Consider the following 144,179-nt stretch of genomic DNA (forward strand, 5'->3'; position numbering starts at 1 on the left):
GCCTCCTAGGGCACAACAGCAGGGAAGTGGGGCAACTGGATTTACTCAGGTGAGAGAGCACTTCCACTATCTGAGCAAGGCAGCCTGGAGAAGACCAGAGGGGCTTGGGATAATCAACAGCCTCCCGGGGAGAGTGTCTGGCATTTATGATAAAATAATTGAGCAGTTTTCTTACAGACTTTGATGAGATTAAGAGCCCTCATGGGCTGTTAGATTTACTTGAACGGTCTTGTTATAAATCACCCAAATTGCTGACCAGCCCAGCAGGCTTGTGCTGAACAGACAAACCTTTCTTGAACCTAATGTTAACAGCATTATCTAATCACCTTTACTGCGATTGAAAGTTCTATAAAACAGAAATATCTGAACTGGTTTTATTGGATGCCTTGTTCCCCTGCAGCAAGTTTAAAATAAAATTTCATGTGTGCTCATAATGAATTCATACTTGAGAAAGTTGTTTTCACATCAAAAAGAGATTGATTTAACCTAAAGCAGTAGGTTTCAAAGTGTGGGCCCTGGGCCTGCAGCATTAGTATTACCTGAGGACTCATTAAAATTTAAAATTCCCAGCTACACCTCAGGGTTAATGAATCAGAAACATAGCGGGGAGGAAAACAGACGTCTGGGTAGGGCCAAGTGAAATGGTTAGCAAATCTTTTCCCCAGAAAGCAACTATAAAGCTAGATAAAATTGACATGAACAACATTAAGGGCTCTAGAAGTTGAACAAAGAGGTACAATAGTCTGAGGCGTGCTTATGTTTGAAAACTGCTGAACTTTGGGTAAGGCTAGTGGATACCTCGGAGAAGGCAATGGCACCCCACTCCAGTCCTCTTGCCTGGAAAATCCTATCGACAGAGGAGCCTGGAAGGCTGCAGTCCATGGGGTTGCTGAGGGTCAGACACGACTGAGTGACTTCACTTTCACTTTTCACTTTCATGCATTGGAGAAGGAAATGGCAACCCACTCCAGTGTTCTTGCCTGGAGAATCCCAGGGATGGGGGAGCCTGGTGGGCTGCCGTCTATGGGGTCACACAGAGTTGGACATGACTGAAGCGACTTAGCAGTGGATACCTGAGGCATGCCTGCGAGGACTGCTTCCATTTCCTCCAGCCCACTGGGTGTGGAGGCCCTGCCAGTGCTGGCCAGGCCATGAGGACCGGCACGGTGCTGTTATTGAAGGGGACTCAGTTGATCTGGTGTAGTGGGTAATGCCCACGTCCAGAGGCACTGTTAATAGAAGGGATGACAGCCTTTCAAGAAATACTACAGAAACCCCTTCAGATTGAAAGTTAGTGACATCAGATCACAATTTGAACACACAGGAAGAAATGAAAAGTCCTGAAAATGGTAAATGTGTGGGTAAATATAAAAGACTATATATTTTCCTCATTTCTTCTCCTGATGTCTTTAAAAGACATAAAATTGTATAAAGCAAAAATTGTCACACTATATTGCTGGGTTTATACCACATACAAATGTATATTATATATAACTGCAATAACACAAAGGTGAGGGGAGAGAACGGAGCTACCCTGGAGCAAGGTTTCTGTATTTTACCAGAATTAGGTTTGGTTCAGTCACTCAGTTGTGTCCGACTCCTTGCGACCCCATGAATCGCAGCACGCCAGGCCTCCCTGTCCATCACCAACTCCCAGAGTTCACTCAGACTCATGTCCATCGAGTCCGTGATGCCATCCAGCCATCTCATCCTCTGTCGTCCCCTTCACCTCCTGTCCCCAATCCCTCCCAGCATCAGAGTCTTTTCCAATGAGTCAACTCTTCACATGAGGTGGCCAAAGTACTGGAGTTTCAGCTTTAGCATCATTCCTTCCAAAGAAATCCCAGGGCTGATCTCCTTTAGAATGGACTGGTTGGATCTCCTTGCAGTCCAAGGGACTCTCAAGAGTCTTCTCCAACACGATGTTTCAAAAACATCAATTCTTCGGTGCTCAGCTTTCTTCACAGTCCAACTCTCACATCCATACATGACCACTGGGAAAACCATAGCCTTGACTAGACGGACCTTTGTTGGCAAAGTAACATCTCTGCTTTTGAATATGCTATCTAGGTTGGTCATAACTTTCCTTCCAAGGAGTAAGCGTCTTTTAATTTCATGGCTGCAGTCACCATCTGCAGTGATTCTGGAACAGTATTAATCACAACTGGATTTTGGTAAGTTAAGATGTTGCAGTCTACAGAGTAACCACTAATAAAATAAATTATAAAATAGTAAAAAAAAATTAACAGAGGAATTTAAATGCTATACTAAAATTTTTTTTAACACAAAAGAAAGCAGTAAAAGAAGGACAGAGAAACAAAGAAAATAGAAGACACAGAGGAAACAAATGGCAAATGTAAATCCAAACAGATATTAATTACATTAAATGTGAATGGTCTACAATCCAGTCAAAGAGCAGGGATATACAAAAAGACAAGAAAAAAGCAAGAGTCAATTATGTGATGTCTGCAAGAGAACACCTTAGATCCTGAGACATAAATACACTGACACTAAAAAGACCTAGACAGATATGCCACGAAAACAGTACCGTAAGAGAGCTGAAGTAGCTATATGGATAGCAGCTAAAATAGATGTTAAGGCAAAACAATTCCCATAGATAAAGAGAGATGCTCTAAAATGATAAGAGAGTCACTCTAACAGGAAAGCAGAACAGTTATAGATGTACATGCATCTACTACCAGAGCCTCAGAAACTTGAAACAAAAGGGACAGAATTAAAAGGAAAGGTAGACACAAATAATAAATGTGGTGAGGGTGTGAAGAAAAGGGAACCCTCCTGCGCTGTTGGTGGGAATGTAAAATGCTGCAGCCACTACGGAGAAAAGCATGGAGGCTCCTTAAAAAACTAAAAACAGAGTTACTTTATGATCCAACAATCCCACTCCTGGCCTATATCCAGAGAAAACTTCAATTTGAGAAAGATAAATGCACCTCAATGTTCATGGCAGCACTATTTGCAATACCTAAGACATGGAAGCAACCTAAATGCTCATTGACAGATGAACAGTAAAGAAGATGTGATGTGATGTGTGTGTGTGTGTGTGTGTGTGTGTGTGTGTGTGTATCAGTTTAGTTCAGTTGCTTAGTCATGTCCGACTCTTTGCGACCCCATGAACCACAGCACACTAGGCCTCCCTGTCCATCACCAACTCCCAGAGTTCACCCAAACCCATGTCCATTGAGTCGATGATGCCATCCAACCATCTCATCCTCTGTCATCCCCTTCTCCTCCCGCCTTCAATTTTTCCCAGCATCAGGGTCTTTTCAAATGAATCAGCTCTTCGCATGAGGTGGCCAAACTATTGGGGTTTCAGCTTCAACATCAGTCCTTCCGGTGAACACCCAGGAGTGATCTCCTTTAGGATGGACTGGCTGGATCTCCTCATAGTCCAAGAGACTCTTCAAGAGTCTTCTCCAACACCACAGTTCAAAAGCATCTATTTTTCAGTGCTCAGCTTTCTTTATAGTCCAACTGTCACATCCATACATGACCACTGGAAAAACCATAGCCTTGACTAGACGGACCTTATACACACAATGAAATATTACTCAGCCATAAAAAACTGAAATAATGCCATTTGCAGCAACATGGGTGGATCTAGAGATTATCATACTAAGTGAAGTAAGTCAGACAAAGACAAACATCATATGATACAGCTTATATATGGAATCTAAAAAATGACACAAATGAACCTATTTATAAAACAGACACAGATTCACAGCCATAGGAAAAAAACTGACAGCTACCAAAGAGGAAAGGGCAAAGGGCAAGGGTTCGTGGGCAGGGATAAAATAGGACTTTGGGATTAGCAGATATGAAATGCTATATATAAAATAGATAAAACAACAAGGTCCTACTGTACAGCACAAGGAACTGCATTTAATATCTTGTAATAAACTATAAAAGAAATGAATCTGAATCACTTTGCCATATATCAGAAACTAACAGAACACTGCAAATCAACTGTACTTCAATCAGTTATAAAAAGAAACGTAGACAATACAGCAATAGCCGTTGGAGATTTCAATATCCCACTCTCAGTTACTTATAGAAAAACCAGACAGAAAATTAGCAAAGGTACAGAGAACTTAAGAAACACTATCAACCAATGCAACTTAGGGATATATGTAGACTGTTTCACCAAACAACTGCAGAATACACATTCATTTCAATAGCAGATAGAATATTCCCCAGAATAGATCGTATCAGATCATAAAACAAATCTCGATATATTTAAAAGGAATGAAATCATACAAAGTATATTCTTTCAGTTTACTGTGGACTTAAACTAGGGTGCAATAACAGAAGGAAATTTGGGGAACCCTAATATTTGGAAGGCAAGCACTATAAAGTAATGCATGGGTGAAAAAAGAAGTCATGAGAGCAATTAGAGAATATATCAAACTAAATGAAAATAAAAACGTGACATATCATGTCATGGGTGTAGCTAATACAAGGCTTAGAAGGAAATTTATAGTTTTACATATCCACGCTAGAAAAGAACAAAGATCTCAAATCAATAAACAATGCTTTCACCTTCAGAAACTAGACAAAAGAAAAGCAAAATAAACCCAAGGTAAGCAGAAGGACAGACATAATAAAGATTAGATTGGAAATCACTGAGACAGAAAACAGACAAACAATGGAGAAAATCAATGAAAGCAAAAGGCAGTACTTTGGGGAAATTCCCTGGCAGTCCAGTGATTAGGACCCCACCTGGGGTTTGATCCCGATGGACGGGGGAGACTGGTAGGCTGCAGTCCATGGGTCGCTAAGAGTCGGACATGACTGAGCAACTTCACTTTCACTTTTCACTTTCATGCATTAGAGAAGGCAAGGCAACCCACTCCAGTGTTCTTGCCTGGAGAACCCCAGGGATGGGGGAGCCTGGTGGGCTGCTGTCTTTGGGGTCGCACAGAGTCGGACACGACTGAAGCGACTGAGCAGCGGCGGCAGCAGCAGGGGGAACTAAGATCCCCTAAGCCCTGTGATACAGCCAAGAAACAAAACAAAGACAGAAGCTGCTTCTTTCAAAACGAGTTAACAAAACTGACAACTGCTTAGTTAGATTGAAAGAGAAAATTAGAGCGACAAATAAATAGCCAAAATCAGTAATGAAAGAGGGGACACTATTACTGCTGCTAAGTCACTTCAGTCATGTCCGACTCTGTGTGACCCCATAGACAGCAGCCCACCAGGCTCCCCCATCCCTGGGATTCTCCAGGCAAGAACACTGGAGTGGGTTGCCATTTCCTTCTCCAATGCATGAAAGTGAAAAGTGAAAGTGAAGCCACTCAGTCATGTCCGACTCTTAGCGACCCCATGGACGGCAGCCTTCCAGGCTCCTCTGTCCATAGGATTTTCCAGGCAAGAGTACTGGAGTGGGGTGTCATTGCCTTCTCTGGGACACTATTACTAACCCTATAGAAATTTAAAATTTATAAGAAAATATCATGAACAACTCTGTATTAACAAACTACACAATTTAGATGAAGTGGACAAATTCCTTAGAAGACAGAAATGACCAAAACTGAATCAAGAAGAAATAGGAAATCTGATGTGAATTCTAATAAGAACCTGAATTAGCAATTAACAATCTTCCCACAAAGAAAAGCCTAAATCTAGATGATTTATCAATTCATTCAATGATACCAGTATTATCCTGATAGCAAATAAAGACAGCACAAGAAAATAACATTATAGATATTAACAAATCAAATTCAGCAACATATACAAAGGATTATACACTCCGTTCAAATGGAATTTATTACTGGAATACCCAGTCAATTAAACATCTGAAACTCAACGTAATACACTAGGTATATAGAACAAAGGACAAAGACCACATGATCGTGTTAACAGATGCAGAAACACCATCTGACAAAAGCTAACACCCTTCATGTCAACTAACTAGAAACAGATGGGAACTTCCTCAACCTGGATAAAGGGCATCTATGAAAAACCTACAGCTAAGATCCCACCAAAGAGGAAGAGACTGAATTCTTCCCCCAGCTACTGAGAACAACCCAAAGGTCTCCATCCCTTACCACTTCTACAACATTGTCCTGGACGTTCCAAACAGTGTTGCTGCTGCTGCTGCTAAGTCGCTTCAGTCGTGTCCGGCTCTGTGCGACCCCACAGACGGCAGCCCGCCAGGCTCCGCCGTCCCTCGGATTCTCCAGGCAAGAACACTGGAGTGGGTTGCCATTTCCTTCTCCAATGCATGAAAGTGAAAAGGGAAAGTGAAGTCGCTCAGTTGGGTCCGACTCTTAGCGACCCCATGGACTGCAGCCCACCAGGCTCCTCCACCCATGGGATTTCCCAGGCAAGGGTACTGGAGTGGGTTGCCATTGCTTTCTCCCCCAAACAGTGTTATAAGGCCAAAAATGGGAAAAGACTCACAGAGACAATTCATCAAAGAAGATAAACAGCTAATAAGCACATGAAAAGATGCTCAACATCATTAGCTGTTAGGGAAATGCAGGTTAAAACCACAATAAGATACTACATACTCATTGGAATGGCTATAATTAAAAATAAAATAAAATAAACAACAGCAAGAATTGGCAAGGATGTGAAGAAAGTGAAATCTTTGAGTTGTTGATGTAGCCCATTGAAATATTGCCTAGCACTATTTTTGAGCCAAAGTTAAAAAGCAAATCAAAGAGAAATGAAATTGTAAGTCCACACAGATGTGTATACTTAGCAGCAGGTGTATTCTTAGCAGCACTATTTATAACATTCAAAACTCAGAAATAACCTTGTATTGGTTTGCTAGGGCTTCTGTAACAAAGTAGCTTAAATAACAGAAATTGATTGGCTCACAGTTCTGGAGGCCTGAAGTTTGAGATGGAGGGGTCAGCAGGATTGGTTCCTTCGGGGCTTTGAGAGAGAATTTGTCCCATGCCCCTCCCCTAGCTCCTGGCAATGTTGGGTTTCCCTTGGCTTTGTAGAAGCATCATCCTATCTCTGCCTTCATCTTCACGTCGTGTTCTCTCTGCCTGTGTCCAAATTTCCTTTTGATAAGGTTGCTAATTGTATTGGGTAAGGGGTCCACCCTATTCCAGTATGATCTTATATTAACTAATTTAATTTCAAAAATCCAGTTTCCAAACTAGGTGACATTTCATGGGGGTTAGCGACTTAGCAGCAGCAGCAGGACTTCAACATATGTATTTTGGAGGTTCATAATTCAACAACACGTAACAAATCCAAATGCCCACCAATTTGTGACTGGAAAACAATTTATGGTGTTTCCATGCCACGGAATACTCTTTAGACATAAAAAGGAACAAACTACCAACACATGCTACAACCAAGATTAAGCTCTGAAACATTATGCTGATAAGGCAGATGCAAAAGACTACATACTGTTTCCATTTATAAGAAATGTTCAGAAAAAGTAAATTTACAGGGTAAAAAGATTAGTAGTTGCCTAGGGCTTGGAGTGGGAGAAGGGCTTAAGTGAAAACCAGCATGAGGAAACTTGCTGGGCTGATGGAAATGTTCTAAAACTGCATTTTGGAAAGTGTTGCTAATTACAAAAACTTACTAAAAATACTGCTGACGTGTATACTTACAATGGGTGAATTTTTTTATAGTACATGAATTATATAGTAATAAGGCTACTTTGGTTTTTTTTTTTTTTAAGTTAAAAAAAACCCCAACAAACCTCTGCAGGTGGACGGCAATCTGAATTTTAACAAGCCTTCTAGCCAGCTCTAAAGTATACTAACATCTGGGGGACTTCCCTGGCAGTATAGTTGTTAAGACACCATGCTTCCAATGCAGGGGGCACAAGTTCAGCTCTGGTTGTGGAACTAAGATCCCACATGCCATGCGGCACAGCCAAAAACAAAACAAAACAGGATATTAACATTTGAGAATCACTGCTCTAAAGAATTTTTTTTAACCAGATGAACTTGAGAAAATGTCAATGGTTCCTGTGTGTGTACATGTGTGTGTGCTCGCTCCTGTCCAACTCTTTGTGACCCCTAGGGACTGCAGCCTACCAGGCTCCTCTGTCCATGGGATTCTCCAGGCAAGAGTACTGGAGTGGGGTGCCATTGCCTTCTCCGAGCAGACAGACTGAAAACCACAATCACAGAAAACTAACCAATCTAATCACATGGACCACAGCCGTGTCTAACTCAATGAAACTCTGAGCCATGCCGTGTAGGGCCACCCTGAGGTTCACATCTGTGTTCAAAAGGATGCATCCACCTCAGCACTTCCAGGTTGCTCAGACACCAAGATGCACCCTTGTCCTGAATGAAGGTCTTAATCTGGTATCAATAAGTGGCAGCTCTATCCTCTACTCTGGCACCTGAGCCCCACATCTGGGAGCTACCCTTTGCCCTGCCTCTCTTTCACCCTGCAGGTTTGGTCAGGCTCTGAGGCTGAAGGTTCCTTTTTCATTCTCTCTCCCCTATTTTCTAGCAATGGTCTCCTACCAGGACCTTATATCACTACTCCCAAATAGCCTTTCTGCCCTGTTTCACTTCACTCTCTTCTGATCTACCCACTTGAGTATCCCAGGATCCATCTTACTTAGGCACATAATCAAGTCCCTTTCTGATAAAACTCCCCTGGTGGCTTCTTCTCTCTTTCAGTTGGAACTTACTTTGAACTGCATGTAACAGAAGCCTGGTTATGCTTGTTTAACCAAATGTAAGTTTATTTTCCTCGTGGGATAGAAAGTGCAAGGTAAGCAGCCCATTTCCAATGAAGGCCGTTGCCAGTTTCTTATGTAACTTACAGCAATGTCAATGCATCTACCGTTTAAATAAACACAGTCTGAAGATGTGAATGCAATTGGGCTCAAGCACACTGTTTTCAAAAATCTCTTGGGTAGTTAGTTCTAAGGTGCAGCAAGGGTCAACAAGGACTTTTCCTAACCTAGGGGCCTCTGGCTTACAGTTGGGCACTCCTCGTAGCTCAGCTGGTAAAGAATCTGCCTGCAATGCAGGAGGTCCCGGTTCAATTCCTGGGTTGGGAAGATCCCCTGGAGAAGGGATAGGCTACCCACTCCAGTATTCATGGGCTTCCCTGGTGGCTCAGACAGTAAAAGATTTCGCCTGCAATGCGGGAGACTTGGGTTCGATCCCTGGGTTAGGAGGGCCTGGCAACCCACTCCAGTATTCTTGGCTGGAGAATCCCCATGGACAGAGGAGCCTGGCAGGCTGCAGTCCATGGGGTCACAAAGAGGCAGACACACATGAGCGACTAAGCACATACATAAAAACATATTTTTCATCAGCAAAAGTTTTGGTGATAATCCCTTTGTGATGTGTGATGTGAAGCAGATGAAAAGAAAACTACTTACTTACTGAGCACCATGAAGGTGTAAAGGAGGAACTGCCTTGGGATTTCAGGAGAAAAAGAATGATTTTGGGAAAAAGGGAGATGAAATAAAGGAGTGCTGTGCTGTGCTTAGTGGCTCGGTTGTGTCTGACTCTTTGTGACCCCATGGACTGCAGCCCGCCAGGCTCCTCTGACCATGGGGATTCTCCAGGCAAGAATACTGGAGTGGGTTGCCATGCCCTCCTCCAGGGGGTCTTCCCAATCCAGGGATTGAACCCAGGTCTCCTGCATTGCAGGCAGATTCTTTACTGTTGGAGCCAGGAGGGAAGCCCAAAATAAGCGAGAAAAGGGAGGAATGAATCCTAAGAAAGGAAAAGAAGAGGAAAGGGGTGGAAATGCAAGACTGAACAGCTGGTCTACCTTTTCACTTCTTAACCAAACACTGATTTTCATGCTCAGGAATGCCAGAAGGACACACAGTAAACTGCTGAGTCATCTGGACATGAGGCAATCTGGTCCGAGGCACCCAGTCCTCACCATTCCCTACAAAATTCAAGTCTCTCTGGGTCAGCATGCCTCATCCTGACTGTCAGATGCCAGCCACATTCCTGGGCTCAAGACAACCCAACCTCCTTTTGGATTCCCTCGACTTCTTGGAGATAATGACTCTCAATGGGATTTGAACTTTTCAAAACCACCTGAGTTCTCTGATCACACACATGACCTTTGGGACTAGATTAGGGGGCAGGAGCACCCCAAAGCCATAGAATCGTGGAATCTCCAGGTCGAAATGAATAGGCCTGCCCTAACACAGGACAGGGGCAAGGGCATAAAGGGAGGCCTTTGTACCACATGTATCTCCTTCCTACAAAACAAGTTAGGAACGTGTGTCAGACCTTCATCCTTCAGGGACCTGGGAGCTGGGTGACACTGCTTTGTGGCCGGCTTATAGTCTAAATTGCTAGCAGCTCCTCGGTTCAATGGCTAGTCTTTGTTTCTCCATCTTCACGTTTCCTGATCATTAACTCTTTGAAGTCAGTCCAACGTACTGTGTCGGCTTCCCTGGTGGCTCAGTGGTAAAGAATTCATCTGCTAATGCAGGAGATGGGTTCCATCACTGGGTCGGGAAGATTCCCCAGGAAGAAGGCATGGCAACCCACTCCAGTATTCTTGCCTGGAGAATCCCATGGACAGAGGAACCTGGCGGGCTACAGTCCATGGGGTTGCAGAGTTGGACACGACTGAGCGACTAACACACACACAACCTTGTTCTAGAAGGAGGGGTAAGACTCTTGTGGGAGCATCTTCTTAGCTCCACACCTCTCCCCAGGGGAAATACGGCCTAAGGAGGAACAGAACAGGGCCCTCTGAAGAGTGGGACTCCGTGCGTGAGGGTAGTTCTAGGAATGAACCTCAGGGGTCCTCGAGTCCTGCATGACACAGCCCTGGCACTGCCCCAGGCTTTGTCTACCTATCTCGAAAGAGGAGGAACCCGGATCCCAGCACCTTTGCACGTGGGGTAGTTTGTTAGCATGTGAACTGAAATCTGATTCCAACTTCCTGGAAGCCAAAGAAACTTTGGCCTTGGGCAAAGGCCTTTTGGCTGTGATCTGCACATTTATGCAACTTACAGGCTAACTAGAAAATGCTAGTTGAGTACAACAAGCAAAATTACAAATATGTATACTTTCAAGAGGATGATAAAAAAAAAAAGTGAACTGTGCATCTGTGACAGATGACGATTTGAGCCCAAAGGTAGAATTAAATAAGTCATGTGCAGCCAAGATGTGGCTGAAGTAGTTTCTGCTTTGTTTCACTCTGACCTTGAACTATGTCTCACTCAGCACTTCACCATCCCCACAACTGTGTGTGTATGTTAAGTCACTTCAGTGTGTCCGACTCTTTGCTACCCCATGGGCTGTAGCAAGCTTGTATCCCACCAAGTTCCTCGGTCCATGGGATTCTCCAGGCAAGAATACTGGAATGGGTTGCCATATCCTTCTCCAGGAGATCTTCACCACCAAGGGATCTGACCCGGGTCTCTTACATCTCCTGCACTGGCAGGCTTTACCACTAGCACCACAGCTAAATCCTCCCTACATTAGAAGAAAAGGCAGATTGTGTTGGGAGTTCACTGGGAGACCGGAGGATTTCAACAGAAATCCCTAGCAGCCAGAGCTCTCCTCCCTTAGGTGTGTCCCTCATCAGCCCCTGTCTGGGTCTCCTTGACTCCCTGTTTCTTTTCATTATACTTTTCCCATCTCCTCTTTTGAGTCAAGTAGGTCCAGCTCTTGCTCTCAACTTGCCTAGTTCACTGGGCATGAAAAACACCTGTGGGTCAGAATTTCTCAAATTGCCAACATCAGAGCTCCCTGGGAACAAGAGAGGAAGATAAATTCCAGGTTCCCACCACAGACCCACTGGGTCAGAAACACAGTAATCTGCGGTTTAACGAGCCTTCTAGATGAGTCAAAAGCGTGCTTCTAGATTAAATTAAACTCATCTCCGAAAACAGTTCACTCATCTTTGTTACTCAGGCAGCCCGCTGAGGAGGGAAGAGGAAGATTCTTCTCTTGATGCCCCCTGGCAATCCCATGGTTATCAAACAATTTTGCCAAGAAAAGCATGTTTGTGGGGGTGGGGCCAGATGGTGGTGGTGGTGGGGATTCTCCTTCTGAGCCAAACTGTTGCAGACAAATGCACAGTGAAAAGTGAAAGTGTTAGTCACTCAGTCCTGTCCGACTCTTTGCAGACCCCACTGGACTGCAGTTGGCCAGGCTCCTCTCTCCATGGAATTCTCCAGACAAGAATATTGGAGTGGGTAGCCCTTCCCTCCTCCAGGGGATCCTTCTCACCCAGGGAGTGAACCCAGGTCTCCTGCATTGCAGACAGATTTTTTACCATCTGAGCCAGGAGAGAAGCAAATGCATAGTCATTGTAAAAAATATATATATATTTTGAGAGAACATTAGTAAAGTTAAATTTGCATTTCCCAAAGGTACCCACCCACAGTCTCCTGTACATCTTTCTATAGATTTCTGAGCACACAAGTAAACATGTTTATACTTTTAAATAAAACCCCACAGAAGTGGATTGTGCTGTTAGCTAGTTTCAAGAAACGTCTTCCTTGAAGGTTAAGAAATGTATGGAGGTATCATTCACCCATTCTCCCCCTATCCTTGACTGTTGGGGGCAGCAGACAAAACACAGAGGGATATAGAAATCAATCAGTTGGCTTTTTTTTTTTTTTTTTTGCATTTTCAGGTTTGTGGCCTTGCCACACAGGAAATATTCGAAAAGACGTAATTCTGACAACCAAATACGTGAGTCTTATGTGTTTAGGACGAAGAAAATTGCAGAGAAGAAAAGGTGAGACCCGGGACTGAGATCCAGTCTTTACAGACCCTCAGAAAGCCACAACGCAATTTAAAAAAATGGAAATTATCACAAACACCCAGCATGAGAGTCTCAACTTGTGAAACACAAAGGCGACAACGTCAGGACCAAAGTCAGTTATCACTCACTAACATTTGCGGACAAAGGGACTTCATATCTTCAAGGCGTGCCACGTATATACCTCCCTGTCCCACTTTCGTGTACTGCAATCCGCAGATCACGCCCTTTCGAGGAGAAAGGCTGGGGGGAGTTTTTTTTTTTTTTTCCCCACGGATCCAGGTTTTACTGCGCGTTTTCACACAGCCCCAGGGCAGAGGGGGCCGGCAGCGCTTGAGTGACGGGCTCCCCGCACCGCCCCTTGGCTCCGCCCCCCGGTCCGTCAAGGTCCCCCTGAGGCCTCCCCGTTGGGGGGGGAGCGCGCTGAGAGCGCGGTCGGCGATTGGTTGAGGGCCAGGGTGGGCTGGGCGCGGCGGCCCGGCCCTATAAAAGTGTGGCGGCGCGCTCGCCTCGGTTTTGCGTCGGCGTGTGTTCTGCGGCGTCTGCTTCTCTGCTTGGTGGGGGTGTCCCTAGCGGTCCGGCCGGAGAGCCTTTCCCCCGAGTCATGGCGACGAAGGCCGTCTGCGTGCTGAAGGGTGACGGCCCGGTGCAAGGCACCATCCGCTTCGAGGCAAAGGCAAGGGCTGGCGGGGGCGAGGGGGGAGACCAGCGGCGAGGCCGTGCGCGCCAATCTGTGCCCTGGAACGGCAGGCCGGCCCCGCCGGGCCTCGTGCCGCCCTCGCCACGCCTCCCTCCCCCGGCGCGCGGTTCGGCGGGTCCGCGGTCCACTCCCACTGCCGGGCCGCCCCCCGCGCCCCCGTGGCCGTAAAGTGCTGAGTCACCGGGCGAGCCCGGCGGCTGTGCGAGGCGAGGCCTGGGCGGAGGTGCAGGAAGGGAACACCCGGTCGGCCCCTTTGTGTGTGTGGGGGCGGGGAGGCCGACAACCGCGGGCCCGGGAGGGCGGAGAGAAAGCGAGGGAGGAGGAGAACCGGCTGCCACGGCGCCCCTTCGAGGTCCGCAGGCCCCGACGGAGACCTGCCTTGATTTGAGGAGGCGGTGTGGCTATCCCCCGCCCCCGCCACCCCCTTCTCGGCTGCGTCAGTGTCTGGGTCCTGGCATCCTGCGGATTCTTGAGTTGCGCGCCGATTCTTGAATTGCGCAGTCCCGAGGCCTGGCCCGTCCTTGAGATCTCGGGGGTGGCGGGGTGCGGCCGGGCCTTCAGGATTCTCGTGGCATCCGTTATCCCTTTGGGGCTTCCCTTGCAGCTCGAGTGCTCCAGCTCAGGGATCTGCAAACCACGCGCACAGTCCGTGCCGGGGTTGGTGTTTGTATAGCCCTCGAGCTGAGTGGTTTTATCTGTTCAGGTCTTTGTAGTTTTGTTTTGTTTTAATGTTTGTGTTTAAAGGAAAACACGAGTATGCAACAGTGACCCTTTACAGAAAAGTTTGCTGACACACCCTGCTCTGGGTCATGGTCAGGCTCTGTGAGGACAGAGAAGACGGCCCTGGTCAGAGCTCCAAAAAAACCAGAGATCTAACAGACTCCCTTGTTTGGGGGGTTTTCTAGAGAGCGATAATAATCCTGGGTGCACGGCAGACTGATTCACCGCGTGGGTGCAGAGTCGCTTCAGTCGTGTCCGACTCTTTGCGACCCCATGGGCTGTACTCCGTTAGGATCCTCTGTCCATGGGATTCTCCGGGCAAAAGGAACTGGAGTGGGTTGACGTTTCCTCCCCAAGGGGATCTTCCCAGTCCAGGGATCAGTCCAGCTCTCCTGAATTGCAGGCAGACTCTTTAACCCGCTGAGCCATCAGGGAAGCCCCAGAGTCACTGGCTGAGCTTTTTAAAATAGACATTCCAGGGCTCAACTCAGGATCGGTTACGTCAGAACCTGGTGTGGTGCAGTCTGAGATTTGCAGTTTGTAAAGCCTCCAAAGCGGTTCTTAACAGTGCATGGAGGATTGAGAATTCGAGGAGGCCTAGAGTATTTCCTTTGCAGCAAATTGTCATTTCTGTGCTTGGAGCATTCCTGTAAACAAATTTTCAGTCACGTGACTTTGAAATTTCTTTACTGGTAGGCCTGTTACTGAGAGGGTATCGGACAAACCTCTGTACAAATCATGTAAAATAAAGTGTACAGAAACACTCAGTGATCATACTGTGAAGCACAGATGTTGTGAGGAGTGTGAAACATCTTTTCACAGATGTTGTGAAAAGACTGCCCCAGATCTTAGGTTGCCAGTGGGTGGAAGATTGTGTTGGCTTGTTAATAATGAGGGAATATTTAAGGTACCAGTGAGATTTACAGTGGTTTATGGAAACATGAAAGGATATGCAAAGTGTTATATGTGAGATTTATACAAGGAAAACTTAAATATTTGAGCTTAATTTTTTCCTTTTGGTGGTTTCCAAATTTTCCGAAAAGGCTTTTTGACATTAGACTAAATTTTGCTCTTTTCATTTGCCAGACTCTGTTTTGTCTCTCCTCTTGCCTGTCCACTGCTCTGCTGCTGCTAAGTCGCTTCAGTCGTGTTTGACTCTGTGCGACCCCATAGACGGCAGCCCACCAGGCTCCCCTGTCCCTGGGATTCTCCAGGCAAGAATACTGGAGTGGGTTGCCATTTCCTTCTCCAGTGCGTGAAAGTGAAACGTGAATATGAAGTCGCTCAGTCGTGTCCGACTCCTAGCGACCCCATGGACTGCTGCCTACCAGGCTCCTCTGTCCATGGGATTTTCCAGGCAAGAGGACTGGAGTGGGGTGCCATTGCCTTCTCCTGCCTCTCCACTAGAGAACCTCAGAAGCCTCTGAGGAATTCTTTCCCTCCGGCCACTGAGAGCCAGCTCCTGGTGTTACTTAGATTCAGCAGCCAAACTGTGAAACCTGCCGCAGCCTGGGCCCCCTTAGTTTCTGCAGCTTCCCTGAGCAGCTTGTATGGCACCCTCTTCTGGGTTCTGAACCTCCGTTTTGGTGGTGCTCTCTGAACCTGGTAAAAGACCCTTGGGTATGCGGATGTATTAAACTGTCAATAAACTATCAACTGTATTTCTTGGCTTTTTGAGTGTTTAAAATTTTTGGATTAGTTTCCAGTTTTCAAAAATCGGAAATTTTCACCTAAGTCCAAAGTCCTAGCTCGTCTTGAAAATCATCTATCTAGAGAAGGCCCCTACTGAGCCTTCGTTAGCCTAGGGTGACACTGCAGCCTGTTTCCCTTCCTCCTGCTTCCCTGACCTGTTTCACCCATTTGAGATAATAGCCCGGGTCCCGCAGGGTGTACCAGGCCACTTACCCTTGAACTTCTTCTGTTCTGTGCATTACCCGTTGAGTGGGAGTGTGGAAGAGCCTGTGTGTTTGCCTCTCTGTGCTCTTGATAACATGGCGTGTTTGGGGGATAACAGTCACATTTGGTTCTTTCCAGAATTTTCCATTAAATTTCGGGTTTTTCTTTACCTACAGAAATCATAATGTATCTGTCTTCAAAAAGAAATATAGGAGGCAGCAGTCGCCACGCTCCTTTCCAGGAGCAGTGATACCTAGCCAGTGGAAAATCAGATCTTCAAGACCTGACACCTCTTGTAACTGTCGGCCCTGGCTTTTTAAAAAAACAGAAACACCATCTCATATTCCTGTATGGTGTGGTTGCTGTGTTATGTTTTATTTTAGTTGCTAAGATCTCTCTGTAGCTGTGGAAGGAACTTCTTTGATTTGTCCATGTAGTGTGCAGTACCATTGCCCATCGCCTTTGCCGGGATTGCAGTGCGGTTTTCTTTTTCTTCTTCACCTGTTTGGGTGTTTTATTGTCCTTTCTTTTTGATCTCAGGAGTGGAAAGGTTATCTAGGTTCCAGTGCCTGAAAAGCCTCCAGAAAGCAGTACTTCTGGTTAGATTAGGATCAGCTTCCCAGTGGCAGTGAGGAGGATATTTTCTGGGTACAAACCAGAAATATCCGTGTGGGAAACTGATAAAACGTCCCTCTCCTGGGGAGTGGAGAAGAGGGACCGTGGGATAGCACATTGAGTATTTCCAGCGAACCTTTTTTTTTTTTCTTTTTAAGACAAATCTGTGTTTAATAATACAGCAGAGTGTCTGCATGAAGAAAGGAATATGCTGAAAAGTGTATGATGTGCAAACAGTTGGGTTCACAAGTTTGATACGTGCACATATACTTAGCCACGCACAAGCACAACCTATTTGAAGTATTTACATAATAAGCAAGAACTTACTGGCATTACACATGCATGGTTAAGCAGCTACCTAGGGGTTCATTGCTAGAACGTGGTGGGGCCTTTCTAGCCCAAAACCTTGGACACAGGTTTTTCGACTCCTGAGTTGATGTTCTTTTCACTTTTCCTGTGAGTGGTAAAGGTAATTCAGTCGTTTTCTTTGCTCAGAAGCGTTCGCCCTCTCAAACTTCTCTCACTTTTCTTTGACTGAAGGGAGATAAAGTCGTCGTAACTGGATCCATTACAGGGTTGACTGAAGGTTATCATGGATTCCACGTCCATCAGTTTGGAGACAATACACAAGGTGGGTGTGGTCCTGGTGGTGATCGATTCACAGTCACCTCACCTAGTGAGATAAACCTAGTAGTGTGTGGGTGTGTGTTTAGGTGTTCGGTCGTGTCTGACTCTGCAACCCGTGCACTGTAGCCCTCCAGGTGCCTCTGTCCATGGGATTTTTCAGGCAAGAGTACTAGAGCGGTTGCCATTTCCTCCAGGGGATTTTCCCTGCCCAGGGATCGAACCCGCGTCTTCTGTGTCTCCTGCACTGCAGGTGGATTGTCTGCCTGCTGAGCCATCCAGGGAGCCACCTCCACACATTAAAAATTGGCAACAATTTTTTAGAAAGTCGATAGGACTACTCACGTCAGCCTCAGGGATAAAAGTGACTGACTCAATGGAATGGAAGGGGAATTGATGTTTTTATTTTATCTTATTATGGGTTGATTATGTAAGAGTCTCAGACGTTTTTAACAATAGAAAACAATACTGCTGCTTTCTGACCTTCCTGGCCTTTGGTCCTTGTGAGCTGGGGGTTGAGGGTGGGTGTGACAGGCAGGGCGTACATTTATCATTATCCTGGAAGAACAGCTCCACAGCTCCAACACAAGAGCCTTGGTTGGGACGGGGTGGCGGGGGTGGGGGGCAGTGAGAGACAGACTGATGATAGCCTGTGAACTGTTGGTACTGTGGATTGAGTTTGATTTTCTCAATTTGGGATCAGAAGCAAGTTAACAAAATTTATGGGTTAAGTTGCTGTGTTTGAGGAAACTTAGTGTTTCGACCTTCTGTGATGAGAACTTAATTCATTTTGCTGGAACCTGTTTTTAATGACCCATAATTTGGTTCCTTTAAATAGTGATTTAAGGGTCAGATGTGATCCACTTCAACAATATAAAAATTGCTGGGACTAAGAGGTGGTCCAGTGGGTACGTCTCCCCCTAGTTCCCAACGCAGGGGGCCCAGGTTGGATGCCTGGTCAGGGAGAGGAGTCCCCACGTGTAGGCCACCACCCAGCGGCCACATGCTGCTGCGTAAGGACCCTGAGTGCCTCAACTAGAGATCACGTGTGCAGCAGCTGAGACCTGGCGCAGCCAAAGGAAAAACATTCCCGCCTCTGTGGTGGGAGGCGACTGCTCTTTGGCTTCGACTTACTCTGCCACGTCCTGTAACCTGCATGTCGTCTCCCTGAGTGGGGAGGGTGGGGGCTGTTCACAGCCTTCATCCATCCCTGACCCCACCTGACAGCCAGCGAGTGAAGGCCCCTGTAAGAGAGCCGCCTCCACAGTTGTGTTCTATGGGACTGCTCTCCGGTGCTCAGGAGTGCCGTTTTTACAGAGTACAGCCTGAAGGCCCAGAGTCGCGCAGGGCAGCAGCCCTTGGATTAGGATGCTGCTTTATATTCCACAAGCACCAAGACCCAGACAGCAGCTGTCTGGCAGTGTGTTGCTGGGGAGACACGTGTTTTGTCGTGGAGGTATCCTGTTGTCTTAGGAGGTAGGATCATAATCGTGGGATTTTAATAGAAGGACCATTGAAGTGCAAGTCGGGGCAGAAGCAGCCAAGCCGAGAACGGTGGTACCTTGACCAGTGTCGCAATGGTTAGAATTCGTCTCTACTCCCTGCCCTTCGCTGCTGCTGTTACTAGCCCAGAAGTCACTTTGGGGGTCAGTACTTTTCTCCAGTTGAGGCTTTTAGCAATGACCAGTTTCTTTTTTAGAATTTATTTTGGAATTTTGATTCATAATTTAGCTGCTTTTTTTTTTTGGTGGTAAATAGGCTGTACCACTGCAGGTCCGCACTTTAATCCTCTGTCCAAAAAACATGGTGGGCCAAAAGATGAAGAGAGGTAAGTGACCTTAATTCTTTTTGAAATATTAGCGCTGGCTTTGGGCAGGGGTGGTCAGTATGGTTTACTACTTGCAGATTGTATGCTAAGATAATTGCACTTCTGCTCTTGAATTTGTTGCTCCACGTAACCCCTTGCCCCTGAGTACTGGAATGGCATTACTCCCTGGGCTAAGGAATTGACAAATGGGGACACTGCAGACGATCTGGGTTTTGTAGCGTTTATTGAATAAAGAACTAATACAAGTGTCAAAGAGAACTAATACAGGAAGTGTCATGAATAACAGTGCTGTCAACTACTAGCAAAATTAAAACATCATTGTGAAATACTGGAAACTTTGTAGATAAAAATCTGTTGAAAATTCAGTGAGAGTCCCCTTGTATGTGTTCGTTTTCTGAAAGCCTTTCAGGAAAATATTAAATTTTAAGGACAAGGATTAATTTACGTTTATATCAAAGGGCAAGGGGCATAACTGTCTTAGCCGTGCCAAGTATTAATAGGCATAACTCGGTAACTTAGAGTTTATCCTCTAAGTTTACTTCACCTCTGAAGTTAGGGGTGCACCCCAAGTCTTTCCAGAGCGTTGCTTTATAGACTTGAAGCCTTGCTTGAAGAGCTGTGTGTCTGAAACATCTTGTTACTTGTTTTTAAATTAATATGTTTTCAAAGTTTTGTCAGTATGGAAAAGTAGATTCTATTTGATACAGACTGTATTGCTCTCTCAAGCTACCCTTATATATCTGACGCATCCATTTTTAATTTAGCTTATGAACTAAAGTTAGATAGAAATCAGTCCTGATCCCTCTGCTTTTTCAATGTTAGGCATGTTGGAGACCTGGGCAATGTGAAGGCTGACGAAAACGGTGTTGCCATTGTGGATATTGTAGATCCTTTGATCTCACTCTCAGGAGAATATTCCATCATTGGCCGCACGATGGTGGTAAGTTTTCATATAATAAGGATATGCATGAAATTTCTTCTAACACATGATCATGTATGTTTTCATGACTTCACGATTATTAATCCTGGCTTCTAAGCTTCCATATAAATTGTACTTTCTGTTCAGATTAGGGAAAGCATTTATTTTGTTGGACAGTTACAGTGAAGGTGATTTAATGATCAAGGTCAGTTAAGACCAGTTTTGCTAAGATGCAGTAATAAAGCAGATTATCTTTGATCATGTTAATTAGATCTGTGTTATGGAAACAGAAGCTGTCTTTATTTGGTTTTCAAATGGCCAGGCTTTCTGTCACTACTGGGTTTCCCCCTTGCAGTTAACCAGAGCATTTGAAATCTAAAATCTGGGGTGGACCTCGGTACCAATATTCATTCATATCTGCAGGTTGTTTTCACTTGTTCAATGTGTGGGAGGCCGTTGTCCCACACTGCATCTGGTTCCTACGGAATGCCTCCTGAAGGCTCCCTTTTGCCTGCCCCCAGAGGACAGTTAACTTTGAGGAGACACTTCCTATCAGTTCATCTTTTTATCCTTAGAATTTCCTTCTGTAGTAATAAAGCTGAAAAGTCACTTACCAGTATTTGATGTGCTATGCTTAGTCGCTTAGCCGTGTCCGACTCTGCCACCGTTGGACTTGTAGCCTGCCAGGCTCTGTCCATGGGATTCTCCGGGCAAGAATACTGGAGTGGATTGCCATGCCCTCCTCCAGGGGATCCTCCCAACCCAGGGATCGCACCCAAGTGTCCTGCATTGCAGGCAGATTCTTTACCATCTGAGCCACCAAGTGGTGGCTTAATGTTTTATGAGCAAAATTTAAAAGGCTACTGCTTGAATATTCAAGATATTTTTAGGGCCTCCCTCATGGCTTAGTTGGTAAAGAATCTGCCTGCAATGCAGGAGACCTGGGTTTGATTCCAGAATCTGGAAGATCCTTTGGAGAAGGGCATGGCAACCCACTCCAGTATTCTCATTTGAATATTCAAGATATTTTTAGGATTCTCTCTTATTTATGGGTCTGTAGCTAATTAGGCACAGTTTTTATAAGTTTATATATATTTTTTGGTTCACCTTTCCCCCCAAACCAGTTTGTACTATGAAAGAATGTCTACCCTGATATTACTAAAATTTCTCATGGTAGATTTAGCATGTGGATGTTTTGTAACCTAATTCTATGGGTTTCTCATGTTTTTTTGAGATAGTACTGCTAACCTAGTGTTTTATTATGTCTGCATCATCAAGAAAAAGCTCTGAATAGTAGCTTCTACTTTTTACTACTAGATTAAGTATTTGTGTATTTTCCTACTAGTAGGATTATTTTAACATGGTATTTTCTAATATTCAGTGGTTCTTAGGTCTTTTGGGTATTGTTGAGGAGATGGTAATTGCTTGATAGCCTGAGTTAATTTGTTCTTAAATTTTTTTAAAGGTCCATGAAAAACCAGATGACTTGGGCAGAGGTGGAAATGAAGAAAGTACAAAGACTGGGAACGCTGGAAGTCGTTTGGCCTGTGGTGTAATTGGAATTGCCCAGTAAACATTCCCTGGGACATGGTCTGAGTCCTAGTAACTCATGTGTTATCTTGCTAGTTGTAGAAATTTAACTTGATAAGCATTTAACACTGTAAACTTAAAGTGTAATTTGTGTGACTTTTTAAGACTTGCTTTAAGTACATGTAATGAGAACTGACATGATCACTTGAAAGATTTGTATTATTTTATAAAACTCATATGCAATTAAAATGTCTGTTTCATTGGTTTCTATATTTTGCCAGACTTAATCACATGTATATTATTTGTCTGAATTTCTTTGATTCTCTCAAGCTTGCAATAAACATTCTCTGTGGCACTGTATTTTGAGCCTGTTGAAGTATTTAAATTGAAATTCTAAATTAACTTGATATTCATACATAGAGCATGAATGGAAGAGATTTAGTAATACGATGATGGGTATTAACTATCTTAGAACTTTTTTTGAAAGTGTTTTTAAATGAGATCATTAAAATGTTAAAATTTTAGCAACTGGTATATTTAGCTAAGACTAAGCTGAATTTTAATCTCAGACAAATAGGCCATTCTTTGTTAGCTTCAGGAAAGAAGGTGGTAACTTTATTTTAAAAAGTAGCTGTTAGCAATTTAAGAGAGCCCTTTGATAACTTAGTGAAATTGTAAATGGCAAGTTACAGCCTTAGCGAAGAGTAAGATTAATTTACCTACCTGTCAAAATGGCACATACTCCATTTTTATAGACCCATGACCATGAAATTATAGATGCTTTACTCCTTGGAAGAAAAGTTATGACCAACCTAGATAGCATATTCAAAAGCAGAGACATTACTTGGCCGACCAAGGTCCGTCTAGTCAAGGCTGTGGTTTTTCCTGTGGTCATGTATGGATGTGAGAGTTGTACTGTGAAGAAGGCTAAGCGCCTAATTGATGCTTTTGAACTGTGGTGTTGGAGAAGACTCTTGCGAGTCCCTTGGAGTGCAAGGAGATCCAACCAGTCCATTGTGAAGGAGATCAGCCTTGGGATTTCTTTGGAAGGAATGATGCTGAAGCTGAAACTCCAGTACTCTGGCCTCCTGCGAAGAGTTGACTCATTGGAAAAGACTCTGATGCTGGGAGGGATTGGGGGCAGGAGGAGAAGGGGATGACAGAGGATGAGATGGCTGGATGGCATCACAGACTCGATGGACCTGAGTTTGAGTGAACTCCGGGAGTTGGTAATGGACGGGGAGGGCTGGCCTGCTGAGATTCATGGGGTCGCAAAGAGTCGGACGCGACTGAACTGAACTGACGACTTAGTTTTATTTTAATAACAGTAGTTTGGCACAACCTGCTTTCACATATGCCCTTTAAAGAAATACATTATACCCACTGTAAGGTGGAAGCAAAGAACTGACTTGGTTGTGGGTTCTGCCTGTTTAAATACAAGTATTTCTACACCGAGTTAGTAATTCAAGTCTGCTTCTCTAAACACGTATGCCTATAGAAGAATGCTTTAAAACGAAGTGTTGATCTTAACGCAGGTTTGACTGTGGGTTATAGTTTATTAGTTGAAAATTGTAGGATATTTGACAGAGAAGCCAGAAATAAGCAACTGTTTGGTTGGACTTTAGCAAGTGAAGATCACTTGGAGAGGAAAAGCTAATTTAGAAAAATAAATGTGTATTCAAAGTTTTAAGTTGGTGATAACAGTATGCTTACAAATTAGCAGTTAAGATGACCATCAGGTAGGAACTTAAAAACCGACACTAACATTGCACAAGGTACAGTTTGTTACATAAATGGACTTGCTTGTGTCCTTTAAAGCCTCAAATGTAATTACTGCCACTTAATACTTATGGGGTTTTGTCATGAGCAAATACGATGACCTTAATACTTTCGATTGGAAATACTGGACTGTTTCCTTGAAACCCGAACACATCAGATGTGTATTTCCAGAAGCAGTTTCAGCTAGAACTTTTAAACTCAGTGGGCCAACATACACCAGGGTAAGCTTATAACTCAAGTCTACATATGTCAAACAGGATTTTCTCTTGTTTTGCAAAGGTTGCCCTACGTACATTTTCCCCCACCACCCATTAAGGGTCTTGCTGCAGAAAACGCAAAACCAAATAAAGCAGCTTTGCCTCGGGATGAGGGTAAAGAACCTGTTCAGCACACAAACTAGGACAGTTTAGATACATAATTTAAGAAGAAAAGAGCTTCAAGGCCATAAATACTTGGGTTAACGGCTGGTCTTTTCCATGGCACTAGCTCAGCAGCTTTATGTAACCGCTTCTCTGTAGTACTTCAGGTACAGGTTTGATTTCCCCTTGAATGTCTTCATGTAATAGTTCTTGGATAACTCACAACTGTTTTTCCTAGTTAACCCAATTATTTTAAAGAGGAGCGAGTACTTTGCAGGGGTGAAAAGCTCAGTTTACCTCTGCTCAGCACGGGAAGAGAGAGGCAACAGGCAAGGCTTATAGAAACAGTGGGGGCTGCATTTAAGTTCTTAAACAGATGAGGCAAAAAGCTTTTAAAGCTCCAGACACTAACCTTGATTTTCTTTTAACCTTTTTGAAAAATTTAATGGGATGGTAAGAAAAACAACCAGCCTTCTAAAGAAGTAATACCCAGGCAATAATTTATAGTACAACTGGCAATGTTGGGGTCCAATGTTCCCTTAGCAAAGAATTTTTTAATCAATTATTTAGGGCAACATTTACCACAAAGCCAATGGGTAGGGGGTAGGGAGGGGGAGAACACCTTAATTGAATCCCAAAACTCACAAGCTTTTCAGTTAACATTAAAACTACTAACCTTTGCCTTCTGAATGAAATGCTAAGAATCAAAAATATTACAGATGAAGTGTTTGAAAATAACTACTTAAAGATGTCTGTTTCCATCAAATCAACAAGTCTAATTTAGACTAATACAGCATTAACCACTCAAAGTTTGATGAACAGTCCTTTTCCACCTTAATGCAGTGTAGGAAGAATAGCACACATTAAAGTTTGTTACGAAAATAGAGTTTATTAAAAACATCCCTATTGTTTTTTGAGGAGCTTTCACCGTTACCTTGTCTTAAATTAAAAAAAAAAAAATAGAGAGCACTTCTAATTACGATTTGTAAACTTTTTAAAGTCAAAACTTTTAAAAAGTTACAGCAAAAAGGGTAATATTTATTCATATTTCAGTATTTTTTTTGTTGTTATTTTGTGGCTATTTTTAAATAGAAGGGAAGCAATCAAATTGCTTACAGCTCCCACCAACTACTGCGGGGCTGTGACATAGCGGGAGCACGTATAATACAGCATCTGTACACCCCAAGCCCTACCCTCCTGTGTCGCCATCATATCCGACAGATCCCAGTCTCTCTTAACGAGGAGCCTCTGCTGCTGAGCCGGGGTCCTTCTCGGGGTTGACGGATGAGGTAGCCTCAGCAGGTAACTCTTCAGAAGGCTTTGCGACTGCAGGCCCAGGCTCCCCCTTAGGAAGTTCTGAAACAGTGTCTACGCTTCCTGCTTGGCTAATGGGAGGTTCCACGGTCTTGTTACTGCCTGCCCTGTCTGTCACCTCGGGCTTCTCCTTGCCTCGGTTTTCTTCCTTCTCTCTACGAGACTCTCTATCTCTAGAATCTCTCTCTCTGTCTCGATGCCCGCTAGAGCGTCTATTCCTGTCTTCCAAGTCTCTGTGCCTGTCCCGGTCGGGGCTCCTCCTTCCCCACTCTCTCCTCTCACGGTTACTATTCTCTCGATCATCATTACGGTTCCCATACCGTTCCCGGTCATTCTCCACCCTATTTCCAAAGGATCTTCTTCCAAATCTTTCTTGGTCTCTACCTGAATTGAACTGCTGCTGCCTGCTGTCATTTCTGAATGGCTGCGGCGGCTGCTGGGCGGGCGGTGGCTGCTGGGCGGGCGGCGGCTGCTGCGGCGGCGGCTGTGCAGGCTGCTGTTGCTGCTGCTGCTGCTGCTGCTGCTGCTGCGGCGGCGGCGGCTGCCTCCCGTCTCGGTCCTCAGGACCCCCGGGGCCTGGCCCCGGGCCCCCGAGCCCTGGCATCCCACCAGGCCTGACGAAGGGGCCGTGGGGTGGGAATGGGCCTTTCATTCCGTGTGGTGGAGGCATTCCGAAGCCCCCCGGGCCTGGTGGTGGACCTCGGTGCATCATGTGTGGAGGCATGGGCCGAGGTGGCATCAAGGGAAACCGCTGTAAGTGAGGCGGAGGCATTCCTGGCGGGCGCTGGAGTGGGATCATGCCAGGGCGGGCACCAAGGAGACCGGTGGATGGGGCCTGGAGCCCGATGACAGGACCTGGTGCAACTCCTTGGGTACCTGATGAGGCAATAAAAATGCGACTGTAAATAAAGCAACACAGAGATGGCATATTCTATTTTCAGCTGTTTCCTGTGGTGCTTGGAGCAAAATGAAATTCACAATCTTCCAACGTCATACTGTTTGCCAGTCTACCCAGGAGAAACTCAATGTGAAGTCCTAGCAACAATCCACAGCAAGCAGTCCTAAAGATACATTACACAAGTTATGTACACACGCCTACCTAATACAGGCAGAGGTCCAAATATGTCACATAAGGAGACTAATATACCACACTTTGGAAAAAGTATATCAAAATGCCCTTCTGCATAGCCTTGATTAGCGGCTGTTTTATCACTCAAAATACTTGAGAAACACAATGCACTATGTCCTAATGAGATAAGGAAATGAACTAGCTGAGCCAACTGAAACTTATTTCAGGTGTACTCTTAGAAATTTTTTACTCTAAGTCTTACTTTGACTTTCTATTAGGAAAAAAATGGAGTCAATGACCCAGAAAATCCAGTGAAGAGGGAGGTTTCTTTGAGTCTGTGACATTAAAATGCTTTACGTAGTTAATGTGCAGTCACATGCTCAGTTGCTCAGCCGCTTCAGGCTCCTCTTAGAATTTTTCAGCCAATACTGGTGGTGGTTTAGTTGGTAAGTCGTATCCAATTCTTGCGACTCCGTAAACTGTATAGCCTGCCAGGCTCCTTTGTCCATGGGATTTTCCAGTCAAGAATACTGGAGTGGGTTGCCATATCCTTCTCCAGGGGATCTTCCCAACCCACGGATCGAAAACACTAACGCTTGTAAAATAAAGATTAACACAAGAAAGTAGAGTTTGTTTTCACGTCTCTTTTTAAAGCACAGCATAACATGTAAACTGCTATGCCAAAATGACTGCTGAACTATGCTGAGTGCTCAGCCATTCATCTTCTATTCATTTTCCCAAAGATGGCAGGACTGATAAAAAGTTAGTGCTGCTGAAAGTGACAATAACTACTGGTCTTATTTCCTACTTACAGGAGGCATTTTGCTTATGCTTTAGTGGAACAGTCAAATTCAACCCATCATGTATGATACAGAAAAGGAGGAAGGATTTGTTTCACAACTTAATTAAGTAACAGGTATCATCACCTCTCTCATTTCTCTGCAAATATTAACATTACAACAAGCTACTCTAAAAAGGAAAATGGTATGATCAGAAGGTGCCGTCTACTCACACACTGCAGAGATGTCTTTGGCAAGTTGTAGGTTGTGACTCAAGTGGCAATGGTGAGAGAAATGCTTGTGCAAGGCTGACAGAAACTAACCTGAAAGCACACCCACCACTTTCTCATCTCTCCCCCATCCCTAACATCTTGTTCTTTCATGTTTACATATTCAATCCCTTCCTCCCACTCACTTTAGCAAACATTTAAGCAAGTCCTACTAAATCCTCACAACAGATTTTCTGTATACATAATTATTACTAACATGGAAGACAAGAATTTCTAATTCAGTTTTTGCTCCTCCGAACATATGGTCCAATACTACTCTGTCAGACTTAGGAACTAAAAAGAGTGGACTGAAAATGTACGTGTATCAATTACAACTCTTAACATGAAGTTGTAACTCTTATCGCTTTACTTAGAGTACCTTCTTTTAAATGCTTAAAGAGAAACATTTGGTGAAAAAAATCCTCACACAGGAGTGACTCTGGACACATGCCTCAGAAATAGGGATAATAATACCTGCTTTTTGCTGATATGAAATGGGATAAAACACATAAGCATGAGCTCAGAGCTTGGCACATCGCTAAGTGCTGAAGTTATTATTCTATACATCTATTTTGACAGATGGTAAATATCCTAACACTAAGTATTTAACTTTGCAAAAACACCATGTTTTGTATTTCTCATCATTAAGATCTTATTAGCCTCTCCTGGTCCCCCAATATCCACCACAGTTTAGAATCAAGCATTTTGGTAATTGAAAGAAATTAAGCTTCCATGTTATCAGGCCTAAGAAAATATTAATTACCATAATGAAAAGCCACAAATGAACTGGATGAATGAGGCAAAGACCTCAGCCCTTCACAGACTCTTCACACTTATACTCTACCTCAGAATGATATGAAATTCACAGCAAACTTTCTTGATGCCATTTACTGTACATTTACTGAGACTGTACCATATAGTGAGACAACAGCATCTAAGGTATTTCCTTACTCCCACTTTTTAAAGAAATCATACAGTACCAACACTTGTGGACTTAAAACAAGCAACATAAAACATATGTACCCATGTACAGCCTCTTTCAACAGTTTATCATATACAGAAGCACCTAAATAAAAATTTCCTTTCCCACCAGCTTTTACTCAAGGATAAAAATGATAAATGTTTACTCTGTTAAAAGACTTGGTGTGGCACTTTCTAGTAGCAAACTATAAGCTCAAGGGGCCAATAGCAAGTTTTAAATTACACTAGAGACGGGGAAGGGGTTAAAAGTATTTTATTATAACAAAATAATTAAGTTCAGATCAATCTTTAAAAGGAAACAGATCTTTCTAGGACAATGGGAATACTGATGGGTTCCTCAACTACCAATTTGACAGCTGCCAAAGGCCAACCTCAATCTTTGTACAGAGATCAAATGGGCAATGATTCTCTGTAAAATATAAACCTATGTCTAGGAACGCATTTCTAAGTTCTGTGTAACATGCATCTGAGGGTACATATTGATTTAACAGGGTTAACTTTCACAGTACATGCACATATATATATATATTTTAATATTTATTTTGTCAAACTGGATCTTTAGTTGTGGCATGTGGGATCTAGTACCCTGACCAGGGGCTGAACTCCAAGCCCCTGTACTGGGAGAGTGAAGTCTTAGCCACCGGACCACCAGGGAAGTCCCATATAACAAAACCTCCTACAGACACTTTATAAAAAAAAATTTATTTTTAATTTTTGGCCACAACATGAGGCTTTTGGGATCTTAGTTCCCTAACAAGGTATTGAACCAGAGTCCATGGCAGTGAATGCAGAGTCCTAACAACTGGACCACCAGGGAATTCCCCAAAGCATATTTTTATACAGAAAAAAAAAAAAAAAAAAAAGCCTAATTTATCTATCCAACATATGTGGATATTTGTATTTGGGATTTACTTAAAATATTATACAAATACTTTTCCTCTTTCATAAATAAGCTGATTTCCCTTTAACCCTTTATGGGCCAACAAAGTACAGACTCCTCTGACAGTATTTCCATAGTACCAAATGTTGGCCTTCAAAATACACAAGTGGTAGAATTAGATTTCTTTTGCTCATCTGTTGTTTGCAGTGAACAAAAAAGTACTGCTTTTAATTAAAGTTACATTTGATTAAAAAAACATATCAGGTAGTATAAGCCCCTGGTAGGGATAACAGCTGAATTTCATTTTTATTAAGAAAGCTGATGTTATACACATACCAGTGGAATATGCAGTGAGTTACCCAGGTCTAAAGGACATTCAAAGCAATTATTCATTTTATTTCAAAGTCTGATGTGCAATATATCACGGACAAGTTTTCCAGAGTTACAAACTTCAAAAAAAAAAAAAAATTTCACCCGTACGTATGTTGAACATCGAAGTTTTTTTTACATTGTTAACACATTTACTGTGCTGGGGATGTTGTTCTTTAGTCGCTAAGTTGTGTCCCAACCTGTGTCGACCCTGTGGACTGTTGCCTGCCAGGCACCTCTGTCCATGGGATTTCTCAGGCAAGAAAACTGGAGTGGGGTGCCATTTCGTTCTCCAGGGGAACTTCCCGACCCAGGGATCAAACCCGCATTGGCAGGTGGATTCTTTACCACTTGGCCACCAGGGAAGCATGTGCTGGGGATATAAGGACTAAAAATAATAATCTTTTCCTTCAAACAGAATATAGCCTAGTAGAAACAAATGTTAATTGCTACAGGAGATGGCACACACTAGTATGGTGACAAGAGTAAAACTGATAAAAGTCAGTGTGTGTGAAAATGAGCAGAAGTCCCATGAGATGTCTGAATTAGGTGTCAACAGAAGGGAAGAATATTCAGGCCAACATTAGGAAGGAAGGATATTACGATCAAGAGGATGGCGCTTCTGAAAAGGCCTATTAGCAAGCTGCAGCAGTAAAGTGTGCTTTACTGGAGCAGAATGTCTTCTGAATGAAAATCGAGGAGAGAAGGTGAGGTTTATTATTGAAGCAGCTAGAATCTGTACAAATATAAATTGCTATCAATTAAAAATTAGAGAAAGAAAAAAAGATGAGATGTGTGAGGCCGAACAAGGTAGGCCGGGGCAATCCAGGTCTTCGATGTGTAATAAGGAACTTGGACTGATCTAGAATGGTGGGAAAACCACACAGGGATTTTTAGCAGGGATGGTCCTATGTTCATTTTTGAAAGATCCATCTTTCAGGAAAGCAAGAAGGGGGAGGAGGGAGGATACTAGAGAGTAGTGAGGCTCTTATTTCAAGGATCCAGGAGACAGAGGTGAGAGACGACTGAAAAAGGTGCTAGAGAAGGAGGAACACTTAAGTTTTTCAACAGCAGCACGGGCAGAATCGAAGAGCTGGGGGAAAACAGCTCTCTGCTTTGAACGAGAGGATGGAGGCATCTGTGCAATGCAGAAATTTAATAACAGAAGCAATTTTTGGAGACAGATGACAAACTTCACATGGTAACACTGAGGGTTGGAGAGGCCTGGGCTACACCTGATGGAAATGTGCTCAAGAGATTGATTAAATGTATAGAGCTCAGAAGATTAGCAGTCAGGGTGTTAACTTATCCAGAATATGAGGGAAACAAAAAAGGGAGGAATTCGGACCTGGGGAAACAGCACAGTACATAGGAAACTCCAAATTTTCTAATACAGCAAGATTTTAAGGCAGACAAATTATTTAAATTCAAGGAGTAGAAGAAACTCCGTGCGTGTTGTGCTAAGCCACTTCAGTCATGTCGGACTCTTTGCGACCCCATGAATTGTAGCCCGCCAGGCTCCCCTGTCCATGGAATTCTCCAGCCAATAATACTGGAGTGGGTTGCCATACCCTCCTCCAGGGGGTCCTCCTGACCCAGAGATCGAACTCGGGTCTCTGCATTGCAGGTGGATTCTTTACCGTCCAAGCTACTAGGGAAGAAACTCATTGGAGTTTAAATAGCCAAGGCTATTTCCTATGAGTCAAAAAGTCCTCAACTGTTCCACAACTAAAAAACAAATATCAAGATTAGAGAGATGCCACTGCTTTCTATAGCAAAGATGTTGGTAATCATGGGAAATAAGAAACAAGTATGTTAAAAGGCTAAAGGGGTGGTGTGGGAGGGGAAGGTTGATATGGTTGGAGACCAGTGTGGACCTTGAAATCTCATAAGAATAAGGCTTGACTTATTTACTGTGGCAGAGACCAGCTAAATGTGTTACTTGTATCCTTTCACATGACGTAAATTTAAGTTGGAGTTTTTCTTTTTTAAAAAAGCAAGGATTTGCTATGTGAAGAAGGAAATGGGGGAGAGCAAGGGGAGGAAGGGCAGAGGGAACATCTGAAAAGGCCAATCAGCAGAAAGGATGGTTCTTCTGCCTCTTCTCCACCAATCATCTTGTCTTTCATTCTACCACAGCCAACGCCTCTGGGAAGTCCTGGACTTTTCATCAGAAGCAACTTCATTACTTCTGACTTCTCGTTTTCAAGTACCCCAAACAACCGTCAATCCCACTAGGATCATATTCCCCATGCCCCTCACGGCTTTCCTTTCCTCCTTACCTGTCTTGGGAGTCCATGGTTCTCCCTCACCACGCTGCTTGGAAATTGGTTTTAAATGGAACTCTTTTACCTAATCTGCCCCTGAATATGGCTGGGCACCACCCCCAACATGCTGACTGGCCTCATTTTATTTGTAACTACAACCACAAATGCTCCCTTAATCCTGGCCAGCAATTCTAATTTCCGGAGTCAATTCACATTCTTATGCTTCTAGGTATGTTTCAAATGTTCCTGTTTTTCCTTAATTGTCTGCTCTTGCCTGGTTGGTTTTATATAGCTTCTGGGAGGTAAAATTCATATAGCCTACAATTCACCTATGTAAAGGGTGTAGTTCAATGTTTTTTAAAATATATTCAGAGTTGGGCAACCATCAAAATAAATTTTAGAACAATTTTTATCAGCTCAAAAACAAACCCTGTATTCATTAACTACCATTCCCCATTTTCCCCAACCTCCAGGCAACCAACATTCCATCTCCTGTCTCTATGGACTTGGCTATTCTGGACATTTCATTTAAGTGGAATCATAGAATACGTGACCCTTTGTGACTGGATTCTTTCACTTAGCGTTATCTTTTCAAGGCCCATCCATGTTATAGCATGTATAAGTACTTCATTTCATTACCAAGTAATGTTAAATGGAAATATGTTTTATTTATCCTAGTTGGAATAGCATTAAAAAAAAGGCATTTAGAAAGACTTTTTCATCCACCCACCTACCACCAAACCTACCCTTTACCTGCACCTGTATCCGTATTGCTCCTTCAGTCTGTGAACATGTTTGGAACATGTGTTCCAAAGGCTAAATGAAGCCCCACACTCAAACCCCAAATCTAGGCCCCCCTCTCATCTATATAAGAATATCAACCTAGGAAATCTCTCTTCTTTGTTGCATCAAAAATTTCCCCTCTCCTGGGTTTTCATGCTGGAGTTTTGCCCATCTTTTAGAAATTAAAAAAAAAAAACAAACCCTCCCTCACTGTGGATCTCCCTTCAGCTCTCACCACCATTTTAACGTTCCCCCATATGGCACATCTCCTCAGAGTAAAATGTCCAGAATCACTGTACCATTGCCTCATCTCTCATTCTCTCCTCTACATATCCTTATACAGGCTTTTGAACCCATCACTCCAATAAAACCGCATTTTCCAAAGTCACCCAGAAGTTTTCATTTTGCTAAAACCAGTTGGCAAGTCTCGGCGCTCCTCTTTGACCCAACAATGGCCTCTGATGGTTGCTGTCTCCCCTCCTCCGTAGGAACTTTCTTTACTCAGCTTCCAGAGTACCTCCCTCTACTGTTTCCTAGCTCCCTGGCTGTGCCTTTGCTGGATGGAACAGTACAGGACAGTGGCTAAAAACACGGGTGTTGGAACAAGGGTATCTTGAATTCTAGGCACTGCCACATGGAGCTGTGACCTTGGGCAAGTTACTTCATCTCTTTATGCCTCTTATGCCCTATCTACGAAATGGGGATAACTGTGTTGACTTCAAAGGATTGTAAGGCTTAAGTGGTTGATATATACAAACTCTTAGTTCTCTGTACCGTATTTTCAACTGCTAAGTGCTGCAGTATTCCTGGGCTCATCCTCGCACTATATCCCCTCCCTAGGTAATTTCACGACTGGTGGCTGTAAATGTCATTTATATTTGCTGACGCCAGAACTTATCTTTACCAGTTGTTTAGCTGACATCTGCACCTAAATGTCAAAACATCCAACATATTTAACTTGACATCCTCACCCTAAACCCACTCCTCTGAGATTTTCCCATTTCAGGAATGGCAATTACACTACCAAATGCTCAGGTTAAAACAAACAAACAACAAAACGTAGTCATTCTTAGTTCTTCTCTCACGTATGTAAGAGAGTCACTTTGAAGGCTCTATCTTCATCCAAAATAGTCCCCTCATTCCACTCTTATCAACTCTTGCAGTTTGCTTTCTCCAGAATGGCCATATACAATCCTTTGAAAAATGAAAACCAGTTCACAACAGTGTTCAAACCCACACTTGCTGTTGCACTCTCGACTGACGCTTGATAACTGCCTCTGAACTCCTCATGGCTGCTCTTATGTTCACCTTGCTCCAGCCCTACAGCCCTCTGCAGTTTGTTCCCAGTCCAAGCTCCCCTGTCTTCTCTAAATGAGATGCTCTTCCTCTGCATCTACCTGGCTCTTTCCTCTTATTATTTCTCGCTATATTACCTCCTCAGAAGCCTTCTCCAGCCATTTTATTCAGAACAGTACACTGTACACAACATTCCTCCAATCCCGTTCTCTTTACTCTCTTCACAAGAATATCTTCATGTGAAATTATTAGTTTACTTATTATCTAAGTCCCTGCTAGAATGTAAGCTCCAGGAAGATAGGCCTTCTCTTGTCATTCAGGTATCTCTAGTACCCAGAACGGTGCCTGGTCCTCAGTAGGTATTGGGAGTAAACATGTTGAACATATGAATGTATGGTGGTGGCATAAACTGACAAGATAACCTCTCGGGGGGCAAAAACAGTCTCTCCCCAGGGTGGTCTCTTTCCTTACCTATGAAGACCTGAGATTTTTTTTGAGGAAAGCTGCAATGTTCTTTCACAACCTCTTTTTCCGCTCCCAGTCGCAGTTTCACCTTTTTTGATTCCAAAAGAATGCCACTGCGGCACTGTACATGAACCTAATTCGAAATCTGTTCACACAAGGAAAAAGATATACCAGCCACTCTCACCTCTCCCATCAACACTCTGAGAGCCTCTAGGCATACAGATATGTTTGTTGAACCACTGAAAGCTGTCTTTTTTCTTTTAAACTACAGACCTTCAGGAAATTGAAATAATAGTACAACCCAAACATGTTGTACCTTTGCCTAGATTCACCAATTAATAATAATTAGGGCATAATTATTCTGAAGAGACCCCCCAGGTGATTCTTCTAGCAGGTACTGTGTTGGGAGCTGGGGAGAATGAAAAAAATGAGCTAGTTTTCAAAGAATGAGAGAGAAAGCACATGTTAGATTACATTATACATTACTACACCCCCCCCCCAAAAGGAATGGTAGCAAAGACTTAAAAGAAATTTAAGTTTCAATAATATATAGTGTAAGTACACTAAGATGTATATCTATTTTTAGCATGGCATAGGACATGAAAACCCTAATTTTAAATGAAAAAAAACAGAAACCATTATCTCTTAAAAATGACTTCTTGGTGTTTTTTTTTGCAAAACAATCTACAATAAGGTTTGATCAATTTTCCTATAGATCTTTTATAGGTTTTTTTTTAGAATTTCAGTTTGTATACAAAAGTATAACAGGTGTGACTTAAGAGTTAAGAGTTGTACTACTGGACTCAAGAAGTCTGGGATATACTGGTAATCCATCACTGAATGGGATCATCCGTAATTTTCAGTGTTATCTGGAAAAAATCTTACCTGCAATTCTTCACAGCATTATCCTTGTCTATCAAAAATCAATCTAGAGCCCAGAGTTTCTGTCCCTCCTACCTACCTTATGCAGCAAAAGCTGTCAGGTTTAAATTAAAGAGAGACTCTTTAGGCTGGAGTTCTGCAGCCTAGAAGGTGCAGACAGATGGAGACAATGTGATAAGCACCTTTCACATTTTTGTGCAAGACTTTCCCAAGCTTTTGTTTCACGTGCTTCACCTTCTGAGAAAATATAGTATATTCATGTATAAATTCGTACCCAAAGTATTTGTTGTGGATTGATCACTATTAATCATTCAATGAACAATGTTTTTATACAAAGTTGAAAGCAGCACTGTGATGAGTATTTTGGAAGCATTTCTTAAGTATAAAACACTAGTGGAATAATAAAATACAATATTTAGAGTACCAATTCAAATATTTTAAAGCTTTCAAAGAACACTTTTATAGGACAAAGGAACATTTGGTAGACCCCCCTCTAGGTTATAATTTAATATAACCAACATCATAACCAAGTCTACAATAAGAAAAAAATTAAAATGCAAAAAGTGTTTTAAAAATTAGACATTACCATTAAAAAAAATATTGAGAATTTTCTTCAGGATTCCTTTAAATGTTATTCACACTAGTAGATTGGTGCTCTAATGTTCTAATTTAAAATATTAAAAATTACAAAAAATATCAAAATTCTGGGGAGAAAACTCTAAAGCTAAGTGAAATCACAACTCAAAATATTAATTTTAAAGTACAGTTGACCCTTGAAAAACACAGATTTGAACTGTACGGACCCACTTACACAGACTGCTTTCCCAGTAAATACGTACTACAGGGTATGTGGTTGGTTGAATCCACAGATGTGGGACCTCGGTTACTGAGGGCCAACTATAAAATTAAAAGTGGATTTTCAACTGCACAGGAGTTGAAGCCCCTAATCCCAGCACTGTTCAAGAATCAAGTGGAATTACAGAAGTTGACAATAAAATTGTTCATCTTCAAGACAGTATTAAGGTCACAGCTATGGCATAAAAGCAAATATACCTGATTAATTTACAAACCAATTTGGTCTACATAATTCTTGATGTGTTCAAATTTTGGAAAATCAAATGCCAGGCAAGGAAGTGTGAAAAATCAAGCACGAAATACATCATACTACTATCCAGCAATTCAGCTTGTAGGCCACTGATCTGTGACTTGTGCTTTAAATCTTTGGTAACAAATATTATCAATAAGATGGAATCTTACACATACCCAATTCTTACTTATAAAGTTTACCATCAGTTTATATAGCACTGTGACAAAACTGGGGAGAATCTCTGTATAATAATAATTAATGAATGTATGTACCTGACAAGAGAAAAGACTTTAATTTTGCACAATAGGAATGAGTCTGACTCAGCTTAATTTCTTCCTTGAAAAGATATTTTGGATATGCTGGTAACACAATAGATATGTAACACAAACAAACATTTTTTTGTGTATTTTTTTTATTGTTTGGAACACGAAAGTAACCCAAATTTCACATTACAATGAAATTTTAAATAAGAATATGTTGTACATTGTATTAGAGATACATGTTATACATAAGTTTGGAAAAGTAATAAATACATACACTTATACAGTAAAGAGAATGTACTGAATTGCTATTATCTTTAATATTCCTTCTCTTCTAAATGGTCAACAACTGTAAACTATTAACTTTAATGAAATGACCACTGCTCTAGCAAGCTATTTGGGAGTGTGAGGTATTAAGCACAGATTCCTTTAAAATCAAGTAATAAGTTATTATTGTGCATCAAATAGTTTTTATGTTTTCAGATTATCGGTTACTAAAACAATAAAAAATCTCTAGAAGATGGAGGTGGTTCTCTACAAATCTGGTGGTGTGGGCTACCTCAGCCCAATTCCAGAAACAGAGTCATCACTTCTAAACTAACACCTACACTTAAGTCTGATCATTCAGAAAACTCTAAACCAAACCATCCTTAAAGCACCCCACTGCCTCCTGCATAACCAAGGGCCACAACAGAATTTTGGAAGATCTGTTTGTTGAACATTTTACTGGCCCCTCTAGTTTAAAAAATACCATTGCCACCTTTCAGAAATTAAGATCCAAGAACTCAGTTAACTCTCAAGGACATATTTACCTTTCATTGTAAGAAAACAATTTGAGTATCATGAATAGGATAAATACAGATACCATATCATGCCTTTTAAATGAAATGCCACTACTATATAACCAAAACACATTTTATTACTAAGCCATGATGGAACTTCTATATATGTGAACTTACCACCTGGTTTAATATACTGTAAAAATATCTGAGGCAACCATGCCAAGATACATACTTTCCTAAAAAAGCTACTTTTACTGCTGACAATTAGAACAATTTAAAATAAATTATAGCTACAGTAATATAATTTTAGAATTTCCAAGTATAAATACTCTTCTTTATTCTAAATATTGTCTATGATATTTCTTACCTGTAATAAGCACCCACCATTCACTGAGTGCCTACTCTGCGACAGGCCCCATGTCAGGTGTTTATATATGTTTGTTAGTCCAACTAAATCATCCCAACACCCTGGTTTAACATTTTTATTTCTTTTCTCACAGATGAAGAAGCTAAAGTTTAGTCTCACCTCCTAGGCTTAAACTTTTCTGTATAGTGTAATGTTGCTTTCTATTATCGTAAGAGAAAACATTAGAGCACCAAGAGAAAACATGAAAGCATCATAGTTCTAGTCTTCTGTTTCGTGGCTGACATCAACAATATCCAACCTACTTACTGATCCTTCAGTACTACAATACTGTATGTGATTACTATATTCCTTTATCAAAATGATGGAATTGTGATCAGTCTTTTGGATAAATCCTCCTTTATTTGCATATACATTAAAAAGTCTCATTTCTATAAAAGGTCAAAATTCATGGGATACTCTTTTCAAGATTTTTAATTGAAGGGAAACAGAAGTATATTTTTTTCATGATTCAAATAAAGCTACTGCATTTTACTTAAAAGTGCTTATTTGAAACAAAACTGTTCTTATTTTTATGCTGTATCAGTTATTTTAACCTTTCCAGATCTGGAACAACCTTTATTTCCTAAATTTTTTGTTTTAAAAGTTAAGGACAAAGATCATCGTCAGAGGTGAAGTATAAACAGCGCTACACTGAAAAGCATCCATCCATCCACTTAATAAATGTTCCTCTCTCATGGAGCTTCCAGTCTGGTGGGTGGGAGGAGATGGGCATCTAAGCAGGTATGTTGCATAACAAAAAATGCTAAGAAATTTGATTATTTTTCTAGCACTGACTAACTTTGATTTGTTTTGTTTCACATGAGTTTAAATCACACATTTCAGTAGTGATAAGAAATTAAGGGCAGAGTTTCCAAAGGCTAAATGTTAAATAAAAGGCAGGATGTTTATTCTTGTTTGTTTTTGGCTGTGCCATGTGGCTTGTGGGATCTTGGTTCCCAGCCCAGGGACTGAACCTAAGCCACGGCAGTGAAAGCCTGGAATCCTAACCATTAAGCCAGCAGGGGAACTCCCTGGGTTATTTATTCTTGAAGGCTGTTCAAAACTAGTGGTTATCAAAGTCTTAGAGATGATGAAATCTTTTCACTGATTTAGTGAATTTACTAAACCCAGAAAAAAAGCACAAATGCAAGCAAACAGTCTCAGGCGACCTAATACCTATGGACACCAGAGTAGGAAATTTCATTTCAATGAGAATTTGTAATCAGGGGCATGGGTGTGGGGTGAAGGAAAGAGGGTGATCAGAAAATTCTACCCAACTTAGATTCACTGTGATTCTTATATAATCGTCTTATTACAAATATTGGCGGGGGGGGGGGGTTGTAACAAAACTGAGATCCAAAGATACAGAGGTTTCCTGGCCCCCAGTCTACTACTGTTCCTTCTACTACGACTTCCATCGGGGCACAGACCTCTTAAGCAACTTCCCCATCAAACAAATCATTGTGCGTTATATGATGACCACTGGACACTACTTGTGACAAATTTTAACCATAAATCCTCTTTTACTATTACCCATTCGGTGTACTAAAAGAAATAAAAATCAAGTTTATTGTTAGCCTAACCTCAGTCTTGGAGAGGGCAGAAGACAGCATGCCATTTAAAAACAAATTAATTTTTATTATAAATGTAGTACACGCAACAAAGTAAAATTTCCAACAGTCCTGAAAACTGCAGGTGAAAAGTAAAAGTCCTACATCACAAACCAACGTCCCACAGCCCTATATCCCAGGAGTATAGGGCTCTTTCCTTAAAAAAATCTAAGATTAGGAAAACAAACATTTGTGCACAAACACACACCTTTAAAAAATACAATGGGTTCACAGGATTGAAACATTACAATAGTAAGGATAAATTAACTACCCATTATCAGAATCAAGTGTTAATTATAGTTAGCAATACCACTTCAAATATAATAATTTCTTATAGGATGATCACTGTAACAAGTATATGGCATATTCATTTAAATTCAAGCAAGCAAGGGTAAGGCCTCTTAAAGATGTGAACAATCTAAACCACACTTCCTTGTATCTCTGAAGTTGAGTTGTGGGTAAAGAATACAGCAGGTTAAGTCTTATCAGAGAAACTGAGGGGTCAGTGGAAAAGCATTGCCTCAGGCTGTGCAACTGTCACTTAGGTAACAAAGCCATTTTATTGCAATGTATCAAAGATAGTCTCTTTGCCAGCCTACAGAGAATGCTATCAAAGTCCAGGAATTTTAAATATAAAAAAATTAATCCAGACAGAAAAAAAAACTATGTTGCTTTAAAGAAAAGTCTGTATCTTACTTATTATGCCAGGATGCCTGGGGTTTTGTTAATAATGGACTATGTACCAATTCCCGTTCATAGAGATTCGTCTGATCACTTTTCTATACCAAATTAAGATGTGCAAATCCAAACTTTTATTCAAGACAGAGAAACAAACATGATTTCATTTTTGAGGCTGTCTCTTAAGGGTAGGCTTGGTGAAGACCATGTACACATATTTAAAAGAAAGATCTTCCTCCAAGGAAAACAGCCTCAGAGAATAATTTACCAAAATGAACACTGTTTCTAAAAAGACTAACTTGGGCAGGGGAAAGAAAACTAATGATAAAAAAAATGAACTTACCAAGAAGTGAAACAGGCTGGGTTACAGGAGGGGTAGGCAGATTCGTGGGTGCAGCAGGTGGCACAGCAGAGCCATACATTTTCACACTGTCACCAGACTCGGCGTTTCCTCTAGCCCCAGACACCACTGTTGGAATGGGATTTCCAATAGATAAGTCTTTTGTAGTGTCTTCATTTATACCAGCGATAGTAGCTAAGGAATATAATTACATCAACATGTGAAGCTGAATAATTAATTATCACCCCGGTTAACATTCTTTTGCCATACTACAGAACCTATTACTGGTCCATTCTCCCTCCTACTCCCAACTCCAAGAGGACAAGTGAACACAAAGAAAAAACATGCTTACAGTTTGGGATGCTTATTGGTGGAGTGTGAGGAGGAGGAATGGATACTGGTGGAGTTATAGGAGGTGGGGGTCCAGGAGGAAGAAAACCTAGAAGAAGAAAAACAACGCCAACTTAAGTTGTGTCACTTTATTTCAGGCTCTTAAAACAGAGTATCTTCTCAAATAACTTAGTGTACCTGGTGGCAAATGCATTGGGTTGAATCCTGGGCGCAAAAACGGTGGCGGAGGTGGAGGAGGAGGAACACCAGGCCCAAAGCCTGGAGGTGGAATTCCCAAAGGAGGCGTGAAAGCAGGTGGCTGGAGAGCACCAACTACAGGAGGTCCTGGCTGATGCGGTGGGACCTAGAAAGAAAGAAAGGGAAATGAAGCCATGTATCTAGCCACCCTCTCACTCATATAGTGCGTAGAGACAAAGAAAATACCTTGCTAAAAAACCCAGTATCTCTAAATTGTGCTTATTATGTGAATACACTTATTAGATAACAGTGGTAATCTGTACCCACTTCAAAACAATGGAAACTACATACTTTTCCCCCTTTCTAAAAATTCTGGGCTGCTTGCTCCATGTGGCTTGCAGGATCTTAGTTCCCCCACCAGGGATTGAAGCTGCAACTTTGCAGTGGGAGCATGGAGTTCTAACCATTGAGCTACCAAGGAATTTCCAGGATTCACAGTCTGCCCTCTACTTATCAAAGCAAATACCACACTGTGATTCACCATCACCTATATTGGTGTTCTCCAGAATATTAATGTTAAAAAACGTCTCACAGTCAGGTCCATTAAGTTTGAGGAATACAACTCTAAGAAAAGCTACCAGGTAATTTGCACTTTAACTGTGATTAAGATCACAGTTCCTGGGGTCAAACTGCCTGCTCCCCCTTTTAAGTCATTTTGTGACCCTGAGAAAGCGACTTACATTACACTCCACAGACCTCAGTTTACTCATCTATAAGATGAAAAAGTGCCAACCTCACATAATTATGGAGATTAGAGAATAAATAAATGTTGATTGCTAATGCCTGACATGTAATACCTACCAAACACTTTAGTTATTGCTTAAAAAAAAAAAAGTATCAACCTTAACAGATTAGTCAAGTTTCTTTAAGAGAGTGTTGACATACACTGAAACCTGCACTGGAAGGTCATATCCAGAAGGTCGCGTAAAGAGTGCCAATTTGGGGAATCCATTTATAAAATATCACAGCTAAGAATGTACCAAAGCAAGTACTTTTCTCCTAACATTGAGAAAAATCAAGAAGCTAGGCAACCGCCCTGAGATAGCTTAGATTTATCTTATTCAGTTTTAATGTGAGAAACTGAGGAAAGAAGGTACTGAAAGAAAAGAAAAATCTAGTGAATCACACATGAAAGCATGGATCAAGTACTTCTAATTCTTACCAACACATTAGTTACTTAGCTCTTAACATGTAGCAGGAAAATCACATTTCAAGTCAAAAAGTTTATGAGGTAATAAGATATTGAAAATTTGGGCAGATGTAAGGCAAAATGAAATTTATTCTGGTTTTTGAAAGCATTTATAAATATTAGGTCTGACATACCAATATATAAGAAATTAATATGCACATCTATGTACTCACATCTTTGAGTATGAATCTAGACACACATCAACAGTAAGATTTAGAAAGGTATCTTTTAGACACTTGAAAGCTTCAACAATGCCCCCAGTACTCTTACCTGTGGAGGCGGTACTGTTATCGGTGCGGGAACAGGAATAGGAGGCACAGGCACAGGCAGAGGCTTAGGTAGGGGAGACACTGGTTCTGTGTGTGAGGTTTCAGCTCCTCCATTTTGAGCAACTTCGTTTTCATGCTTCTTGGGAATTCCCTTCCAATCTATGAATAGTTAAAGAAATATAATCAGAAAGCTCTCTGATTTTAATATCATCGACATTAAAAAAAATCATTTCTGGGTTTAAAATTATAAACTGAAAATGTAAGCCTTTGTTACATACATGCATACATATATACACAGATGTAATAGTTCTATTTTTTATTATTCCCATTTTATGAGAGAGGAAAACAAAGTCACACACACTTGGCAGAGGCAGAGATGGGATTCAACCCAGATACATTTGGCTCTTAAGTCTCTGTTCTTAACCACAATGGTGGAGGAGGAGGTCTTTGGATCAAAGACCCTGGGAGGGAGGAGCAGAGTTCTTTTTATCCTGGACCAGAGATGCCCAGAACACCTGGAGCACTGGCCTTCAATACCAGCCTGCCTGAACAGAAACGCCTAGCTCTATCCGTAGGTGAAGGCGCTGTGCACGCGCAGGGAGGTGGTGTGTGGGGCAAGTCCAGCCCCGCACTCCTGACTGAAGCTCTGTAATGTCTGAAATATTTACTCTATTTTGCCATGCTATCCTGTGCTCCTCTTTGTCCTGCTATCTATCATTCTGGTCATGTCCCCACAGGCTGGCATTGTCCCCAATGAAAATTCCACTATCAGCCTGGCATTTTTAATATCCAGGCTTCAAATAACTGCATCTCCTCATCTTACATGTTTACTTTTGATGGCTTCTCTGGACATTTAAACATTTTCAAAGAAATTATTATGAGGCAGTGGATCTTACTAACAATGTTCAGTTTAAGATTCATCTGATCTGTTAAGTTTTTTACACTGAAAAAGTCTACTTAAGAGCCACTTAATATTATAATGAATAATGAACCCCACAATCAATCAGTAATCAGAGTCTGCATCTCTCTCACTAAATATAAGTTGCATAAGGGCAAACGCCACATTTGTCTTATTCACCATTGCTCCCTTAGTTTATAATGGAGAGACTAGCACCCACCTAGTGGGTATTTGAAAAATCTCAAAAAACAGTTCCTAAGGCAAAGAATAAACATTTGTCATAGTACTACCAAGGAAATAAATAAATTAAAAAAACTAAATACTACTTTACCTGGATTAAGTGTATCACTGTCCAACATTCCTCCTTCACAGAAACTCTCCAATTCTTCAGGCTTGACTTTGTCCCATGGAATATAAGTAACACCAAGTTCTACATCCCAATACTGCTTATAATCTGCCTTTATTCCTTTGTTTAGGGCCCAGGCAATCTAGTACATTTGTTAAAATATAAAACGGAAGGGAGAAGAAAGTCATAAACTGAGAGATAACTGTTTCTCATGATTCCAATCACTCAGACTTGGTCAGCAAGAGAACAATCTGGCCTGGCTACCCGTGGGGCTCACTCAAAGTATCTTTGGTGCTAGGAAATCTGGTTACCCTTTCATCCCATCTTGTTTGTCCTAGAAGGAAATCTGACTGTCAATGATCTTCTTTCTCACTCTTCCAATCACCCCTACCCAGACAGCATAAAACTAAAAGAAAAGGGAAAAATTTATCACGGACTGGCTGACTGGGCATAAGAAAGTAGGGAACACTTTTAAAAGTCTTGGGTACATCAGAATTACTCAACATTAGACAAAATCCTTTTGCAGTGAAATCCAAGGGTAGAACAGGGTATTGGGACTTTAAGGAAACACTGACTCTGGCCCCTCAGAGGAAGAACACCCATGCACCTATATCTTTCCCTCTATCTTCAGTGATTATTTTTCATAGTTCTGAGATGGCAAACTTAAAAAAAAAAAAAAAAGACAAAATTCTACCACATACCTAGCGTTTAAAATTTTATGTTAACTCTTAGGAGATAACCTCTTTAAAAAAAGATGCACATGTAATAATACCCCAGTGTCCAAAACTACAGTTTTTAAAAGTCTCATAAGATATGTTACATTAAAAAAAAAATGAACCATCAATGATAAAACAGTACCTTTATGGATTTCTGGTTCACTTTGTAGTTCCCTCGGCTCAGTTTTTGCAGGGCACGATAAGCATCTTGCCTATGAACCATAACAATATAGGCACAACCTCTGGGAGGAATCATCTGCTCCAAAACATTTTAATATTATAAAACATGACAAAAAAACCAAAAAGTAACAAGACATAATATGAAGCGGTCAGTTCCACCCACCCCACCTCCAACTCCCTGCACCCTCCAGAGCCTGTGTTCCATAATTGGAGTTTAAAAAAATTTGAAAATTGGTGGTTCCAGTTTAGCCTCAACTGCCAATCATCAACAATCTACAGCCCCAAGCTTTGTTATATAAAAGTCATTTGTAGAAAAAGATTTTAGATTAAATTTGGTTATCAAAAAAATGTAGTTAAATGCTAAACAAAAACTTAGAGAACACCTCAACTCCAGCCACATCTCCTACAAACCTAGACCAATTTTAACTTAGGTCTCAAGCCCTTAATTTCGCAAAATAACATTAACTACTTCTATCTACCGTCATTAAGAAATTTAATAAATACTCACATTAATTGATTCAATTGGACCAAACTCTTCTAAAAGGCTGGCAACATCCTGCTGAGTAGTCCTTTTGTCCAGCTGTCCCACCCAGAGTGTAGTACTACAAACTTAAAATAAAATTATAATCATAAAAATATACACATTCCATACTGAGCAGCTCTGTACTTCACATGAAAAAAATCATTACAGAAAACATGCATGAGTTACATTATGATATCCACAAGTAGAAAGCACCATATGTGCTATGGCTCAATTGCTCACTCCCATACAACTCTTTCTGATTCCATGGACTGTAGCCTGCCAGGAGCCTCTGTCTATGGAATTTCCCAGGCAAGAATACTGGAGTGGGTTGCCATTTCCTCCTCCAGGGGATCTTCGTGACCCAGGTCTCTTGTGTCTCCTGAAACTACGGGCAGATTCTTTACCACTGAGCCACCTGGAAAGCCCAAAACCCCATATAAGTTTTAAAAATTACAGTAGTACTTCCAGAAATGGAACCAGGATAGTGAAAAGTAAACGGATGAGGTGAGAAAAAACTCATCTTTTGAAGACACATCTGAAGATTTCATCTATGTAAAGAGTCAGAGTAGCTGTCCCTTTTAAACTCTCGAGGGTAATGATTTTTGTTTCATGCTGTGTCCTAGATAAGAAGCCCTGCAGAGTCAGAAGTTTTATATATGCCCAAATCATATTATCAATTAAAATTTCATTAACAGCTATGGAGTTATATCAAGAATATCTACTATAGATTATTAAATATATTCTAAATACATCATGAAATTCAGGAGATAATGCAAGCTAACACATCCTATAAATTGTGTATCTTTATAAAGTAAGAGGGTATTAGTCTTCTGGAGGGCCCCCCCCACCTTTCCTCAGTGTGTAGAACTAGTTAACAACTATATTTCATACACTTGACTCAAGACACACTATTACTCATCACTGTTAGTTTGGCTCACTTCTCATTGCTGCTTCACAGTCAGCTATAGGTACAAAAGCAAATCTAAAGGTATACGCCAGAGCACAAACAGACAAGACCCAATAAAGCAGTATTTTGCTAACTGGTTACAAAGCATTTAAAACTCATGACATTGAAAAAAAAATGCAGGAAATGTGAATATAAATGTTCACGTACCACTCGCGGTTTCTGCTTTGATCTGAGGAAGGCCTTTTTGTCGGCGCTCTCTTTCCTTCTCTCGATCTCGTCTTTCTTGGGATCGAGACCGAGGAGAATGTCGGCGTCTATCTCTGGACCGAGATCGAGAACGTCGATGCCGAGACCTTCGAGATCTAGAACCAGATCTAGATCGTCTCCTTTTCGGTGACCTAATATTTTCAGGACAAGGGAGAATGGATTAATATACGCAAATAAAGAAAACTTCAGCATGTGTTAACTGGAAGAGGAAAAAATACAACTAGGTAATTTAATGTAAGATATGCAAGAATTTGTAAGATGTGTAAGAATTTGACAGTAGGGAATTCATTTTAAGGATTTTTAATATGCTGCAAGTTAGAAAGCACATATATAATATAAACGAGATAAGTTTGCTAACTTATAAAAAAGTATCTCTCATCTTCGATACCTCTAGTACTATTTTAAATGACATCTTTGTAATTAAAAAGCTAATGTCATCACAAAGATATACTGTGATTGCTATTCTCTATCTTCTCAGAAAAGTCTTTTTTTCTGTAGCAATTAAAAATATGTGATCTGATTATAGTATTCCTTAATTTCTTTCCACTTTTTTTTTTGGCTTGGTAAATTGGTAAAGGAACTTTGAATACATAAATCTTACAATTCCATGCATATCTGTAAACAGGCATTAGAGAAACTCAGAGGGAAAAAATACTGGTTAAGATGATTTAGTTTATAAAAATTAATAAGTCTCCTACCCCCATTCCACTCATACATACAAACATACCAAGTGTTATTTTATTAGTCCCATACATCTGAAAACAATCCAACTTAATTTAAATACTAAGTCTCTCAAAACATGAACATCTGGATTAACATTTTCTATAAGCTACCTGGATGCTGATCTAGATCTTGACTTTCTGTGATCAGATATGTGCCGCTTAGCCTCTTGAACACAAGGTTGTTCTACTTCCATTTCCTTTAAAAAGAAAAACAAAATATAAAACCCATCATTAAAGGAGAAAATGGAAATTATAAACAGAAAAAGAGGCCAAAAACTTACAAAATGCTAAACTACAAATCTCTTACCCGGAAAGTTCTCTTTTGATTGAGACCTAATTACTAGCTTAACGATGACTGGGCATGAGTGGAAAAAGTTTTTTCATATGGCTCACAAACTTAGAAGAAATACTTATCTACTTCTGGAAATTATTTTGTGAAGGTTAACATACTGTGTTAACAAACCATCACCTAAAGCAAGTGAATTAGGCACTGTTTAAGCATTCCATACTCTATCTCAATCCTCATGAACCCTATGAAAATTTATAGTATTATTATGTCCGCTTCCCAAAAGAATAAGTTAGGTCACAGAGAAGGTGAATATGTGCCCACAGTTAACAGTTTTTCTTCATATTCAAAACTGAAGATAGAAAGCCAACAAACAGGCAGGAATCTGCTTGTAAATCAAGGGAACCAAAAAATAATCAGCAACCAGAGAGTGAAGCTTTACCTGATGTGCCTTCTGGGTAAGTGGCTCATTTTGTGCCTGAAAGGAAGTTTGGAAGGGCTGCTGCACAGGTGGAGTTGGAGGAATCACGGGCTGAGCCATGGGAGGAAACGGAGGTGTAGGAAGAAGGCCAAAGCCTGGCATCTGTCCATTAGGAGGAAGTGGAACCTTGTTTGTTTAAAACAAAAAAAACTGTATGAGTAGATTTTAAGTAACTGCTACCAAAAATAATTTTTTTTAAATTTTAGTTAACTTTATATAAAACTAAAACATCTTCAATAAATTTTGATCAAGGAAAAACTATGACATTCAACCATGACCGACAATTTCTACATATACAATTTTTATCCAAAAAAAAACTGCTTATATCCAAGAACAGAGCTTAAAAATCCTACAACTCATTTTAAAATTAACACACATGTCAGGTTTTATAATTTAAAAACATACCTTCATTTATATGAGGAAGCAATGTGACAGACTAAACTTAAAACTCAGAGGTACTCTACTGCAAATTTTCTCTCTTCAACTTTAAAGGCAATTAAGCTTTAGGGGAGGAAAAGTATTTAGAAGCACTGACTTCTAAGTTTGTTTTAAAAGTTTTACTCCAAGGGGAGTTTCAGCCAACATGCCTATGGCTGAAATTTATTTAGGGTTTGAAATATCATAATAATGAGAGTATTATGTCACAATCTAACAATTTTATACATGTAACATTCTAATGCCAATACAATAGAAAGTATAATTGTAATATCACTATAATATAAAAAAGTCTTTCTAAATTATTAATAAACTATCAATAATTGTTAAACATTTGGAATTAAGTTCATAGGTTTCATCTGTATTTTAAACAGGATGATAAAATATTTTTTAAATTTCACCTATCAAGAAGTCAGACAGTTTTCTCAAGAGAACACATTGGTCATAGCAAACACCCTCTTCCAACAAAACAAGAGAAGACTCTACATGGACATCACCAGATGGTCAACACCGAAATCAGACTGATTATATTCTTTGTAGCCAAAGATGGAGAAGCTCTATACAGTCAGTAAAAACAAGACCAGGAGCTGACTGTAGCTCAGATCATGAATTCCTCTATTATCAAATTCAGACTTAAATTGAATAAAGAAGGGAAAACCACTAGACCATTCAGTATGACCTAAATCAATCCCTAACGATTATACAGTGGGACTGAGAAATAGATTTAAAGGACTAGATCTGATAGAGTCCCTGATGAACTATGGATGGAGGTTCTTAACATTGTACAGGAGACAAGGAGCAAGACCATCCCCAAGAAAAAGAAATGCAAAAAAGCAAAATGGCTGTCTGGGGAGGCCTTACAAATAGCTGTGAAAAGAAGAGAAGCAAAAAGCAAAGGAGAAAAGGAAAGATATAAGCATCTGAATGCAGAGTTCCAAAGAATAGCAAGAAGAGATAAGAAAGCGTTCCTCAGTGATCAGTGCAAAGAAATAGAGGAAAAGAACAGAATGGGAAAGAACAGAGATCTCTTCAAGAAAATTAAGAGGTACCAAGGGAATATTTCATGCAAAGATGGGCTCAATAAGGGACAGAAATGGTATGGACCTAACAGAAGCAGAAAATATTAAGAAGAGGTGGCAAGAATACACAGAAGAACTGTACAAAAAATATCTTCATGACCCAGATAATCACGATAGTGTGATCACTCACCTAGAGCCAGACATCCTGGAATATGAAGTCAAGTGGGCCTTAGGAAGCATCACTATGAACAAAACTAGTGGATGTGATGGAATTCCAGTTGAGCCATTTCACATCCTAAAAGATGATGCTGTTAAAGTGCTCAATATGCCAGCAAATTTGGAAAACTCAGCAGTGGCCACAGGACTGGAAAAGATCAGTTTTCATTCCAATCCCAAAGAAAGGCAATGCCAAAGAATGCTCAAACTACCGCACAATTGCACTCATCTCACACGCTAGTAATGCTCAAAATTCTCCAAGCTAAGCTAAAACAATACATGAACCGTGAACTTCCATATGTTCAAGCTGAATTTAGAAAACGAAGAGGAACCAGAGACCAAACTGCTAACATCCACTGGATCATCAAAAAAGCAAGAGAGTTCCAGAAAAACATCTATTTCTGCTTTATTGACTATGCCAAAGCCTTTGACTGTGTGGATCACAATAAACTGTGGAAAATTCTGAAAGAGATGGGAATACCAGACCACCTGACCTGCCTCTTGAGAAATCTGTATGCAGGTCAGGAAGCACCAGTTAGAACTGGACATGGAACAACAAAACTGGTTCTAAATAGGAAAAGGAGTACGTCAAGGCTGTATAGTGTCACCCTGCTTATTTAACTTATATGCAGAGTACATCATGAGAAATGCTGGGCTGGAGGAACCACAAGCTGGAATCAAGATTGCTGGGAGAAATCTCAACAACCTCAGATATGCAGATGACACCACCCTTATGGCAGAAAGTGAAGAGGAGAGTGAAAAAGTTGGCTTAAAGTTCAAGATTCAGAAAACTAAGATCATGGCATCTGGTCCCATCACTTCACAGCAAATAGATGGGGAAACAGTGGCTGACTTTATTTTTTGGGGCCCCAGAATCACTGCAGATGGTGACGGCAGCCATGAAATTAAAAGACGCTTACTCCTTGGAAGGAAAGTTATGACCAAACTAGACAGCATATTAAAAAGCAGAGACATTACTTTGCCAACAAAGGTCCATCTAGTCAAGGCTATGGTTTTTCCAGCAGTCACGTATGGATGTGAGAGTTGGACTATAAAGAAAGCTTAGTGTCAAAGAACTGATGCTTTTTAACTGTGGTGTTGGAGAAGACTCTTGAGAGTCCCTTGAACTGCAAGGAGATCCAACCAGTCCATCCTAAAGGAGATCAGTCCTGGGTCATTGGAAGGAATGATGCTGAAGCTGAAACTCCAATACTTTGGCCACATGATGCAAAGAACTGACTCATTTGAAAAGACCCTGATGCTGGGAAAGATTGAAGGCAGGAGGAAGAGATGACAGAGGATGAGATGGTTGGATGGCATCACCAGCTCTACAGACATGAGTCTGGGTAAACTCTGGGAGTTGCTGATAGACAGGGAGGCCTGGTGTGCTGCAGTCCATGGGGTGACAGAGAGTCAGACACGACTGAGCGACTGAACTGAACTGATCAACAAGTCACTGAATCACAATGTCAGTTTCATATGACCAAATAAAAGAATATCTCAAAATATGATGGATTCAATTCCAGACCACTGTAATAAAGTGAGTCACATAAATATTTTGGTTTTCACAGCATTTAAAACTTATGCTCATACTTACTGCAGTTCAGTAAGTGTGCAATATATCCAAATAAAACAATGTACATGCTTTAACTAAAAAGTACTATCTTGCTAAAAAAAAAAAGCCAATAATCATTTGAGAACCCATGGTTGCCATAAACCTTCAATTTGTTAAAAAAAAAAGTGTAGGATCTGTGAGAAATGAAAAAAACATGGTATGCCTTTATATATAATGGATTGAACATGATACAGATAAGAAAATGAATATATTTTAAAAGGTTTCTTAGAACACTTTCTAAATTAAGTCTAAAAGGAGCATTTCTCAAAGGTTGGCTGTACAACAGAATCGTCACATAATTAAAATAAATAAAGATCCTCTAAGATTGATTATAGCACCAGAAGTCTAGGATATGTATTTTGTAGTATGTTTCTCCAATTGAGATGTACAGACAAGTTTAGAAAACTCTGAATTAGAGGATTTATTAAAATAAATTCAATGAACAAATTTAGTCTAACTTCCTGAAATTCTCCAGTATGATGTCCTCATCTTATACTGCAGATTTCAAACTATATTCCTGAATGCTGAAGAGCTGAAAGCCCTCTAAAGCAACAAGTCACACAACATTAATAAAGAAAAAATGGAGATTTCCCTGGCAGTCCAGTGGTTAAGACTCTGCTCCCAATGCAGGCAGCACAGGTTCAACCCATGGCTGGGGAACTAAGATCCTGCATAACACAGTATACCGCAAAAATTAACAAATAAAAGGGAAAAGGGGAGCGGGGGGAGGCTTCTCAGAAGGGGAAATGCTGTATAACTAAATAGGTCCGTTCCTTAAAATAGAACCAACAATCTCTCTCTCAACTATTTAAATAAAAATACTTATTAAATTATTGGCATGAATATTTAGCATCCTTGTTTTAATTAAAGCAAAAAAGCAACTCAAACCAGTTATGTGCTTGACAGCCTTTAGTACAGCTTAAGGACTATTAAGCCACCCACACAGGTAAATACTACTACTCTGGCAAGTGCAGCCCAGATGTGCTAATGAACACATCTTTAGTAATCAGAAATGCCTCCACCTGATGGTGCACTGGATCCTGCGGCACTGCCATCATTCGAGGCGGAAACTGGTCCATGGTCTGATGTTGGGCATATGTTGGTTGTGGCATGCCGTCGCCAGGAAACCCGCTAAAAGAGATAAGCAGTCTTCTTTTTACCCATTCAAAAACACATCATTCTTGGCCACATTTACGCTACAGAAACTTACAGAATGCTGTTCAGGAGTTGTTAACAATCAACATTTTACTGAATCATTTATTTATTTGCCTATATTAACTTAAAAACTCAGCATTATTCCCAAAATTAAAGTCATTTTTTTATTGTAAATCTGACAGGATCCCCCCCCCCATTCAGAAGAAATCCCCAAATACCACAATTTAAAAAAGAATTTTAGAAGATGCTATATGAAAAATGACTGTTATTAAGTGTTACTTGCATTATGCCTTGTAATGACTATCAAAGTTCCGAGGAATCAAAAGAAAGAGACGTACAAGGGTGCCTGTGGAGGGGAGGCAGTGGGCGCAGCCACAGGAGGTGCGGCGGCGGCGGCAGGCGTAGTGGGCACGACAGCGGCAGGAGCAGGTGTTGTGGTGGCCGAGGTGGCAACAGCATCTTCTTTCTTGGATTCTTCCACAGCTTCTGGCTCATCATCATAATCAAATCTATCAAGTAGCTTCTGCAAGAGGTATGCCAATATTCCATTTTAAAATTCAGGTTGTGATTCACTGCACAAAAAAACTTTATAAAAACAGACATTCACCATCATCCATAATCCTGCTATCCTGTGATGTACAATGTCATCTTCCCACGTGTCTCTTAGGGACTCTGGTGCATAGACAATTTTTACACAAATGCCATTCTGAAAAGACCCTTTTAAAAATGGTTTTTCTTCCAATTCTAAATACAGTGTTTCCTTTTTTTTTTTTCTATTTTCTGTATTATAACTAATTTAGCAGTAGAAAGATTTTACAAAAACATTTTCCTAGACTAAAAACTTTGCACACATGAAAATGGGTATATATTTTTGGTCGGCTTTGTAAAATGTACACAAAGAAAAACCATCTTATCCAATCTTATAACTATCTTATAAATTCTGCTCACTCAAGAATATGAAAAAGAGAGAGAAGGGCACAGACAAGGCTACAAAATCTACCTGTGCCCTTGCTTCTTTCTTAAAACTTCATAGCTCACCTTTTACCAGAAACTTCCATTAAAACAAAAACAGAAAGCAAAAACCAACCAGTGTACTCCACAGGATCACATGTCTAGAGAGTCATTTGAAATATAATTACATTTATTCAGAATAAGGAATCAAAGTATTGGGCTAGCCCAAAAGCTTGTTCGGGTTTTTCCTTACAATGTTACACAACCACTACTGTGTTTTGGTAGATTATACATAATACTTCATCACAAGAAACATGCAAGGTAGATATAGTTTCCTCTTCTTACAGACAAGGAGACTAAGGTCAGGTAATTAAGAAACATAACCTAGACTGTACAGTTATATATAGTAGAGTCTAGATGTGGACAATAGTCTTTTTTTAACCTCAGTCCCTGGCATTCAATAAGGCAGTCTTTTCCTCTCAGGGTATGACCTTCCCGTTCATGGATTTCCAATCTCAAACTCCTAAATTTGTGCTGTTCTGTGATAGTTCTGCCTGGAAATTCTGGTTCTACTTTACTGGACGACAGATTTCTAAATTGCTTCTTTCTTCATAAATCTGGGCCACATGATTAAAAATTCTGATTATAATCGAGAGACCCAACATGGCTTAGGCACCTTGTTGCTTTTTGCACATGAGGTTAATTTAACCCTCAAGGAAGTAAAAAAAAAAAAGGTACTACCATTGCTCTTTTACAGAGGTATACAGTAAATGTTTAAGTAACTCAACATCAATAGAGTCAATGACAGGAGCCAAAATTAAAACTCGGGTCTAGGGCGTCTCTGATGGCTCAGGGGTGAAGACTCTGCCTGCCAGTGAAAGAGACACAGGTTTGATCCCTGGTCTGGGAAGATTCCATATGCCATGGAGCAGCTAAGCCTGTGTGCCACAACTAACGAGGCTGTGCTCAAGAGCCCAAGAGCTGCAGCTACTGCAGCCTGCATGTCCTAGGGCCTGTGCTCCACAACAAGAAAAGCCAACACGAGGAGACTAGAGAGTAGCCCCTGCTTGCTGCAACTAGAAAAAGCCTGCACAGCAACGAACACTCGGCATAGCCAAAACTAAATAAAATTAAAACAAAACAAAACAAAAAAACTTAGGTTTAAACTATCTACAAAAACAAACAAAAGAACTCTCTGCAGTTTATCACATATATACATGTTCCTTAAAAGTTTTACAACTCATACCCATTGCTCTGGGAAAACATCTGAAGCAATTAAAAAATTTAACTGAGTCCTACTATCTAAAAAGATATTTCTGCTGCTTTTAAGGAAACTGAACATCTATGAAGTGGCTGAAACAGACAAGCTGTTCCCAGTCAGCTGTTTGACTAGCTTAAAATAGACTTTTTCAGTCAAAAGCAAAGCACAATTCCTTTTTCTAAATTTAATGTAACTAACAAACACTGATCAATCCACTTAACAACAAAATATGAATGCCACTGCTAGCACTGCTATTACTCAACATTTTATTTTTCTGGAAGTCCTAGCCATCAGACAGTAAAAAAAAAGAAACAGGTCTAGATGTTGAAGGGGAAAAGTCAAATTTAGCAGCCTACAAAACCTGAGAGAACCAACTAGAAAAAACAAGATAATTTACAAGATAACATAAAAACTCAGTAGTTTCCCTCGACAGCATCAATTGGGCTTCCAGCGTGGCTCAGCAGTGAAGAATCTGCCTGGAATGCAGGGGCCATAGCAGGTGCCGGTTTGATCCCTGGGTTGGGAAGATCCCTTGGAGGAGGAAATGGCAACCCACTCCAGTATTCTTGCCTGGAGAATCCCATGGACGGAGGAGCCTAGTGGGCTACAGTTCACAGGATTGCAAAGAGTTGGACATGGAAGTGTTATGAAACACTAAACACGAAAAATGAGTAAATTATCTAAGAATAAATGAAACAAATAGCCTGGGGTTCAATCCCTGGTTGGGGAACTAAGATCCTTTAAGCTGCATGGAGCAGCAAAGAAAAAGAAAAGTGACTAACATTTAAATTAGTGGACTGTGAATAAAGAAACACCTTCCATAATATCGGTGTGCCTCAACCAATCAGTCAAAGGCCTTATAGCAGGGTTTCCCAAAGATGGCATTCTCAAGACAGCAACAGGAAAACCTTTTGCCTTGCACAATTTAGACTCAAGACTGCAGCATTAACTCTTATCTGGATTTCCAGCCTGACACTCTAACTTATACTTGACAACTACATGAACCAATCCCTTAAAAGAAATTCCCCCCTTCTCCCCTTTGTGTGTCTGTGCCTGTAACTGGTTCTGTTTCTCTGGAACATACCAATTCACATGCCCAAGAATAGGCAAGGAATGTCTGAAAAACAATAAAGGCAGAAAACACATCCAGAAATGAACTGTAAGTTACAAGTGTTTAAACTGCTATGATGCCAAAACAAACACAGATACTAGTGGGACAAAATGGTATCTAGAGACAGACATCGAAAAAAGTGTGTGACAAAAATTGTGAGGGAGAATTGGCTATTTCCAAAAATACAAAGGTTTAACTATTTTGAACTATATGCTAATATAAGTTCTTGATACACTGAGACAAACATAAAAAACAGAAATATAAAACTACTAGGAGAAATAGAGAATTTTTAATACAAGTGGGGAGAATTTTCCCAATCACAACACAGAACAGAAGACTAAAAAACAAAACCACAGTACTTAACATTTTATATTCACATATGCAGAGGAAACAGGTCTGAAAAACCATACACAAATCAGTGGAACTGATTTCCCTTTTCACTCCAGAACTTTCTGTATTATCTGCATTTCTTTCCCCTAAAAGCATGTACTTCTTTTGTACTCAAAAATTTTAATCCAACCTTCTTTTAATCAGTAGTCACTCATAAATCATATAGATAGAACAAGCAGTAATTTCCATATGGATTCTTAATATTAACTACTAGCAACAGTTACTGTATCTTAGAATGCTAGAAAGAAACATATTTTAGAGATGATTAAAAGATAGTTCTTTCTAGGATTATCAAACTTCGGTGTTTTTTGTACTGCAACTTGTAAAATGAAATTAAATTTTATATAGTATATATAGACAAGACACAAACAGGTTAAGAGTGGAGTTGTTTAGGCAAACATTTCAACAGGAAGCTCTGAGCTGTGCATTTTCAACACATCTATACCCTTAGTGGGAGCGCCTTAAACATACCTAAGGCCCAAAAGAGAAGTCTGAAGACACTAAACCAACCCAAACTCTCATATTATAGATAAGGTAACTAATGTTTTCAACAACAGAAAACAGAAAGCAACTTAAATGTCTTTCAACAGGGGGAATGGTTAAACTGATATGCCCATGTAATGGAATAATAATATCCTAATGAGCACTCAGTACATACTTACATCTATTAACCTTAACCACCACCCAGAGACGTGAGGATTAAGACGAAAAATAAGCCAGTTAAAAACAATGTGTATATATATTTATTCATATAGATTAAAAATACCTGTTTTTATATATGTATATACACACACATACACACAAACACAGATACACATAATGACCAAAAAACAAAAGACCATATCCACAGGAAATCAATTCTGAAAAGATATATAGCAGAATGTTACAGTAGTTATCCCTGAGTAAGGGGGTTAATGGTGAATGTTCTGTTTCCTTTATACTGTTTATTTTTCTCTTATATTGAAAATTCTGCAATGAGTATATATCACATTTATAACCAAGAATAAGAATCAATGTTTTGATGTCGAGAGGGGAAAATCCCTCAAATAACTAAATGAACAATCCAGGTAAGTCAGAAAAGGGTTAACTTCTACAGAGTGATAAACAATGGGATGGGTTATGTGAGAGAAGCATACCTTGTCAAATGCAGTTTTTTGTTCAGGTTGGGGGAAAGCAGCTTTTTGTTCAGGTGGTTGTGTAGGAGCTGTCTTTAACTGAGCTGTGATAGCCTGAACCTGAGCCATCACGGCATTGTCAATGGCGGGAGACTGTGGTTTTGGAGGCTGTTGAAAAGTCTGAAGGATCTGCTGAAGCTTAAAGAATGGGAAAACTGATAAACCACACAACAAAGGATAATCATAGTATCAAAAGTTAATTCACTAAAAAAAAAATCTTAATGGTGAATCAAAATAGCACAGGCATGGAGGAACTTGGAAAAAGGAACCAACCTTTTAGTAATGGTTAAGTTTATCTTGAATGAATGTATCAGGGATACAATGTGTGTCACTTAAGGTTAAAAGCCAATGGTAGACAATGATGGTCAGAGAGAAGAGAAAATACACTGAATTGTGAACAATATATATATGTTTTCTAAAAAAGAATAAAACAATCATCTGCATCAATCCATATAACTTTGTAACTAGAGCTGTGAGCAACTTCACCACCCTTAGAACTCCGCAGTTCTCTCCAAAGGGGCACACTATTCCTCAGGGTGCTGGTCCCTTGCTTACCTCTCCCACATTTCCCCCAGTATCCTTGTGAATTCACCTTCCTCGCAAAGGCTTTTTCCAGTAGATACATTCCCTCCTCACAAAGTGCTCGGTAACCAGGAATGTAAAATAAGAACTGACAATAGGACCTAACTGCAAACTATTTAATCTTTGGACAGACAGTTTACCTGTTGACCTTGAGTTGTCTGAAACAGTTGGGCCACAGCAGCAAAAGCATCAGAGCTGGGCAACTGTGGTACAGTTGGTACAGAGTTTGTAGTGGCTTGTGGGGGTTCAGAAGAAACTTTAACTGGAGGTGGAGGTGAACCTAAAAAAGAAAAGATCATTAAGGCCTCAAAAACTTTTAACTTCTAAATATTTCCTTTAAGCTCCATTAAGCTTCTTTACTAAAACAATACTCCATTCAGTTTAACATACAGTAAAAAATATAGATTATGGTATTACAGCCTATACTGTAACAAGCACTGAATATTTTTTATTAGAAATAATAATGATGGGAAGAATACTTTATCTTCCAAGATGTAAACTCAAGTTCCTTCTTACAGAAAAATTCCATCACTATAAACTGATTCCAAACATATCATGTACAAAAAATGATACAATTCTCTAAGTGCACAGACACACCTGACCTTACCTTCATTATTAGTAACATTTTCTGTTACCGGAGCAGCATTACTGGTTCCTGCTGCCATGTCCAAAAGAGGCTGAATAATTTCAATTTTGAATACTCCATTTTTTTGCCAAAGGTTTAATACGCGAACTATTTTACTCTGTTATGTGAAAAAAACACGAATATACAATAAGTATTAGCATAAATAATTATACCTCTTATGAAAAGACAGAACAAACCACCACAGGCTAACATTTCCATGCTACATCTGTTTCATAAATAGAAAACAATCTATCATCAGAATTACAGCCTCATTAAATGACTCTAACGGGCCTTCCTTCAGTAGTGTAATCCAGGGTGAGAAACAGGGAGAGGAAAAAAACAAACAATTAACCTAGAGAATCAGAAGAAATGCATTAGAATTACTTGAAATTTTCATATTTATGATTACAAAGAAACCAAAAAATTCAGTTATCTAAGAAGAGTAAAATCCAGGATGATTTTAATAGTTAAAATATTTAACACAATTAACTGGCCTCTAATTGCTAGGTAAGTTGTTTTGTGGGCTACCAAATTTGAAGGAGATCCAGAGAAAATGTGTTATTCATGGTTACAACTCTTATCTCCTACTCTAGGAATGAACTTTTCTCTTGTACATCTCTTCCACAAGAGCATTCCTCCAAGAATACAGAGAATCCATAACACGCAAATTTATATGTCATTTATTATATAGGCTCTAGTCTTCGTTATTCTGAGCTTACCAGTGTATTTCTCCTATCTATTAAGAGTCTAATTTTTTTGTCTATGTTTTTCTATCTTTTTACAGTACAGAGTAAAACCAGCTATAAATGTGAGGAATTAAATACAGTAGTCTGATTGCTAATGAATATCATTTATACTTCAACATCTCTATATGATGGGGAAAGTCAATGATTGGTCCCTTCCTTGTGGAATAAACAACAATTTGACATAAGCACTGTCCTCCTCTACTGCAGAATTTCTTTACCATTCAATCACAAGAAATCTTTCTAATAATGTTTTCTTTAAAGAAAGATGATGCTCCTTTTTTTCCAGTGGTCATGTATGGATGTGAGAGTTGGACTGTGAAGAAGGCTGAGCACCAAAGAGTTGATGCTTTTGAACTGTGGTGTTGGAGAAGACTCTTGAGAGTCCCTTGGACTGCAAGGAGATCCAACCAGTCCATCCTAAAGGAGATCAGTCCTGGGTGTTCTTTGGAAGGACTGATGCTGAAGCTGAAACTCCAGTACTCTGGCCTCCTCATGCGAAGAGTTGACTCACTGGGAAAGACTCTGATGCTTGGAGGGATTGGGGGCAGGAGGAGAAGGGGATGACAGAGGATGAGATGGCTGGATGGCATCACCGATTCGATGGACATGAGTTTGAGTAGACTCCAGGAGTTGGTGATGGACAGGGAGGCCTGGCGTGCTGCGATTCATGGGGTTGCAAAGAGTCATACACGACTGAGCAACTGAACTGAATTGAACTGATGCTCCTTTTTTACTTCAATAGTACAACATTTCTAAGACTTCACAAGAAAATAGATATGACTACTACAGAAAAAAACTGCGTTTTGTTTCAAGTTCACAGAGATCACTATGTGATCAACCTTTCTAATAATACTGCTGCTGCTAAGTCGCTTCAGTGGTGTCCAACTCTGTGCAATCCCATAGATGGAAGCCAACCAGGCTCCCCCATCCCTGGGATTCTCCAGGCAAGAGCACTGGAGTGGGCTGCCATTTCCTAATAATACAGTAGGCTTTAAATACCTAATGTATATTTAAGAATAGGATAAGAATACAAGTTTAATTTAAAAATTATAAACTATACCTTATCTTCAGATGGACAAAGATACAGATATTGGAATGTGGCAGTTATGTTTTTAGAGAATCTTGGCCCAAAAACATCTTTATCAGTTCCAAACTGATGACGAGACTGTCGCACAATTGAGTCGATTACATATAATCCTGGAACCTTGTATTCTGGTTTACACTACAAAGATTAAAGATGTAAAGTGAATACAAGAAAAGTAAATCATTATCTGACACCCATTAATCTCACTCTTATGAAACTATATAATCCAAGGTTATTTCTATAGAAATAACTAAAGTTATTAATCAAGTAATTAAATAACTACTTAAATGTTAAATTCTCTTACTGGCTAGCCCACAGGGCTGTAGAGAACTACCATTCTCTTAATGTTTCAGACTCCCAATATTTTACTTTTTTCTGATCCCTCTGTCCTCCCCCCATTCCAACTTCCTAGAATCAGCATTACTTTACCAATGCCTAAGTCACCTCCATACAGATCTATTTATTAAGGAAAAATCTACTCTCATTCATTATGCTCAAAAAAATAACTTTTAACTTTTAAAATCATCAAAAAGCCAATTTTAACCAAAATATTAATTTCAATTCTAATAAAGTACAGTATCAGAGAAACAAAACCCAAAAGGCAAAGTCATTCTTGGCCTTACAAACTGACAAGATGAAATGAATAGACAGACATCTGCAAACATTTCTGGTGGTACAACCTTCATGAAAAATAATTTAGCAATAAACACAAAGCCTTGTTTGATCCAACAACTCTATTTCTAGAAATTTCTACTAAGGAAAACAGACTTCATATTTCCAATGCAGGGGGCACAGCTTGATCCCTGGTTGGGGAACTAAGATTCCACAAGCCATATGGCATGGCCAAAAAAGTTAAAAAAAAAAAAAAAAAAAAAAAAAGGTACAGCTCTAGGTTGGGAGAGAAGACAATGATGTCTAAGTCTCCCTTCTCAGTCCTTTACTGACATAGACATGCGCTGATGTTACATATGTTATCAAACAACATATAACTGTAGAAGTGAAAAGTGGTTTAATTATGATGGGAGAAAGGGAAGTTGAAAACACCAGAGTGATTTCATTTGAAGTACTCCTAGATAAGTTAAAAGTCAACAGAGTCATCAGGGCAATGGGGAGAGAAGGCTCAAGCAGACAAAAAACTATTTCAAATCCTGACTCATAGTAAGTACTCAATCAACAGTATTGCTATACATTTTTGTTTTGTTATGAAACAAAAAAACAAGACTTCCAGTGACAACTTTTCTGTAGAGTGACTTTAGAAGTAATTATTCAAATTACAACTCACAAAGTACAATACTGATCATAACTAAAATGAGGTAATAATAAAATGGATAGTTACCTTTTTTATGAACTTTTCTACTATTTGAACCACATGCTTATAAAGCTGAAAAGAACAAAAAGAATATTATCCAGCTAACACACTTTTCTGTTCAATACATTTCCTATAATTAGAAAATACCTAAAACCTCAAAATTTGTACAATTTGAATAATTCCCAGGGTAATACTGAAAGAACCCAGGTAAATAATCCATAGTCAACAACTCAAAAAATTCTTAACAAATCAGAAAGAAACTATTAACTAAAACAGAAACTACAAAAACCTACCAAAAGATTCTTTTCTTCCATTTTTAATCAGTAAATCTTCATAAAACAGTTCATCAAGTGACTTTATGGGAGAGAGAAGAACAATGGAACTGGAACTAAATAATGCAGTTTTTAAAGAGACTCACTTTTTTAAAGTGTGATCTTGGGTAAGACATTCAATTTCATGAAGTCTGAAGTTTTTAAATAAAAATAAAGCTAATACTCCACTGATCTATTATGGTAAGAATTAAATGGAATAAAACAAACAATAACAACAAAAAGCCTCTGTCATTCTCCTCACCTCAATGAGTTCAACTTTTTTTTAGCACCACACATAAACAAGGTAATTATGTGAGGTGATGGATGTGTCAGTTAGTATAAGCTAATCATTTCACAATGTACATGTGCATCAAACCGTGCTCTATTACATACTACTAAATCTGTCAACTATACCTCAATAAAAGTAAAAAAATATAAACAGGAAATACAACATAACAGATTCTGAAGTATGTTACAATGTAGACACATCACACAGTTGTAATTATGTACTTTCAGCAAAACTTGGTTAGTGCTCTTTGACTTAGGCCTGAACTACTTCACAATATGAAACCTCAAATTTAACAATAATATTTTCAACATTTTAAAAACACTTTCCAAATTAATATATTTCTTTTACTCTTACCTTTATAGCTTTAATAGCAGCTTTCGTGATGAGAATCATCTTGGCTCGAGAGATGGGAGGTTTCATATCCATAAGTGAAAAGAGCTTATTAAAAAAAAAAAAAAGGAAAAAAGTTTTAATTAAAAGTAAAATTAGAGGTTTACCCTTCATTTCGACAAATATATTTGTAACTAAAAGAATAATAAAATTTCTGAAACTAGGTTTAATAATTTGTCTGAAAAAGAAAAACCAAGAGCTTTCTTACATACTAGCATCACCACTTTGAAAACAGAATGGGAAAAGATTATGCTAAAATCAGCAAAAAAAGGGGGAAAAGGTAAAAAAATTGACAAAATCTGTAACAGAAAATTCATAAAACCCTACTGAAGAACTCAAAACTGATTTGAATGGAAACAAACACACCATGTTCCTATACTGAAAATGGCAATATTGTGATTCAATATTTAATATTTCAAATCCAAACCTCACTGAGATTTTGGAGGACTTCAAATAATTCTGATGTTCACTTGGAGATACACATGTATTACATCAGGTAAGAAATTTAACATGTCATTATAAAAACTGAATTCACAATTTCTTGATAAGTCAGGAATAAAAATGACACCATATTTAACAAATTTCACTACAGTAAATCTAACAATCAGGGAGTCCCAGGAGATGAAACCACACAGGCACACACCTTTCCCCTAAAGTTTAAGCCCAACCAAGATATAATGAGAGCCCATAAAGAATCATAATGATAAAATTCTGACATTAAGAAGCTTATATCTAGTTTCTTAAAATCTTGTTTTTGTTTTAACCATAGGCATACATACTCTTCTAAAAATACATTTTCAAATAAGTTTCAGGGTCTTCTAAGCATTATCAATCTTATATGAATTATATTTCCATTTCTCTCCAATTTCAAATATGGAACCCCTAAGACATAGACCATCTTTACCAGATAGCTACTAAGAAGGTACCCTAAAGAACAAAAGTCTCCTTTTCCAGAATAAATAGTCCTACCTGTCAACAAAATACTCTGGCAACAGAATTTTTGCAGTTTTTCAAAACTACAGACACAATGGGACTATAGATAGTGGTAACAGTAATTTTTTAAAAAAGTATGCGATACAAGATATGATCAATCTAAGAACCAAAAACGTACTCTGTTTAAGCAGAGAAAGGTAGAATTTTTTGATAAATAATACTAAGATGAATTTGAGTAAACTCCGGGAGACTGTGAAGGACAGGGGAGCCTGGCATGCTGTAGCTCATGGGGTCACAAAGAGTTGGCCATGACTTAGGACTGAACAAGAACAACAATACTAAAATACAGAGAATGGGAAAAACAAAGATACTAACACAGAGACTGATTTTTTTTTTTTAAGGCATTATCTAATTCGGGTCATGATTCTTTATTTCCAACACAATAAAAATTCTCCATGAATATAAATGCTCACTAATTGAAAAACAACTAGAGACAGTAATCTTTAAAACTATATAAAACAATGAGAAGGTAAGAAACGATTTAAAGTATTTTAACTCCAACACAAACTGAAAAATATATGCAGCTCACAGTTTATAAAAGGACATATTCTGCCCATTTCTAAGTTACAAAAGCTATTGAGACAGTTATTTATTACTACAGTTCTATTTCCTTTTCTGGATCTTAAAGCAGAGAAACAGGATACAAAAAGGTTGATACACGATCTTAAGAATGAGTAACAGCGAGAACTACCTTTCTGGCCATTAAAAGCTTGCTGCTGCTGCTAAGTCGCTTCAGTTGTGTCCGACTCTGCGACCCCATGGACAGCAGCCCAACAGGCTCCCCCATCCCTGGGATTCTCCAGGCAAGAACACTGGAGTGGGTTGCCATTTCCTTCTCCAATGCATGAAAGGGAAAAGTGAGAGTGAAGTCGCTCAGTCGTGTCTGACTCTTAGCAACCCCATGGCCTGCAGCCTACCAGGCTCCTCCGACCATGGGATTTTCCAGGCAAGAGTACTGGAGTGGGGTGCCATTGCCTTCTCCAGCCATTAAAAGCTTAGAGAATCATATTTCTCTGAAGCCTAAGCCAGCACGAATATTCATTCAATGTCCTACATTCTTGATTATTTCTACAGTAAGGAACTCCCCATTTAAAAAAAAAAAAAAAACCACCACACACACACACACACACACACACACACACACACACACACACACAAACACACCCCCCCCCCAGCCAACTGAGGAGACAAGACAGATTAGTGTTATATTCTGATGAAATGCTCTACAGTTTACATTTAAATCATTTTTCTTAAAAAATTAAAATACAGACTATACCATATAGCAGTATAACTATCACTCAGGCAGTAAACCAGCAAGAGAGCATTTAAGTGCTACCGTTTAAGAGACAGACAGAGGAAGGGTATTTATTCCACTAAAGAAGGTGCAACTCAAGAAAAGTGGAAGGAAGCAACACTAAGTGCCTAAGTATAAGGTGGTGCATCATTTTATTTAATCACATTAACAATTAACATAGATTGTCACAGCTGTTTTCAGCTGATACCAAAAAGGATTACATCTGCTGTCAAATCCCAGGGAATGTGTCTGGACTAGAATTTGTTGGTTGTAAAGCTCACAATCCTTAAGATTATCAGTTCAGTTCAGTCCCTCAGTCGTGTCCAACTCTGTGACCCCATGACTGCAGCACGCCAGGCTTCCCTGTCCATCACCATCTTCTGGAGCTTACTCAAACTCATGTCCATTGAGTCAGTGATGCCGTCCAACCACCTCATTCTCTGTCGTCCCCTTCTCCTTCTGCCTTCAATCTTTCCCAGCATCAGGGTCTTTTCCAGTGAGTCAGTTCTTTGTATCAAGTGGCCAAAGTATTGGAGTTTCAGCTTCAGCATCAGTCCTTCCCATGATTACTCAGGCCTATTATCCTTCAGAATGGACTGGCTGGATCTCCTTGCAATCCAAGGGACTCTCAAGAGTCTTCTCCAATACCATAGTTCGAAAGCATCAATTCTTCGGCGCTCAGCTTTCTTTATAGTCCAACTCTCACATCCATACACGACTACTGGAAAAACCATATAGTCAACTCCTTATACAATGCTGTTGTTGTAAATACGTGCAAAGACCATTAACTATGATGGACAATGCAAGCAAAATATCAAGTAGGCATCTGTGCTCATCTCTCTATATATATATTGCACTGGTTCAGGGATAACGATGAGACATACTGAATTTAACTTGGGATGCCTACTGAAAATCCAGGCAGAGATTTCAGCAGACTGGAATATGGATCTTGAAAAAGCAGAGGTCCTGCTAGAAATTGAGAGGTTACAGAATCAAAACCATGAAGATGAGTAAGAAGGGAACAAAGATACAACTAACGACAATATACCAAATATTTCAATGTAGCACAGAAAAGGGGGCAACACAAAAGAACACCAGGACAAATGCCAGAAACGAAACCTTTAATGCTATAGTTTTTTTCGTATGGCTTGACTAGCATTACATCATGTGAAATGCCAGGCTGGATGAAGCACAAACTGGAATCAAGATTGCTGGGAGAAATATCAATAACCTCAGATATACAGATGATACCACCCTTATGGCAGAAAGCAAAGAGGACCCGAAGAGCCTCTTGATGAAAGTGAAAGTTGCTCAGTAGTATCCGACTCTTTGCGACCCCATGGACTGTAGCCCACCAGGCTCCTCTGTCCATGGAATTCTCCAGGCCAGAATACTGGAGTGGGTAACCTTTCCCTCCTCCAGGGGATCTTCCCAACTCAGGGATCAAACCCAGGTCTCCCACATTGTAGGCAGATTCTTTACCAGCTGAGCCACATGGGAAGCCCAAAAGTGAAAAAGGAAGAGTGAAAAAGCTGGCTTAAAACTTAACATCAAAAAACCTAAGATTATGGCATCCAGGCCCATCAATTCATGACAAACAGATGGAGAAATAATGGAAACAGTGAGAGACTTTCTTTTCTTGGACTCCCAAATCACTGCAGATGGTGACTGTAGCCATGAAATTAAAAGATGCTTGCTCCTTAGAAGAAAAGTTATGACCAATCTAGACAGCATATTCAAAAGCAGAGACATTACTTTGCCATCAAAGGTCCGTCTAGTTGAGGCTATGGTTTTTCCAGTGGTCATGTATGGATGTGAGAGATGGACTATAAAGAAAGCTGAGTGCCGAAGAGTTGATGCTTTTGAACTGTGGTGTTGGAGAAGACTCTTGAGAGTCCCTTGGACTGCAAGGAGATCCAACCAGTCCATCCTAAAGGAAATCAATCCTGAATGTTCACTGGAAGGACTGATGCTGAAGCTGAAACTCCAATACTTTGGCCACCTGATGTGAAGAACTGACTCATTTGAAAAGACCCTGATGCTGGGAAAGATTGAAGGCAGAAGGAGAAGGGGACGACAGAGGATGAGATGGTGGGATGGCATCACCGACTCAATGGACATGAGTTTGAGCAAGCTCCGGGAGTTGGTGATGGACAGGGAAGCCTGGTGTGCTGCAGTCCATGTGGTTGCAAAGAGTCAGACACAACTGAGCGACTGAACTGAATAACTAGTATTATCATCTGCAACTGGGAAAATGCTCAATAAACATCACTAGGTGCAGCATTCTCTTTGCTACTACACATCTGCATTCAGAATTAATGTGATCTGTCAAAAAAACAAACAAAAAAGTATCAACGCAGCCACAGAAAATGATGCAATTCTCTTATACAGGATAATAGCAGCAGTAGGCCCCAAAAGGTACAAAACCTCCTTAGAAAGCCTTAGTAAGAAAAACATACTTGCCAGCAAACAGACATAAGTTTGTTTTTTTTGTTGTCATCAGTTGAATGACTATTAGAAAACCTAAACATGAACACTGTTCTGCTGGGTGCCTGATATACAAAGTATTCTAAAAATTACGAGGAAAAAAAAATCACTCACAATGATTCCTAATATCAATAAAGAACAATTTTAAATTTGGCCCATGACACCTGTTGAATTCATAAGGTTTGAGGGTTAGTCAAAATAACATGATACTCTGCTATTTATTGACAGCATAAACTCTGACAAGTTTAGTTAAACTTTTCTGAATTTCAATGATGTATGAAAAAGAGGATTAGTAATATTCAATTCACTGTTGGGATTCCCTGGTGGCTCAGAGGTTAAAGCATCTGCCTGCAATGCGGGAGACCTGGGTTCGATCCCTGGGTCGGGAAGATCCCCTGGAGAAGGAAATGGCAACCCACACCAGTATTCTTGCCTGGAGAATCCTATGGACGGCGGAGCCTGGTGGGCTGCAAGTCCACGGGGTTGCAAAGAGTTGGACACGACTGAGCGACTTCACTTTCATAAAACTGTTAGGATTAAAGGAGATAATGTATATTATCTTGGCCTAGATCTGACACATAAATGGCTCGGTAAAAAGAAGTACATAATGCCCTGGGAATCTTAACATAGATCTCAAGTTTAAGTTTTTGTCATGAAACTGAAGGTGTTAGTGGTTCAGTTGTGTCCAACTCTTTGTGACCCATGAACTGCAGCCTGCCAGGCTTCTCTGTCCATGGAATTCTTCAGCCAAGAGTACTGGAGTGGGTATCCATTCCTTTCAGGGGATCTTTCCCACCCAGGGATTGAATCAAGGTCTCCTGCATTTGCAGGTGGATTCTTTACCAGGTAAGCCACCAGGGAAGCCCAATTTTTTTATTATGGCTTAGCATAAAAACTGTATTGTGTTACATCTACTGTTCAAGTGCTGCATTTGGAGAAATTTTCTCTATACTGAAAACAAAGCAGTATCAAAGACTTTTACAGCTTTATAGCACCTTACTACCTAATTTAGTATTCATACTAAACTCAGAACTGCTTTCACAATATATCTGGCAGGTCCCATGTTAGTTCACAGGCTTACTAACTCATAACTAATCAGCTCCAACGGTTACAGCTGTCATCTTTGTACTGACCCCAAATCTCCCTTCTGATAACCTTCCCTCCCTTTTCCTGCTCTAATTCTGCCTCTGGAGCACAGAACAATAGTGATCTTTCTCATTTGAGAAAGTAAACATAACTAAGCATGTTTTCTTATCTGCTTCAACTATTAGCCAAATGATATGATTTCTAGATCTGACTATACTGGCTAATTCCTTTTAAAAGTATGATACAACAAAATAAAGAGGGCCTGGATATATTCCTGCAGAATCTAGTGGGTTGTGTTTTGTATCAGTTTCCTCTTCCTGCAGGAACACATTACCACAAACTCAGTAGCTTAAAACAACACTTTTGGAATTCACAACCTCATTAGTCTGAAATCAAGGCATTGGTAGGGCTGCCTTCCTTCTGGGCACTCTAGGTCAAAATCTATTTCTTTCCTTTTCTAGCCAAAGGGTGCCTAAATTCCTTTGGCTCTTCCATCTTCAAAGCTGGCAGCATAGCATCTTCTGTCCTTCCTTAGCCTCTGCTTTCACTGTACATCACTTTCTCTGACTTTTCATGTCTCTCTCATTTAAGGACCCTTGGGGTTACACTGGGTTCATCCAGATAACATGGGACAATTAACTCAAACCTTTAATCACATCTGCAAAGTCTCTTTTGCCAAGTAAGGTAACACATTCAAAGGTTCTAGGATTCAGAACATGGTCACTCTGGGGTAGGGGAGATCATTTATTATTATTATTTTTTAAAATACTGCTTAGTTGGGGCTTCCCTGGTGGTGCAGTGGATAGGAGTCTCCCTACCAATGGAGGGGTCATAGGCTCAATCCCTGGTCTTGAAAGATCCCATAAGCCTGTGCTCCACAAGAGGAGAAGCCATTGCAATGAGAGGCCCACGTTCCGCAATAAACAGTAGCCCTCCCTCGCCACAACTAGGGAAAGCCAATGAAGCAATGAAGATCCAGCGCAGTTTAAATATATAGTGCTCAATTCATTATTAACTCATATTTATAAGCAACCAAAACCCTCAGACTGTTTCACTGCAATCTTTATCAGAACTAGAACTTCATGTTGATTTTATGTTGGTTTCTGACAGTCCTTCAATCTACTTAGGTAGTCTAGAAATCACTTTCTGTTTTCAATGTAGCAGCTATTCCAATTAGTTTGTAACTTTCATGAATCTGCTATATAGATGGCTTTTTCCAACACCATGGTTTTTTAAAAATTAGAAAGACCTATACTTGCAACTTGTAGGAAGACTTTATCTAATAATCCGTGGACCCTGACAGTTAGCTAAAATTCACTTAACAATATTCTCAACTTATCAATATTTTTTCTAATTTATTCAAGATGAAATCATGACAAATATCTGAAATATATGGAGTCCTCACTAGACGAAACACACTTTATGAAAGAAAAATGTTTGATTTGGTCTGTGAGAATCTGTTCTAGCTCCAAGTGACTAGAAATCTTTAGGCAGAATCTCTTTCAATGGGATACTTACCCCATCTTATCCTCTTAAACTTACTATAATGAATTATACTTGAGATATCTAGTATTCCTTCCTTTGCTATTATGATCTCCATGATGACAAATTCTGCCTTAAGCTCCTGTTATTAATAATTACAAAGTTTAAAGAAAAAATTTGGATGCTTTCAAAAATACATACACATATTCACAGTAATAGGCTGGTACTCAAATCTCCCTTCTGACAGATCAAGTTATCAAAGTGTTCAAGTCTACAATCTTCCTCCCTCTTTTGTTCATTTGTCTCATCAAATCTCATACACTGGCTTCAACCAAATCAAGAGTTAAACCCAACTTAACTTAAATGTTTACTGGTAAAATATACTTTATAAAAGCACACATTAAATTTAACAAAAGAAAACGTAGGGGGGAAATCTTAAAATCATCTCCACAAAGATGCTTTGTCCCTCTAATTATAGCCTGAAGACAGCTCTATAAAATACTGCTAGAACAACCAGGTAAGAGATACTTTACAGTCTCTTCTAACCTGGCATTTCATTTTATGCCTTTACCAAAGCTTTGTCTGAGCTAATTCTTTAATACTGGGCACTTAATGTGACCGTGGGTATGTATGTGAGACAAAGAGACAGAGAGAGAGAGTTGGGGGTGTGGGTGGGCAGGGAAGGAAAGAAGAGCTGCAAGCCAAGCATGTTAGACAAGTACCATTATACCACTCTACCCTAAAGCAGAATACTGTGCATGAGTTAATCAATAACAAACACTAAGAAAAACAATAAAACTGGAATGTACAAAGTATAATAAATAGAGCCAGAAACTAATTAACAAACATGGAAAAAAATGTTCAGTCTTACCAATAGTCAAAAAGGTACAAATTAAGACAATGAGATAACAGTTCACTTATGTATCTAATGGGCATGAGTGTAGATTAGCAAAAAGCAAAGAAAGCACTCTGCTGATGAGAACTAATGGGGAAGTTTCAATTTCAGAGAGAAATCTAAAGCTATATATATCAAGAACTCAAAAAATCCGTATCTTTTAAACCAACGATTCCACTTTTAGAAATTTATCTAAATTAGATGTTCCCCAAATTCCCAAGATGGCTTTTAAAATCAGAAAGCAATTCATGTTATCACTGGTAACCATATCCAAACACTAGTGGAAGGGGGAAAAAAGACTGACATACTCTAAAATGTTAAAGATATTTGGTGGGATATTTTCTTACTTAAATTTACCTAATTTGCATTAGTTCAAAAATAAATAAATTAGAATTCATGGGTTAAAAATGGAAAACTTTACATTTGTGTCTGAGACACAGAAATGCATTTCTCCAACTTGATTGTAAATACATAAGATCATCATTACCAGGTACAACTTGTCTGCGGAGTAAACCATATCTTTGAAGTTAACACATATGTTTAAATTAATGTCTTGTAAATCTTTAATATAACTTTTCAAAACTGCTGAAACAGAATTTTTAAAATAAACATAAAATCTGCCATTTAAAATCTTTATAACTGAAGTCTTTGTGCATAAAACCCCAAACTGAAAAATCACTTAAGTACATTTTTTGACATCTGTGCATTAAAGAAAGCATCCCTTTAATTACTGATATATGATTTTTGTTGTTTTGTTTTAGTCACTAACTTGTGTCTGACTCTTATGACCCCATGTACTGTAGCCCTCCAGGCTCTTCTGCCCACGGGATTTCCAAGGCAAGAATACTGGAGTGGGTTGCCATTTCCTTCTCCAGAGGATCTTCCCAACCCAGGGATTTACTCCCATGTAAGTTATATTTATTTTCCAGAGAGTCAAATCCTTTGAAACCCAAATATTTAATCAATTTTCCACCTGGTTAAAGGAATGTATGGAGGTAAGACAGGTCTGGCGCTAATATACAGTATGTCTAATAACAGGGCAAATTTACATGGCTCTTTAGATGGGAAAAAAGAAACTACACAGTTCCTTTGCTCCTATGGAGCAGGGTCTTTACTTAAACACTACAAATCAGTTCTACTTATTTCTCCATAAAGTTATAAACCAGGTATTTTTACAAACAGCAAAGCTGCATATACTATTCTCAAGTTTAAAGAGTCTTAAAATTTTTCATACTTACCCCTTTCTACACTTCTTTACCTTACTATACTTACCCACAAACTCACCAATTTTTCTCCTGGTTCCAGAACCAAGGGAAATGCTTTACAAAATACACACATATAAATGCAAACATATACTGTTAAATTATATATGAAACCACTTTCAAGTTAACTACTTATGTTTCTATGTCCATTATGAAAATAGAATATAGTAATATAGCAAACACTTCCTCCCTATTTAATTATATCACCAATCCCTAATTCTGTTACCATGTGCTGCTGCCAGAACTAATTTTCTAAGTAGTTAATTTCTGATGACTCACTCCACAAAGTATGCCCTAATTTATTCTTCATGTAAGACTAACTCCCTTACAATTTCCAAGGGTCTATCCTTCAATTAAACCTTTTACTTTAGAACCAAGGCTGCTGCACCCCCGACTGTCAGGCCTTTTAACCCCCTCAGTTCCACTTACTAGATGATTTTTTACTCCTTACCTCCATTTTGATTCACTGAACTGCAATCAATCCTTAACTCCTTTGTCTTCACTTGCTCATGAAATAGGCCAGGATTTGATCTTTGCAACTGCCAAATATTCTACCCATGCCATTACTCCCCATTTTACTAGCATAGCTGCCAGGTTTCAAAATTGCTTTTATTGTGCCTCACGAAGTAAACTTTGTGTTTACCCAAAGCTGGCTATCAAACATTTTGATGAATTAAACAGCTCCTTCCAGACTAACTGAACAAATAAAAAACTGGTTCCAGGATATAAAATCATTTGATTAGAAGAAAAACACTATCCTATACATTGTACGTTTTATCCATACTTTTCTCCCCACAAAGTTGTAATGACTAGATCTAAACACAAGCATGGGATTAAAACTGAAAAGGTTAACATTTATAAAATCCCCAATTAAAAATTTTAATTGTGAATATAAATTAGCAAATGAAATCTAATGTCTAAAAAGCATATCTTAAGTTCACAACACTGACTGCATCTACTGCATTACTGTAGATGACTTAAAACTTCCAAACTTCACCCTTCTTAAACTCTGGCAAATCCTTCCACAAATATACATTACAGTGCCCTTGCTACTTTGAGTCAAATATACAAAAGTTGTTTGGGAAGCTCGCTCCCTTCATAAACAAGACAATAGTCAAAGATGAGCTGCTCAAAAAACTTCAGAGCAGTACTGTGGGGCTGTGGATTGGACTCAAGCAGCCTCTTAACAGTTCTCGGTCAAATAACACCATCCCTTCCAGCTTCCTTACCTCTAAAATAGAGAGAAAGGTATATATAAGAAATATACAGAATATATAAAATAGAAAGAAAGGTATATATAAGAACCCATATGCTAGTATCTAGTTGGGAATAAGCAAATGCAAGATTCATTTACTGTCCTTCCCTTGAACTGTCTCTGCTGGATTACTTCTTAAAATAGCATGTAAAAACTAAAGATATCCTTTCAAGAAACTTATGATTCAGGATCAACAAAACAACTTGCAGAGCCAGTCAGCAGCTAATAGATACTGTTTTTGATCTGATAATCAAATCAAGCAATAAAATAATGAAAATGGTGTTAAACATAACTTTTCTGTGTTATTTTTAAAAGAGCTCCGAGATACAATTCATATACCATAAAACTCACCTCTTTATAGTGTACATCTCAGTGGTTTTTGCTATATTCAGAGTTACAACCATCAACACTATGTAATTTTAGAATTATTTTCATTATACCTCAAAGAAATCCCATGCCCACTAGCAGTCATCCCCATTCCTTCTCCATCCCCTCATGAATAACCTACTTTCTCTCTATACAGATTTGCCCATTTTGGACTATTTCATATATTAAAACAAAACCCCCAACTTTATAAAATATGCTCTTACATTAGTCAACAATGTTTAAGGTCTTCATAAAGATTTGAACACATCTCCAACTGAACCCCAAACTCGGCTGTCCTTGATAAAGTGATTTATCATTCAGCAACTTGTAAATACAGTGGACCAGGTAATATGGTCACATGATTATTTAAAGAATAGTTTATGCTTTCTGAAAACTTAAAAGGGTATTACCATAAATTTCCCTATTACAGGCTTTCTATAGGGTATTCTAATTCTACATCAGCTAAGACTAAACTCTGACAAAAGAAGGATTAAAGTGGAGTATTCACGATAAAGGGCATAAAGATATACAGGGGATACTGCAGAAGATTTACAGACTATAGCATTAGATAATTACTGCTCTCCAGAGTAGTAACACACCTAGAGTTGAACAATGGGAGAAATCCACCCAGGGGCAGGCAAAAAGTGGGTGAATTGTCTGACTTACAAAATAATAAAACTGTTTGAAAACTGTTTTATCATCAGCAAATACTAGCAATTCTAAATGATATCAGGGATAAAATATTCCTTTCCCTAAAATATCTGGTTGACCGAGATTCTTGTTTTTCAGGATAGCCTGTAGTCTCCTCAGGTTCATTTTATATCTCCAATTCTGCACTTCCTAAGTGTATATATTCAAATGTTTAAACAGTACATTTAACGTATGATAGCTGTTTGCAGTTCTTCATTCCTGATATATCTTTTTTTGTGTGGTATAAATATTTATAAACAGCAGAGTGAGTCTTAAAGAAAACACAAAGCTTGATGATCCATGAATAAAAATATGGAGAATGCCATTACATATAATTTTAAAGAGGTTCATCAATTACAAAAGAGACCTACATAGAAACTGTGGGTGAAATATTTTAGTGAAATTTTTTTGACTGACAGTACATTTGGAAGTCACTAGTTGTTGTTTAGCAGAGAAGTCATATCCGACTCTTTGCGACCCCATGGGCTAAAGCCTGCTAGGCTCCTCTGTCTGTGGGATTTCCCAGGCAAGATACTGCAATGGGTTACCATTTCCTTCTTCAGGGGATCATCCTGACCCAGGGATCGAACACATGTCTTCTGCACTGGCAGATGGATCATTACCACTAAGTCGCCAGGCAAAGTCACTAGAATCGATGTCAAAAAAGACATGGGTAGTATTTTGATTTCCAGAATTTATTGTGAAGTGAGCTTTTCTTAAATTTCTGCCAAAGGTAACTTTATGTTTATGATTTCCCAACTATTGTGTATCTGCTGCTACACATACAACCTTTAGTAAATAGAATTAATGAAAAGTGTTCTTCAACCACTTACAGGTGGAGATAACACTGCTAAATCTGACTATAATTGTCTACTGAACTCAAATACTGTGAAGATCAACACTGACAATCATTTGACAAATATGCAGAAGTTAAGACTTAAAAGAACCTGAATATTATTATTCATTACTGTGATAGCAGTATGTAGGTAAGATTTTCTACATATAACAGAAAGAAGTATTAATGAAATTTTAAAACATTAATCAATTATTTCTTTGTTGTAATATTTACTTGTAAGTGACATGAAGTTCAAATTTCTTTCTTGGCTAATTTCATGATTATATTTGAAAATAATTTTGTTGTAAAAGAGGAATGAAGCTAAAAAAAAAAAAAACAGACAGACGTTCTCAGGATGTCAAATATGTTAGGTATGCTACTGTCTACAATCTCCTCCACATGACCCACTTGGATTTATACCAAAAATCATGAATTATCCAAACACCAATTATAACTTTTAAGGGGTACCTGTATAGCCCTCCACTTTTCAAGAGCCCTGGTATTTCCCCCACCCCATCTGAACCTTGGCTTCTAATTCTTAAATCCCCTTCAGAGTTTCACTGGATTTCTTGCTGAATTCACTACTAACTTATACAATGCTTTCTCAGTATTATCAAAGTTTCTATAAATACCTCTGGCCTCACAAGCACGAGTAAAGAGTCCTAATACAATAAAATGTTAATTGATAAACCATGCAAATATTGAAAAGGATGAAGGTGACTGAAGCATAATAAATTATAATACCGTTTCAGCAATCAATCTTCTAGTTCGCAAAAAAAAAAAAAAAAAAAAAAAATCACGAACAGTACATTGTTAATTACACAATATTAACACAGAAATGTTGACATGTCTCTTTTAGACTAAGCTCACAACGGAACTTGGTAAACCTAACCAAATTTAACTATTACCAACTCTATCAAAACTTCAATTGTTAATAGCTGTTTATCCTATACACTACCTAATAACATAGTACAGCTTGTTTTTAGCTTATTGTTAAAAAGTTGTATGGTGTTGCTCTGAAAAGATTCTGCATATTATCTCAACAAACGTTATCACAAACTTCTAAAGGTTCATCATTTACCTAACAATGTTTTCCCTATGTTATCAAAGTATATTTGAAATGAGTTTTAAACACATGCAGATTATCTACAGAAAAATTACCTGTCATACAACTAAAAAAAAAAAAAAAAAAAAAAAAAAACACCCTAATCAAAAAATGGGCAAAAGACTTAAATAGATGTTTTTTCTGAAGAAGATAAACAGATGGCTAACTGGCATATGGAAAGATGCTTAACATCGCTAATGATCAGAGAAATGCAAATAAAAACTATTACAATGAGGTATCACCTCACATCATTCAGAATGGCCATCATCAGAGTCTACAAATAATAAGTACTGAAAAAGGTTTTGAGAAAAGGGAACCCTCTTGTATACTGTTGGTGGGAATGTAAATTGGTGCAGCCACTATGGAAACAGTATGGAGGTTCCTTAAAATACAAAAATAGAACTACCACATGATTCAGCAATTCTATTCCTGGGTATGTATCTAGGAAAAAAACACCCCTCTAATTTAAAAAGATACATGCACCCCAATGTTCCACAGCAGCACCAAGTGCCCACCAACAGATGACTGGCTTAAAAACATGTGGTAAATAGACACAATGGATCTTTGTTGTTGTTGTTCAGTCACCCAGTTGTGTCTGACTCTTTCTGTAATGGAACATTACATGGACATAAAAACTGAAATATTGTCATTGACAGCAATGTGGATGAATCTAGAGAGTGCTGAGTGAAATAATAGAAAAGTATGGATATCACATATATGTAATCTAAAAAATAATACAAAGGAATTTATATACAAAACAGAAACAGACTCATAGAAAACAAACTTATGGTTAACAGAAAAGGAGCTGGAGAGGGAAAGGGACAATTGATACTGCAAGATACAAGGTATCTCTGTAATAACATAATAATAATGGAATAGAATTTGAAAAAAAAAAGCCTGGAATCACTATGCTGTACACCTGAAACTAACACAACATTGTTAATCAACTATATACCTGCAATGCAGGAGACCCCAGTTCGACTCCTGGGTCAAGAAGTTCCACTGGAGAAGGGATAGGCTAACCACTCCAGTATTCTTCGGCTTTCCTGGTAGCTCAGATGGTAAAGAATCCGCCCATAATGCAGGAGATGTGGGTTCGATCCCTGGGTAGGGAAAATCTCCTGGAGGAGGGCTTGGCAACACACTCCAGTATTCTTGCCTGAAGAACCCCCATGGACAGAGGAGCCTGGTGGGCTACAGTCCTTGGGGTCAAAAAGAGCTGGACGCGACTGAGCACATAAAAAACAAAAACAAAACACTCCCACAAAAACCAACGGCCATCTTGTCTGCGAATTCTGTTCCACAAGATTTACAAGCCAACTTTTCCATTATTCCAATTATTCTCTGAATCAGTTCCTTATCATATGTCCACGTATTTTTTTCTTCTGAAACAAAATTCTAAACAAAATGATAAGACTAGGGAGTGGGATGTTTTCAACAAGAACATCACTGATAAATTCTGCTACAGAAAGCTCTGAAGAGCCAGCTTTATTCCATAATAAAGCCAGACTTCTACTATTGTCAGAGATAAGCAAATCTCTGCAAGTCAAGAGGCACAAAATTACAACCATCTTTTAATATTCCAACCCCTGTTATAAATAGCATAACACAGTCAGATGAGTCATGAGAAACCTCAAAATTTACTTCTGTTGCCCTGGTCCGATACGTCTCTTCCATACAGTTAAGAACCTTGTTTCAAATCTTTGTCCACTTCTTTAGACAGACCTCTCAGAGAACAAGGGAATGATCAAAATCAACCAGATTAACATTACCGGTTAAAAAAAAAAAAAAGTTAACAAGGTACTGTCATCATATGATCTAAAGTCTAGAAGATAATCATACCAGTAATCAAGAGGTAAAATACAGAACAGTTTATATAGAACAATATCCACTGGGACTAGGAAGGGTGGCAAGCTCCCTAATGAGATGTGGAACTCAATTCTTCTTCAGAGTAACATGGTTCAAGACTGACAACCTAAGTGGTTGAGGGCAGTAATGTCAACTCATACGTTAAAAGTACTCATAAAGTTTAATTTGTCTGATTTTAAAGATAAACAAAAGGCACTTCCTTAGTGGTCCAGTGGCTAAGATTCTGTGCTCTCACTGCAGGGGGCCCAGTTTCAATCCCTTGTCAGGGAACCAGATCTCACATAATGCAACTAAGAATTCACAAGCTGAAACTAAAAGATCCCATTTGTCAGTAAAACCAGGAGCAGCCCCCCAAAATAAATAAAAATATAAAAGTACTCCTGTTTCCTTCCTGCACTTTAAAGTATCATTATATGCATACCATCTCTATGTTGTAGTTCTTAAAAAGTAACTCTAGAAAGGAGGGGGGTGGGAAGGGGTGTCTGACTTCCTTTCAGTGGTCTGAGGTAAAAACTGTTTTCATATTAATGCTAAGACATTCCTTATCCTTAATCTCACAAGTATACAGTGGAGTTTTCCAAAGGCTACCTGACTTGTGTAACAGCTGGAAAGTGAATGAAGTATATACAAGAATTCAAGTTTTATTAAGCCTAAGTTTAAATGAGATCTGCAAACAGATAAAACCATGTCATTCTTCTCACTAGGTTTTTTTTTGTCTTGGAAATATTATTTTTCATTAGAAATGTTATTTATGATAACATGTAACAAGTTTATTATTTTTAATAAATCTGTTTATTGGTTTGAATTTCTCATACAGTAAATATCAAGATATAACCCATAGATACAGAAAGTCTCTGTGGTCCTTAACTTCTAGAGCTTGAAGGAGTCAAAATCCAAAGTTTGAGAACAGCTGTCCGAGAGAAACTCTTACACAGAGACATGTCTGAGAAAGTTCATTGATTGCAGTGTCTGTCAGTAACAAATGAGAAACAAACGTTCATCAACTGGGGAACCAGATAAAATTCGGTTTATTCAAGTAATAGAATATTACACAATGATCAGAACGAACTATACAGTTCTTAATATACAGCATTAGTAATTTTTACACACAAAACATCGGGGAATATGTATCAAAACAGATTTTATACACACACACACACACACACAGTTTAGGGACCACAGAGATTGATACTAAATTCATTACCTGATTGCTTCTGACTGGGGGATCAGTGGGGGGGTAGAGGGGTGGGAAAGGGAGGAACAGAAGACATCATAATATCTTATTTTTAAATTAAAAACACCTAATAGCAACTGTCAATGTTTGTTATATCCTCTGCACTTTTTTTGTACTTTAATTAAAGATCTTACAGACGCTGCAAAAAAAAAAAGTGAGGATGAGGGAAGAGTTATTCTTTTTGATTTAGAGAAGACTGATTAAAGGCTAAAAATGCAATCAATGGATTTAAAAATTCCAATCTATAATCTTTATCCATGTAACAAACCTTCACAATAAGAAGTATATACATATAGAACACAATTAAGTGATCACTGATTTTTAAACTCATCTTTCCATTCTTTACAACACTTAATAGTGTCTTGCCATGAAAGTTCTCAAAAGGTCTTTAACCTTATCTTTATCTTCCTCTTTTTCTGTATCACAGATACATACTATTACCTATGCTTCCCATCCATCCCCTTCCTTTTATCCACAATTTTGTTCTAAGATAACCAATCCCTCTAGCCACTTGAATTATGCTTTTTTGCACATCCTCTCCCTCAACATGCTCTAGCATCTACGCCCATCTAATAAAGACCAGGGCTTGAACACCACTTACTTAGGTTAAGACCTTATATATACACTATCAATTGCTCTTTATTCCCTTCATCCTTGAAGAGACTTTTCCCCACAACACCTTACAACCAAACTTCTAAAACATAAATCCCAAAACACCCAGCTACTTTATATTTGCTACCTCTTACCCGTATCTCTTCCATCACCATTCAATCTTAAACTGCAGATCCCATATGCTCAAAAAATTTTGTGGCCTTTGTATTACTTAACCTATGACCATTCCCTTGGTATTATATAAAATATTATTTTCAGGCAGTAATTACGATGGGACCATCTGTATTTAAACCTCAGCTCTGCCATGAACTAGCAGTATGCCCCTGGGTGAATTACTATTTGATTTCTTTGAAATCGAAAATCAGCATTCTCATCTATAAATGGATGTCTACGCAAGGTTGAAGGCGTATAAACTTCAATATGTACATACAAAGCACCTCATATGCTATAGATGCTTATTATTAATTCATTTTGTCTCCCCCTCTCAATTTTCTCTAGGGCAATCTGAGAGTGACTCTTTGATGTCTTCCTCCATCTCTTTGTTGCTTCCAAGTTTGAGTCCAATATGATCAACTGCTGGCCAAAAGTTTCCACATGACTGTTTCAAACATAAACTATTCAAAATCAAACATATTTCCCCCTCCACTAAATATACTTTTGAAGACTGCTTGATGTGTCACCCCTCTCCCAGAGCTTAGATGTCCAGGGGAAAAGGTGCTTATAAATCTACCAGATGTCAAATCCACAGATTCTTCAGGTCCACATCTTTCTCCTCCTCTCTATTCCCTTTATAGATATGCCAAGTTCAGATTCTACTTTCTTCTCCCACCTCAGTCCCAAACCTGCCATGTTTCCCCAAACCTCTGCCTTCTACAATACACACTATAAATCAAGCAGTATTTTGACTGTATTACTCCCCTACCTAAAACCTTCAATTTATCCATAGACTGGGAAAAAAAGAAAAAGGAATTCAAAAACATTAGACAGACCTGAAACTTGTCAGTCCCCAAACTACCTCAACCATGCTTTCAGTAGCCTCAGGAGTCAAACTACTGTTCCTTATTTCACACCAATGTTGCCTTTGAATTACTTTTCCTACACCTTCGGAAATTCTGAGACTGACACTCTCTTCTCCCAAGTCTAATGCCCCATGGCCATCCCACAGTACTTTAAAAGGACCCCAAAGGAAATTGTTCCAGCATACATTAAAGTTACTTGTCTAAGTTTTGTGTCCTCTATTAGTTTAGGCTCCTAGCGGGCAGAGATCCTTAGTAGCAGTGCCATCCTAATTAGGACACAGCTTTATAGCTAGGCAGGCCCTCAAATATTTGTAAAATGAAGATTTGGGAGATTTAAGGTTACAAGGAACTAATCACTAACATTTTATGAATGGGGAGAATTAACTGAGAAGTACTACATCAAGCAGGGACACGGAGATGGATTTTGAAGTCAGACTAATTTCTCCAGAAGAAAGTTTTTGGGGAAGAAAGCTTGGCAGAAAAGAGCTGGAATTGGTAACATACACCTATTATAATGCAGTTAATAAAGACTAGGAACAGAAATAAAAATTATTTAAAGAGGAAAATGATCGATGATAGGAAAATTCTTACTTTGTACATTTTAAAAGATTAAAATGCCATTTCCTTTTTCAAGAAGACACTATCATTCCTAATCTTGGTTTTCAAAGTAAAAACTACTGATCACATTTTCCCAGAATTAACGTGATACTTTATTTAATAACGTGCTTAATGTCCATAATGCCTCAATCATAATTAAATAATTCTGGTCTTAAGAATATGCTAAAACCCCTCCTCTTTGTTCATTGAAAACATCCAGAAAGTTTTCATCTTGAGAAAGAAATGTACCTATCTTTCAAAACATTGTGTCATTTGTATGTTATGTACCTATCTTTTAAAACATTGTGTCATTTGTATAAGTTCTCATTCATTCAACAAGTTTTTTCCAAGCATGTGCTATGAGGAAGCAAAGGACAGAAATTCTCCACCCCCATGAAGCCAACATTCCAGTATATTTTGCCTTCAGGAAACAAAGTCAACTTCCAATCCTGAAATCTTTGGAGCATTATCACAAACTCCCTAGCCATCAAAAAAAAAATCAGGAAATACTATTTCATCATTTTGAAAATAGGCAATACAGAACTTTAAAAGACACTGTCCAACTTTCTGTATCCATCAGTTAAAGACAAATCATTTCCAGGATAACTGACAAGGCAATGAACGGTCCTAACTGCAGTGTTACTGGAGGCGCTACAAAGTGAAAGTTACTGCACCCTAATTGTTACAAGTGAAACTACCAAATCACGTTGTGCAGGGTGCACGAAGTTATTAACGTGGTCCCAAGGCATCTAGCACTGCTACATCTGTTTTTTTCAGTGTGGGTTGATCGGTGGTATTTGGAAAAGGAAGATAATCCAACTCAACATAGCCAATTGTTTCCATTTTGTAGGTACGTTTGATATCAATGGTCAAGACCCCTTCCCCTGAAACGGATTCTGAAAAACAGAATCTGTGGACTCGACGCTTCAAAAACAGCACCTGGAAGGTTTTGAGATAAAACCAGAGAGCTTTAGGGCGGCAGGCAGCTTTGTTCCCGGTTTTGGGAGGTTTTTCACATGTAAATGTTCCCAAAGAAGGGAGCCAAGGATTAACCAACCGCGAGGAGGGTGCGAGGGTGGGAAGACTGGAGGCCAAAGCCGGCTTTCTAGCGGTCTAAGGCGGAGCAAATGCTGTCCTCTCCCATTCAACTTTTTAGGTGTCACGTTGGGGCCACGGAGCCCGTAACAGGGTTGAGTTCACGACTCGGGAGGATGAAGAGCCCCGTCTATTAACTCCATTTCCCAAGTGCAGGAATCCCGAAGGGAGGGGGGATGAACACCCTCACCAACTCCTCCCCGACCCGAGATCAGAGTCCAGCAGCCGGCGCGCCGCGCGGCCCGAGCAACAGGAGAAGCCCAGGCCACCGCTCTGCCGACCCCGCGACCCGCAGATGCTCCCGGCTCCCTGACCCCCCCCACCCAGGCCCACCCGCGTTTCTTTCTTAGCCCCTTGCGGGCTCCCGGCACCGCGAAGCCAATAACGGGAGCAGAGAGCGAGAGCGCCCAGACCTGAAAAGGGTGGGGGGGTGGGGTGGGGTGGGGGGCGAAGTTAAAGGCACCGGCCGCCGTCGCTGGGCTGGACGAGGCCGGAAGGGGGCGAGAGGGGGCAGCCTGAGGTCGCCGCCCGGGGGTGGGCGGTGGGGGAGGGGTGTGGGGTCGGCGCCCGGGCCGCTGCGACCTCCCCGGGCCACACAGGCCCGCTCCGCGCAGGCCCGCCGCCCCGGAACCGGGGCAGGAAGCGTCCCCACCCCGACCTAAGCTTTAAACCTCAGGCGGCGGGAGAAACGACGGCCCGGCTCCCCCTGGAAGGCCCCCGGCCCCCCTTGTCCCGATCACCCCTCACCTCCTGGTTGAAGGCGTTGACGGCGTCCATGTTCGCGCTGCGGCGGCGGCGGCGGCTGCTCCGGGCCCGCCGGTCACATAAGACCTCGCGCCGCGGCGGAGAGAAGCTGGGGAACCGGCCGGGCCTTGAGGGGCCGGCGGACGCAACGAGCGGCGGAGCCGGAGGCCGGGCAGGAAGAGGCTGCGGCCGAGGCGGCGGGGCAGGCGGCTGAGGCTGAGGAGGCTGAGGGGTGGCGGGCCCCCTCTCAGTCCCGTTCGGAGGATGAGGAAAAAGAGGCGGCGGCGGCGGCGCTGGGCTCCAACATGTCCGTTCGGTGGCGGCGGCTGCGCTCTGCGTCTCGCTGACACGGCCCCCCGCGCACTCACGCACTGGCCCACACTGGCCCGACCGGCAAGCGGGCGGGCCTCTCCTCTGCCTCTCGCCAGCGGGATGGCGGCAGCGACCCGAGTCCACGCCGCGCGGGGCACACTGGGACGGCTCCGGCCTCCCAGCGCTTCCTGTGCCCGGCTCCCGCCCCGCCCCGCCCCGCCCACGCCGGCCACGCCCCCGCGCCCTCCCCGCCCCGCGCGCGTGCGCGCGCCGCCCGCCCAGCCGCTGGCGCGTGACGCCGGAACGCGGAGCCCTTTCCCGCCTGCCGCCGCCTCAGGCTGGAGAGCCCGCCAGGCACTTACACCGGGTCCCCGCGAGGGGCGCTGAAGAGTGCGGGGAAATCTCAGGGCCGGGGAGCTGGCACGGAGAAAGGCCCGCGGATACGCGCGCCCCTACCGGACGCGGCGCTGCCCGGTGCGTTTTTGTGTGCCATCCTGCCCAGGCAGGCCCCGCACCCGTCGGGGGACTCGGAGCCGCTTGCCCTCCGCCGCCTGGAACAAAGGGCTCACGATTTTTTTTTTTTTCAACCTCAGCCCGCTAGGCGTGCATTTGCGGGCTCCCCGCGCGGCCTCTCCCGATGCCGTCCCCTGTCTGCCCTGATGGTGCGGGTTAAATCTGCTCAAGCTGAAGCCCCGAGAAAGACGTGCAGGCCCTGGACCGCCGGCCGCGGGAGGAGTGAATTCGCTTACAACCGCGTTGTTTCCTTTTCTGTGGCCACACTGTTCTGATTCACTTCCCTCGCAACCTTACTGTCAGCCGGGCGCTGTGCTGGGTTCTGGGAATATGGAAATTAAAGGATAATTTCTCTTTCCGCAGACAGCTTGTTTTAGTGGGAGAGGACAGGCAAATGAACAGGTAATAACGATGGCATGGTAAGTGTTAGGGCAGGGACCCTGGGGAACAAAGATACTCGCCTGACTGGAAGTCCAGGAAGGCTTCTTAGAGGAAGTGGCATCTTCCTGTATTTGGAAGAAGCGGCCAGAGTGGTTGAAGAAGGCACTCTGGCCGGACTGAGCTTGCTGAGCACGGTGGCATTAACTCAAGGAGAACCAGCTGGAGTTTAGAGAGTGCCGGGGACTGTGACCAGACCCTGAGCAGTCTGTGCCCTTCCAAGGAGTCTGGGTTTTGTCCCCAAGGGCGCCATTGAAAGGTTTTTAAAAGGAGGATGGTGTCCAGTGAGCTCTTTCAACACTACTGTGTAGAGTAGGAGAGTGAGGTCAGGGAAAGAATAGCCCTAGCCCCAGGAGATGCTGAGGGTTTAAGGCAATGGAGTGGAGAGACAAGGTCAAATACCTTACGAAGAGGGGAATGCGTGGGCTGCGACAGAACAATTGACATGAAGGAGGATGCTGTAGGTTCTGGCTCAATGAAGTGCATGGGTTTATTTTTTAATTTATCATATATATATGTATATATTTTAATTTATTTATTGGCATTCAGGGTCTTCATTCCAGCATGCAGGCTTAGTTGTGCTGTGGCATGTGGGACCGTAGTTCCCAACCAGGGATCGAACCTGTGTCCCCTGCATTGGAAGGTGGATTCTTTTTGCTTTCTAGTCTTTATTGTTTATCTTTCATGTGTGTATGCCTGCATGCTAAATTGATTCAGTCCTGTCCCACTCTTTATGGCCCTATGAACCACAGCACTCCAGGCTCTTCTGTCCATAGGATTCTCCAGGCAGGAATACTGGAATGGGTTTCCATGCCCTCCTCCAGGGGATCTTCCCATCCCAGGTATTGTGTGATACAATTAGAAGGAGCGTGTGAGCTAAGTCACTTCACTTGTGTCCAACTCTTTGTGACGCTATGGACTGTAGCCCGCCAGGGTCCTCTGGTCCATGGGATTCTCCAGGCAAGAATACTGGAGTGTGTTGCCATTTCCTATTCCAAGGGATCTTCCTGACCCAAGGATTGAACCCGCGTCACTTATGTCTCCTGCATTGGCAGGTGGGTTCTTTACCTCTGGCACGACCTGGGAAGCCCTATGTAACATGCTAGTCTGTGTTATTGCATTTAATCTGCTTAATGGGCTTCTGTATGATGTGACTATAGGTAATTCCCCTGTTTTAGAGTTGAGGCAGTGAGGCCCAGTTAACTACCAGGCCCAAGGCCAGATGATTTCCTTCCAGGGCCTGTGGAGTTTGAGCTGCCACTTGGGGCGAATAAGTGAAGATGTCTACGAGGCAGTTGGGTAAACATTGGAGTCAGGAGAGATGCTGAGAGGAGGTGGAGATCAGGGAGTCATTAGTGCACATAGTGATGGGAGGAGCTGAAACTGACAGCTCACTGAAACAGACAAGGGGAAAGGAGGCTGGGAACTGAGCTGTGTGAGAGGAGAAAAGCTGGAGTGAGAAAAGGTGGAGGAAGAATACTGCAGGAGAGGTCAGCCTCCTCTGATGCTGGAGTTGGAAGTCAGCAAGGTAAAGATTGGAAACTACCTGAGAGCAACGGGGACCTCAGCAGGAATGTGGGTGAGAGTGGCGAGCTGAAGCCAAACCTACGTGCACTCAGCGGAAGGCAGCAGGAGGTATTTGACAGTCTTGACTATGAAAGCAAGTTTGTAAGGGCCCCAGGAAAGAGCTGTAGAATGAAGACTGTGCTTGTTTCTTGCAGGTTGTGAGAAGTGCACTCTTAATTTTGTTGAAGGAACAAGCAGAATATTCTTTCAGGGCCCATCTGGCCTCTACTTCATTTCACTCCCTTTTTTATCTCTCAGTTGAACTACCATTATGTTTTTTTAAACCCATTTGGCTTCTGTAGAAAGAGTTATCCATAGGGCCATTGTGTTAGAAAATACAGTTCTTAGAAGATCTTCCTCTTGGCTTTTCTGGACATTCCATTGCCTACCAAAGCCTATCCAAGACTCCTACACCATGTTTCCAGCCTACAGCCAGGGGCCCAACCCAAGTTTGGTCATTCCCTGGACACACATTTGCACTTGTGTAAAATCCTTCCCTGCATCTGGTATAGGCAGGCCGATTTAGCACCTGGTTGATGTTCAGACATTGTGTATGTGTGTGTTACTCACTCAGTCGTGTCTGACTCTTCGCAACCCCATGAACTGTAGCCCGCCAGGCTCCTCTGTCCATGGAATTCTCCAGGCTCCAGGCAAGAATACTGGTGTGGGTTGCCATTCCCTTCAGGGGAATCTTCCCAACCCAGGGATCGAACCCAGGTCTCCTGCACTGGCAGGTGGATTCTTTACTGTGTGAGCCACCAGGGAAGCCCATTCAGATGATACTTCCTTTCAATTATTAATCACTTCTCAGATACCTACTTTGTGTCAGGCACTGTGCTGAACAGCTTCCCTCTTCTCCTCCCAGCCAGACTCAACATCTCCCATCATATGCTTCCATGACCCCAGCACCTCTTACCTTATATTGCTATTATCTGAAAAGGGGGGGAAAAAAGGTCTGTTGTGCCCTTGGCCTTCCTCTCCCTCTTCCTGTGAACAGCAACAGAATTTTAAAAGGAATCTACAAAGTCTAATGGAGTTCCTTCTCCTTCAATTCATAACTGCAGTATTCTTTCCTCCTGTGATTCAGGGAAGTAGATTTGGCCAAGGAAGTTTGAAGTCTTGAGCTGGGGGGAAGGTGGTGACTTCAGCTTCACATATTTTGCATTTGGGACTCAGTGCTATTTAAAAAAAAAATATTTATTTGACTGTGCTGGGTCTTAAGATGCAGCATATGGGATCTAGTTCCCTGACCAGGGATCAAACCCGGGTGTCCTATAGTGGGAGCCTGGGGTATTAGCCACTGGACCACCAGAGAATTCTGCATGAGAACTGAGGGAATGATGGCCTAGAGGAAAACATTTCCTGTGTACCGTTCTATTGAGATTTGAATGTATAAGGAACAAGATTTGACATCTGATATCCGTATGTTTTACAGCAACTTCCCACTAGCTATCCCAGGTGGCGCAGTGGTAAAGAATCCACCTGCCAGTGCAGGAGACACAAGAGACACGAGTCCGATCCCTAGATTGGGAAGATCCCCTGGTGGAGGGAATGGCCAGCCACTCCAGTATTCTTGCCTGGAGAATCCCATAGACAGAGGAGCCTGGCGGGCTACAGTCCATGGGGCTGAAATGAGTCACACATCTGAGCACCCAGCACCATCCTTAAGTTTGAGGGCTTTTTAAGTGGCACAGACAGCAAGAGATGTGATTCGATCCCTGGGTCAGGAATATTTCTTAGAGAAGGAAATGGCAACCCACTCCAGTATTCTTGCCTGGAGAATTCCATGGACAAAGGAGCCTGGCAGGGTGCAGTCCATGGGGTTGCAAAGAATCGTATGAGACTGAGCACACATCGTTCTGTTTGAAGTAGATAATTTAGAGGCAGGGGGTGCTATTCTGAATAGGGTTGTTTGGTTTATATGTTGATAGTATTTGGGAGGTCTTTTAGACAAGCTGTTTAGGGAATATGTGTTATTGGCTAGGCTTTGGGTGCCTTGGCAACATTTACTACAAATTTTCGGTTCAGAAGATGGCAGCACCTCTGTTTGCTTTGGGATATCTGACAACCATTTGCAGAACTACTGTTGGACTTCCATCTCTGTCTCTCCAGGCATACAAATCAAACCCTCCAATAGGAAGTGAAAGTGTTAGTTGCTCAGTCATGTCCGACTCTGCAACACCATGGACTGTAGCCCACCAGGCTTCTCAGTCCATGGAATTCTCCAGGCAAGAATACTGGAGTGGGTTGCCATGCCCTTCTCCAGGGAATCTTTCCAACCCAGGGATCAAACCTGGGTCTCCTGCATGGCAGGCAGATTCTTTACCATCTCAGTCTCCAGATAAGCCTGCCAACCATTTACAGAGCTACTGCCAGACTTCCATCTCTGACTCTCCAGGCACACAAATCAAATCCTCCAATAGGAAATTTTGGGCAAATAACAAAAATTCATGAGGACCGTCCTTTGTGAGCAGACCTTGAAGCAGTAGGAATGCAGCCTGTTAGAAAGATGGCTGGCAAATCGTAAATACATGCGGCAGAAGTCAGCAAGACATTTTATCCACCTGCAGACTTTCCTTCAGTCAAAGAACATTGACTTAGATTCATGTGTTCATAATGTGGGTGTGGAAATGGTTCTTAAAAGCCATTCCAAACAAACTTGTTTTTAAAAAGAGTAGACGAAATCAATTCAGAGGAAAGAAAAGATGACATTCAGAAAGCAATATTCCGGTTAATTCTGTGCCCTTCACATGTCAACACATTCTCTTGAATGCTGGCTACAGTCTGTAGGAGTGGAAACTAGAAAGCAGCTCACTCCTGAAGAGCCCAGAAAAACATTCATAGATAACGAGTTCAAGAGGAAACAGCATCGTTTCTAATGCTTTAGCCTGTATGCTTTCCGGAGCAAGTATAAACTAATGATACTGCACAAGACTCTTCCTTTCTTCTTGGTCTGCCTGCTTTCTCTGGCCAGTGTCCTCCCCTTCCTGAGATTTCACCTGACATATCAGAGATTTCTGTCCCTCCCCACTTACAGATCTGAAGTCTCCCCTGGTTGGCAACTGTATTTCCAGCTACCCACTAGAAAATTCCATGTGGACATCCTCCTTTGTCCCCACCTGGTTCCTTTTTGTGTCAGCCTCTGTCTCCGAGATCTTTATGTGGTTGGCGCCAAAATAGTGCAATGAGCTATGAGGAAAGGAAAGAGGAAGAAGGAAGAGCTCATGCACAGCAATGAAGACCCAGCACAACCAAAAATTTAAAAAATAATAAAATTTTTAGAGAAGAAGAAGGTGCGGAGACTTCCCTGGTGGTCCAGTGGTTAAGATATCACCTTCCAATGCAGGGAATGTGGGTTCAGTCCCTGCTTGGGAGCTAAGATCCCACATGCCTTGCAGCCAAAAAACAAAACATGAAACACAAGCAATATTGTAACAGATTCATTAAGGACCTTAAAAATGGTCCACATTAAAAAAAAAACTTAAAAAAGAAGGGTGAGGAAGAGCCCTAAGGTATGGCTGTTGAATGAACAACAAAGATTGCCATCTAAAGACACTCGGTGTGTGTGTGCTGTATCACTGTACACACATGCAGGAAATATGGAAGGATATATATACAGTTGTTGGCACATGCTCCATCACAGTTTGGAAAGGGGCCCTAATATGGATGAAGCAGGAGAGGAAGAAAGCACACACACACACACACACGTTCTAAAAATACATAGAATATTTGTATAAATGAATATTTGTGTTTATATGTATTTATATAAATCAATTGGAAGATTAAAAAAGCGGCCCCAACCCCATCCAAAACAAATCAGCAACATGGCTGAGCGCCTGCATTCAACCAAAAGATAAGTAAGTGAAGGGCTAGTGAATGAATAATATCTGGAAGCAGCCCCAATAGATGTTCCAGCTAAACAAACACAAGTCTTCAAACAACCAAAATAGATGTCTTATTGTCCACATATAAAGATCATACCCGCCACAGACTGGACAGTCACTGAGCCCTCACTCATGATTATCCAACAGTTATAATACCTTGAGTCTTTTAAGTCCAAGCACATTAAAAGCACTGAAATAGGGAAGGAGGCTGCTGGAGAACGGTAAACACAGCAACACCAAGCGGCTGCCGGCAGGGCTCATAGTGAGGAAGGAGACAGAAAAATCTGTAGAAAGCAGACACAAGAACTCATCAAGACAAAACTGTCAGGGCCATTCATTTTAAAAGAAACTGGTTCTAGGCACTTCCATAACCACCACCCCCAACCCCTGCTGGCATCCTTTACACAGTATGTCACAACAAGGTTGCTGTGATGTCAGACCCCAGTTAACAAGGAAATTGAGGGTGTATGCCACATTCTTTTAGAAAGCAAGACAGCATATGTTAGAATAGCTATGTCTTTCTTGAGAAAGGAACTCTGCCCAGCTTATTGTGACTTTCAAGGCACAACCTTCAGCTGTCTACTGGACATGCCAGCTGGAGTCTGCAGCCACTTCCAGCTCAGTGCATCTGAAACATTTCCCGCCTCATTTTCAATTAAGGTGCCAGTTTGATATCAATTACCAAAGTGATTGTGAAGCAAGTCCATGTATGAACATTTTCAAGGGAAATGTCTGAGAAAGTGTTTCTTAAACTCTTAAACACCCTCCCCGACTTTGAGGTGATAAATGTGGTCAGGGTACAAAGAGAGAGGGTTTGGTGTAAGGACTGGAAATAAGAAAGTGGCTGTTGGGCCTTCCCTGGTGGTCCAGTGGCTAACACTCTGCTCCCAGTGCAGGGTGCCCAAGTCCGGCCAGATCTAGTCTGCCGCAACTAAGACCTGGCATGGCCAGATAAATAAATAAATAAATAAAATTTTTTAAAAGTGACTGTCTTTCTCAGGCTTCCACCCCATCTGTTTGGGAAATGAAATGAAGAATGGAGGAATACTACCTCTAACCAGGGATCGCCAAGCTTTTGCCTGCAGGCCAAACCTGGTTGTCCTTGTTGTTCAGTTGCTAAGTCATATTCGACTCTTTGCAATCCTATGGACTGCAGCATGCCAGGCTTCCCTGTCCTTCGATCTCCTGGAGTTTGTCCATCAAGTCAGTGATGCTGTCTAACCATCTCATCCTCTGTTTCTCCCTTCTCCTCCTGCCCTCAATCTTTCCCAGCATCAGGATCTTTTCCAATGAGTTGGCTCTTTGCATCAAGTGGCCAAAGTATTGGAGCTTCAGCATCACCTTTTCATAAATAAAGTTTCACTGGGACACAGTCATGCTGATTGGGTTATGTATTGTCTATATACTGGGTTTCAAGCTACAATGCAGAATTGAGTAGTTATGACACAGAGCTGGAGGCTACAGAGTCTGAAATATACTACCAAGCTCTCTTCAGGAAAAGTTTGCTGACCTCTGTTCTAATCTCATGCCTCATGAGGAAAACTTCAGAGGTCTGTGGGAGAGTATTGAAATGATCTATGGACGTTGGAGACAGGTATAAACCAAGTCTCAGGCAACAAAGATAACCTGTGGGCTGGGATCTGACTCCTAAGAAATCTAGAGGGTGAGCCCTTTTCTGGTGGCAGAAACAATCTTGTGATGCCTGGATCCAGGATGGGTAGGGGAAATGACTCTGAGTGTTTCCTGAGGACCAGTCAGGACTGAATGGGAGGCAGAAAGTAATGATAAGGTTCATCTGGGGTCTTACTGGATAGGCCACCTGGAGACCTAGGCAGAATTGACCAGGTGTTGCTTGCCCAGAGATTAAAGAAGATCATATAAGAGACCACATAGAATAGGTACATCCTTCATGGTCAAAGGAAGAAGGGGAGAAAAGGGTCCAGAAGAAAACCTTTAAAGAGTCTGCAAATGAACCCACGAGAGAGAGCCAGCACTAACCATCTGTCAGCCCTGAGACTCAGTGTGAAGGCACTAGCTGAATGAGAGCTGGTCTAGACCCCTTGTTTCCTCCTTGCCCACCCCTGCTTTGCCCCAGTGGCACCACAGCAACAACTGGCAATCTGGGGAGGATGTGAGCAGAGGAAGAGGGGGAGCAGAAGCTTCCAGCCAAAAAGTCAAGGGAGGGTAAAGGCTTAACACTGTCAAGTTGAGTTTTATGACATTCTAACTAATAAAACTGTGACTTAACATGACTCATGTATTACCTAGAAATGAGTAGAAAAGCTATGGGACTTCCTAGAATTTCATCTAGGCTCTTGATGAGAAGATAAATTCCACTGAGAAGAGCTTGAAGGATTGAGGGGAAACCCACAACTAAGGTTTTGTTTGTGGCACGATCCATGCTTGTTCAACATACTGGATGTGATAACTAATACTTATAGAGCGCTCACGTGTGCTAGATACCATGCCAGGCACTTCTCATGCGTGAGCATATTTAATCCTCTCAACAAGTCCCTACTGGTAAGCCAGCTTTATGGGTGGGGAACTGAGACAAAAGGAACATAAGCTGTGGTCCACAGCCTCACAGCTAGTGAGTGACAGAGATGAGATTCAAACTCTGGCAGCCTGGAGCCAGGCAAGCTTTAGCTCACTCACTACGTCGTGTTGCCTTGTAGCATGTTAACCCTAGAGCTGGCTCTCTAAAGGTTTGTTATTTGCTCAGAGTTCTTAGCTTTTCTTAGATCCATATGGTTGTCTATTTTGGTTCTTCTATCAGGGCCTGCCACAAACTTGTTGTTCAGTCCCTAAGTTGTGTCCGACAGTTTGCAACCCCATGAACCACAGCACGCCAGGCTTCCTTGTTCTTCATTGTCTCCTGGAGTTTGCTCAAACTCATGTCCATTCAGTTGGTGATGCCATCCATCTCATCCTAGACTCTATTGCATCCCAATTGGCCAGAGACACGTCAGGCCTCATTGGATCAGCTGGATCACAAGTGCTAAATGGCAGAGTAGCTGCTACTATAGCCTGGACTAGCTCTGAACCATCTCATTCTCCAAACTGAGAGTTGAGTCACCCATGGAGTCAGATGGCAATGTATTGTACAAATCTAAAGTCCACAAACATGGCACCTGATTCCTAGTGATAGGGCTTGCAAGGTACAACAACTTACTCTTCATTTTGGAGACAGAGCCCTATATGTCCTCCATTATTAGACCCTTTCCCCCCCCCCCCTTCCTAAAATCCACTGCCCTAAATCCAGTGTATTTTTTTTGAGACTTATGTCTCACCCTTTGCTGTAAATTGTCTAATCCAGTCATCCTGGGTATCTGCTACCTCAGCTTCCTAGATTCTGTCAACTTGATGTCCTTTGGACAATTGAGGTCGCTTCAGACCCAACTGTGACACAAAACCAGAGAAGGAACTTAATGAGATAAGACAGCAAAAGTGAGCTGTTGTCCTTGCCAGGTAAAACAAGCAAGCAAACACTTGCTTCTGGTTTTCTTTGTGTGCTGGGATAGAGAAAACACACTTTGGCAAATCCATAGATGCATACCAAGTGCCAGGGTCTCTGTATGTTTGCTTCCGTCAAATGAAGCCTGCGGAGATGTAGATGTAATTAAATAAGATTACAATAATCTATTGTCACTCTCTAAGACCCACCTGGTTTTCTTCACTGACCAATCTAGAAAGTTAAATTGGAATGTGGTAGCAATCATCATCTTTGGTCTTTCAGACCTTTTAATCTCTGAAATTCTTCTAGGGATGTGATATCACTTATGATGTGCTATTTTATATATGGAGAGTTTGCACTTGACCATTCCTATCATAATAGCCCTTAGAGAGCCAATGTGGAGAATTGCTCTTTGCTGTATGTATCAGTTCCAGTTATAACTTCATAAGCTGAGGAAATGAACACAGATTTGGGGGCTCATTGAGCCTAATGAAGACAAACAAATCAATTTATTACCGAATTGCCCATAATCTTCTCTCTGACTGGTAGACAACAGTGGCATTCTGTTTCCATAGGAATTAGCATTAGTAATGGACCAGTTTGTAATAATCCTCTGAAGATCTACGTACTTTCCCTTCTTTAGTACACATTTACCCTGACTAACAATGATAACTGTTTTAGAGGAAGATCAGGATGAGGATTTTCAATACATATTTATGATCTTTTTGTAGATCTGGGCTTCCCAGGCGGTACAGTGGTAAAGAATCTCCTGCCTGTCAATGTAGGAGACTAAGTTTCAATCCCTGGGTTGGGAAGATCCCCTGGAGAAGGAAATGGCAATCCATTCCAGTATTCTTGCCTGGGAAATCCCATGGACAAAGGAGCCTGGAGGGGCTACAGTCCATGGGGTGGCAAAAGAATCAGATATGACTTAGCGACTAAAACGACAACAATGAAATCGTAGTTATTCATCAGTAGTTCCTCCATTCAGGAGGCTCTGGGTCTATAGACTACTTCAGATCTAGGTCTATTGAGGTGTCTCAGACTAGTCCTCTGATTTGTCAGACATGAGTGGGCTCCTTATGATTTTGAACCTTAGAAATTCCATGGTCAGTTAGCCATGATGAAAGAGCCCTGCTAGCCAGACCATTCAGATTCTATTCTGGACCTGCTTCCTTGGGTCACTTGCTCCTGATACACTCTCTGGAGGTGGCTGAAGGAAGGGAAAGGGTCTGGTTGGCTAAATCTAGGTCATTTGCCCACCTCCTAGCTACAAAAGCATCTGAGGAGTGACAAAATCTGCTTTTCACTTTTAATGATGGGAATTAGAATCTGCTTTCCACTAGGATTTATAATCTGGAGAAATAAATCCAGATTCTTATCCTCAGCATAAGAAGGAGGTTCAGAGCTGCTCAGCCAAAAACAGCGACAAATGCTTTTCCTGATCCATCTCATCCCTCTGCTGTCTAACACCTATGAAGTTAAGAAGATTCATCTCAACTCCAAAGGTAACCTGTGCTTCATTCAAGACAAATTTAACAATGCAATCCCCCTTGCTAGTGATCTGTTCAGAAATAGAGGAGAAGGGGGGCAACAGAGGGTGAGATGGTAGGATGGCATCACCGAATGATGGACATGAGTCTGAGCCAACTCTGGGAGGTGGTGAAGGACAGGGAAGCCTGGAGTGCTGCAGTCCATGCAGTCACAAAGAGCTGGACATGACTGAGCAACTGAACAACAGCAAAACCAGTTAGGTGCTTCCTCTGACCTCAAAGGTTGGCTGAGGAAGAGGCATCTGACAGATTCTAGTCTAAAGAGATGCAAGATGACATGTTCTAGGTGATGCTAGGGGAAAGTTTCTCATGATCCAGAAAGTGATAGAGAGACAGTAGCATCTTCTGAAGTTGGTCTGTATACAACCATCCTGATACCAGCCTGAGAATGAAGCTGCCAAAGGCTGAGGAGCAGAACCAAGAGAATCCCAGGAAAACTGAACAGGATGCTGGATTAAACCAACCCTGAATCTACTTCTGGACTTGGAATTATGAAAACCAATATATTTCCTTATTATGGAAGCCAGTTTGTGTTGGGTTTTCTGTTATTTGTGACTGAAAATATCCTAATTGATTCAATATACAATCTGTGTTTATAGCTCTTAATGGCATCCTCCAGAATGAACTATTAAACATTTAAGAAAATGCTTACACAAGTAAAACAATAAACCCAACTTAGGCACCCCACTCCAGTACTCTTGCCTGGAAAATCCCAGGGACGGAGGAGCCTGGTAGGCTGCAGTCCATAGGGTCGCTAAGAGTGGGGCACGACTGAGCAACTTCACTTTCACTTTTCACTTTCATGCATTGGAGAAGGAAATGGCAACCCACTCCAGTATTCTTGCCTGGAGAATCCCAAGGACAGAGGAGCCTAGTGGGCTGCCGTCTATGGGGTTGCACAGAGTCAGACGTGACTGAAGCGACTTAGCAGCAGCAGCAGCAGCAGGCATCACTGTGCCATTTCCCTCACTTTGAACTACTTTATGATTATGAAGCCTTGGAAAGAATCCAAGGAACTGGTTTTTAATATGAACTTATGCGGGTGAATTTAATTTTCTAAATTTTAGATTTCTAGTCTGCAAAACAATTGTTATTAATATCAGATTTATGCATATATGTGAAAAATCATTATAGAGCCTAGGACAGTGAAGAGACAAGTTTTATGCTTGTCTGAACTCTGCAAGGTTGAGAATAGTCCCACTGGTCATACATGAATTTTAGTTCTAGTATAAATACTAGATGTCCTATTTTGGTTGTTGATTTTCAGATCTGAAAAAATACTAAATTGTATCTCCTAGTGCTTCATAACCAGTTTTATATATATATATATTATATATATATATACACATATATTTGTTAGATAACTGAGTAGTGATACTAACATTTTGTGGAAGCAAAAAGAAATAATGAACCCCTTTCCAATGTATTTGAGAGATGCAGGAACTTTGTGCAGTCAAAAGGGAGGGCAGCATTATGGCCACAGCTTTCCAAGGTACTTAGAGAGGAGTGCACACCAGCTAGTTATGTGGTCAAGCTAGTTAGCTGTGGAAGGAGAATTTTAATTCAGTCTTCTGATAATAATATTCCTTTGAGAGTCTTTTCAATTTGACTTTCTTGTCTTCCCATGATTACTAGCTTTTTGCTGGTGGGCAAGTGATAGCCTCTTATGTCTTAGTAATAATGGTAATAATAGGGGTGTTTTGGGAATTAAATGAGCTAATATTTATAAAGCATTTGGGCTAGAGCCTGAAACTTAGTAAGCACAGTATAATCAGTTGTTGAATAATAAATAGACACATACCATTGTTATTTTTGAGTATTTCTCCTCAAATACTATTATTTTATTTTTATTTTTTTTACAGATACTTTAATTTGTAGTCTTGATATTAACCACATGAAAAAATGTTTTATGTGAAAGTGTGTTATTTGTTACTTCTTGAATGTTTTAGATTGGAATAGGCATCAGTTCAGTTCAGTTCAGTCACTCAGTTGTGTCTGACTCTTGGCAACCCCATGAATCGCAGCACACCAGGCCTCCCTGTCCATCACCAACTGCCGGAGTTCTACTGTGGACCAAATCTGGCCCACTGCTTGTTTTACAAATAAAGTTTTATTGAAACATAGCCTCACCCATTCATTTGCATATCACCTATGGCTGCTTCATACTATAATGGCAGAGTTTTGAAGTTATAACAGAGAATTTATAGCCCACAAAGCCTAAAATATTTATTATCTGACCCTTTACAAAAAATGTTTGTTGACTTCTATTTTAGATGCATCTTCTTTAGAGACATACTTGGAGTTTTAAGATCTTTAAGAGAGAGTAAATCTCACACTTTTTATATTCAAAAAAGATAACTGTTTCCTTCTTGTCTCTTTTGGTTTACAAATATAAATGATCCCTATAAAACTGTTCACCTACCTTTCCTATGTCACAAATAAAAGGCAATTATTAATATTATTTTTATTATTACATCAAGTGCAGATTGTCTTTGCCTACCCTATGCTGCCAAGAAGTTGTGGATTTTGCTTTTCTGTATTTGAGGAGATTCATTTCCTTCTTCAAACATGTCTTATGATCTGAGGTTCCCCTTTCAATCAAAGGAGTGATTCATCTCCCCCTGAGATCAGATTAAAGCAGAGTGGGAGCCTAGGTCTTGGGCTGTCCCCTGCCCCGCCCCCCGATCTAACATACACTTCCTGAAGCAGAGCAGTTCTCATTCATGATTGCCTGTCATCCTCTTAATCTCAGATACTCGTCTTCTACATCTGTTCCTACAAGAGATGTAGGAAGAAGAATTTGAATGAATCAGATCAAATTCATTATGATTTCTCCCTTGGGAAAATAGTTTCAGGCCCATGACATATGTCTCCTGCATAAACAGATCCAGTTTTCGTGGCCGGATGTCTTGATGTGTTTTGCAGCTTAAAGTGATCTATTAGACAGTGACTGTGTGAGAGTTATCTCATATCTTATTCTTTGAGTGGAATTGCTTTTCACAGATCAGTTTTGGCAATTTGTCTTTAAAGCGTCTGAAAATTTCCCCGTGTTCTCCTATAATACCTGCCACTCTAAGAATCTGTCTCCCCTAGACATAACTCCTGTCATTCTATAATTCAAGGACATCACTTCCTAAATCTTTAATGTATGTTACTATTCAGATTGACAGATTTTGTACTTATATCTATGACATTTTCATTGATTTCTTTGCAAAGTGACATTATTTCCATCCCAGTCTGGGTAAAACTTAATACCTTATCTTCCCTCCATCCATTTATCAAAATCATTCTTAAGCCTTTCTTTTTTTCCCCTCCCCCTATGAAAGGTATAAATTCAAAAATTTTTCTTTTTATCCTACATATCTTTGGATATTTTTCTTTGCTTATTACTTTGGTAAAGAAATATTATTACCTAAAAGACAGTAGCTGTCTCAATCTCTATCTGAATTCTCATTTATTGAGATAGATTATGGGCTTTTTATACAAAACTCCAAAGAAAGTGTCCAAATACATTGCTAATGACAAGGGACCATTGTTTTATTATTTCCTTATAAACATTCTTGATAATGTCCTTATTGGAGACATTATAACTTGTTTCTAAGTTACCACTAAAGTTTAATAAATATGAAATTTTAAAACATTAAAGTCTATTTATTAAAAATATTTATTTATTATAAATATCTATTAAATTATAATACATATTTAATATATTTGAAAGCAATGATTTCAATTTTCATGACAAATTGATAAATCTGAAATACTAATTGATTTCTTAATCCAAAGGCAGTGGAGACACAGATCTGAATAGACATAGATCTGAATAGTGTCTTTGCAAACAGGGTTTACAATTTCAGGTGAGCGCCTGACAAGTTAACAAAAAGTATTTTAATGTGGAAAGTGCTAAGGGAGCTACTATTGTGGTGGGTTGTGTGAGTCTTACTGGAGCCCATGCAATGTCTTCGGGAAGGACTTCCTGGAAGAGGTGACCTAAGTTTTTAAAGAAAGCACAGTATGTCGCTTGGTTGGGAATGTTCTTCAGGATGAACAGATTGTGCAAAGTAAAGTAATTCTGTTTGGATAATTTCCAGCAGGTCCATGTGAGCATAGAGTTGAGATTATCTAACTATGCTTCTAAATATATGTGCTCAGGGAAAAACTAGACTAAACCTAAGTGCTAACAGGCTCTCTCCGGGAGATGCAACGAGGTCTAGGAACGGCTTGAAGTGACATGAAAGTCATTCAGGCGTGTCTGACTCTTTGCAACTCCATGGACTATACAGTCCATGGAGTTCTCCAGGTCAGGATACTACAGTGAGTAGCTGTTCCCTTCTCCAGGGGATCTTCTCAACCCAGGGATCAAACCCAGGTCTCCAGCATTGCGGGTGGATTCTTAACTAACTGAGCCACTAGGGAAGCCCGGGTTAGGGGTATGTGAAAGACATCATTTGACATAAGAGAGTATAGCTGCAAATAAAAGAAGTTTTAAGTTGGGAACTATATTCAATATCTTGTAATAACCTATAATGGAAAAGAATCTGAAAAGTATATATACATATATTTATACATATATATGTGTATGTATAACTGAATCACTTTGCTATACACTAGAAACTAACAAGATTGTAAATCAATTGTACTTCAATTTAAAAAAATTAAAAAAGAAACTTAGAGCTCCCCCCCAATCCCCCACACCCACTCTTTTCTTCTTTCTTTTTTTTGGGGGGGTAATTATTTAAAACAACATTTTATAGGGTCTTAATGGGGAATACTTTTTTTTTCTGATTTTCTTGCATGGTTTTTATTGAGTCAGACTCCGTGTGCAGGTTGTAGTCTGATGGGAGCAAACTGAGGGGTATATGGTTCCTCTGGACTAGCTCTAATTTTAGGAGGCGACAAAACAGACACTTTATAAAATAAGATGTTTCTAAGCAGATTATATGTTAGAACATTTTCCCTTCTGGCCTCAGCAATATCAGAAAAATGGAATGAGCAAATTGATACTTTGATGATATTATTTTTATATCTAGCACATGTGCATGGCAGGTTGGTTTCTGGTCTTACTTCCAAAACCAGGGTATTGGCTTAAAGACACTACTGTAATGATTTTGAGCAAAGACTGGAGCCAGGCTGAGTTCAAATCCTGGCACTACCCTAGCTATCTGTCAGCTAGGGTGAGTAGGTAAGTAGCACAGGTGACTCAGCATTGTCATCTGTAAAATGGGAGTAATATTAATAATGCCAACTTCAAGCAAGTTCTGAGGATTAAATGATAGACACAGACAGGTACTTGGAAGCACTGGCCAGCATCACCTGTCAAACAGCATCTAGGGTTATACACCAGGGACCAAGAAGGCTTGTCCTCAGTACCCGCTCTCTTCCTTCCAACTCAGTCGCCAGGCAGTGTCCCCCCAATCTTCACCCCAATTTGCTCCCAGCTTGTTCAGAGGACAGAGGCCTGGCCAGTGTCAGTCACTGATAGCAGTGAGATCCGTTATATTTTAACTGAGTCTCCCCGGCATCGAGGAAGAACTTGATAAAGAATCAGAAAATTTGGGGTCTATTGCTTCACCACTGCTTGTGCTGTGCTGTGCTGGGTCCGATTCTTTCCGACCCCACAGACTGCAGCCTGCCAGGATCCTCTGTCCATGAGGATTCTCCAGGCAAGAACACTGGAGTGGGTTGCCATGCCCTCCTCCAGGGGATATTCCCAACCCAGGGATCGAACCCAGGTCTTCCTCATTGCAGGCGGATTCTTTACCAGCTGAGCAAGCCCTGTATTTTTGCATGCTCAGTCACTTCCGTTGTGTCTGACTCTGTGTGACCCCATGATCTTCCTAAACCAAGGACTGAACCTGAGTCTCATGTCTCCTGCATTGGCAAGCGAGTTCTTCACCACTAGCGCCACCTGGCCCATATCTTTAGGGAAATCTCAAAATGCCGCGGCTCTCGGGATCCTTGTCCTGGGATGATCCTCAAAGCTGGGGTGACAATCCTTGTCCTCATCTCACCTGGACTGCGTCAGGGTCACAGGAGACAGTGCCTATGGAACTCTTTGATAAACTGTAAAATGCAAACAGATACTGAGGATTGTTTCCACTGACTCAAAGGAAAGACTTGTCAGTGAACGGTATTCTATTTCCTGGTCTTGATGTATTATTGAGTACTTGCAGCACAATGCTGAAGAGGAAACTTGTCTTATCTCTGACTTTTTATGGGTGGGATTTGTGATATTTGACCCACAAAATAGTACTTACTTAGGTTACTAACACACTTTGTCAGGATTAAGACATTTCTTCTCCTGGTTTGCTGTCAAGAATGAGCGCTGAATTTTAACAAAGGCCTCTGAAACACTGGTTAATACAATCATGTGGTTTCTCTACTTTAAACTCTTTGATAGATTCTTTTTACAAAATATTTAGTTTTATATACTTATTTGGCTGTACCAGGTCTTAGTTGCTACTTGGGGGATCTTCAATCTTCATTGCAGCGTAACGAATCTTTAGCTGTGGCATGTGGACTTGAACTTCCTGACCAAGGATGGATCCTGAAAGAAAGTGAAATCGCTCGGTTGTATCTGACTCTGTGCGACTCCATGGGCTGTAGCCTGCCAGGCTCCTCTGTCCATGGGATTTTCTAGGGAAGAATATTGGAGTGGGTGGCCATTTCCTTCTCCAGGGAATCTTCTTCCCGACTCAGGGATTGAACCCGGGTTTCCTGCATTGCAGGCAAACTCTTTACCATCTGAGCCATCAGAGAAAGTCTTATGGATCCTGGGCCTCCTGCATTAGGAGCACAGAGTCTTAACCACTCGGCCACCAGGGAAATCCTTAGATTCTTAATATTGAAACACTTTTCATTCCTAGAATGATCCTTTATTATTATTATTATTCCTTCAATACACTGTTGGATGTGGAATTTTTTATCTTTTAAAAGTTATATATATATATATATATATATGTTATATGTGTGTGTGTATATACCATATGTATTCCATATATACACGCAGAGAGAGAAATAGAGGTATCAGTGTCATACTGAACTTATAAAATGATGACAGAGCCTCTCATCTTTCCCTAGGCCCTGGAAACGGTTTTTATAGAATTTTCTCTAAAGGTCTGGTAGTATCTACCTGAAAAGCCCTCTGAATAGATGCCTATTTTAGGTAGATCTCTGAATAGCTCTTCACTTTCTTTTATGGTTGACATTCTATTCACGTTTCCTACCTTTCTTTGGATGAACTTTTATGATGTTATTTCCATAGGAATTTAATCATTTTATCTACAGATTTTTCGGAATGCTTGCCATGAGGGTAACATTTTTACAATTTTTAACTTAATATTTTGTCTTTTTTCTGTCTTTTGACAAGTATGTCAACAGTTTGTCTTTCCATTAATTCTTCCGAAGAACAAGTTAATTCTATTGTCTTTTTTTTTTTAATATTTATTATTGTCTACTTTTATCTTCCCTGGTTTTTTCCTTCAATTTTCTTCAGAGTTATTTTCTGTCTCTCTTCTCCTCTACCTCTCCTCCCAGCTTCTTGAGTTGAAAACTTGATTGATTCACTCATTTTCAACCTTTCTGGTTTTCTATTATATGTATTTAAGGTTACATATTTGCCCTCAGAATGCTGCCTTATCAAAGCCATGGGCTTTGATATGTATGTAGTGCTCTTGTGATTCTAAATTTCCAGTTTTTTCCCCCCCCAGGACTTAGTTAGCAGAGTATTGTAAAATATCCAATAGGATGAATTTTCATCGGTTTCCTTTCTGTTATTATTTTCTAATTTATTTCCTTATAGTTCATGAATAGGGACTGTCAGAGTTTTCCTTTTGGGGGTTTGTTATGAGTTTTCTTGTGACCTGATGTACCTGGAGAATGTCTCATGAGATTTTGAAAAACTGTGTAATCTCTGTTGGGCAAAAAACTATTCCTCTCCAGATATCTATTAAAGGATCATTGTTAATTGTATTAGAACTTCTCAAGCCTTATTTGTTTTTGAAATAATTAGCCAGCCAATTTCTGAAGATGTGTTTTAAGCCACCCATTGTAAGAACTTGTCAGGGTCTCCTGACATTACTATTAGGGTTTACTTTATCTATTTTGAGGCTAAGATTTTTAGGCTCAGAAAGGTTTATGAGATATTTGGTAGGTGGTGTTTTTCTAACTATGATACTTTCCTTTTAGTGCTTTTCAGTCTGAATTTCCTTCTGTGCAAAGTGATTATGAATGTGTGCCTGGCATGCCTTTTCTGTACTTTTTTCCCATAGCTTTATATCTGACTTCCCTGGGTCATTTTCAGTAGGTGTTATAATAACTGACATATTTGCCTTTTTTCTGGTAGTGACAGAGGTGACCAGCTGACCTCATGCTCCCCCCTCCCCACTGTGGAAGGCGACTGCCCAGTAAAGGGCTCCATCCTGGTAGAGGCATGTGATTAGTTCTCAGCAGTGGCATGTGAGTGGCAGTGATGGGACTCACTGAGGACTTAAATTATTTTCTTAACTTTCTGACTTATTGGAAAAAAGCCCTGATGCTGAGAAAGATTGAAGGCAAGAGGAAAAGGGGGTGTCAGAGGATGAGATGGTTGGGTGGCATCATTGACTCAATGGACATGAGTCTGAACAATCTTCAGGAGATGGTGAAGGCCAGGGAAGCCTGGCAACCTGCAGTCCATGGGGTTGCAAAGAGTTGGACATGACTGAGCAAGTGAAACAAATTTGTATCTTTAATCGTGTGTTATCCAAAGAGTGATAGACAAGCTGTAAATTGAGATTAATGGAAAGAAGCTGTAAATAATAGCAAAGATCTGCATTGTCAGGCTCTGAGCTGGTGCTTTTTATACAGTTCTTCATTTAATTCTCACAATAGCTACCATGTAGGTATTATTCTCCCTGTCTTACAGATGAGTCCATAGGGTTGCACGGTCAAACATGACTGAAGCCACTTGGTAGGCATGTACCCAACTGAGACTTCTATCACTTATGAAAAGAATTCAGTGGCCTGATGTTCAAGGCACAGCTGCTTGGTTTTAGGAAGTCATTTTAGGGTTGCAGGGTCAGACATGACTGAAGCCACTTGGTAGGCATGTACCCAACTGAGACTTCTATCGCTTATGAAAAGAATTCAGTGGCCTGATGTTCAAGGCACAGCTGCTTGGTTTTAGGAAGTCATTTAATTTCTCTGAGCCTCAGTCTCCTCAGCTGTAGAATGGGGATAACGATGATACTGATTTTCACCTCCTCGCAGGATTATTGCAAAAACTAAATGAGGGGATGTTTAGGATGACAGTGTTTTGCAAACTACTAAGCTCTACAAATATTGTTTATTTTGTGGTCTACGGGAGAAACTTGAGTTCCCTGGGGCTCAGCAGTAAAGAACCTGCCTGCCAACGCAGGAGACGCGATCCCTGGGTCAGGAAGATCCCCTAGAGAAAGAAATGGCAATCCACTCCAGTATTTCTGCCTAGGAAACCCCAAGGACAGAGTAGATTAGAGGGCTAAAGTCCATGGGTCGCTAAGAGTCGGACATGACTTAGTGACTAAACAACAACGACAACAACACTGGAGAAACTTAACGTCAGATTTTGAAATTTCTCAGTTTGGGTAGAAGCTCTTTCACACGCAACTTCTCAGTTATTCAGAGCAGAAATAATGCTCCCAGGCCCCTGAGAGACCATTTTCTTCTCTTTTAAGTTTTCAGCTTTCTCTGCGGTGCTGTTTGCAGGTAGGCAAGCCTTAACCAAGTTTCTGTTCCTCAAATCAGTTTCTTAATTTGCATTGGGGGAAGTGTTGCATAAGCTCATTTTACTGTTGCCCAGCCTTTCATAAATCTTTCATAGTGTTGTTGAAAGAGGCCTTGGTTGGTTGTCACGAGCCCAGCCTGGAGCTGAGCCTTGACACTCAGCAGCCTTGTGTTGATGGTCAGAAGCTACTGCAAGCTCCCCATCTATAAGGCAACGGGTGGGGCTCTTTCCCTAAGGGTACCTTGCTGTACAGCTTAAGAGTGACTGCAAAGGGTCTTAAGCAAAATTGAACATCGTCTGTAAAAGTTTGCATCTCAGCAATATGGTCTGCAGTGGAATCTATATTTAGTTGCAGTGGGATCATCCACCCCTCCCTTTTTTTTTTGGTAGCTTTAGAACTTCCTACCTCCAACTATTTTTTATTACAGCTGTGCCCCCTTTTTGCTCTACGGATGCAGGTGAGATGCAAATATGCTTCTTGCAATTTTTGCTGGGGCTCCTGGCCGGAAGTTGACAAATATATAGATAGAACTGTTGTAGAAGTACATATTGGAGCTGGCAGGCAATGGGGGCAAGATATGTGAATCGCCTCACAAGAAAAATGGGGCAAATAGCTGGACAAGGAGGAAAGAAGATTTGAATTTTGAAGGAGGGCTGAGAAACGGGTTAGTTTCAGAGATCTCTGGCTCTGGGACTCAAAGACAGCACTGCTGACTTGAGTGTGGCCAAGTTAGGACTATATTTTAAAAGAAAAGTTAGATTATGACACTCCCCCGCGTAAAACTCTTCAGTGGATTACCGTCTCACTTCAACATAAAAGAAGCCGTCCTTATACTGGCTGACAAAGGCTCCCTGGTCTAAGCTTTGCTGTTTCTTCGTCTTGTTTTCTGCCAGTCTTTCCTGTGCTCCCTGTGGGCCAACAACACTGGTTTCTCAGGATTCCTTAGCAGGGTGCTGCCCCAGGGCCTTTGCTCGTGCTGTTTTTTCTGCCTGGAACACCCTCTCCCTTTATCCAAGTGGCCGTGTCACCTTCTTAGAGACATTTACTGACCACCCAGACTGAAAGAGCCAGTCTCACTCCCAGCTTTCGTTGTCCCCCTGCTCAAATTTATTTTGCTTTGTGGCACTTACCACCACTTGACCTTGTACTATAAATGGGGCTGTTTGACGTCTGTCTCCTCCACTGTCCTGTGAGCATCTCAAGGAGCAGGAGCTTTGTGAGTTTCTCCATGGTGCCCTCGGGACGTAGTTCAGTGCTTGACACACATTTGTAGAGTGAATGAATGAATGAGCAAATGAATGAATGAAGAGGTGGATGGGGGCAAGGATGCTAGGCTTATCAGAAGGTCCATCTAGTCAAAGCTGTGGTTTTTCCATTGGTCATGTATGGATGTGAGAGTTGGACTATAAAGAAAGCTGAGCACCGAATAATTGATACTTTTGAACTGTGGTGTTGGAGAAGACTCTAGAGAGTCCCTTGGACTGCAAGAAGATCCAACCAGCCCATCCTAAAGGAGATCAGTCACAAATATTCAGTGGAAGGACTGATGCTATAGCTCAAACTCCAATACTCTGGCCACCTGATGCAAAGAACTGACTCATTGGAAAAGACCCTGACACTGGGAAAGATTGAAGGCAGGAGGAGAAGGGGACCACAGAGGATGAGAGGGTTGGATGGCATCACCAACCCAATGGACATGAATATGAGTAAGCTCCGGGAGTTGGTGATGGACAGGGAGGCCTGGTGTGTTGCAGTCCAGGGGTTGCAAAGAGTTGGACACGACTGAGCTACGGCACTGAACTGAACTGACTGAAGCTTTGGGATCCACTTCTGGTTCCTCAGATTCCCCTCTGTCATCTTTGGCCTCTTATTTCCATGTGTTTCTTTTTTTTTAACTGGAATATAATTGCTGTACAGTGTTGTGTTCGTTTCTGCTATACAATAAAGGGAATCAGCTATATGTATACATGTATCCCCTCCCTCTTGTGCCTCCCTCCTATACCCCCGCCCCCATCTCACCCATCTAGGTCATCACAAGCTGAGCCTCCTGTGCTTTACAGCAGATTCTTACTGGCTAGCTATCTTATGCATGGAGAAGGCAATGGCATCCCACTCCGGTACTCTTGCCTGGAAAATCCCATGGACGGAGGAGCCTGGAAGGCTGCAGGCCATGGGGTCGCTGAGGGTCGGACATGATTGAGCAGCTTCACTTTCACTTTTCGCTTTCATGCATTGAAGGACATGGCAACCCACTCCAGTGTTCTTGCCTGGAGAATCCCAGGGACGGGGAAGCCTGGTGGGCTACCATCTCTGGGGTAGCACAGAGTCAGACATGAATGAAGCAACTTAGCAGCAGCAGCAGTATATATATTAAGATGTCAATCCTTACCTCTCAGTTTATCCCACCCTTCCCTCACCTCCCTCCAACTCCCGAGTCTACATGTCTATTCTCTACATCTGCGTCTCTCTTCTTGCCTTGGTTCATCTTTACCATTTTTCTTGATTCTTCATATATGCATTAACATATGAGATTTGTTTTTTTCTTTCTGGTTAACTTTACCCTGTATGACAGTGTCTAGGTCCATCCACATCTCTCTAAATGACCTTAATTCGTTCCTTTTCCTTGTATTTCTGGGTTCTACTTTTTCCTCTGTTTTTTTTTTTTTTTTTTTGGCTTACCCATAGTCTCAGTGAGAAATTTCCTTACCCCATCCTGGTTCCATGGCTCCTCCCTGGTCAGGTGGTGGCCGTGAGGAGGAAGTAGAGCAACTCAGCTGCAGGCAGAGGTTCGGGGTCCAGCAGAGAAGATGCTGTAGCTAAGGCTAAGTCACCAGTGGCCTCAGCATAGCAGAGGTGAAGCATTAACTGACTGGCTCTTTAGTCCAGCTGCCCCAGGTCAGAGTCACAGCTGTGAGAACAGTGGGACAGGCACCCAGTGTCGGTGGAAAGGACCTGGTCCAGAGCCCAGAGGCCTCTGGTTGTATCCTGACCCTCATTTAATTTCTACAAAGCTTACAAGGGCATGACTCTTATAGATCACCTATGATATGTTGTTGTCTTCAAAATAGGACCATTTGAAGTGAAATCAAGTGAAGTCACTCAGTCGTGTCCGACTCTCTGTGACCCCATGAACTGTAGCCTACCAGGTTCCTCCGTCCATGGGATTTTCCAGGCAAGAGCACTGGAGTGGGTTGCCATTGCCTTCTCCAGAGGATCTTTCCAACCCAGGGATCGAACCCAGATCTCCCGCATTGTAGGCAGACACTTTACCCTCTGAGCCACGGACAGTCCAAGTAACCAAAAATCACATCAACGTAACTCAGTTTTGTTTCATCTATTTCTTGAACTCCAGGAAACCCATGATCACCGTAGCTCTCAAAATCCTCCTTTTGTCTCCTGCTCACTGCAGATACACAACACAGGTGCAGTGTTCAAGAACACCCCACCTAAAATACTCCCCTGGTCCCTCCCCTGCACACCTCCTGTATTCCTTCTCCCTTCCCCAATCCTCTAGCTCAAAAGACTTGTCTTGGAGGAAAAAGGAAGGAAAAAGATGGCACTTTTTTTTAGGGACCATAGGCATGAAGTGCAGTTTCCTCACCTGGGAATAATAGCAAAACTCACCTCCCAGAAGTGTGGAAGGATCAACTGAGCGAACGCGCAGGGAGCAGGGATCTCCATCAAAACGGAGCAAAGAGTTTTCTGTGTATTTCCCTTCCTCTCTGCTGCGGTTGCAGAAAGGGATACCGCTGACACCAATGAAAGAATGATCTGGATGCTTAAGATCTTGAGGGATGTTAGGGCAAGGTGTGGGGGGGGAGCAGAGTCCCTAGACCAGAGCATGGGTGGTGGGGAGCAGGAAGGACCCACCTCTTTAGCCTCCCACAGTCCCAACAACGTCGGACAAACGCTTGAGACTCTGGCTCTTTTTAATGAGAAGAGATGGGCGGAATGGGAAGAGACCACGCTCTCCTGCCCACGGTTGAGCTCAACTGAGGGAATCTCCCTCCGCGCCGGGTTAGTGGACCCAGCCACACATGTGACGCAAGGGCTACAGTTTGCCCTGGGTCTGATAATCCAGGTTTGTCGCCTTTCTTTTCTATTGGTAAAATGTCAGCTTTTATTATTGCGCGCTCCTAGGAAGGGGCGTGGCACTGGCCTTCGGGACACGTCTGTCCTGCGACATCGCTCCCCCGGCTGGCATCACAGGTGTCCCTGCTCCAAGGCTGGCTGACGTCTGTGACCTCGAGGAGGGAGATGGTAGAGGCCAGGCTTCTCAGTCTGTGCAGAAACAGAGTGGAAGCTGCATCGAGCATCCCACCTGGGTGTGAGGCAGGGAGGCCGCGGGGTAGGGGGCGCAGGTTCCTCTCCCTTCACAGTGCAGCGGGGAGGGCGGGAAGGGGCTCCTTGTGGTTTGTTTGCCAAACGAAAGTGGTTGACTGCTTATTCCCGTCTCTCCTTCGCCTGCCCCTCTTCTCTCATCATCAGGATGAACAATGGTTAATCATAACTTATTTGCCTGGTTTTATATATACATATATATATATATATGGCACCTCCCATGGACAGAGGAGCCTGGTTTTATATATGGTGCTTTCTAGGGCTTCCGGGTGGCTCAGATGGTAAAGCGTCTGCCTACAATGCGGGAGACCTGGGTTTGATCCCTGGGTTCTTCATTGGAGAAGGGAATGGCAACCTGCTCCAGTACTCTTGCCTGGAAAATCCCATGGATGGAGGAGCCTGGTAGGCTACGGTCCATGGGGTCACAGAGAGTCAGACGCGGCTGAGTGACTTCACTTTGACTATGGTGCTTTCCATGGACAGAGGAGCCTGGAGGCCTACGGTCCATAGGGTTGCAAAGAGTTGGACACACAACTGAAGTGACTAAGGACGCATGCACGCGTGCATGGGGCTTCCCTGGTGGCGCTAGTGGTAAAGAACCCACCTGCCAATGCAGGAGTTGTCAGAAATGTGAGTTCGACTCCTGGGTCCGGAAGATCCCCTAGAGGAGGGCGTGACAACCCACTCTGGTATTCTTTCCTGGAGAAGCCCACGGACAGAAGAGCTTGGTGGGCTACAGTCCACAGGGTCACAAAGAGTCAGACGTGACTGAAGCAACTTAGCACACATGCACATACATATATATATAAAAGAAACAAAAATTTTCAGGTTGAATAGAAATCCCATTGATCCTTCCCCAGTCCCTGCATCCTCTCCTCCTTCTAAGATAATCTGGTATAAATTTGCCAAGTATCCTCTGGCCCATCAAAAATACATATTGTATACTTTTATATATGCTCCCCATGAACAAAATATAACATTATTTTATATGTTGATAAAACATAATATACCATATTGGATGTTCATTTAGAAATGTGCTTTCACTCAATCCTAAATTTTTTAATATAATTTTATTTATATATGATAGCTTAGTTGGTAAAGAATCTACCTGCAATGCAGAAGACCCCGGTTGGATTCCTGGGTCGGGAAGATCCGCTGGAGAAGGGATAGGCTACCCACTCCAGTATTCTTGGGCTTCCCTTGTGGCTCAGCTCGTAAGGAATCTGCCTGCGTTGTGGGAGACCTGGGTTCGATGCCTGGGTTGGGAAGATCCCCTGGAGAAGGGAAAGGCTACCCTCTCCGTATTCTGGCCTGGAGAATGCCATGCACTGAATAGTCCATGGGGCTGCAAAGCGTCTGACGTGACCGAATGCCTTTCCCTTCGGTTGTGCTGGGTCTTTGCTGCTGAGCAGGCTTCTCTCGAGTTGTGTTGAGCAGGGGCTACTCTCTAGTGTGGTGTGCGGACTTCTCACTGTGGTGGCTTCTCCTGTTTCGGAGCTCTGGCTCTAAGGCACACTAGCTTCAGTAGTGGTGGCACACAGGCTCAGCAGTTGTGGCTCCCAGGCTCTAGGGCACAGAATCAGTACTTGTGGTGCTCAGGTTCAGTTGCTCTGTGGCATGTGGGAGCTTCCTGGATCAGGGATCAAACCCGTGTCTCCTGCATTGGCAAGTGGATTCTTTACCACTGAACCACTAGGGAAGCCCCACTACTACACTTTTGAGAGCCAGTCACACACACACAGAGAGAGAGAAGGATCAATCTAGCTAATGTCTTTCTATTGCTTTCTAGAATTCTGTCCTATGGACATACCAAATATTATTTTTCTGTTTCTGTACTGATGTTTAGACTGTTCCTGGTGTTTTTGGACATACAAACACCACTGCAGTGAGCCCCCTGGTCCAGCTTTCCTTGAGCATGCAGTCACAATCCTGGTCCTCATTTTTGCTCTGCAGTGATTCACAAATGAAAGATTCACTGCTGCTCTGAAAGCCACCCAACTGGCTGTGTCAGAACACCTACCTGCCTCAGTTTTCTGCATCTGGACCCTTCACAGTTTACAAGAATGGCTTTGCAACACATTTTATTTTCTGACGAGAAGAGCGTTACTGTTATAATTCTTTCAGTCACCTAGGGCAGAGGGTCAGGACTTTTTTTCAATACAGAAGGCAGAAGGCAACCAGAGGGATACATTTGGGTCTTGTGGGTCCTGGGTTAAGCAAGATTAGAAGACTGATGAAGATGAGGCCTTGGCTTTCCTGTTGGGAGACTGACCTGCCCAGGAAGATGTGACCTCTCAAGAAACCTGCCTACCTCTCTCGGGACTATCCCATTTATTTGTGCAGGAAACTAATGGTTTGGGGAAAGTCCTGTTGAGACAAACCTAACTTGTTTACAAGTTAGTGGGAGTCACACTGTTTGGAGCAATCATGTTCAGTCTCACTTCTAACCTACTGAATGTCAATGTCACTGCATCACCTGTTTCTACTACTAAACTCATTGACATCTGGATTGATAGGTGCCAAGAGCTCTTTGCCATTCACTAGTTCTTATGCCTCGTGCCAATTCTCCAGGCCAGATAATGATGTCCGGTTTAGAGATGAGGAGGATGAGATTTGAAGATGCAAAGTCTCTTGCCTGGGGCCAGATGCTTTTTTAAAAAATTATTTACTTATTTATTTTGGGGTGCACTGAGTCTTTGTTGCTGTGTATAGGCTTTCTGTTGTTGCGGCGAGCAGGGGCTTTGTTGTGATGTGCAGGCTTCTCACGGTCGTGGCTTCTCTTGTTGCAAAGCACAGGTGCTGTGTGCTCGGGCTATAGTAGTTGTGGCTCATGGGCTTCGTTGCTCCGTGGCATGTGGACTCTTCCCGGACCAGGGATCGAGCCTGTGTCCCGTGCATCGGCAGGCGAACTCCCATCCACTGTACCACCAGGAAAGTCTTGGGGCCAGATGCTTTTCCACCAGAGCCAGGGAAATGTATTAGAATTTCCAGTTTTTAATTATTTTCTTTTTCTACAAGCCATGCAGACAGTTAGGCACATTTAAGGGTCATGAACTTTTCGGTGGATACCAACTCTCTCTCACACACACACATACTACAGGCACTCTGCCCCCTGAAAAGCCTGCTTCTTGCTAGGTCCATGATGCATCTTTGACACCCTCTGCTTTCATATTCACTGTACCAAGGGCTTCTCCCCCTGCCCCTTCTTGTCACTGCCAGACAAATTTCCTAAACACAGTTTTGTGTGGTCAGACCTATGCCCAAAGTCTGCAGGATAAGTGATGTGAAGAAAAGGAATTTGTATATTCAACTGGCAGGGGGCCGGAGCAGGGAGTCCATTTCATTATTTCAGAAAGCAATTTGGGATCATCTAGAAAAGTTGGAGGCATATTGCCATCCAGATGCTCTCACACAGGTCCAACAGGAAACAGGCATAAGAATGCCCTTGTCAACATTTTTGTTAGGGAAAAAAATAGGTATTAACCCAAATGTTCATTAAGAAGAGAATGGATGGAAAAGTGCAGGCTATGTTCATTCAGTGGACCACGGCAGGAAAGAGCAGCAAAGATACATGAACTTGAGCTGATGTATCATTATGGAAGATAGATGAACTTGAGCTGATGTATCATTATGGGTGGATCTTTGAAACATCAACTTGAATGAAAAAAGAATGTCACAGAAAAATAAGTACAGCCTGGTTACATTGATATAACGTTCACTAATTAGTAAACTAAGCAATATATAGAGAGGAACATGCCAGTGTAGTTAAACTTCCAAATCAGATTGGCGGTTCCCTTTGATGGGGAGGGAACGAGAGAGACTGGGGAGAGGTTGGTGAGGGTTTCCACTACATGGGTGATGTTCAATTTCTTAAGTTGTTTGAATCTTTAAGTCTTGCATCTGCTGTGCACACACATAGCCGACATATACATAACATGTATTCTTTATGTTGTATGAAACATTTATTAATAGTAATAAAAAATATACAAATAAACTACCTCTATGAGACTATCATTTCCATAGCATCTACTTTTTTCTGTCCAATTTAAAGGCCATTCAGTCTGACCCCACATTAGCGTACAATACCATCACTTTATGCTAGGGAGAATCCCAAGTGCTTTCCATCGTTTTACTGTGTCTAATCCTGACAAGAATGCTACAAGACAAATGCTGTGAGCAACCACAGTTTCTGTGTCAGGAAGCTGAGGCCCAGAGAGAGGAAGTAACGTGCTCAAGTTCAGGTGGCTAGGAGATGCCAGAGGTAGTACTAGAACCTTTACAGTCTGATGTCAGAGTTTAAATGTCGCTGATTCCACAACCCTCACCTCCAGCCCCTCACCCCCACCCCCAGCTTTCCCTTCCTGTTGCTTGTGCCCATCTTCTCACTATTTCATATGTGGCCCCTTTCCCACCCATGCCTTCACGTGTTGGGTGCTTTGATTTTTTCTGAGAATATGCAATGCACCTGGGACCGTGAAATCCTTGCTTTAAAAAAAAAGAGAGAGTGCCATGGTCAAATAAATGGAGCAAACTTTGAAAAGGAAAGCCCACTCTCAGGGAATTACAGTGGTTATCAGTTATTAGACAACCTAAGGGGTCCTGGCTGATTAACTTTGCTCAGCCTAGCAATTTCCAAACTTTTAAAACCCCAGAACCTTTTTTCTCCCAGTAACAATATTTGCTATTCCACTGGACCAGTGCTCCAAGGAACCGTCTCTGGGAAATATAGATGAGCACTAATCTAATCATCCCTCTGCTTTTCCAGCTTTTATTTTGTCCTTTCTTCTCTGAACCCTACAATCCTGGTTTGTATTAGGAACCTTAGCTCTGACTTATATCCAGATACATTCCAAGCCAGTTTAAGAATTTGTCTTGTAGGTTAGCCTTCTATTCCTCAGTGGAGTATTAAATTTTTGTGGGCAGGGGCTACATTTTGGGCTTGTTTTTGTTATTGTTTAGTCAATAAGTCGTGTCTAGCTCTTTGCGACCCCATAGACTGAAGTCCATCAGGCTCCTCTGTCCGTGGAATTTCCCAGGCAAGAATACTGAAGTGGGTTGCCATTTCCTTCTCCAGGGGATCTTCCCGACCCAGAGGTTGAACCTGCGTCTCCTGCATTGCAGGCAGATTCTTTACTGCTGAGCCAGTGCAGTTATTGTGGGTTATCTTTCTGCTTGTCTAGGCCACCAGCTGTGAGTACAGTGCTAGGCACTTGGTAACTTCTCAAAACACTTCTCAAAAGAAGGTAGTGACTAGAGTGATCTTGGGAGAATATCAAATGTTTAAAACAGGAATTGGGTGGTAAAGCTTTGTGTTCAGAGGTCTCTGGATACGTCCCGTCTTCTGAGATGCTCCAGAGAACACAGCACATGCCTGTTCATCAAGCTGAGATTCGGCAGTGGGGGTGGCGTGACAGTGTTTCTCAGTGATGGGACTACTGGATTACACATGGGTCAACTCTGTGTTGTGTCGGCCTTCCTCGAATATTTCAGGATGTTTAACATCTCCTATTCCTAAATGTCAGTAACGACCCTAGGTCATTTCATGAATTAAAAATGTTCTCATGCATTTTCAAATGTTCCCTGACAGGGTGGTAATGCTCTCAGTTGATATTTCAGTTAGGCTAGGTCTTGAGGTCCTAGGACTAGGGACAGCTGTGAGCCTGGGAAAACAAGCCAGTTAGCCCTAGGAGAGAGAAGATGGAGTGTATAGAGGTAGACCTGAGAAGGACATGGTATTTGTTGTTGTTGATAAAAATGGAAATTATTTTCTAAGTCTTTTTTGTAATAGTTTATATACAATGTTCTTCCATTCTCCCAACCATCTTTCCTCTTTTTTCCTTCCCTCAACTCAGTTTTATTCTGCCTCCTTTCCCCCATTATCACTACCCTGGCTAAGGAGCTTGTGATTTCTTTAATGGATTTTTTTTTTTTTTCCCTCTTGGCCCACAGCACAGCACGCAGGGATCTCAGTTCCTGGACCAAGAATGGAACTCGCGCCCCCAGCAGTGAAAGCTCAGAGTTAACCACTGGACCACCACGGAAGTTCCTGATAGCTTCAGGAGCTGCCTAAAGGGCTGTTTTTAATCCTGCCTTTTCCCGCCTCTGAATGCCTTACATGCATCTTTCAAAACCTCTGTTAAAGCTCAAACCTGATCATGCATGTCACTGTCCAGATAATGAGCATTCTGGGGTCCCTACCGTCAACTCCTGGAAATAGTGAAGGACAGGGAAGCCTGGCATGCTAAAGTCCATGGGGTTGCAAAGAGTAGGACATGCCTGAGCGACTGAATAACAACAACCATCAACTCAGGGAAGGTCAAATCCAGGTGATGCTGAAGACCCTCAGTCAGCCCAGCTGGGGTTCTTGTGCAGTTTTATGTCCCAGCCCAAGCGTCTAAGATTCTCTTAGTTTCAGGGTATTTCTTCTGTCAAGCATACTGTTCACCACGTGTTTCTGCGACCTCCAACCTCACCAAGGAGAATTCATACCCTTCCCTTTATATTGGGCTGGCCAAAGTGTTCATTCAGGTTTTCCGTACCATCTTATGGCTAAACCTGAATGAACATTTTGGCCAACCCAATACATATACATTTTTTAGATGCCACTCTATCCATGTATTGATAAAATATACAGGTAAATATGACCAGGTTTCTCATTTTTTTTTGAAATATGCAATTACTGATTTCACGTGGCAGTCCTATGTAGCAGATATTCTAAAGGTTTTGGTGCTTTTCCTCTTTTAGCCATGAAATTGCTGCTTTTATTCTAGAACCATACCTGGGCTTGGGTAACTGGCAGTGGAAAAAAATTTGTCTCAAACATAAAGCTCTTTGTTTCTCTTACTCAACATTGCTTTCTTGAAAAATAAAATATGGGGTTTCATACCACAGGGCTATTATTAGCTATGACAAATTAAATTGTTTTAAACATTGTTAATGGTCATCAGTGGGGTTTTTGTCCCAAGAGCATATTACAAAAATAAGAGAGAACTCTGATTCAATAATGGACTTCCAGTCCGTTCAGCTGAAAAAAAAATCATAGTTTAGTGGATATGCCCAGTCTGAACAGCAGAGGGCTCTCATGTCCATCACAAAAAACTAACTGCTTTTTTAAAGAGGATACGCATAGGTGTCTCTTGGACAGCAAGATCAAACCAGTCAATACTAAATATTCATTGAAAGAATTGATGCTGAAGCTGAAGCTCCAATACTTCAACCACCTGATGCAAAGAGCCCATTCATTGGAAAAGATCCTGATGCTGAGAAAGATTGAGGGCTAAAGGAGACAGGGGCGACAGAGGATGAGATGGTTGGATGGCATTATCGACTCAAGGGACATGAGTCTGAGCAAACTCCAGGAGATAGTGAAGGACAGGGAAGCCTGGCGAGCTGCATGCAGTTCATACGGTCACAAAGAGTCGGACAGGATTTAGCCACTGAACGAAACAACACACAGGTGTTCATACCCTATGACATTATCTGTGTGCCTCTGCAGGTATAAGTTCCAACAGGTATAATTCCTGTCTTTACAGCCCTCATTACCCAGGCCTTCTATTTCCCAGTGTGATGAATAGGAGCAAAGTATGACAGGGACAGTCTATGGGGACGTGTTTAGGAAACTCTCAAGGGAGATATACAGGCCAGGTATTGTTATTAATCAGTAAGGTTGCAGAAGTAATAACCTTGCCATGAGGCGGCTGTGGGGTCAATGGCTAAGGCACACAGGGGCTCTGAGAGCTGGATGATGCTGTGCAGATGGGTGTTTGTTGCCGACACGCATGGGGTACTCCACTGCTTCTCTGGGCCTGACCCCTCGCCAGAATTCCGGGCTTGAATCTCCAAAGTCCTGCTTGGAATTCCTCCCTGATGTCAAACAGGCATTTGAAAATTAACGGGGCTGAAATAAACTCTTGATCCTTCTCCACTTCCTAAAGAAAAATAACCAATTATTCCACCCCCGGTCTTCCCATTTCCATGCATGACACCATTATCATTTGGCCTGAGCTGATCAGGCCAAAAATCAAATCCTTGAGTCTGTTCTGTCTCCTCTTCCTCTAATCCCAGAAAAGGTCCTGCCCACTTTCCTGGGGAACATCCCCACCATGCCCTCCTTCTATCACCCTCTCTGCTTCCGACCTAGTGAAGCCACCATGATTGCTGGCCTGGACTTCTGCCAGGAACCTTCCTTGTGGTTCATCTGCTCCCTAGCTCATCCTTTTCAACCAATCCCTCCAACACAGCCAGTGTTCTTTAAAAACAGTCGCATTGTGAAAGTGAAAGTGACGTCGCTCAGTCGTGTCCGACTCTTTGTGACCCCACATCCATTGGATTCTCCAAGCAAGAATACTGGAGGGGATTGCCAGTCCATTCTCCAGGGGATCTTCCTGACCCAGGGACTGACCCCACGTCTCCCACATTGCAGGCAGACTCTTTACCGTCTGAACCACCAGTGAGGCAATGTCACATCATTCCACTTCCTTAATCCACCATCACCCACCTAAACTTTCCCACAGCACGTAAAACAAAAGCCTGGCTTAGAAGGTCCCACCTGATGCCTCTCCTACCTTTGCAGACTCATCTTCTTATATATTCCTTCTCATACACCAGGCCACACCTTCTTCCTGTAAATACTGCACAAGTAGGCTCCCCATCTTCATCATCTCCTGATGCACCCGATTCTCAACTTAAATGGCGTCTGCTCAGGGAAGCCCTTCGGATCTCCCAATCTAAAGCCGTGAGCCAGGCACTCTTTTTCACCCTACCTGAACTCTCTATGAATGACTTATCACCAGCTGATGTTACCTACAAATCACACTGTGCCCCTAATAAAGCATCTACTTTCAAATCCCACCCATTGATATAATTCCATTAACCATATCAGAGCAATAGTCACATGTGATTGCACAATGGAAATGTCATCCACAAACCCTTCGTATTGCTGATCCACTCAGAGATGCAATGATTTCAGAACGGGGGGAGGAATCCATGCAAAATATGACTATTAATGTTTTATCCAGGGAAACTGAAAGAGGCTGACGGTGCCATCGCCAACGTACAACCAGACTTCTTACTTTAGAAATATCCCTGGTATATTTCATGTGTTCATTGTTGTTGTTTAGCCACTAAGTTGTGTCTGATTCTTTTGTGACCCCATGGACTATAGCCCACCAGGCTCCTCTGTCCATGGGATTTTCCAGTCAAGCATACTGGAGTGCATTGCCATTTCCTTCTCCAGGAGATCTTCCTGACCCAGGGATCGAATCCAATTCCCCTGCGTTGGCAGGCAAATCTTTACCACTGAGCCTCCTGGGAAGTGCTTCATGTGTTCATTCCTTTAATTAATTGTTAGAAAGCATTCATTGCACATGTGTACAAATGCTCAGCCACTCTGTCATGTCCGACTCTTGGCAACGCCTGTAGCCTTCAGAATGCTTACTTTAGAAATTTCTCTGGTATATTTCCTGTACTGATTGTTGTTTAGCCACTAAGATGTGTCTGACTCTTTTGTGACCCCATGGACTGTAGCGTGCCAGACTCCTCTGTCTATGGCATCTCCCAGGCAAGAGTACTGGAGTGGGTTGCCACTTCTTACTCCATGGGATCTTCCTGACCCAGAAATTGAACCCGAGTCTCTTGCATTGGCAGGAGGATTTTTAACTACTGTGCCACCTGGGACGCCTCCACTGAACACCTACACTATGCCAAGAAATCATGACAAATCAACTCCCCCAAGGGCAACTTTATAGTATTCTCTACCCTCCCATCTCTACCTCCTCTCCCTTTTATTAAGAACATAGTAGGTGAATACATAAACTCACACAAACAATTCTAAGCCTGTTCCTAAACATGTGTATTTGTTATTTGGGAGCCTGCTGCAATTACTAGGCAGGTGAAACGTTCATGATAATTTCTGGTGACAACTTTAACCAATATGTAGTCTTTGTAGCGGTAAAGAATCCGCCTACTGATGCAACAGACGTGGGTTCGATCCCTGGGATGGGAAGATCCCCTGGAGAAGGAAGTGGCAACCCACTCCAGTATCCTTGCCTGGAGAATCCCCTGGATGGAGGAGCCTGGCGGGCTGCAGCCCATGGGGTCACAAAGAGTAGGACACGACTGAGTGACTAAGCACACTTGCACATTAGAAGCCTCTGAGCCTCTTTCTGCTTGTTAGCTGTGTTGCTTCACCAAGTGACATAACCTCTCTGTGTTTCAGTTTCCTCACGTGTTAGTAGGTAACACAAAGTATCTGCCCCATAAGACTGTTGTAATGATGAAACTAATGAACGTTATGTAATGCATTTGCAATAGAACCAGGCATAGAGAAATACTATATATAGATTAGAGCCTCCAGAAGGTGGCTCAGAGGGTAAAGAACCTGCCTGCAATGCAGGAGACCTGGGTTCGATCCCTGGGTCGGGAAGATCCCCTGGAGGAGGGAAGGTCTACCGGCTCCAGTTTTCTTGCCTGGGAAATTACATAGACAGAGGAGCCTGGTGGGCTCTAGTCCAAAGAATTGGACACACTTTAGGGGCAAGTCCTGGTGGCTCAGTCAGTAAAGAATCTGCCTATAATTCAGGAGACTGGGTTTGATCCATGGGTCAGGAAAACCCCTGGAATAGGAAATGGCAACCCACTCCAGTATTTTTGCCTGGGAAATCCCATGGATAAGAGGATCCTAGCAGCCTGCAGTCTATGGGGCTACAAGAGTTGGACAGGACTGAGCAACTAAATTCTCACCTCGTATAAAGATTAGGTATTAATGCCATCACCCATCACTGTCACCACCACCGTCACTGGCATTGGCAGCAGGAGCAGCCATGGAATTTTCCCTCTGTCGTGAGAAGATCCTCAAGCAGAATTTGACTAGTTTCTTCTTACCCTCCCCTTTTCCCTCAGTCAGTTCAATCTCAGATGAGTTTGCTGCCTAGTTACATCACCAGAGGGCAGACTATGGAAGGAAACTGTGATCAAAGTTAATACAGGGAAGAATTTTACTAGATTTTTTAAATTTTGGAGTTGCCTGAGTATAAATGCCTCTAGACAGCACCCCCAAACCATGCTTTATAGACTGCTAAAGCAGTTCTATTTTTTTCTTATTTCTTTGTCACAGTGAGTTTCTCTCATTGAGTTAAATACATATGGTTTGGAATACAGTAAGTCCCCTACATACAAATGAGTTCCATTTTGAGAGTGCTTTCGTAAAACCAATTTTTTCGCAAGTCCAACAAAGTTAGCCTAGGTACCTATCAACTAACACGGTCATGCATATAGTACTGTATTATGATAGGTTTATAATACTTTTCACCCAAATAATACATGAAAAACAAGCAAAATGTAAAGAAACCTTTAAAAATCTATGTATTTATTCATTTGTCTGCACTGGGTCTTTAGTTGGAGTATGTGAACTCAGTTGCTGCTTGTGGGAGCTAGTTCCCTGACCAGGGTTTGAAACCAGGGACCTGCATTGGGAGCGCAGAGCCTTAGCCACTGGACCACTAGGGAAGTCCAAGAAAACATTTTTAATCTTACAGGACAGTACTTTGAAATGTACAGTAGTATTGGGCTTCCCTGATGGCTCAGTGGTAAAGAATCTGGCTGCCAATGCAGGAGACTCAGATTCGATCCCTGGGTCGGGAAGATCCCCTGGAGAAGGAAACGGCAACCCACTCCAGGATTCTTGCCTGGAGAATCCCGTGAACAGAGGAGCCCGGTGCGCTACAGTCCATGCAGAGAGTCTGACACGACTTAGGGGCTAAACTAACAACACTACAACTGGCACACTACACAGGGGCCCAATCTCACCTTTGAAAGCTTGCAGCTAGAAGGTTTCTATGTAGGAGACTTACTGTATTTGAACCCAGTGTTACCCTCTTTGCTCTAGATTCTGAAATGTTTTGCAAAATATGGGGAAACAGAGTTTGATATGTCAATTGCACTTTCTTCCTGCCAAAAAGCTACTTTGATTTAGGCTTTAGTTGCAGGCAGAAGAAGTCCAGAGCAAGAGGGTTTACATTTCTCAGCCTGCACACATGTGACATAGGGCCACCCTTGTCCCAGTCTCTTGCCTTCGGAAGGCCCAGCTGATAGACTGAGGTGCTCTTCCTTGCTGAGTTCAAAGGCAGGCTGGATGCCTTCTCAACACAGGACTTCAGTCAACTTCCAGCAATCAATGGCACTTGAGAGAAAACCAATTGGTATCCCTGAAATGTTCTTCACACTTTTATCACTCCCTGTTCAAAGTATAGCGTTTGGGCCTCTATTTTAAGAAGCATATTTGTGCAGTGATGCTTAACAGGGCAGTTCCACTCTTGGAGTGTTTTGGAAATCTGCAAGACCTTTTTTTTTTTCTTCGCGGGTTTTTTTTTTTCTGTCATCACTGTCTTTTGTCTTTCGTTTTTGTGTGTGTGGTAAAACACACGTTATATAAAATTTACGAACAAAGCTAGTGGAGGTGACGGAATTCCAGTTGAGCTATTCAATTATTTTGGATATATATTCAGAAGTACAATTGCTGGTGCATATGGTAATTCTAAGTTTTGTTTTGTTTTCCAAGCAACTGTACTTGTAAGTGTACAGCTCAGCAGCACTAAGCACACTCAGTGTTGTACAACTGTCACCACGATCATCACCAGAACTTTCTTCTCTTCTCAAACTGAAGGTCTGTATCCATTAAACTTTAACCCCTTGGTCTGCTCCCACAGTCCCTTTATAATCGCCATTCTCTTTTCTGTTTCTACGCCTTTGTCTACTTTAGATGCCGCGTGGAAGTGGAGTCATACAGTCCTTGTCATTTTGTAAATGGTTTGTTTCCCTTAGCATGATTTTTTCAAGGTTCACCCCTGCTGTAGCATGGATCAGAATTTCATTCCTTTTTAAAAGCAGGGTAAATGCATGTTGCAGGTATTTACCACGTGTTGTTTATCTGTTCCTCGGTAGGCAGACACTTGGATTATTTCCACTTTTTGACTGTTGTGAATGACGCTGCTACGAATGTGGCCGTATAAGTATCTGTTTGAGATTCTACTTTCAATTACTTTGGATATATATTCAGAAGTACAGCTGCTGGTGCATATGGTAATTCTATGTTTTGTTTTGTTTTCCAAGCAACTGCCATGGTGCTTTCTCACCAGCAATGCACAGTGGTTCCAATTTCTTCATATCTCTGTGGGACTTTGTAGTCACAATGACTAGGGACATACCTGGCACTTAGTAGGTAGATGCCTGGATTGCTAGCCACCCTGCAAAGAGTGAGGTTTCCTTCAAAATGAAGAATTGGCCCCCAGCCTGTATTACTTTTGAATATCTTGTTGATCATTCACAAAGGTGAAAAATTTGTGGATAATGATCAAGTCATAGACCTGAATTCCACATTATATGCAATGCAAATTATTTTTTTACACACTTTTAATATACAAAAAAGATCTTCACGACCCAGATAATCATGATGGTGTGATCACTCACCTAGGTCCAGACATCCTGGAATGTGAAGTCAAGTGGGCCTTAGGAAGCATCACTATGAACAAAACTAGTGGATGTGATGGAATTCCAGTTGAGCTATTTCAAATCCTGAAAGATGATGCTGTGAAAGTGATGCACTCAATATGCCAGCAAATTTGGAAAACTCAGCAGTGGCCACAGGACTGGAAAAGGTCAGTTTTCATTCCAGTCCCAAAGAAAGGCAATGCCAAAGAATGCTCAAACTACCGCACAATTGCACTCATCTCACACACTAGTGGAGAAGGCAATGGCACCCCACTCCAGTACTCTTGCTTGGAAAATCCCATGGATGGAGGAAGCTGGTAGGCTGCAGTCCATGGGGTCGCAGAGTTGGACACGACTGAGCAACTTCACTTTCACTTTTCACTTTCATGCACTGGAGAAGGAAATGGCAACCCACTCAAGTGTTCTTGCCTGGAGAATCCCAGGGATGGGGGAGCCTGGTGGGCTGCCGTCTATGGGGTCGCACAGAGTAGGACATGACTGAAGAGACTTAGTAGCAGCAGCAGCACATGCTAGTAAAGTCATGCTCAAAATTCTCCAAGCCAGGCTTCAGCAATACATGAACCATGAACTTCCAGATGTTCAAGCTGGTTTTAGAAAAGGCAGAGGAACCAGAGATCAAATTGCCAACACCCACTGGATCATCAAAAAAGCAAGAGGGTTCCAGAAAAACTTCTATTTCTGCTTTATTGACTATGCCAAAGCCTTTGACTGTGTGGATCACAATAAACTGTGGAAAATTCTGAAAGAGATGGGAATACCAGACCACCTGACCTGCCTCTTGAGAAATTTGTATGCAGGTCAGGAAGCAAGTTAGAACTGGACATGGAACAACAGACTGGTTCCAAATAGGAAAAAGAGTACGTCAAGGCTGTATATTGTCATCCTGCTTATTTAACTTCTGTGCCGAGTACATCATGAGAAACGCTGGGCTGGAAGAAGCACAAGCTGGAATCAATATTGCCGGGAGAAATATCAATAACCTCAGATATGCACATGAGGTTTCTGCCACTCTTATGGCAGAAAGTGAAGAAGAACTAAAAAGCCTCTTGATGAAAGTGAAAGAGGAGAGTGAAAAAGCTGGCTTAAAGCTCAACATTCAGAAAACTAAGATCACGGCATCTGGTCCCATCACTTCATGGGAAATAGATGGGGAAACAGTGGAAACAGTGGCTGACTTTACTTTTCTGGGCTCCAAAATCACTGCAGATGGTGATTGCAGCCATGAAATTAAAAGATGCTTACTCCTTGGAAGGAAAGCTATGACCAATCTAGACAGCATATTCAAAAGCAAAGACATTACTTTGCCGACTAAGGTCCGTCTAATCAAGGCTATGGTTTTTCCAGTGGTCATGTATGGATGTGAGGGTTGGACTATAAAGAAAGTCGAATGCTGAAGAATTGATGCTTTTGAACTGTGGTGTTGGGGAAGACTCTTGAGAGTCCCTTGGACTGCAAGGAGATCCAACCAGGCTATCCTAAAGGAGATCAGTCCTGGGTGTTCATTGGAAGGACTGATGCTAAAGCTGAAACTCCAATACTTTGGCCACCTGATGTGAAGAGCTGACTTATTTGAAAAGACCAATGATGCTGGGAAAGATTGAAGGCAGGAGGAGAAGGGGATGACAGAGAATGAGATGGTTGGATGGCATTACTGACTCGATGGACATGGGTTTGGGTAGACTCCGGGAGTGGGTGATGGACAGGGAGGCCTGGAGTGCTGTGTTTCATGGGGTCACAAAGAGTCAGACACGACTGAGCGACTGGACTGAACTGAATATACAATGAATCCTATTTGGGTAACCATGTAAACTGAAAGAACATCACATCCTCCTGTGAGAGCATTACCAACAACTACCACCATTTCTGAGAATCCCATCACTGATGGCAACATTCTCATGGGATTTAAGTTGCCAGTGCCACACACCCATTTTATTTATTTATTTGGCTGCAAAGCCAAGCCTGCAGGATCTTAGTTCTCCGACCAGGGATCGAACCCGTGCGCCCTGCAGTGGAAGTGCTGAGTCATCTCTGGATGGCCAGAGAAGTCCCAAAACACACATTTCAGTCTGCGGTAGTAACTGTCCTGTTCCTGGAGTTTTAATACATGGAAGGCGAGCATTTTCACATCAGATTTACTGATGTCTCCTACTGTAGGCAAGCATGAGCATTTATTAAGATGTGGGTTGACCACGTTATCTGCGGATTTCAGGACAGTGAAATAGATGAGTGGAATATTTAATATGAAGATAACTTATTGGCATAGACAAAGGGTTGCTTTTCTCATCTCTGTTGAAGAGGGGGTTGCAATGAGTTAAATGTGCCACCCAAGAATTCACGTTAAAACCTAATCCTTATATGATGGCATTAGAAGGCAGATCCTTTGGGAGGTGTTTAGGTCACGAGGGTAGAGCCCCCATGATGGTATTAGTGTTCCTATAAAAGGGACCCCACGGAGCTCTGTCAACTTTTCAAGTCGTGTGAGGTTACAGTGGAAAGATAGCGGTCTAGGAAGCAGGTTCACCAGACACTGCATCGGCTGGCACTTCGGTCTTGGACTTTTCACCCTCCAGAACTGTGGGAAACATATTTCCATCACGTATAGGCCACTCAGTCTGTGGTGTTTTGTTACAGCAGCCTGAACGGGCTGCGCCGAGGCGTTACGTGCGGGCCTTGTAGTAAGTTGAGCTTGGGTGGGGTGCGTGTGCATGTGTACATGTGTTCGTAGCTTACTGGTTTGTTGGTGACAACGGATTTGAGCCATCCATTTCCACTCTTTCCAAGTCCATACCTTGCCAAAAGAATAGATTTTTGAGACCAACATCACCTAGGAGAGATGTTTCTCTGCTAAGATTCCCCGATGAGTTTGAAGGCACCAATGGACCCTCATTTCTACCAGTGTCGGCCCAAGCATGAATTCTGGGTCTTTAAACAACTTTTAATTTTATAGATTCTTAAAATAGATTTATTTATTTATTTTAAAATTAATTTATTTTAATTGGAGGATACTTACTTTACAATATTGTGGTTTTTGCCAGACATAGACATGAATCAGCCTGGAATCTTAAAAGAGATTTAGAAATGGCATGTCAAGAGTGAATCTACCTTGTTTAGCAAAATTAATTAATTCAACAGATATTGATTTGCCTTTATTTTGGGCTGAGCCTTGTTTGAGGTATGGGGGATAAAGTGGAGAACAAAATGAATTCCTTTAAAAAAGTATCAAGTCTGGAAACTGGGAGTTTGCTGTTGGTCCAGTGGGAAGGCTCCAAACACCCAATGCAGGGGGCTCAGGTTTGATCCCTGGTCAGGGAACTAGATCCCCCAAGTCACAACTAAGACCTGTCACAGCCAAATTAATAAATATTAAAAAATTCTAAAACAGGCAAAAACTAAAAAAAAAAAAAAAGTCTGAAAACTGCATTCCTTTTTGATACAACTACCTCCTAGCTATTTATCCTATGGGAACCAATAGGAAAATGCAAAGATGGCTGAACAGGTATGCATTATTTATCAGATGAGAGTTCAGTTCAGTCACTCAGTTGTGTCCTACTCTGTGCGACCCCATGAATCGCAGCACGCCAGGCCTCCCTGTCCATCACCAACTCCTGAAGTTCACTCACACTCACGGTCCATTGAGTCAGCAATGCCATCCAGCCATCTCATTCTCTGTCGTCCCCTTCTCCTCCTGCCCCCAATCCCTCCCAGCATCAGAGTCTTTTCCAATGGGTCAACTCTTTGCATGAGGTGGCCAAAGTATTGTAGTTTCAGCTTGGGCATCAGTCCTTCCAATGAACACCCAGGACTGATCTCCTTTAGAATGGACTGGTTGGATCTCCTTGCAGTCCAAGGGACTCTCAAGAGTCTTCTCCAACACCACAGTTCAAAAGCATCAATTCTTTGGCGCTCAGCCTTCTTCACAGTCCAACTCTTACACCCATACATGACCACTGGAAAAACCATAGCCTTGACTAGATGGACCTTTGATGGCAAAGTAATGTCTCTGCTTTTGAATATGCTATCTAGGTTGGTCATAACTGTCCTTCCAAGGAGTAAGCGTCTTTTAATTTCATGGCTGCAATCACCATCTGCAGTGATTTTGGAGCCCAGAAAAATAAAGTCTGACACTTGCCACTGTTTCCCCAGCTATTTCCCATGAAGTGATGGGACCAGATGCCATGATCTTAGTTTTCTGAATGTTGAGCTTTAAGCCAACTTTTTCACTCTCTTCTTTCACTTTCATCAAAAGGCTTTTTAGTTCCTCTTCACTTTCTGCCATATGGGTGGTGTCATCTGCATATCTGAGGTTATTGATATTTCTCCCAGCAATCTTGATTCCAGCTTGTGCTTCTTCCAGCCCAGTGTTTCTCATGACGTACTCTGCATAGAAGTTAAACAAGCAGGGTGACAATATACAGCCTTGACGTACTCCTTTTCCTATTTGGAACCAGTCTGTTGTTCCATGTCCAGTTCTAACTGTTGCTTCCTGACCTGCATATAGGTTTCTCAAGAGGCAGGTCAGGTGGTCTGGTATTCCCATCTCTTTCAGAATTTTTCACAGTTTAGTGTGATCCACACAGTCAAAGGCTTTGGCATAGTCAATAAAGCAGAAATAGATGTTTTTTTGGAACTTTCTTGCTTTTTCCATGATCCAGCAGATGTTGGCAATTTGATCTCTGGTTCCTCTGCCTTTTCTAAAACCAGCTTGAACATCTGGAAGTTCACGGTTTCATGTATTGCAGAAGCCTGGCTTGGAGAATTTTGAGCATTACTTTATTAGCATGTGAGATGAGTGCAATTGTGCGGTAGTCTGAGCATTCTTTGGCAGTCTATAATCAACTTTTTCATGAAATGTATGCACTTTGCTCTTCCATTTTAAGAAATATAAAGTTAACTTTAATGCTTATGTAGTTCTCCGATATACAAAGGCATCATAACTCAAGCAGTCCTCTGTTGTTTAACAGCTAGGCTTTTTCCCTGTTTTTTACTGAGTAAACCAGGAAAAAAGTCTAGCTGGTTTTTACTCTAAAAAGTCTAGCTGGTTTTTACTCTAAAAAGTCTAGCTGGTTTTTACTCTAAAAAAGTCTAGCTTTTTAAGTATCAATGTTAAATTTATATTTATTAAAATGGAAGAGCAAAAGTGACATATATTTCATGAAAAAGTTGATTACAGAGTGTGTATTATCTACTTCAAAGACTTTAATATATTTATATGTGCATATTTTTCTTTTTTAAGCAGCTTTGGAAGGATATGCACCAGTGGGGAGGGAGGGTGAAATTGAAGATTCATCAAATTCTCATTCTCTTTTCTGTTTCCAAACTTTTTTTTACAACAATCAGGTATTAAGCATGTAATTTCAAAGTGAATATACTTTCCACAAACATCTAAAATAAACAAAATTCATCTGTATACTTGCTATATTCGATTGCTAGGGTTGCCATAAAAATGTACCACAGACTTGTAGCTTAATAGAAATTAATTTTTTCACGGTTCTGGAGGCTGGAAGTCTGAGATCAAGGTATCAGCAAGGCTGGTTTTTTCTGAGTCTTTTCTCCTCGGCTTATAGAAGCCTGTCTTCTCCCTGTGTCTTCACATGGTCCTGCCTCCATATGTGTCTGTGTTCTAATCTCATCTTCCTGTGAAGACACCAGTCATACTGAGTTAGAGCCACTCTAATCATCTGATTTCAACTTAATTACCTCTTTAAAGACCTCATCTCTAAGTACAGTCACACTTTGAGGTCCTGGGGATCAGGCCTTCAGCACATGAATTTGTTCAGCCACTAAGTCATGTCTGACTCTTTGTGACCCCATGGACTGCAGCACGCTACGCCCCTCTGTCCTCTGCTAGCTCCCAGAGTGTTTTCAGTTTTACATCCATTGAGTCAGTGATACCAACCATTTCATCCTCTGTGGCCCCTGTCTCTTTTTGCCTTCAATTTTTCCCAGGATCAGGGTCTTTTCCAATGAGTCAGTTCTTCACATCAGGTGGCCAAAGTATTGGAGCTTCAGCTTCAGTCCTTCCAAGTCATACTGTCCGTGGGGTTTTTGTGGTAAGATTATTGGAGTGGTTTTCTGTTTCCTCCTCCAGTGGGCCACATTTTGTCAGAACTCTCCACTATGACACATCCATCTTGTGTGGCCCTGCAGAGCATGGCTCAGCTTCGTTGAGTTACGCAGCCCCTTTGCCATATCAATGCTGTGATCCATGAAGAGGGGGTCACAATTGAGCCCATAACCCTTGCCTTCTAAATAAAATAAGGTCTAATTTTCACACATAAAATACTTTCTGCTATAAAAACATAATTACAGCCCGAAGCTACAATGATGCTAATAATTATTTTATAGCATGCTAAAAGTTGTTTTACACATTTAGACATAGATTCCCAAAATGTCACTGGTGATGTGAAGAGGATCCAAATGTACGCCCACAGAGCAGTTTCCTTTCCTAAAAGGTTCAGGATTTGCAGTATTTGAATTGAGTCATACTTTCTTCCTTTGAGGCCAGCAGTCAATCAACCCACATTTACTGGACTCTCACAGGGTGTGGCACATTTTACTAGCTGTGGGGCTGAATTAAAAATAAACAGAAGCTCAAATCATGCCCTGAAGGAACTTTTAATTTCTGGGGGACTCAGAATTCCCACTGAATGTAAACACACCCATAATGACACATTTCATGTGGGGTTTAGAGACCAGCAGTCTAATTTATTTGGTGGAGAGTGACATATTTTGTAATTAAGAGACCACAGTATAATGGTGTGAGCCAGGACTAGCTGTAGCCCCTTGACTCCATGCCCAGTAATTTCCCCATCAGATCAGCCCTCCACCGACCCCGACAAGTGCCCCCAGCTGCAGTACTAAGTTGTGCACTAAATGCCTGGGGAGTTTTAAGCAAATTAAAAAAAAAATCAGATCCTGGTGTTTAAGGAAGAGCATGTCAAGTGCATCTTGGAGGAGGCAGGAGTCAGGGAGGAAAGGAGCAGGGGGAGTGCTATACACCAGTTTTATGGCTGGTTATCCTCATAATCTAACAGTTTACTGTATTGAGTGGTACAGAAAGTAGGGAACTGCTTTCAGGCCCAGAGAGGGAGACTGGCAAGGCAGGCCTGGGAGGTGGTGAAGTAGGGAGGGGGGCTGGAGTGGAAGTCAGAGGAAAGAGAGTTTCTCCCCTGGGAGAGTGTGCGTGGAGCCGTGTATAGTCACCAAGAGTGAGGCTGGCGGAAGTAAGGGTTGGCAGAACCCCTCAAGTCCCATAGCTTGTTTCACTGCAAATTATTTCTTGTATGGTTAAAAGGGCTTCCCTGGTGGCCCAGGCAGCAAAGAACCTACCTGCAATGCAGGAGACCTGGGTTCGATCCTTGGGTCGGGAAGATCCCCTGGAGAGGGAATGGCAACCCACTCCAGCATTCTTGCCTGGAGAATTCCACGAACAGAAGAGCCGTTGGGCTACAGTCCATGGGATTGCAAACAGTGGGACGTGACTGAGTGACTAACACACTGCATGGCTAAAAGATGGCTCCCATGGTGCTCAGTGGTAAAGAATCTGCCTGTCAATGCAGGAGTTTCGGGTTTGATCCCTGAGTCAGCAAGGTTCCTTGGAGAAGGAAATGGCAACCCACTCCAGTATTCTTGCCTTGGAAATCCCACGGACAGAGGAGCCCGGCGGGCTTTGGTCCATGGGGTCGAAAAGAGTCAGACATGGTTAACTGATGGAGCTCAAGCAAATCAGCACGATGGTTAAGAGATTAAAATGTTCTCCTGGGGACACTGAAGAGTCCACAGGTGTTATTCCAGAGAGTCCAGGGCAGTTGAATGAATTCATTCCTCAGGACAAGTGTGTATGTGTGTAAATGAGTGTGTTTGTGAGGAAGCATGTGTGAGGGAGTGTGTTTGTGAGGAGTTAGGGTTTATGTGCACGAGTGTGTGAGTGATTGAATAGTACATGGGAGTGTGTGGAATGTGAGTGTGTGTCAGTGTGTGTGAGTGTGCAAGAGAGTGTACATGAGTGTGTGTATGAGAGTGTGGGTTGGTGGGAATACGTATGTGAGTGCGACCTCCTGAGTGTGTGTGAATGTGGGTGAGAGTGTGTGTTTCTATGTGAGAGTGAGTGTATGTGTCTGCACCTTGGCCCTAGAGGTCCCTGTAATTGTGCCTTGCAGGTGTAACAGAGATGAGTTGCATGCAGTGGCTTGAAACACAAACGTATTATTTTCTGTTTCTGAAGGTCAGCGCTCCAAAGTGAGTTCACAAATGACCTAAAATCAAGGGGTTCCTTCTGGAGACTCTAGAAGGAGGACGCCACCCCTTGGCTTTTCCAGTCTCCAGAGGCCGCCCCCATTTCTTGCTCTGCGACCCTTCTTCCATCTCCAAAGCCAGCAATGGCAGGCGGGGGCCTTCTCACATCAAATACTCTGACCTGTTCTTCCACCCCTCTTCCACTTTTAAGGATCCTTGTGATTCCATCAGGCCTACTTGGATTACCCAGGATCATTTACCTTAAGGTCAGCTGAAGACACAGAACCGGCACGTGGACACAGCAGGGGAGGAGAGCTGGGACGGGCTGAGGGCAGCCCTGACATCTGTACGCTGCCAGGCAGAGCCAGTGGGAGCCTGCGGTGACGACAGAGGGCGGGGCCCGCGGACGGGATCCAACCCGGCGGGGACACGGGCATGCGCAAAGCTGAGTCACTTCACTGTACAGCAGAAATTGCTTGAAAAGCAGTTATATTCCCAAAAAACCCAATTATATCCCATAAAATTTATATTTTATATAAAAAACCTCAGTGGATTAGCAAACAATTCTATCCTTCTTAATTCTTAATCTTAATTCTATCCTTGAGAATCAAGAAGGAACCTCAATTCCTTCTTGCCACCTAACCTAATATATTCATGGGTTCCAAGGATTAAGAGGGGGACATTATTTAGCCTACCACAGTTCCCGGCATCACCTGTAGATAAGCTTTCGCAAAGAGGAAATTCCTCTTTCCCCTTTCTCCAAATGTTGACATGCCTTGGAGGGCAGGCATGCAGTGGGTTGGAGAAGCTGGTATATTTAGCAAAACTGATTCAGCTCTGCCCTCACTGAGATCCAGTGGATGAAATGTTATCTTGAAGCAGTATCTGTCTTTTCCCAAACAGCACTTCATAAACACTTCATTTTCATTCATGAGGAAATGGGAGAGCCAGGCTGGCGAAGCGACTTCTCCAGGGTTTCCCAGCTGGTTTCCCAGCAGAACTGGACCTTTAACAAGATTCTCAGAACTCCATCCCTTTCCTTTCCTATTGTTATGCTCATCAATGTTCCAAGATTATTGCTCTGCCTTTTCTCACCAAGAGAGATGTGGTTTTTGACCTTCAGAGGTGCTTAATTCTCTTGACAGAATATCCATCTGTGTCTATGTGTCCTAAAAGCGATTACAACAATTGGATAAGATGCTTACCTGGTTGTGGTGTATTTGTTGCCGAAGGCATCTAATCACACAAGGAGGTGAGAGTCTATATACATATACTTGGTGTTCAATCCAGAGTACCATGGCACCAAGAAGATGCAGACAGATTGGCAGCGGTTCGGAAGAGATCAGCTAAAATGACGCGAAGAAAGACTGAAGCAGCTAAGCAGGGAACGCTTCACTAAGCAATCAACTGGCTTGAAGAAAGCTGGCTCCAGGACGCCTATGAATATTTTCAAGCTGTGACAAAGAGGGGACTTAATTACTTCAGCATTTTGGCAGATCTAAGAAAATGCACTGTGTGTAGACACAAAGGGGGAATAAAACCCGACTTGTGCCAACACTAAGAGCACTGAATCATTGCACCTTAACTTGCAGTTGATCTCAACTTGTAGACAGTCTTTTTGTTTTCACTTTGACTGATTGCTTGGGTGACCAGTTGTCCTAGTTTTCCCAGGCCTGAGGACTCTTCTAGCGTGTAAGACTGCCAGTGCTAAGACTGGTACAGTCCACGGCCAACCAGAACAGTTTGCCTCACGACTGACTGCACAGCTTGTCTCATGGCATGTGAGGGTCAACATGTAGGCTTAACCTGTCTGTCTACCTGGAAATACTGGGATACCAGAGGTAATCAGAAATCTTATTTGTGTGAGATTCCAAATATCCTTAGAGAAATAGTAAAGAGATCCCTGAGATTTACAGTAGAGCTTCAAAAATACCTGCTCGAGAAATTTGGCTCAAATCAGGGAGGCAAAGCCAGCTCACTTTGGCTGTGATCAGTAGGTATCTGGGTGTTTCCAAAAGATGGGGAAAATGGCTTGAGATTGCCTGAGATGTCCTGGGGTTCCTGGTCAGGTGTCGTGACCTGTATGTTTGATGTGGAATTATTAGATGTGTGTGTGTGCACACTCAGTCATAGCTGACTCTTTGAAACCCCGTGGGCTGTAGCTTACCAGGCTCCTCTGTCCATGGAATTCTCCAGGGAAGGATACTGGAACTGGCTGCCGCTTCCTCCTCCAGGGGATCTTCCTGACTCAGGGACTGAACCCGCATCTCTTGTGTTTCTTGCATTGATAGGCGATTCTTTACCACTAGTGCCACTTGATATTAGATGGTGTCCCTCAAACACCTGTAGTCTCAACAGAAGGTCTGAGGCTACCTTTAGGGCCCTTGAAATGTATAAGCACCGAGGAAGTGCAGTGTCAGTGTTGAAGGCCCTGCAGAGGCAGGGGGACAGGTGTTGAGGCTCTGGATCTGGGAGCAGGAGGATAGCTAATCACTTCTCTGTAGCAAAACCTGCAGCTGTCAAGCCAGGCTGTCAGATAATGGAGGGAAAGAGTGTAAATTAGTACAAAAACATCAAATGAGGGGACTTCTTTGGCGATCCAGTGGTTAAAATTCCTGGCTTCCAATTCAATCCCTGGTCAGAGTACTAAGATCCCACACGCCATGCAGGGCAGCCAAAAAATTAAAACAATAACCAAAAAACCCAACAACAACAACGACAAAACACAAAACAAGAAAGAGGTTTCTGCCTAAAAGGGAAGGACTTTAGTGAAAACTTAGAAACACAGTAATAAGATCTTGTGAACCTTCTTCCAGACCAAATATAATCTCTATTTTTACTCAGGTTGTCAGAGTTTAAGAGTCCTGTTTTACTCATAGACTTAGAGAATGAAATTATGGTTACAGGGGGCAAGGGTGTTTGTGGGGTAAGGGATAGACTGGGGATTTGGGATTGACATGCACATACTGCAATATCTAAAAATAGATAACCAACAAGGAACTACTATATAGCACAGAGAACTCTGCTCAATATTCTGTAATAACCTAAATGGGAAAAGAATTTGGAAAAGATTCAGTTCAGTTCAGTTCAGTCACTGAGTCATGTCCGACTCTTTGTGACCCCATGAACTTAGATAAATGTATATGTAAAACTGAATCACTTTGGTTTATACCTGAAACTATCAAAACATTGTTAATCAACTATTGTTGTTGTCCCATTGCCCAGTCAAGTCTGACTCTTTGCGACCCCATGAGTTGCAACATGCCAGGCTTCCCTGTCCCTCACTTCTCCCAGAGTTTGCTCAAACTCATGTCCATTGAGTCGGTGATGCTATCCCAACCATCTCATCCTCTGTTGCCCACTTCTCCTCCTGCTCTCAATCTTTCCCATCATCAGGGTCTTTTCTAGTGAGTCAGCTCCTCACATCAGGTGGCCAAAGTACTGGAGCTTTAGCTTCAGCATCAGTCCTTCCAATGAATATTCAGGATTGATTTCCTTTAGGATTGACTGGTTCGACTCCTTGCAGTCCGAGGGACTCTCAAGAGTCTTCTTCTTCTTCTACAAAAAAGAGTCTTCTTCTTTTTCTTCAAAAAAGAGTCTTCTTCAGCACCATAGTTCAAAAGCATCAATTCTTTAGTGCTCAGCCTTCTTTAAGGTCCAACTCTAACATCCGTACATGACAGCTGGAAAAACCATAGCTTTGACGATATGGACCTTTGTTGATAAAGTGATATCTCTTCTTTTTAATATGCTGTCTAGGTTTGTCATAGGTTTTCTTCCAAAGAGCAAGCATCTTTTAATTTTGTGACTGCAGTCACCATCCTCAGTGATTTTGGAGCCCAAGAAAATGAAGTCTCACGGTTTCCATTTTTTCCTCATCTATTTGCCATAGAGTGGTGGGACCGGATGCCATAAACTTAGTTCTTCAAGTTCTAAAGCCAGCTTTTTCACTCTCCTCTTTCACTTTCATCAAGAGGCTGTTTAGTTCCTCTTTGCTTTCTGCCATTAGGTTGGTGTCATCTGCATATCTGAGGTTGTTAACATTTCTCCTGACAATCTTGATTCCAGCTTGTGATTTATCCAGCCTGGCATTTCCCAAGATGTACTCTGCCCAGAAGTTAAATAAGCAGGGTGACAATATATAATCTTGACGTACTCCTTTCCCAATTTTGAACCAGAAGTTCTGAGGATGGACTATAGGAACCTGCATTTAAACAATAGTTGGAACCAACTGAAAGGGTTGACCTTTCAGGGCTCTTCTACAAATCAGGAGAAAATCCTTAGGTCTGGAATCTTCTTGGTCTGGACCTTCAATCTTGAGGCTCATAGCTCAAGACACTTCTTAGTGGGGAGGCTCCATGTTGTCATTAGAGGTGAAACCTTTGGGGAGTCTTATTTTGTAGTTTGTCATAGTAGAGACTTGTTATTTAAAGAAATCAAATCAAGATGCCCATTCTTGGTGCCCAAATTAGGTATACCAGGGAGATTAGGAAAGGACAGGGCTTCCCTGGTGGTCCAGTGGTAAAGGATCTGCCGTGCAATGGTTTGCTCCCTGGCCAGGGAACTAAGTGATGCTGCCCAGCAACTAACCCCATGCACCACAACTACTGAGCCTGACAGTGCCAGGGCCCACATGCCACAGCTAGAGAGAGAGTCCATGTGCTGTGATGGAAGATTCCATAGGATGTAATGAAGAGTATGCATGTCACAATCAAGACCCAATGCGGCCAAAGAAGTAAATAAATATTTAAAAAAGAAGGAAAGAAAAGACACTTTGAGCACCTGGGACAAACTCAGCTTGTGAATCAGTAGGTTGTATTACTAGACAGTGTTGTTGCTGTGGTTGTTGCTTAGTAACTAAGTCGTGTTTGACTCTTTTATGACCCCAGGGACTGTAGCCCGCCAGGCTCCTCTGCCCATGGAGTTCTCCAGGCAAGAATACTGGAGTAGATTGCCATTTCCTTCTCCAGGGGATCTTCCCCACCCAGGGAGCGAACACGCATCTCCTGCATTGACAGGTGGATTCTTTACCACTGAGCCACCAGGGAAGGCTCAGTTAGATAGCATGCAGTGTAATTAATAGCAGAATCACCTGTTACCCATCCTGCAGGGTAGTGAGTCTCAGGGTGACCAGCCATCCCAGTTTGCCCAGGACTAAGGAGTTTCCTGGGACATGGGATTTGCAGTGTTAAAACTGAGATAGTCCTGGGCAAACCAGGACAGTTGGACATTATGGAGAAAGCTTGATTTTCAAGCAAGCGTAGTTGGGGAAGCCTCCTTTGGGGAGGAGGAAGACAACTGAATGGGCATCACAGTCTAGAAGGATGTACAGCGGCCAAGAGCTAGCAGAGAAGAGGGAGAATTCTAATTCAAATTCACAAGTGCCTTCACAGATTCCCCAGCTCTATCAGTTCCGATCCAGGTATTTTAAACCTCGGGTGTTTTTACTTGGCATGTTGCTACAAGAAGTGTGACAGAGCTAAGTGGTTCTGCAAGCTTGAATGGTAACAATTCACATGCGCACCCACCTCTGAGAATAGGCTGATTAGCTCATGTTTGCGGAAACCTCAGAGTGCACACAGCAGAGCCCGAAACCCAGGTTCATCAGCCAGTGAGTGCCACCTTTCAAAATTCACATTTCTGCCCTTTCATCCCATTTTTTTCTCCATTCCTTTGAAATTGCTGGATTCCTGCAGATTTTAGCTTGAGACACTCAGTGGAATAGAAGAGGCTACAAGGCCTGACCTGTGTGTGAAAGGGATTACATAAAAACAGCCCAGGACCCAGCTGGCATCACTGGCGGGCAACAGGCCCATTTCTTCTCTTTTTTTATTATTACATTAAAACTTTTTTTTTTAATTGGAGTATGATTGATTTAGGGCTTCCCTGGTGGCTCAGACAGTAAAGAATCCGCCTGCAATGCAGGAGACCCAGGTTCAGTCCCTGGGTTGGGAAGATCTCCAGAGAAGGGAATAGCAACCCACTCCAGTGTTCTTGCCTGGAGAATCCCATGGACAGAGGAGCCTGGAGGGCTACAGTCCAGTTCAGTTCCGTCACTCAGTTGTGTCTGACTCTTTGAGACCCCATGGACTGCAGCATGCCAGGATTCCCAGCCCATCACCAACTCCCAGAGCTTGCACAAACTCATGTTTATCGAGTTGGTGACACCATCCAACCATCTCATCCTCTGTCATCCCCTTCTCCTCCTGCCTTCAATCTTTCCCAGCATCAGAGTCTTTTCCAATGAGTCAGCTCTTTGCATCAGGTGGCCAAAGTATTGAAGTTTCAGCTTCAGCATCAGTCCTTCCAATGAATATTCAGGACTGATTTCATTTAGGATTGACTGGCTTGATCTCCTTGCACTTCAAGGGACTCTCAAAAGTCTTCTCCAACACCACAGTTCAAAAGCATCAATTCATCAGTGCTCAGCTTTCTTTATAGTCCAACTCTCACATCCGTACATGACTACTGGAGAAGCCATAGCTTTGACTAGACAGACCTTTGTTGACAAAGTAACATCTCTGCTTTTTAATATGCTATCTAGTTTGGTCATAGCTTTTCCTCCAAGGAGCAAACTTCTTTTAATTTCATGGCTGCAGTCATCATCTGCAGTGATTTTGGAGCCCAAGAAAATACAGTCTCTCACTGTTTCCACTGTTTCCCCATTTATTTGCCATGAAGTAATGGGACCAGATGCCATGATCTTAGTTTTTTGAATGTTGAATTTTAAGCCACCTTTTTCACTCTCCTCTTTCACTTTCATCAAGAGGCTCTTTAGTTCTTCTTCACTTTCTGCCACAAGGGTGGTGTCTTCTGCATATCTGAGGTTATTGATATTTCTCCCAGCAATCTTGATTCTAGCTTGTGCTTCATCCAGCCCAGTCCATGGGGTTGCAAAGAGTTGGACACGACTGAGTGACTAACAGACAGACACACATGCACAAACATGACTGATTTACAATGTTTTGTTAGTTTCAGGTGTGAATCAGATTCGAAGTGAATCAGTTATACATACGCACATATCCACTCTTTTTGAAGACTCTTCTCCCATATAGGCCACAACAAAGTATTGAGTAGAATTCCCTGTGCTATACAGTAGGTCCTTATTAGCTATCTATTTTATGTATATAGTAGTGTGTATATGTCAATCCAATCTCCCAATTTATCCCTCCCTCCCTTATCCTCTGGTAAACAGAAGTTTGTCTTCTACATCTGTGACTCTACTTCTGTTTTGTAAATAAGTTCATTTGTACCCCCCTTTTTTTTTAGATTCCATGTAAGTGACATCATATGATATCACATATGATTTGTCTCTCTGTGTCTGACTTACTGCGGGGTCAATTTCTAAGTGGGCTGTCCACTTCCTGTTGGAGAGAGAATTTCTCCTCCCTGCCTCTCCTCTGGTTGACCTGTTCATAGACATCCTTTAATCTTTCTTATATTGTTATATACATGTAATATCATAGACCATATGACACTCTATTAGTAGATAATGCAGGTCCTGTAATGAGAGATGGAGTTGACGCCACAGTACAGCTGAAAACACTGCGTGACAGCCCATGCTCTGCCCTGAGTCCAAGCTGACTCCTAATGCCTCTGGGATGGGTCAGAAGTGGGAAAGGTACAGCTCCCCCGTGCCCTTTCCAGAGCTGCTTCTAAAGGGAAAGGGTGAGTTGGGGTCCCACTTCCTGAGCCTGCTTCCTATTCCTGGGCAGCTTAAAGCTTGGTTAGCCAAGCAAAACAGCGCTGGCAATGGCTGAACTCTCAAAAGCACGTATGTATGTAGTTGTGCGATGTGTTGTGTGTACGTATGTGTGAGAGTATATGTGGTTTTCATGTGTGTAAGGGTGAATGTTGCATGTATGCATATATGCATGTGTATATATGTGTGTGCGAGTTTGTACTGTATATGTGTGTGGGTGTAGAATGTGTTTATATACATATGTGTGTACATGTGTCTATGATCATGTACGTATGTACAGGTGTGTTTGGGGAATGGGTGCAAATATGAGTGTGGCTATGCTGTGTGTGCGCGTGCCTTCTTGAAAAATCCCTGAGAGTTGATGGTTATACCCTGGACCTCGGGTGGTGAACAAGCTTGCCAGCCCCTGAATGTGCAGACACGTCCCCCTGCTCCTTGCTTTGCTGACATGTTGAAGGAGGGGAGGGAAGGAGGTTGTATGCAGGCGCAGAGCCCAGGCTGGGAGGGGGGCTGGTTTCCAGGCCTGGGCTTGCCTCTCGTCAGTGCCTCTCTCCTGGTCAGAGTGAGAGGCAGATGGGATTATAGCCAGGTTTCACCACTAACAATAACTGGTCTTAAGACATCCTGCCAATCTGTGGAACTCCTAGAAGTGGTTCACCCAGCCATTGTTGCTAAGCAGTAGAGTAGGAACTGCTCTTTGAGGCCCCACACTTGGTGAGGATTTCGTGAATAAAAAAGGACACGTGAGTGGTCCTGCCTGCCCAGTTCCAGAGCTTATCGGATAATTCCATTCTTGGCCGGACCACCAGAGAGGGCGAACAGAGTGAGGAGTCAGCAAAGCTGATTTCCTTTAGACTTTACAGAGCCCTGAAGTCAAGGGGACTCTTGGAGGATTGCTGTTAAGGAGTCTCGAAAAATCAATATGGCGGTAGAATGGACACTAGCTGCTTGACGGTGAAGGAGCTGGAGCTTTGCAAAACAGAACAAAGGCTGAAAAACACAGATAGATGAGCTGGGAGGTTAAAGGAGCCTGGAACACAGGGGCCGCTTTCACTGTCATGAGCCGGAATCTGACTACCGAGACTCCTTGGGATTACAGATTCTTGGGGTTTCTTTCCTGGCATCTTAAACAAGTGCAGTGAGTTCCTTTGCCTGTGGGTGTTTCTTTTTCCCCAGTGGTGGCACCCACATAGGTTATTGCACAAATGGTGAGGCATCTAACATGGCCTTAAGAAAAGGAAGTGATGTGTAAACAGGGTTTGGGAGCTATTTAAAGATGACATTATCTTCCTCCGTCATACTCAGTTCAGTTCAGTTCAGTTGCTCAGTCGTGTCCGACTTTGAGACCCCACGAACCGCAGCACGCCCCGCCTCCTTGTCCATCATCAATTCCCGGAGTCCACCAAACCCATGTCCATTGAGTCGGTGATGCCATCCAGCCATCTCATCCTTTGTCATCCCCTTCTCCTCCTGCCCTCAATCTTTCAAATCTTTTCCAATGAGTCAGCTCTTCGCATTAGGTGGCCGAAGTATTGGAGTTTCAGCTTCAGCATCAATCCTTCCAATGAACACCCAGGACTGATCTCCTTTAGGATGGATTGGGTGGATCTCCTTGCAGACCAAAGGACTCTCAAGAGTCTTCTCCAACACCACAGTTCAAAAGCATCAATTCTTCAGTGCTCAGCTTTCTTTATAGTCCGATCCCTCATACTAGGGTTTTCAAAAGCCACATCAAACACTCGAATGGTCCATGACCATGCCTGCATGGTCACACCTTTGAAACTGTGTCTTCAGATGGGGAAGTGCCTGTCACTTCCAGGTGAGGCTTCAGACAAATTAGCCCCTGGACACTGGGTTTCCTGTGCTGTGGGGATAATGGGTTCTCTTGATCTGCAGTGAGACACCTTAGTGTTCATAACCATCGATCTTCCTTTCTTCTGCCTGCCCTTCATCTTTCTTTCATCATTAAAAAAATTTAAAAAAAAGAAAAAACTTCTTTAAAAAAATAATAAATTTAATATTGCCTGTGCTGGGTCTTCATTGTTCCATGGGCTTTTCTCTAGTTGCAGCGAGTGAGGGGCTACTTCCTAGTTGCGGAGCGCAGGAGCTTCTCGTTTTAGTGGCTTCTCTTGTTGCGGAGCATGGGCTCCAGTGTGCTTGGGCTCAGTAGACGTGGTGTACAGGCTTAGTTGCTCTGTGGCATTTGGGATCATCCCAGATTAGGGGTTGAATCCATGCCTCTTGCATTGGGAGGTGGATTTTTTTTTTTTTTTAACCATTGAGCTACCATGGAAACCCTAACATTTTTTGTTTTTAAAAAACTTTTAATATTTTATGCATTTTTAAAAGGCTCCATTTTATTTACAGTTATATCTTTCACCATTGTGGACAGAAACCCTAAGAGTGCCTTTTAAAAAAAATTATATTTTACTCTTAACGCGGTCACCCAAGTCCACTTCATGTTTTTCCAACACACTTTTTTTTTTCACTGCCCTTTCGAGGCCTATGGGGATCTTAATTCCCGGACCTGAGATCAACCCAGTGCCCTCTGCAGTGGGAGCACAGAGTCTGAGCTACCAGGAAAGTGTCCCAACACTCATTTCAGTGATAGGAACTTTGAGTTTTGGTTTTCTTTATAAGCATTACTTACATTGTATGCTCTGGCTGCCCAATAGCACTTGCCACAATGTTGGAAATATTCTATACCTGCCCCGTACAATACAGTAGCCACTATAGGTGATCGTTTAGCACTCAAATGTGCTTAGTGGGGCTGAAAAGGCAGCATTTTCTCTTTTGATTCACTTTAATTAACGTCAGTTTAAAGAGTGGCATGTGGCTAGTGGCTCCAGTGCTGAAGCCACAGTTGTAGAACCCGTGTTCTCCTCCCCTGCTACTCCTCCAAATCTCAATTCAGTTGACTTTTTTCCCCCTTAGGTGATCCAGGCTCACTCCATCACCCTTCTCTAGGCTCCTTGACACCAGAGAAAATAAGCAAAGACTCGGTTCATTGTCCTACAGTTTCTCCCAAGCTCTCAGACTCCTTTGTAAGGTGAGTGGGAAGATGGGTTGCGAAAGGCTTACTGAAATGTCAGTGATACTGGTGAGAAAATTTCAGTTCTTTGCCAAGCGTTTTCTCTGTTGACACAACAGGTTTATCTGCTTACGTGGAGGGGGAGGCGACGACCAGCCCCGAAATGAAGTGCCTGAATCCCAGGTGGGTTATATTTCTATTCCGGTTTCATGTATGTTTAAACTAATGCAAGTTATTAAGAGTTATCTGTGCTTGAAGGTACAGTATTACAAACATTTTAGGAAAAAGCTTGTGGGAATTACAATTACATAACCAGAGAAGAATTTGGAGAGCCCTGGGTTTGCATGGAGGAAGGCAGTCAGGCTGGGTTTAAGTTTTGTGTAAGGTACCATCTCTCTGCATGCATGCATGCTGAGTTGCTTCAATTGTTTCCAGCTCTTTGTGACCTCATGGACTGTAGCCTGTTTCACCTGCCACCACCCCCACCCCCCCGCCCCATCCCCCACCGCTGCCAGGCGCCTCTGTCCACAGGATTCTCCAGGCAAGAATACTGGAGTGGGTTGCCATACCCTCCTTCTGGGGATCTTTCTGACCCAGGGATGGAACCCACATCTCTTATGTCTCCTGCATTGGCAGGCGGGTTCTTTACCACTAGCACCATCTGAGAAGCCCTAGGACAGAATAATCTGACTATAATCCAGTGATACTGGCAAAGACCTAGGACAAGGGAGGGAGGGGACTGGGAAGGTTGAGTTACACAAACAGGCTCCTGGGAAAAAAGAGGCCCAAGGAGTTTCCAGGGTGGAAAAAATAAAAGGCATACTTTTGAGTAAAAGTCAGATGCAATTATGAAGCCCCTAAGGGAGAAAGTGGTTTGAAAGGCATTACAGCTCAGATGATACTATACACCTGGAAAAGCTCTAAGGACCCCAGAGAGCTCATCAGTGTCAGGAACATGAGATAGATGGGGATCGCCCGAGACGGGGTGTCAGACAGCGGCTGCATAAGGAAACCACTCCCAGGTCTGCGGCGGAGTCCTTGGTTAAACCAGTGGGAGGTCGCCTCTGCAACATTCAGCCACCCAGGTGATTTTGTCAGCTTGGGCTGCCATGCCAGAGCACTATACACTAGACGGCTTAAACGCCAGACATGAACTTTTTCTTTGCTGTTCTGGAGGCAGGGTGCTGGTCAATTTGGCTGCTGGTGAGAGTTCTTTTCCTGATCGGCAGATGGCTGCTTCTTGTGCCCTTACATGGCAGGATGGGGGTAAGGGAAGCAGGGAGAGGAAGGGGTGGGGAGGGAAACAGAGGGAAAGAAAGAGGCGGGGAGGGCGATAGAGGGAGAGAGCAGCACTCCATTATCGCTTCTTTTCTTATTTACTTTTGGCTGCCTTGGGTCTTTGTTGCAGCACAAGGGGCTCTTCGTTGCCTCTCGAGGGCTCTGCCCAGTTGTGGGGGGCTCTACTCCCCAACTGTGTGTGTGGGGGCTCTTCTCTCCAGCTGTGGTGGGGGGTTTTACTCCCCAGCTGTGGGTGGGGGGCTCTACTCCCCGGCTGTGGGTGGGGGGCTCTTCTCTCCGACTGTGGGTGGGGGCTCTACTTCCCGGCTGCGGGGGTTGGCTCTACTCCCCGGCTGGCTGGCTGGCTGCGGTGTGCAGGCGTCTGGTTGCAGTGTCCTGTTGCGGAGCTTGCGTTCTAGAGCGCCGGCTTCAGTAGTCACAGAGCGCAGGCTTCAGTTGCCCTGTGGCATGTGGACTCCTCCTGGACCAGGGATGGAACCTGGTTCCCTGCGCTGGCAGGCAGATTCTGATCCACTGTGCGGCTGGGGAAGGCCGGTAAAGCTCTTTTGTACAAGTCCACTCAGTAGATGATGGTGAAGACCTGATTGGGGGCCATGGTGGGGACAGAGAGGCAGTGGTAGATTGGGAAGGTATTTGGATGGTAGATTCCAACGAGGGGAGGAGAGGTGAGTCATAACTCTGGGACATATCTATAGTGGACCTTTTGAGAAAGGGCTGACGGCTGACACGCAAGCAGGGAATTTCGTGGAAAGGACAGGTTTCTCCAAACCTAGTGTCAATAAATACCCAAAAAACAAATGAGCGTAACCCACTTAAGTTTAGCATGTTAACAGAGACACTGATTGCAGAGTAATGAGACCCAGTTCTCAGCATAGCACCCAGGATGAGGCTAAGAGTTGGACACTTTTTGTGTCTTATCCCAGAACTCTTTCTCCTGCTTATAAATTCTGCCTTTTTATGTGCCCAAGATTGAGCACATACCTTTTCTAGGGCTAAACAAATGGACCAATATGTTTCCTAATATCCCAAAGAAACCCTGGGTGATAGATCTGATGTTCAGGAACAAGATTATCTAGAAAAATCACTGGAGGGAACTAGATCCAGGGAGAGTGCGCCTTTGTTCCCTCTTAAAGCTCAGTGTTCCCATTTTGTATGTGCTCGGCATCGCAAGGCCACGCTGTATGACATTACTCACACTATAGAGTTGCTTTTGACTCAGTGCCAGAGGCAGCTGGGCTGGCGAGATCTCTGATTTCATTGAAAAATAGATTCCAAGCCTGAGTAACTTCTAAAACAAAACTTCTAAAGCCTTCCCTTTGAGTCATCACCCCAGCACTGGCCTCTTCTTGCTTTCCTTCTTCCATGCTCCACCGTGCTGCTGGCTCACCACCTCGGTGACTCTTCTCTAAAATACCTCCCACTACCTTGAGTGTGGCACTGCC

General features: G+C 41.9%; 2 protein-coding genes across 3 annotated transcripts; one reads left to right on the forward strand and one right to left on the reverse strand.

The window, feature by feature from the left end:
- The first annotated feature begins 12,128 nt into the window (after positions 1-12,128).
- SOD1 (superoxide dismutase 1) lies at positions 12,129-21,909 on the forward strand. Its single transcript, XM_040227966.1, has 5 exons — positions 12,129-13,393; positions 17,189-17,279; positions 19,031-19,100; positions 19,923-20,040; positions 21,485-21,909. The coding sequence occupies exons 1-5, from the start codon at positions 13,322-13,324 to the stop codon at positions 21,590-21,592; spliced, it is 459 nt and encodes a 152-aa protein (XP_040083900.1). The 5' UTR covers positions 12,129-13,321; the 3' UTR covers positions 21,593-21,909.
- Positions 21,910-22,844: 935 nt separating this feature from the next.
- SCAF4 (SR-related CTD associated factor 4) lies at positions 22,845-83,662 on the reverse strand. Of its 2 annotated transcripts, none has more exons than XM_040227943.1 (20): positions 83,164-83,662; positions 62,205-62,288; positions 61,278-61,322; positions 59,918-60,079; positions 58,094-58,229; positions 57,627-57,766; positions 56,866-57,042; positions 52,355-52,539; positions 51,884-51,992; positions 47,538-47,702; positions 46,921-47,006; positions 46,028-46,218; positions 44,899-44,999; positions 44,353-44,466; positions 43,480-43,636; positions 42,252-42,409; positions 40,733-40,898; positions 40,557-40,643; positions 40,208-40,399; positions 22,845-25,877 (listed from the first exon to the last, which is right to left on the reverse strand). In XM_040227943.1, exons 1-20 carry the CDS (start codon positions 83,191-83,193, stop codon positions 24,922-24,924), a joined length of 3,441 nt encoding a protein of 1,146 aa, XP_040083877.1. In that variant the 5' UTR covers positions 83,194-83,662; the 3' UTR covers positions 22,845-24,921. The 2 variants fall into 2 exon arrangements, with proteins under 2 accessions (XP_040083877.1, XP_040083883.1); XM_040227949.1 differs by having other exon boundaries at positions 24,922-25,877; positions 40,208-40,333.
- Between the last annotated feature and the right edge of the window lie 60,517 nt (positions 83,663-144,179).

The sequence above is a fragment of the Oryx dammah genome, unplaced genomic scaffold, assembly GCF_014754425.2.
Source record: "Oryx dammah isolate SB20612 unplaced genomic scaffold, SCBI_Odam_1.1 HiC_scaffold_2, whole genome shotgun sequence".
NCBI lineage: Eukaryota > Metazoa > Chordata > Mammalia > Artiodactyla > Bovidae > Oryx > Oryx dammah.

Coding starts and splice junctions, on each gene's coding strand:
- SOD1 (XM_040227966.1), top strand. CDS start 13,322: ATGGCGACGAAGGCCGTCTGCGTGCTGAAGGGTGACGGCCCGGTGCAA. Junction 17,280..19,030: donor GTTTGGAGACAATACACAAG/GTGGGTGTGGTC, acceptor GGTGGTAAATAG/GCTGTACCACTGCAGGTCCG. Junction 20,041..21,484: donor TCATTGGCCGCACGATGGTG/GTAAGTTTTCAT, acceptor ATTTTTTTAAAG/GTCCATGAAAAACCAGATGA.
- SCAF4 (XM_040227943.1), bottom strand. CDS start 83,193: ATGGACGCCGTCAACGCCTTCAACCAGGAG. Junction 57,767..58,093: donor AAATGTTACTAATAATGAAG/GTAAGGTCAGGT, acceptor TTTCTTTTTTAG/GTTCACCTCCACCTCCAGTT. Junction 47,703..51,883: donor AGGATCCAGTGCACCATCAG/GTGGAGGCATTT, acceptor TAAACAAACAAG/GTTCCACTTCCTCCTAATGG.